We start from the raw sequence: 140,427 nt of genomic DNA on the forward strand, positions 1-140,427 counted from the left end.
ATTTCTATTGTGTATCTTCAAGTCTGGTGACTCTGTCTGTAGCCATCTTGCCTGCGCCTTTGAACCCATCCAGTAAAAGTTATATGGTTCGGTTACTGCGCTTTTCAGCTCCAGAATTTGTTTCGAGTTTCTTTTTAGGTTTTCTGTCTCTCTATTGATATTTTCATGTTGTTACCACGTTCTGGTCTGGACTTTCTCCACATAGTCCTTGAGTTCTCTGAGCGTATTTGAAACTGGTTCCGAAGTCTTCGTCTAGTATGCCTCTCATTAGGTCATTTTCAGAAACAGTGTCTGCTGGTTTAGCTGTTTCCTTTCAGTGGGTCACACTTTCCTGTTTGCCTTTTAATTTATTGTTGTTGAACTCTGGATACTTGAATTTTAAAATGTGACTCTCCAATTTCTCCAGAGTGTACTGTTTTATTTTATATTTTTTACTGGGGTGTTTTGTTTGTCTGTTTTGGGTACTGCTATAGGCTGTCTCCATGTCAAGGATCAGCCTGAAGTTTAAATTTAAAGTTTTGGGGGGTCTTTTTTGAGTTATTCCCTGGGCATGCATAGGCACTTTCTTAAATTTTTTTTTTTTTTTTTTTGTATTTTTCTGAAGCTGGAAACGGGGAGAGACAGTCAGACAGACTCCCGCATGCGCCCGACCGGGATCCACCCGGCACGCCCACCAGGGGCGACGCTCTGCCCACCAGGGGGCGATGCTCTGCCCCTCCGGGGCGTCGCTCTGTTGCGACCAGAGCCACTCTAGCGCCTGGGGCAGAGGCCAAGGAGCCATCCCCAGCGCCCGGACCATCTTTGCTCCAATGGAGCTTTGGCTACGGGAGGGAAAGAGAGAGACAGAGAGGAAAGGGGGGGGTGGAGAAGCAAATGGACGCTTCTCCTATGTGCCCTGGCCGGGAATCGAACCCGGGTTCCCCGCACGCCAGGCCGACGCTCTACCGCTGAGCCAACCGGCCAGGGGCATAGGCACTTTCTACTCTTCCCCATATATACAATTGTTTCTGAATGTCCTAATCTTAATGCCTGGCTCCCCAAAAAAGGAAACAACAAAAAAAACCAAGGGGAAATGGGAGCTGGCTACTTAAGTCTCCTGGAAGTCACCCCGACACCGGGGAGGGGCTTGCACCAATTGGAGGGAGTGAAATGGCATCTGCACCTCCGTGACCAGAAGCAGCAAGCGGGGACCAGAGCTCAGGCCCCTCTCGTTGGGAAGACGTGTCTCTTCTGGCCCCCCTGGCTCCCACAAGCTACACAGAAGCCGCCTCAGGAACATGCTTCTCTGTCTCCCAGACGGCAGGCACTCGGTGGGTAGCTGCTGTTGTGCTCGGAGCTGACATTGACCAGAACTAACCACAATATACTGACCGTGTTTCCCATGGTAGCCTCAAGCTTTCAAGAAACACCATGCCCTGGCCACATAGCTCAGTGGGCTAGAGCATCGTCTGAAGGCAGAGGTTGCCAGTTCAATCCCCGGTCAGGGCACATGCAAGGCAGATCGATGTTTCAGTCTCTCTCTCTCTCTCGTTCTTTCCCTTCCTCTCTCTCTAAAATCAATAGACTAAATTTCTAAGAGAGACTCCAGTCTGACAATTGTTCCGTCAGACCGATGCTGCCGGTGCTGTGGTTGCCCGGGGCGGGGAGGCCGGTTGCTGGTATGCTCTTCTTCTCCACCTCCCACAATTCTTTGAAAACACACTATTTGACTAAATAACACTTCTCTGCACTTATTTATATGTACAACTAGTATCCTTAGAAACATCCTTTATATCGGTTTTTACAGAGTACTGAATGCAGCAGGTGTGATGAACACACACTTTCACTGAAATGACACCATCTGATGAAGTAAAATCCCATCGCTCTAGACAAACACTTTTGCTGTTGTTGCTCAGTAGGTATAAAGTTTCTATGACGCATGATGAATAATACTGGTTTATAATATAGCTACAGTATTTGTAGTTAACAATGCAACGTTGTGCACTTTATGCTAAAAGGATAGATTTTGTATTCTGTGTTCTTACCACACGCACACACACAACCACAGTGACGCTTTGGGGGGATGGATATGCTTAGTACCCTGTGATGACAGAATCACAGGGGTACGCATATGTCCAAACACTTTAAGATGTGTATATTATTAAATATGTGCAATTTTCGATTGCCAATTATACCTCAATAAAACTAAAAATGGGTTTTTTTAATTTGTTATATGTCACAATAAAAAAATTTAATTAACTGGAAAGCTTTTATTAAAAGAAATAATGCAACACTCAGTGGAGCAGTGTCCCCAAATCCTGAGGGAATGAAGTGTGACGTTTGCTCCACAGGCTCAGCCCAGCAAGGTTATACATTATCAGGTCTATTAATTCAGGGAGTTCAGGAGTTTTGAAGTAGACTGAAAAAATATATTTGATGGTGAAATTTAGCCAAACAATAAACAAATAAAACTAAATAATTTAAGAATGCACTTATTAAAAAAAAAAATGGACAGACATAACCAATATTGAGGTGCATGTAACCTAGCAACACAGAGTCCCAAATAAAGAGAGCTAAAGGTCCTAATCACAAGGAGACAAACACACAAATCCAGTAACATTGTAACACCTCTATTAGAAAGTAATACGTCAAAGTAGACCAGACATTAAGTGTGATGTAGATTTTTTAAATATAATGAACACATTTGATCAAATCCTATCCAGAAATCTGAACCCACAAACACAGATCATATATTCTTTTTAATTAAGTAGAAAGCTTAACAGAAAACAGCCACCGACCTACTCAGCCACCGAAGGGGCCTTCACACACTTCAGGGTGTGGATTTCACAAACTGAACCAGCAACTGCCTGACTGCACAGCTCAGTCTGCAAGATACAACTAAGGCAGTATTTAGAGGGATGTTTTTAAAAACGGAGAGTGATTTACAGCTATAAACAAATTCATTAGAGAAAAAAGTCTAAAAAGAATGTCATTTTTTTATTTAAAAAGATAGAGAACAAAGTGAACCTGAGAAAAGTAAAAGGAAGAAAATATTAAAGAAGATAAAAGTAATAAAATAAAAAATAACTGATCAATAAAACAAGACGTTAAGTTGTTGTTGGGCTTCTTCTACAGCTAAGACCAGCAAGACAGGGCCAAGAGAAAAATACAACTTAAAGGTTTGAAATGAAAAGCGGGGAATAATCACAATTCAAAAGATAGTTTTTAAAATGAAAAGGGAATACTATTAATAGCTGTGAATTAATCAATTTGAAAACGTCAATAAAATTGATAAAAATTTTTTAACAGTATTATTGCCAAAATTAACCCAAGATAAAATATACGGAACTATTTAAAGATATAATCACTAAAACTAAGTACAATCCAACCAGGATGAGAGGCACAGGTGACATAGGCATTATTCTCAGGGATGATCTTTCACGTTAAAAACGCCGTTGGGTTTTTAACAATTACCATTATTTTCGTTGACAAAACTCTCCTTCAGCACCAGACAGGAAGCAAGAGAAGGAAGTATTTCTGTCCCTCTCGAGTCTGAAGACGCCCTTCTGATCAACAGCCAGATTCTATGACTCAAGAAATACCACCCGGGAAGCCGCCAAGCACCGAGCCCATGGCGTGAGGAGAGCAGAGAGCTAGCCCTTGGCCATGTGCAGTCTCCATGCACGCGCACACATGTGCGTGTGTGCGTGTGCGTGTGTGTGTGCGTGCAGGTGTGGCTGAGTGTCCTGCGTGAGCGTGTGTGCACCGTGTGTGCTGTGTGAGCACCGGCGGTGCACGTGTGTGGACGTGTGTGTGTGTGTGTGCAGGTGTGGCTGAGTGTCCTGCGTGTGCGTGTGCATGCGTGTGTGTGTGTGCAGGTGTGGCTGAGTGTCCTGCGTGAGCGTGTGTGCACCATGTGTGCTGTGTGTGAGCACCGGCGGTGCACGTGTGTGGATGTGTGTGTGTGTGTGTGCAGGTGTGGCTGAGTGTCCTGCGTGAGCGTGTGTGCACCGTGTGTGCTGTGTGTGAGCACCGGCGGCGCACGTGTGTGGACGTGTGTGTGTGTGTGTGTGTGCAGGTGTGGCTGAGTGTCCTGCGTGAGCGTGTGTGCACCATGTGTGCTGTGTGTGAGCACCGGCGGCGCACATGTGTGGACGTGTGTGTGTGCAGGTGTGGCTGAGTGTCCTGCGTGAGCGTGTGTGCACCGTGTGTGCTGTGTGTGAGCACCGGCGGCGCACGCGTGTGGACGTGTGTGTGTGTGTGTGTCTACTTGGAAGCCGTGCTGTGCAATCTGGGCTGCTTCCCTGCCCCCGCCGCTGCCTGAACAGACTCCCCTTCTCCGCGCGCATCTGTCCCTGGCACCAGCCCTGACGGCCGTGCCGCGGGCAGGGCAGGGGGTGGTGAAGGGCTGCATTGAGGCGCTTGCACACCCTGCACAACTGGCAGATGCACTCGTGGGCTTTTAACCTCAGAGACAGGCTGAGGGGCCGGAGCCAGCCGGACAATGGGCCTCTGTCCTGCCTTCCCTCTCCGGGTCAAAAGGAAGCGCTCCCACAGCTGACCAGGGGCCGCACCAGGAGGCGGGATGCCCTTCCGTGTCTATAGGGCAGACAGGCCGGGTGCCCAAGCTCAAGTTTGGGCTTATGAGGAGGGTGTCCGGGGCAGAGCATGAAGCCAGCCCAGGGAGACAGCAGGGACAGGTGATGCCCATCCCGGGAGCACTCTCCCTGCCAGCTGCGTGCACGCCCAGCCTGGCTCGGGCTCGGGGACCCACTGGTGGCAGCTGCCAGCTTCCTGTGACAGTGAAGCACAGTGACAGGAAGACCCTCTGGGCTGCGATCACCCAGGAACAGTCAGGACCGACGGCCCAGCCTCTCGGACACTCAGACTCACCCCGGTCGACAAAATGTCAACCAGAAACAAGTCACTGCCTACGGACCAGGCGTTTTCCTGAGCCCAGCTCTCCGCTAGCAGGACAAGTCTGCAGAGACCAGCACGTGCCCTAGGAGAGGCTAGGGACTGGGGTGGGCTCCAGACAGCCCCAGCGACCTCTCCCTCTGCGTCCCCCCAGGGGCAGCAGACCAGCATTGCTGACCCGCGACCCGCATATCTCCAGGTAGACTCTGCCGAGGCAGCTCCCGGTCCCTCCCAGCCCCGTCTCCGGTTTCGCCGGGCATCCTCTCTGCGCTCGCTCGGCTCTCCTGGCGCATTCCATTCCCAGTGGACGTCTGGTCCACACGCCGGTCCCCGGCGACGGATCTGGTTCCCCACTTTGTAACCGCAGCTTGGTTGTTGCCATGTTGGAATCACACAGATCACCTTTTCCAGAGAACCTGGGCCACGTCGAAAACAAAGCAAAATCAACCTGCAGTCCACACGCCCCCCCCCCCCGTGACACAGCCCCCTCCCCTCGGGTTTCCTGTGGCTTTTGTTCACGGCAGGAATGTGGAAACATCGACATGCACCCTCTCCCGGGAGACGCGGATTTTGTTCGTGTTTGGGAAAGACTGAGACTAGGACAGCGACATCAGCACTTAAGTCAGGGGTCCCCAAACTTTTTACACAGGGGGCCAGTTCACTGTCCCTCAGACCGTTGGAGGGCCGGACTAAAAAAAAAAAACTATGAACACATCACTGTGCACACTGCACATATCTTATTTTAAAGTAAAAAAACAAAATGGGAACGAATACAATATTTAAAATAAAGAACAAGTAAATTTAAATCAACAAACTGACCAGTATTTCAATGGGAACTATGCTCTTCTCGTTGACCACCAATGAAAGAGGTGCCCTTTCCGGAAGTGTGGCAGGGGCCGGATAAATGGCCTCAGGGGGCCGCGTGTGGCCCGCGGGCTGTAGTTTGGGGACGCCTGACTTAAGTCATCTGATCACCAGCGATCAGAGCCCCCCCCCCCCCGTTGCTGGGGAAGCTGCTCCCCGGGGTGCCGGCCCTCTGGCAGGAGAAAGGGGGCCCAATGTCCCCGCACACCTCACAGGGCGAGAGCTTGTGGAGGCAGTGGGGGGCTCCTGAGGCCGCTGCAGAGTGGGCGGGTGCCGTCCACCCACACGTGCTCATCGCCTCACGGAGGGTGGGGGTGTCCTGCTCTCAGGGATGACCGCTGTGCACTTCGGTGTTGGCTCTGACGAGTGGACGGTGGCGTGGAGCCAGCGTGAACACAGGGTGTCCCACAGGCTGTGTGGGGTGTGGCCTGGCCGCGAGGACACGCCCAGCTCTCTGGTGGGTGCAGCGGGGCGTGCTGTGTGCGGGACTCTGAGGCATCCCTGTTGTCTCCTCCCGGGCTCGGTCACTTGCCCAGCCTCTCCTTCGCCTCAGGGGTGAGATTTCCTACTCTCTCCGGAGGCTGGTGCTAAAGAGAGTGACTATACTCACTATCCTTCCCTTTCTCCGACCCAGAGCCGGAAATCCTGGACGAGGAACATGGGTGTGACCCTCAGGATGGAGGCAGGACCCGTGGGGACTGGGCGTGGCAGGTGGGTGTCCAGGAGCTCACACCTGGAATGACCAGGAGCACAGAGCCCGAGGCTCCGAGCATGAGCCTGGAGCCAGGCCGGTGGGAGCCAGACCGGGACCCTCGCCCACGGGCCGCTGACCTGCGAGAAGAGGTGGAGCTACCTCTGAGCCTAGGTCCCGTTTGGTCAGTAAGACGTGGAAGATAGGAGCCAAGGTGTCAAATAAGTCCACATTTTCAAATGTGTTCACCTTTCCACATTATTACTAATAAGCTGACATCTCTCCTTAACATGGACCAAATGATGCTTCTTAGTTGAGACCTGAAATTAACACCAAGTATCAGATTATAATGTCTTACCCGTTAATGTCCGTGCTCGAGCCATGAAGCTGTCCCCATTGGTGACTTCAACAGCTTTATCAGAAAGAGCACCTGCCCCTCAGTCCCAACGCCGGCCCCTCCCCTCCTCCGCAGCCCTCGCCCGTCCTGGGGGCTGGCCCCCGGGCAGCTCCACACCCAGCCTCCAGTCTGCCCACCCCTGTCTAATTCCAGGTGCCACCTGTCGGCGTGGAGCCTGTGGACCACGGCCTGGGTGTGTGCACGCTTCACACGGGCTGTTCTCGTCCTGTTCAACAGCAGGTTCCTCAGCCCGACCGGCAGTGGCGCAGTGCATGGGGCACCCACCTGGGATGCTGAGGTCCCGGGTTTGAAACTCCAGGGCCGCCAGCTTGAGCACAGGCTCATCGCCCTGAGTGATTTCATGGTCGCTGGCTTGAGCAAGGGGGTGGCTGGCTCAGCTGGAGTCCCCTGGTCATGGCGCCTATGAGAAGCAATCGATGAATAACTAATGTGCTGCAGCTACAAGTTGAAGCTTCTCATTATCTCTCTCCTTTCCAACTGAGGCAGAGCCGGCGGACGGTGAGGCAGCCGCAAAGGAGGCCGCTGTGGAGAAGCCACGGCCGTCTCAGAAAGGGACGCCCGTCACGGCCGGGAGGTGGAGGCCGAGAGCAGCTGGCAGGAGAGAGGCGGCCCTCAAGCTCACGAGTCTGTGAGGACCGTGCCGTGTAAGTGAGACCGCGGACACTCGCTGAGGCCGAGGGCAGCTGGCAGGAGAGGGGCGGCCCTCAAGCTCACGAGTCTGTGGGGACCGTGCCGTGTAAGTGAGACCGCGGACACTCGCTGTTTCTCCAGAATCGTGGCTGAGGAAGTAAGTTGGATGCTGGGACGGCAGACGGAGAAGGTTCTAGAACAAAGAGAAGTTATTGAAGGGGAGTGTCTCCTGCGGGCACGAGGAAAGTTCCGGGAGAAAGCAAGCCTGTCCGGGTGTGAGGGGGGCAGAGGCCGCCCCCACGGGAGGCGGGGGTGCCGTTGGATGCAGACACCGGTGACGCGCTCTGCTTCTCGCTCACCAGCAGAAGGACGCCCTCTGAGGAATCTGCTGCCTCTGGATGAGCAGCTCAGGAGCAGAGAGCAGGTGCACTGCGGCCAGCACCCCGAGACGGGTGAGGTCTCAGGACCCAGCTGGGAGCCCCGGAGCACAGGCAGGTGCACTGCGGCCAGCACCCCGAGACAGGTGAGGTCTCAGGACCCGGCTGGGAGCCCCGGAGCACAGGCAGGTGCACTGCGGCCAGCACCCCGAGACAGGTGAGGTCTCAGGGCCCGGTTGGGAGCCCCGGAGCACAGGCAGGTGCACTGCGGCCAGCACCCCGAGACGGGTGAGGTCTCAGGACCCAGCTGGGAGCCCCGGAGCACAGGCAGGTGCACTGCGGCCAGCACCCCGAGACGGGTGAGGTCTCAGGACCCAGCTGGGAGCCCCGGAGCACAGGCAGGTGCACTGCGGCCAGCACCCCGAGACAGGTGAGGTCTCAGGGCCCGGCTGGGAGCCCCGGAGCACAGGCAGGTGCACTGCGGCCAGCACCCCGAGACAGGTGAGGTCTCAGGGCCCGGCTGGGAGCCCCGGAGCACAGGCAGGTGCACTGCGGCCAGCACCCCGAGACAGGTGAGGTCTCAGGACCCGGCTGGGAGCCCCGGAGCACAGGCAGGTGCACTGCGGCCAGCACCCCGAGACAGGTGAGGTCTCAGGACCCGGCTGGGAGCCCCGGAGCACAAGCAGGTGCACTGCGGCCAGCACCCCGAGACAGTGAGGTCTCAGGACCCGGCTGGGAGCCCCGGAGCACAGGCAGGTGCACTGCGGCCAGCACCCCGAGACAGGTGAGGTCTCAGGGCCCGGTTGGGAGCCCCGGAGCACAGGCAGGTGCACTGCGGCCAGCACCCCGAGACAGGTGAGGTCTCAGGACCCGGCTGGGAGCCCCGGAGCACAGGCAGGTGCACTGCGGCCAGCACCCCGAGACAGGTGAGGTCTCAGGACCCGGCTGGGAGCCCCGGAGCACAGGCAGGTGCACTGCGGCCAGCACCCCGAGACAGGTGAGGTCTCAGGGCCCGGCTGGGAGCCCCGGAGCACAGGCAGGTGCACTGCGGCCAGCACCCCGAGACAGGTGAGGTCTCAGGACCCGGCTGGGAGCCCCGGAGCACAGGCAGGTGCACTGCGGCCAGCACCCCGAGACGGGTGAGGTCTCAGGACCCAGCTGGGAGCCCCGGAGCACAGGCAGGTGCACTGTGGCCAGCACCCCGAGACAGGTGAGGTCTCAGGACCCGGCTGGGAGCCCCGGGGGCGTCGGTTGGGACCAGGGTGCTGTGCCGGTCACAGGCAGGTCTGTGCCACTGTGCACGGGCGTCGCCCAGAGGCTTGCCCGGGTGCGGATGCCAGGACCTCAGCCCCCCCCCCCCCGCTGCTCTCTGAACTGTGCCCCCTTCGTCCTGCCCAGTGCTGAGAGGCCTGCTGGGCCCGCACACCCCACACAAGCAGCCACAGGGACAAGAGTGACTTCTTCCACTGACCCCACCCCCGTCCTCAGGAAAACAAAACCTGTCACAGCTGCTGAGCACATGCCTGAGGCTGGTGCCCGCTGGGCCGCTGGCGAGCCCCCCACCCCATGGGCCCAGACCCCAAGGGGTCACACCATTGCCTGAGTGTGGCCCTCCTCTCTGCCACCATCCCTGCCACCACCCAGCCTGCCCCAGCGGCCTGCACCCCTCCACTCAGAGCCCCTTTTGGACGTGGACCCCTAATCAAAACAGATTAATGATCAGGAGCAGAAATTGTGTCTAATGAAGCCTCGCTGGGTCTCATGGGCAGTGCCAGGCCTGTGTGCCTCAGATCTCTGCCAGTCCCTCCCCCAGGAGGCCGACATCTGAGCAGGAACAGGTGACGCCAGCTGGGGCTTCTCACACCTTCGCCACCTGCACCCCCAGTTCATCCTCCACATGGGGGGACGTCCTCCACGGGACCGTGTGCACTGTCTCAGGGGCCGGTCCTCCCCCGGGTTGGAGGGCCGCCTCCCCACCCCACGGGGTCCCGTCTGCACCCACCACCCATCAGCCGTCTCGTTCCTGCACAAGACTTTGCTGCCACAAACAAGGTCACTGGAAGTCGGACCCACGGGCAGAGCTGTGAGGTGCTCCACGTGGTCCCATTTTACATCAGAGACTCTGAGAATTAATGTATAATTTTTAACATTTCTGATGGGCGAGGGTCCGCAGTCAGGGCCCAGGGGCAGGGGCTCCAGGCTTGCAGGCCCCCCAGGGCCAGCTCCCTGGGCGGTGGTCCTCGGCGTGGCTGCTGCAGGCGTGAGGCGTGGACCCCGGAGCTCTCCCTCTCCCCTCCCGGGGCCTCCGCTCTGTGCCGCTCTCCTCGTGGAAGGCCCGGTGCCGACTCTGAGCCAGCCCCGCCCTCTGGACGCAGCAGCTACACGTGGACAGGCAGGTTGCCGCTCGCCTCGGTCACTGGAGGCTCTGGGCGCCGGGGTCAGGGTCGACACAAGTCCACGCCTGCTGCTGGGTAGGCGTCCGGCCCACTCGGCTCCCTCCTCCCTGCGCCCTGCATTCTTGGCCCTCGCCTGCAGCCCCGAATTCCTGCCGTGCTGGGGGCGGGCTGCTCTCTGCACAGGTACAGCTCAGGAATCCGCTCTCCCTGGCCTGTCGCGGCCTGAGCCACAGCCCGCGGGGCTCAGCGCACGTCCCATCTGCTCCCCGGCAGACGGCAAGAGCCTGTGACTCACGAGGAAGTCCCCAGGCTACGGGGCATAACCCCAACCAGGGGCCTGGCGGTACCCCCACTCCCAACATCCACTACGGGAAGTGAGCCCGCACGTCAGGCCTCGGAGGAGAGACGGTCCCCAGGTGCTGGGAGGGACGTGGGTGCCCCCGAGGGGTGACTGCCGTGTGGGGGCCCTTGCTCTCCAGGTGTGTGGAGTCTCCCGGAGCGGTGACTGCAGCTGCCACAGGCCTGGGGATGATGCTGTCAGCCCACAGGAATGTTATCTGCAGGGAAGGGCTCGAGATCACATGTGGCAAAGAGCCTGCAGAAGTGCCGGCTCCAAAGTCAACATGTTCAGAAGGAGCTGGTCCCCGAGACAGAGAGGTTGCTGCGAACTGCTCCTTGAAGCAAGGCCTCTCCCTCCCTCCAGGTGCACAGGGACCTTCACCTGGTCTGAAAGGGACGTTCACCCCCCAATCCTGGTCGGCGACCCAGGCCCCTACCCCCAGCCTTCCTGCCGCAGCCTGCCCCAGCCGGGGGGAGGACCCTGGGCTGCGCCTCCGCCCCCCCAGAGGACATCGCCAGAGCCAAGCGCATGCGACGTGCAGCTTCTTGTCTCCTTAAACGAACAGGCTTTACACACACAGTGTTTTTAAATCTGCTCTGGGTGCCGCAGGAGCCCCAATGACCTTCCTCCCAACCCGCCCCCGTCTAGCAGGAAACCAGCATCACGGCCCACGTGGCTCGCGCATCGGCGGTGGCGTGTGTGGAGCTGTCCCCAGACGCCCGGGTGTTCAGGGTTGGACGAGGCCTCGGGGGGGGGGGGGGCTCTGGGCCGGCGCCCCCACACTGCACACGAGGAAAATGAGAAGTATTCGGCACCCGCCCAGTCACAGGTCACCTGTCTGGCTCCTGGCTGCTCTCCCCACCCCCCACCCCCTGCCGGGATGGCTGGTGGGACCCACGGAGGGCAGCGTCCTGTCCAATGAGTCACCGTCGTGAAAACCGGGTTTGAACGCAGCTCCTAAGCCGTTTCTCCGCACGAGCTCACACTTGCCGGCGGAATCTGCCTGTCGTGCGCCTGCCCGCGGGCACTGGGCACCGACACCCGGCCGCAGCCTTGGCATGAGCTGGCAGGCATGTCTGCAGGACTGGCTCACGCTCCCGGTTGACACGCCAAGCACAGGAATTTGGGAGAACGGCTCCTTCTCCTCAGGACGGCACCTGCAGCTCCCAGGAGCGCGTCGCCGCGCTGCACGCCATCTGCGGCCTTGGGTCAGTGCGGCTGAGAACACAAGAAAACTTAGGATGTATCCAGTGGAGGCACGGAGGCCGGGTTCCCCACATCAGGTCACCACGGGGCGCTAGGACCAACCCTGGCTCCACGGCTGCCACCTCCTCCCGCAGTTTCTGTTCCTCATCAAGGAGCTTCATTGTGTTGTGACTTGTAGAGGGACCTTCTCCAAAACGTCCTCCACACAGGAGCTGAGGCCACTGTCCCGACCACACAATGTCTGCCTGCTGCGGTCCAGCCTGGGGCTCCAGGAGAGCTGCGTCCCCATTGGGGTCACAGCCACCCTGATGGCCCAGGACTGTACTGGTACCAGCACGGAACATCCCGCCTCCCGGGAGCCACCTCCGTCTCCACCAGCCAGGATGTCGGTCACTCTGTCGGAAGCTGACCCCCCCCTCACACGTCAATCTGATTTTTGCAACACCAAGCTTTTTTTAAAAAGTCAAGTGACATGTTTGGTGTTATGGGGAAACGGCGGACAGAGTTGAGAACTGTGTTCTGGGCCTGGCATTCGGAGCAGCAAACAAGTTTGGGGCCCCTCGATCTTCAGGAAGTGGTGTCGGGTTACATGGCTCCACATCCACAGGGGAGAAAAAAGGGGTGCTCGCAGGTGTCTGCATCTCAGGTTCCTGGTGTCGGCAGCAGGGAGAGACCCTGGAGGGTGTTCGCAGCTGAGAGGATGTGGGGTGGGTGCCCGCTCATGCTGTAGCCTGGCCGCTGAGGGGCTCTGGGCAGCCTGACCCCACGAGTGGGAGGGGGCAGGTGCTCAGACCTTGCCTGCTTCTCCGCACTGCCAGGACTGGGCTCCCTCCCTTGGGCAGGGCGGTGTCGGGCGGGGTGCCCCACCCTCAGGACGCAGGGTCCCTGTGCAGGTGGCATTGCCCGGGTGGCCTTCTCACTTCCCAGAGGTTGCATGCTCTTGGGAGGCTGGGGAGGAGCCACACAGCTGTGGGGGTCCGCAGCGTCCAGCTGGGGGCTCAGGCTGCTGCCAGCACCAAGGTCCTTTTCCAGCCCGGCCAGAATCCCAGGGACAGCCTGGCATCGACTCATCCTGACGTCTGCTCCAGCCTCGGACAGAGAGAGGGAGCTGGGGACACGAGGAAATACACACACATGCACACGTGTCACACCTTCACATACACACAAGCATTGCACACTTGCACACACACATATGTGCACACCACTCATGCACACATATCACTCACTTGCACACGTGTTACACACTCATGCACACATGCACGCTCACATAGGCACCAAGCTTGCAGAAGAGTGGAAAAGTCAGAAGAAAGGCATGTCAGTGGTCACCTTGAGTTCCAGAAGAAGCCAGACATGAAAACATTATTCAAAGAGGAAGAAGGGACGGTCTGTGACAGGTCATGGGGGGGAAGGGGGAATGAGGGGAGCCCAACCCGACTGACAGCAAACAGAGGCACCAGCACGGTCACCAGCTCACCGTGAGCTACACAGGACGCCCAGCCGGGCCTCGGTGCCCACACCTGGCTGTACCCGCGTCTCTGGGTGCACATTTTTTATCTCCAACATGTCCACGTCACGCATTTGCCACAAACTAAACGCCCAAGACCCACACACTTCAAAGCTCGGGAGAACTAAGTCATCGACAGAAACTGTGCTTTTTCCAAAACGGATGAACCGCAGCGGCTTCGCCCGGCACCCAGCTGCCGGCTTCCACAGCCCGGCCCGGCGCCCGTGCAGCTGGGGCCCCTCGCTCGCGGCCGCCGCTGGTGCCTGGGCCGCGTTCTCCCTTCGTTGTCCTGCTCATTCTAACTGTGGATTAAAGATGATGCGACTGACCAGAGACCCTTAGCGCTGAGCATCAAAATCCCTTTGAAGGAATTCAACTAGGTTCTCGGCAAAATGAGTCCAATTCCCCGCTCGGGGTCACTTAAACCGAACTCGGTGCTGTGGCGATGCCGTCTTTGCTCTCCTGAGCCTCTGCAGAAGATTTTGAAATCTGTCAAAAGTGTAACATGACGGGCCTTTATCTGAAGCTGTGACGACTGCATTAAACTATCTAATCTGTTAATAAAGCCTTCCAGAAAAGACCGTGGCAATACAAACCTGCGTTTGGAGGAAAACCTGAGATCCCACCCCGAGCAGAGGATGCGTCAGAGCTGTCCGGACGGACGCCGGGTCCTGGGGCCCCTTTCTTCCTTCCCTTTTGAAACACTGCCAATTAGCTGGATTTAAAATTCAACCCAAGCTTTTTTTTTTTTTTTTTTTTTTTTTTTAATTCAAAGGAGACCATTTTCGTTTGAAGAGGAGCAGATTTAAAGCAGAAACTCCTCCCTGCTGTGCCCTGATCAGCTATTGATTAGGGGAGGGTTGCTCCACCCCCAAGTCATCCACCCCGAATGAAAGGCTTCGGCGTGAAGGCCTGACCGCGCACGCTTGTTCTAGGACAAGGAGAGCCGGCCCTTTTGTGGAAAAACCAAAGGCTCCGTCTCTCCGGAGGAAAAGAAATGTTAATTGAAAAATTCCTTAAATAGGTGAGGGCTCCACGTGCGGAGCCTCGATCCGGAGGGCACCAGAGAAGGGGCCCCGGCCGGTTAAGCGGGAGTTCCCTCTGCCACCGGGCTGATTAACTTCCCATTCACAGACGACAGGGCTGAGGGGGGCAGGGCCTGTCAGCCAAAGGGACCGATGACAGCTGGGCCCCGGGCGGGGGAGTCTGAGTTAATTGGCCCCTTGACAGAGAACACTAAAACAAAGAAACTTCCTATTGGGCGCAGAGAAATAAAGCCCGATGATTTACATAAGCAGCCAGGGCACCGAGGCCTCTGTCCTGACAATTAGCAACTCAGGAACGTAATCCTCCTGCCGTCCTGAAGGTTCTCAGACGATCCTTAAAAGCACATTTGGGAAACTCCATCCCCCTCCGCGAGCATCTCTGGATGACGCGCTGTCCCCAGACAGGAGGCGCGGGGAACGTGGACAAGGCACGCGGGCCAGGCCGGCCGTGCAGGAGCAGCCGGGGGTCGCAGAGGGCGCAGGGAGACCGAGGGGACAGGAGGTGACCGCCACGGCGCTCCTTCTCCGAAAGCTGGACTTCTCTCCTGTTCCGGGGCCCCCGCGGTCCCTGCAGCCCGGGACGCAAACGTGGGGACGTGGCGAGCCCCCGTCTGACCTCTCCTCTCTGCCTCACTCGGACCCCGTGCCCCACCCGCGACCCCGGGCCAGTGAAGAGCAGCGCTGCAGATCCTTCCGCATCAGCGGAGGACCGGCGTCCACGGGGCTGGAGCGCCCGGCCGCCTGGGCACTGGCTCTGAGCGTCGGGACAGCCCCAGCTTCCAGGTGCGCCCTCCTGAGCGCACAGGTGACAGGGACAATGTCTCTGGGCCACGGGAGCGCCCGGGGGCAGCGCTGCTGAGCCACCGGTGACGGTGACGGTGACAGTGACGGTGACGGTGACGGCCGCTCACGCACACACGCAGGGAGAGGCGGACCCCGGGATGACACGGGGCCCACCGACCTCAGCTGCGTGCTGGGAACGAGTTCCCAAAGGATAGCTGTGACGCCTCAGGAACCCATCCCTTCTCGCCGAGGAGCAGACGCTCGCCTCACATGTGACACTGGCCCTGTCACAATTAAACGACATGCATACTTGGGAGTGTTCAGTTACAATGATTGCCTCTCGCTAACTAAGGAAGGGAAGTCCTCACAACTGATGTCTTTTCTGTCCCCTCGCCCGGACCTCCAGGCTCAGGGGTGAGAGCAGGTGAGGACAGGTACCCCGAGGCCCACTGACACGTGAGAGCAGCTAGGATGCCACACTGACTTCATCCGTGTGGAAGGAGGTCCTCCCCGCACAGCCTACCCGAGGCGGGAACCGGGAAGGCGGGGCTGAACCCCGTGGGTGGGGAGGCACACGGGCCTCCACTCTGAGGATGGCACCAGGGGTCTCGTCCACTAAAAGGGCTGCATCTCACAAGGTGACCAAGCGGCCAGACACTTGAAAGCAGGACAGAGAAGAATGCAGCAGCTGGAGTCCCTGGGGTCACCCAGGGGCACTGAGGACGCATGTTTGCCGGCTCTCGTTCCTAACAGGGGAGCGTGACTGTCTGGTCCCTGGACCGTTCAGACCCACCTGGGGAAACGCCCTCAGTCCTGGTCTCTCTCTGTGGGGGGCGGGCAGGGGCTGACAGCCACCGTGAGGACTCGGGGTCCTCTCCTGCGAGCAGCTGCCGGGGTGCACACGGCTGTCTGGGTGGCACAGGGTCCGTGTCCCCTGAGGAAGGACATGCTTGTGGCTGGGAGCCGACTGGACAACACAGCAGGCCCCGGGAGGGAGATTGCCAGGAGTATTCTCTTGCATTCTGATATCGATAGCTCCCCAGTACTTCACGCTGACCCCTCCACTCGCTGGCCTGTCCCTCCTGTCCACTCTCAAGGTTTCGGCTCAGATGGTGCCCACTCTGGGCCAGCTCCATGACCACCACCATCCTCAGACCAGCTTCTGTGTCACATGGAGCCTCTCCTGGCCACTGCCCTGGACTAGCTGCTGTGGGAGCAGCCACACCTCCTCCCAGAGGGACAGCCACATCTGTCTGGACCCAGCCCCCGAGGGCCAGCACAGGGCCCGCCGATCGTGACGGTGGAACAGGAGTCCCTGCGTGGGGAGGCAGCTGACAGAGCTCCTGTCACACGGGAAACTGAGGCCCATGTGGCCTGCAGGGCCGGTCTGCTTTCTGAGTCCCTGGCCACATGTCACCATCAAACAAGAGACAGAGAAGAAAGTCCTGTGTCAACCCCATGTGTTGTCCTTCTAGAGAAGCCCAGGGAAGACCCCTTGGAAAGAAGAGCACCTGCTGTCTCAGCACAAGAGGAGCTTCATGACCAGGGTGGGTCCAGGTCTCAAGGTCCAGAACAGCAAAACGGCCCCACCACGTGGTTCTCCAGCCTCCGAGGGAAGAACCAGAGGCCCTCTGCTCCCCTCCATGGGAATCCTGGTGGGGTCTCGAGTTCCTCCAATAATGGTAGAGAAGAGGCAATGTCATGGGGCCTGCCCTTTAGGGAAGGAGGGGTCCCGGGGTCAGAGTCCTGGACGCATTCAGACAAGACAGTTCTCCCTGGCAGGGAGGGGGACACAGTCCAAGCATAGTTGTGCCCCAGTCCCCACACCGCATGTCAGAGAAAAACGGGCCCCATGTCCGGGAGGCTGCCCTCAACACCAGGGACGAAAGGTCACCAGTGTGTCCTGGCCACACACCAGGGGAAATACAAGTGAATAATGAACATATTTTTTTTCCCCCAATCCAAATTCATAAGTAACAAAACTGTAAATTAAAATTTCAAATATTTTTAAAGCATACTGTTAGCCAGGAGGGGGACACACATAGCCGGGTACCCTAGGCACTCGTGTGCCTGTCCCTGGGGGACAGTGGGGCAGAGGAAGGGGGACTGAAAAGAGACCAGCAATTCTGATTCCTGGAATCTATCTTCAAGAAAAAAATTGCAACTTCATGCAACAATTTGTATACCAGGACATTTGTCGGTTTTATCTTATAGTAAAAATAACTGATTTTAATAAGCAATAAAAGAGGATTAGTTAAATAGATTTTTAAAGACTCTATATAACAGAATACTCTGTAGACCAGGGGTCCCCAAACTATGGCCGCGGGTCGCATGCGGCCCCCTGAGGCCATTTATCCGGCCCCCACCGCACTTCCAGAAGAGGCACCTCTTTCATTGGTGGTCAGTGAGAGGAGCATAGTTCCCATTGAAATACTGGTCAGTTTGTTGATTTAAATTTACTTGTTCTTTATTTTAAATATTGTATTTGTTCCTGTTTTGTTTTTTTACTTTAAAATAAGATATGTGCAGTGTGCATAGGGATTTGTTCATAGTTTTTTTTATAGTCCGGCCCTCCAACGGTCTGAGGGACAGTGAACTGGCCCCCTGTGTAAAAAGTTTGGGGACCCCTGCTGTAGACATTATAAAAATCGACTTTTTAAATATTTAACGACATAGGGAAACATTCACAGTAAGTTAACAAGCCCGTGACATTGCTCACTATTGTGGTTGACGTTAAATTGCTGGGAGGGTGAATTTTATGTTGTTGTTCCCCCCCCCCCCCGCACTTAAAAAAAAGCTAGTTACGAGAGTGAACAACCCCAATTTTGGTAAAAACATGTGAAATATAAACGCAGGGAGGGAAACGAAGGACAACTTTGCGCACCATGCAGATGAACGTGGGCCCGCTGAGCCCTCCCTCCGTCTGGCCGTCTCTGAGCAGGAGCTGCCTCTCGGGACGGGACCGGGCGGGGCAGTTCCCCTCGTGCCCTTTTCTACTGGAAATCAACCTAAGAAAATAAACTGACCTCTAGAAGAAAAAAAAATTATCTTCAAAACAAGTTTCTGCCAGAACTATTAATAGGAGTAAAGAAGTTGACTGTTTTATAGATTCACGTCAAGATTGAAAAGAAGAGAGCGTTCAAAGCCCCTCTTTGGAGCCAGTGGAACACCATGTCGACGAGGTGATGCGTGACAGGCAGAGAAACGCTTGCATTTTCATTATCATATGAAGCAGAAAATGAAGAACTAAAGTTATGTGATGTACGACCCACAGCCGTCAGGAAACAGCCACAGCCGCTGTGCTCGGACACGCCCCCAGGCACGATGACCCGGCTGCGAGGGTGAGACCCCGGGATTTCTGTTTCTACTTTTCCCAGGTTTTCTAGAAATAAGCAGCTGTTGCTTTTGAATTGGACAACCAATACATTTTATTCTTTTTTTTTTTTTTTAACATATCTTATTTTATTTTTTGTATTTTTCTGAAGCTGGAAACGGGGAGAGACAGTCAGACAGACTCCCGCATGCGCCCGACTGGGATCCACCCGACGCTCTGCCCACCAGGGGGCGACGCTCTGCCCCTCCAGGGTGTCGCTGTGCCACAACCAGAGCCACTCCAGCGCCTGGGGCAGAGGCCAAGGAGCCATCCCCAGCGCCCAGGCCATCTTTGCTCCAATGGAGCCTTGGCTGCGGGAGGGGAAGAGAGAGACAGAGAGGAAGGAAGGGGGGGGGGGGTGGAGAAGCAGATGGGCGCTTCTCCTGTGTGCCCTGGCCGGGAATTGATCCCGGGTCCCCCACACGCCAGGCCGACGCTCTACCACTGAGCCAACCGGCCAGGGCCCATTTTATTCTTAAGTATAAAAAATCACACCTCGATTTCCTTCCTCACAGAGAGACACTTTTTCTTTATGATCAAAAACGTCAAATTCTTCCCTATCTCCCCCCCCCCTCTGCCCTTGAGGCCCCACAGCAGTGAGGAGCGGCCTCTGCACCCAGAGAGAAGCAACCGTGACCTCGGACAGTGCAGCGTCCACTGCGGGAATCCCCACTGGCTTCTGAGGGCACGTCACCCAGGCTCTGTCTCATGAGGCCACAACACAGGACAGGCACATGCACGCACAGCCACAGACAGCCCACAGGGACACCCGGTCCGGGGGCAGACACGCCCGCCACGTGCTCCCGGGAGTCACACTCCTAAGGAAAGGCGAGGGCCCTGGGAAAGCCACCCAAGTGGGGTCTCCTCTCCCTAGAGGTCACGAGAACCGACAGCCTCCCCTTTGCTGCCGACCACTCTGTTGGTGATCCACATGTTCCACGACTTCCTTCTCAATACCCAGGATGGCCAGACTGTGGACACTCAAGCCGCACACTCACGGGCATTCCAGGAGATGGAAAGGTGGTCAGACGCACCTGAGCTCACAACAGAAAGGGAGGGAACATTTGTCTTACAATGAAAACAACCAAGGTCACACAAGAAGATGACAGATAATGTATCAGATGGAACCTGGAAGGCCTTTTAGAATTTCACTTTTGGAATTGGCCGACATCAATTATTTAAACACAAATTGAATTAACCAAATATTCAACATATGTTCTTTTTCAACCCTGCTGAATCTGATGAGGCTTCTGAAAACCCTCACGTCGGGTCAGGGGCTGAAAGAGAGGGCCGGCGGGGGCCGGGGGGGCCAAGGGAGCCACCCGTGGTGGTCAGCGGTCCTGCGGGAGAGCCCTGAACTTTCAGTCCCACAGGAAGGGGTTGATTAATGCCGCCACCACACGGACGCCCGTACCTGACCCTGATCTCATCAAATCATGCTGCCACCATCTGCTGCTGTTAATTCCTCCGCAATGTTTGTGTTTGCTGCCTCCCTCCACAAAGGCCGGCGGGAGCGGTCCCTGCCTGAGGGTGGGGGGTGGGGGGGGGCGCTGGTTGGCTGGCGGAGCCCCGGCCAGAAGGCATCTGTTGCTTCTGGTCCTGCAGCATCTGCTACTATTTCTCACTTTCCCGCACGCCGTGGGATACGGTTTCTCCCAAAGGTGGCCTTCCCGGGGCTCCCTGTCAATCCCATCATTGTCCGCCCCGCCTGTTCCCACGGTGTGGCCTCGGAGCCTTTGCTGGCTGGCTGTCTGTAATCCAAGATATTGTATGGTTGGGTTCTGCCGCGAACCCTTTTCCTGCACATCGGGACATTCAATTAAAGCCCCGCGGGGGAGAGATTGGGAGGGAGGTGTCGTCGGGCCGGAGGGCAGCCCCTCCTGGAAGCCGGCGCGATTACCAAGGATAATGATGCCGGCACCCGCCGTGCTGTCAAAATAGCGCTCTCTCTCCAAGAAACAGACCCGCTCTTCTTGGACAGGGCAGCCCTCTCCTCTCTTGCTCCTCTTTTTAACGTACAGCCCGGAAAGGAAGCACTGTTGCCCCCACCTCCCGAAGCGGCTGCTGAGCGCTGCAGTGACACGCGGGAGAATGCGTTTGGTGATTTAGCCATTACCTCTGACCTTGGGACACCTTCTGCTAACGGGTGCAGCCTGGCGGCTGATGCGCACGGTGTCCCGAGCCGTCACCCTTTCTGGATCTTCTGTCAGACCCTGAGCAGGTCCCGGGTTTCTGCTGGGAACTTTTAGAGAGGACGCCCCCCCTCCTCCCGGAAGCTGCGTCTAACTGGGCCGCTGTCCTCAGGCCTGGAGGAGCAGCCTCTCCCCTAGAGTTCTGGGGGCCTTGGGGATTCCACCGAACAGCTCCCGACAGCCCCCCAGCAGTGCCCGCTCCCCTGGATGGGCGTGGGCTCTGTGCCCCCCGCCCCCCCCCCCCCATCCCGCTCCAGAGTGCCAGACAGGAGGAGAGACAGGCTGGGTCTCCCACTGCCTGTGGTGGCTTTGTTTTCAGGTTGAAAGGGCCCCAGACCACATGATCTCTCTGCATACGACCCTGAGTGCAGCCAGATTTGAAAGAGAGAGAAGTACGTACTGAGCAGAGGTCTCCTTGAATTTAAACATTTTTAAAGTTCCTAAGTAATGGGATTTAGTAATTCTGGATATTCTAAATTTGTAGATAATGGGCATTTTTTAAAGATAAGACATTTCCCAAGTGCCTATTGTGTGTACCTGGCAGTATTTGACAATTCATTCATTGCCCATTTAATCCCAAGCCTAGGAGGCAGGGTGGCTGTCCCCCTTTGCTGATGAGGGGCACCCCTGGAGGGACCGGGCATGCCCAGAGGTGGAGCGGGCCATCCAGCCAGAGGCCACTCCCCAGAGACTTGTCATCACAGAAGGTGGATGACAGCACCCATGGAAGGCAGGAGGTGGGGTTCAATCTCCCTCAGAGGACGCTAAGAACTTGGCGTGTCCTCGGACAATGTAACAGGGATATGTTCACACTCTCCTAGCGTGGGGGGAGAGAGCATTGCCGGGGGCCCAGGGTCGCCCCACTTTCTGGAACAACGCAGCACTTCCCAGGGCCTTGGCTGAGTTGTCCACGTGGTTCCACTTCCCAAATGGTCTGGCCAGGCTCCGTGGGAGCCTCCGCCCCCGTGTGGCCCTGGGGTGTCCGGCAAGTGTGAAAGGGTGTGTCTGTCCCTTCCCCAGGCAAGAGCGTGGGAAACCAAATGTTACAAGTTGGTTATTTGCCTCACAAACCAACTTATGTGATCATCCCCTATCGTCTCATTAATTACAACCTGTCCGATCCCGATTAGCATTTCATTGCCACATAAAACTCAAGAGCGGTGCCCAGGCTCCCTAACGATTATGTTGCCGCCAGCCCGGGAGGTTTCGGTCCCTGGGAAGGAGAGCCAGGCGTCACCTCCGTCCTCACGCACGTGGGGCCAGAGAAGAATGTGGAAGGGACGGCTTCCGGGGCCCGTGTGAGCCCGCAGAACCAGCGCCGTTGGGTTTGGTGATACAGTGCACAGTTCACGCCTACCCACTAGGTGTCCAGGAACCCGTGTGGAGTCCAGGACAGTGAATCCAGGGATTGGTCGTGGCCCCTCGTCACCCCTCACACTGCCCCCCCCCCCCGCCAGGATCAGGGAGGCAGCTGGGCACGAGGTTCCGTGGGCATTGGTGCCATTACCGCTGTGTGCTGGCCCAGCACTGGGTCCCGCGCTCTCGGTGGCCGCTGTCCGGGAAGGAGGAGGGACGGGAACCACAGACTGGGCTGCCCGTGAGGACAGAGCTGCCCACACGGCTCCTCGGAGACCGGCACCACACCGGGGGCTTCCCATCGTGAGACCACGTTGTCCTGGCAGAAATAGGCCACAGAGAGCTGAGTTCTTAAGGACACACGGGTGCTCCCAGCCATACGTCCACCAGAGGTCAGAGACTGGAGATTCCTCTCCGCCCCAAGCACCCCTGCTGGGGACCGTTGACCAAGACAGCTGTGGATTCAGCGAGGAGCTTCGGAAGTCCGGCCCCTGGGTGACCACTGCAGAGTCTCTCAGTGGCCGAAGCCCCTCCTCCTGCCCGTCAAGCCCTGAGGTCACACACGAGCTCCTGTTCAGACCCCAGTTGTTGCGACACGTGGCTGAAACGCCTCTCGCGCCCCGCAGCCCGGAGTGAGTGCGGCCGAGCTGCCCGTGCAGCTGGTGCGGCCGGTGCTGCCGCACCTGAGGACACACGGAGCACACAGGGCACCGGCCGCAGGCCCGCAGGTGAGCCAGAGCCGCCCACGCGGCCCGCGGGTGAGCCGGGGCCGCCGACACGGCACAGAAGCAGCTCGCCGCCGTGTGCGCGCCATCAGGATGTCAACGCTGTGTCTTAAAGCTGACAAAGCGGCTCACAGAGAGCACCCCAAACCCCTATACCCTGTCAGGGTCAAATGTACAGGTGGGGGGGCCTCGTGGGCACCCTCAGGAACCGGGGGTTCAGGTTTCCTGCGGGACCCTCGCAAGGCCGCGAGGCCCAACCGAAGGATTGGAAGTCTTGCCCAGCGTGCTGTTTGTGAAACACTCCCCGAGTCTTAGCTGAAATTTCCAAGAGAGTCCAAGTGCAATCTCATCTGTCTGTTGGCTGCCTCAGATCCTCAGATCCTGACATAAGAAAACCGCACAACCTGGGGGCCCCGCCCCTCCCTCGGGGACCCTGGGTCTCCAGGCGTGAGCACCAAGCACCAGTGAGCTGGGGGCACAGGACGGTCCTCGGGGGTGGCCGTGGAGTCAGTCCTCGGTTCCCGGCAGGACAGACCCTGCGAGCTAGCAGCCCTGGGCTGCACGGAGCTTCGGGGAAGGAAGTGCAGTTGTGACACTTCCTGGAAGGGGCGGCCCCGTGCAGGGTCAGGCAGGACACGGGGCGGGACGGGACACGTCTCACAGTCAGTCATTGTTCTGTCGTACATGACAGAGGGCATGAGTCTTATCAACCGAGACAAGTGCTAACTCAGTCCGCTTTGTCTCTCAGTCTGTTGACACTTGCTCAGTAAGCACCTGCCGTGGGCCAGCACTGAGCTAGGAGCAGAGGAAGGACAGGGAGAGACGCTTCCAGCCTGGAGGGGTTGGCCGGCGGGAGAGGAGACAGACCCGCCTCCCAGAATGACTGTGCTCACACGCCGCGGTTCCGGAGGCCGGGCCGGGGAAGGCTTCCTGGAGGAGGCAGCTGTGAGGTGGAACTTGAAGGGTGAATAGGAGTTCTCCCAGCGGAGCATGGTTCATCCAGAACGTGGTTTGGAAGGGCAGCATCCCAGCGAATGGAGAGAGGCCGCCTCAGTAGCCCCAGCGGGTGGCCGGCCATGGCTGTGTCCCAAGACAGTGACGTCACTGAAGAATTTGGGTGTAGATGACCCACCCAGCGAGACACCTGACTTTCACTTGTGTATTTCCCACGGACAAAAGCAACGTATAACAGTTCTCAAGTTTCAATGCCAAGGGCTTCCCCCACCTCAAAGTGCAGATAATAAATATCGTGTATGTAGAATACTTCTGAAATCACATTAATTTTTTTGTTGTAAGAGACAGAGAGAGACAGACAGACAGAGAGAAGGACAGATAGGGATAGACAGACAGGAAGGGAGAGAGATGAGAAGCATCAATTCTTTATTGCAGCTCCTTAGTCTGCTTTGTTGTTCATTGATTGTGTTCTCATATGTGCCTTGACTGGGAGCTACAGCAGAGCGAGTGACCCCTTGTTCAAGCCAGCGACCTTGGGCTTCAAGCCTGGGTCTTCCACGTCCCAGTTTGACACTCTATCCACTGCACCACCACAGTCAGGCAAAACCACATTAATTTTTAAAAAATTTTTCCCCAACTTGTTCTACTATACCTAGAATAGTAAAACTGCATTACCTTAAAAATACTTGATCTCAGGCTCTTTTTAGCTTTTTACTAATTTTCCACAGCCTTCCCTCAGTTGTCAGAAATACTGCGATTTGGCCAAACTCCCCCTCTGAAGTGAATCTGTCGGGCCTATGTGGGCAGAGATGGACACCATGGGATCGCGACCTTGTCCAGGTGTCCAGACACCAGATCAAAGCTCAAGCCCTCGAGAGGTGGTCAGGCTGGACGCCAACACTCCGGCGTTCAGCACGGCTGTGAGGACCAGCTCCCTCGTCCCGGGACCTGCCGCTCTCCACACTCCGTGAGGACATCGGCTGCCGGAGGGCCAGCTCTGGGGAAACCCGCGAGGAAGTCCGCAGCCCAGCTGCGCCCTGAGTCCCCTCCCCGAGCCGGAAGGGCACCTGTGGGGACGCTTCCCACAGGGCGAGAGCAGTCCTCCATTGTGTCAGGAGTGAGAAGGTCTAAATACCCGACCACAGAAGCAGCCCTTCCCCTGCACAGTCCATGGGCTCAGCCAGTCCCCCAACGCGTAGCTGGCACTTGTGGAGGCCAGCGTGACGGTGGGCACCGGAAATCACAGGCAAACACTGAGCTGAAATAAGCCCCCACCAAGGGATCGTCACCTGATGCGGAGGCAGTTCCCACGCCGGCCAGGTCCTTACACTGGGACCGCAGGTGCTGGCCGCCGACCCGCCCTGGACGTGCAGGACCAGGCACGGCCACGACACAGCTGTCACCCGGGACCTCCTGCCCAGCGCGGGCGCAGAGGCCTCTGGTGGTGTGAGCCACGCGGCTCCCCCAGACACCGAGCCCCAGAGAAACGGTCTCGGGTTCTGCAGAGGCCTCTGGTGGTGTGAGCCACGCGGCTCCCCCAGACACCGAGCCCCAGAGAAATGGTCTCGGGTTCTGCAGAGGCCTCTGGTGGTGTGAGCCACGCGGCTCCCCCAGACACCGAGCCCCAGAGAAACAGTCTCGGGTTCTGCACACGCCCTCAGAGAGCGTGTGACACGTGACACGCATGAACGGTGTGGGGAGCAGCGGGGGCCGGTGAGGGGGCGAGGGGGCGAGGGGACAGGGGCTGGGGACACGTGCCTCCTGCAGTGTGGGTGGCTGTGAGCCCTGTGTCTTCCAGAGGGGGACAGTTGGGAGGGTCACTTCAGGGAAAGCAGCAGAGATGAGACTGTCGGGGCCCAGGGGGCTCCTCGCCTGTTCAGAACTCAGCCGGGCTCCGCAAACCAGGGTCCCCGCAGCTGAAGGCGGGGCTGAGTGCTTCTGGGGGCTCCACGGTGACCCCAGGCCTCAGGTTCCCACCCACAGCAAAAGCCGTCCCCGAGAAGTGACAGCTGTGAGCACTTCAGTGTCCTGGGTGGAGCTCTTCTCCACGTCCAGTTCTCTCCCTCCTGTCTCTCCCTGCCTCTCTGTCTCTCTGCCTCTCTGTCTGTCTGTCTCTGTCTCTCTGTCTCTATCTCCGCCCCCTCGTGCTCTCGGGCAGGAAGACGAGGCTAGACGGAGACCAGGGCTGTTACCACTGACCCATTGCATGTCTGGGCAAATTCCTGCACCCCGTGCTCCAGTTTTCTTCCCTGAGAAACTGCGTTGTGAGGACCAAACACATTTGCATATTGAAAGTGCTTTGCTCAGTAAACGCAACAGTCATGATGATAATTACAGTTTGTGTTCCTTTGAAAGCCGCTCTTTATAGACTACGGGCAGAACTGAGACTCCCCCAGAGCCCAGAGCCAGGCTCCCGTGGCCTCAGGAAGGAGCTACGCTCACACGTCCACGTCCCCACGGAGGCCACCAGCACCGCCAGCACCTCCGCTTCCGAGCCCTCTAATTACTCTCCAGAAGTGAGCTCTGGCCGCAGCCAGGGTCTGTAGTCAGTAAAGCGTCCCTTAAAAGCCGTAGACAGACTGCGGTCCGGGCCCGTCTCCCCCGGGAATAGAGCAGCTGTTTTAGAGCTAGAAGCTTCTAAAGGCCGAGCTGAGCCCGGGTCAGGGCAGACGCCCAAAATATCTCACCTTGTGCTGCTATAAATCAGACCCCTCAGCCTTTCCAGTGCTGCCCGTCACTTCTGTCACCTGTCACACTGGCCACACCCACCCTGCCCCTCCCTTTGGCCCTGGGGTGGCCCTTCCGAGTCCAGTTTTGTGTCCGGCCCTCTCACAGCTTCGGAGAGGCCCTCAGGAGTATGGCCAGAGGTAGCAAACAAAAACGCAGGACACCTAATTAAATTTGTATTTAGGATAAACAATGTTGTTGTTTTTTTATCACGACTTTGGGACACACAGTAGAGAAATTATTTGTGGTTTATCTGAAAGACAGGTTTAACTGAGCGTCCTGTGGCTATCTGACAGCCCTGCCTTGGAGGCCTTTATAAATAGGTTGTGGTCAGCCTGGTGGGGCTCTGGACAGGGGAATGTACTGACCGCACAAGAGCCCAGATCCCGAAGGTGCTCATTTACCTTCAGCAGCATGAACAGTGTCCTCAGCTTGCAGAGGACGACACAGCTCATGCCAAAGAGGGTTACTGTCAAATGGAATGACACAGACCACAGCAAAAACCCAGGAACTGGACAGTCCCGAGGACTGAGTGAAATGTGGGGTCGCCCCTTACATGAGTCCCATTGAAGTGACAGCCAGTGGGAGTCTTTCCAAAGGACCCATTTGCTTTAGTGACATCCTACTGACCGAAGGACACACACATGGCCCTTTCCAAATAAGAGGTGTTGTCTGCAGAACCCAAGGAGGCCACTTCCAGATGTGGTCACGCCTCCTCCCCTCATTTCTGCCCAGGCTGTGGGGGACACAGGGCCCTGCCTGCACGCTGAGAGAACCTTTGGACCGCTAAGCTGGGCGCCCAGTGGGCGCCTGGCCACCCGTCAACCTCCCTCCTAAACGCAGTGAGTGCCACTTGTCAGGCTGTGTGGTCCCACCACACCATGCACCAGGCAGCACACGCGTGTGCCGTGGCCCCGGCCCCGTCCTCGGCGCTGGGCAGTGGGCCGGCTGGGAGGCGGGGTGAGACGGTGTCCCAGGCCTCGGTGCACAAGTCCAAGTGCCTCCTGGAATGTGCCTTTGCTGGCTTCATGGGTCCTAGTGCCAGAAAGCATTCTGGGTCGACCCTCCCTGCAGAAAGCACTTCACAAGGGACACTGCCGTCTGCAGAGCCCACACACCTATCAGGGGACAGAGACGACCTTCCTGCACACAGGACTCCACGTATCGTTAGAGGTGCCTTGTGCTGGTGACGTGAACGAGGTGCCCCACGCACAACACGCTCGTGCTTTGTAAATCTCACCGGGAGCTAAACGTCTCGTGGGAGGGTCCCGTGCTCTACAAACATCTCCTTGTCCGTCCGGGTGGTGAGTCCCTGATGGGTAAAATACTCAAGTCGATAAGTGTCTCTGTTTCCACCAGCAAACCGAGCTCCCAGATGTTTGGAGACTTGCTGAACAGAACAATGAACCGATGGGTTTCCCTCGTAACCAGAGCGCACGAGGAATTGCTTTTCCCGTCTTTCACTTTCCCATCCTGCTCTGGTGCCCTCTCAGGCATAACTAGAGGAAGAAGGTCGTTTAAACAGAGAGAAGCCATCACTTCCTGAGCTTGTCAGGACCAGTCACGAAGCCATGCCCTTGAGTGGCTTCCACACCAGGGACACCCAGGCGGAGGTCTCACTAGGATTCACATCGGGGTAGCTTCTTGTCCTGCCTCCTGCTCAGTTGTGTGTGTGTGTTTCTGTCCCTGTCTGTCCCTTTGTCTGTCTGCATCGTACGCTCTCGCCAGCCGGGTGTGCTCCGGGTTAGGGGGTGGCAGTAGGGGACCGTGATGACGGTGGAACCTGGCAGCTGCCCCAAGAACAGCCCAGAGAGGAAAACTCAAATCTCAAGTAAGATCCCGTCCGTGGTGTTGACTGATTCACCAAAGTCCGGGAGTGGACACGTTGTTCTGGGCTTCTGAGAGAAGGAAGCCTGTGTTGAGCCAGCCAGGGGGTGACGGGTAACCTGTCCTAACTCGGCGGTGAAGACTGGAGGGACATCCCCGCCCGCCTGCAGCACCGCAGGCGGCCACCAGCCGTGGTCGTGACGCGGGCTCCCACTCAGCAGGACCGGCTCCAGGTCCACTGCCTCGCACGCTCGCTCCTCAGATAAACTGAGCAAAATAACAACACCTGTCACCTGCCTCATCAGCTAAGTTTTAGGAGGCTTGATGTGATATAACTTTTCGTCCACTTCAAACACGTTGAAAGAAAGACAAGAGTGGAAGTTATAATGTTGAAATCTATTATATTCTGGAATTGCTAGTCCCATTCCCCGGAATTCTGGCACACAAGGACCGTCCAGCCCGAGGGACAGAGGTTTCAGAGGAGAGTGACCAGGACAGCGGTCACCCCTGCCCTCTGCCCTTCCTCCGTCTCTCCTCTGAGTTACCTTCCTCTGCATTTCTCTCTGTGTAAACAGGGGTTGCCCTTTCTTTAGGACCCTCCCTGCTCTCACAATCTCTCCCTTAGAGTTACCTTGAAACGTCGTCATGTTGGTGACAAACAACAGACTGAGCATGGTGTGCTCATTAGCGGTGACTTCACCCCACAGAAACAGAAGTCCGGCTCCGAGCAGTCCGCTGCCCCGTGGGTCCCGGTGCCCGGGGCACGACCAGCAGGTCTGCTTCACCACAACGTGGCGAAAATAAGACCTCGCGCCAGTATGTGGCCAAACCAAAATAGAATTTCTTTTTTTGGGTTCTTTGCTGCCACACAAAGACCCGCCTGCAGAATCTGCTGAGAGTCACGCCCAGAACTCTTCATACCACCTCACGCGGCCGCTGAGAGCGTAGGAAAAACAGAGAGTGCCACCCGGTAGTCTGTGCCATGTCAGCCAGCGTGTGACCGCGCCACCTTCGGGGGGGGGGGGGGGCTGGAAAGTGATACGTTTCCTCCCACCTTCTGAGTTCTTCCAGTAGGGTCAATAATCACATTAACAGAGGCAGATTAGCAGGAGGACATCTAATTTTATTACATGCGCACGGGGAACTCACATGAACTTGAAAACCCTCCAGTCAGTGAGGCCACACTGGGTACAGATGACATTTTGGACAAAAGAGAAAGGGGGGAAGAAAATGGGGCCTTGAACGTCAGAGATGGGCGACTCACAGGCAGCTGAAGAAGAGGGCAGCTACACCCGGCAGGCAGCTCGGAGCCGGAGGGACACGAGGCGCCTGGTAAACAGGCCCCCCACCCAGCACGCTCAGTTCAGATGAGGCTGCTCTGGCAAGCCCTAAGGCCTCTTCCTGGACAGGGAAGATCTTCCCTCTGAACTGCAGGCGGACAAGGCGGAGAGCCAAAGGTTCTTTGTAATGACCAGCTTAAAAATCAGTATCTCAAAGGGCAGACCTCTCGGTCTCCTTCATTCCCAAAGGCACCTGCTGCTGTCACCACCGGCTCACGGGGATGAGGGGACACACCAGTGTCTGCATGAGGCCTGTCCCCTTTGCTCAGCACCACACAGCGTCCACACAAGCCAGCTTCTCACCTGGCGACACAGGCCAAACGCGTCGACTGCCAACCGGCTGCCCAGGAAGGCTGGGAACACACCAGAGCTTAGTGCAGGTGGAGACACCCCAGTCTGGGATGCCCACGCACTTTCCTGAGCCCATCGGGGTTAGGTCTGAGCCCTGAAACACAGGTGAAAGTTGACTCCGTAGAGAGCTCGTTTTTCTGGATGGAAAAAAAAAAATGAAGTGACTGAAAATGAACACGGTGTGTTTGCACTAAACCCTTGGCAGGTGTTTATGCCGCTTGACCCTCACAGCAACACCACAGAGGAACAGAACTGTCACCCCCTTCTTCAGACGGAGAAACTGCGACTCAGACAACTCACAGAACCTGACAAAGGTGACCCGGCAAGTGAACAGCCTCCTCAGAGCGGGGGCCCTCTGCCACCCTGTGCTTACACGTCGGGGTTCCCGTGGGTCCTGGCCCAAGACTTACGAGAAAAAAAAAGTACTTTAACCAAGTGAGTATCACAAAACCAAAGTGGTTTCATGCTCCCCGGGCTGCGGAAAACTGGCCGCCACCCAAGGGAAATGACCCGTAATTCCACCCCAGCTCAGCATTAGTGGCTTCCTCGGTGAGCCGCTGGGGGAAAGACAGGAAAATCCTAGTGGAAAAGCCATTTCTTCTGCCCTCAGCCCTGCAGCCTTTACGAGCCAGTCACCTGCTTCATAAAAAACGTTGAAAGCATTTACTGTATTTCCTGACGCACAGTTATAGTTGAAAATCTTTTAATTACAGAAAAAAATTAATCCCTAAGCATTCTGTCCGAACCACGCCAAGTCCATACTTGGCCAAGGGACTTGGACCAATCCCAGTGAACACGCACAAACTGTCAATCAGACAGGTGCCCTGGAGTTCGCTGCCCGTGTCACCGTCACCGGGGAAGAGGTTTCACCCCGAGGAGCCCCGGGCCCTCCAGCCTGCAGTGAAGGGGACAGGCCGAGACTGCCGATGAGCCCGAGAACGACACACAGGGTCCAGCTCGGGGCCTGACACGAAGGCCTCTCTCAGTGACCAGCAATGAGGCGCGTGGACCCAGCTGTCTGAGTGCTTTGGGGGCAGAAAGATTATTTGGGGAATTTCTAGGAGTCCCCCAAAGCTCTAGGTCAGGGGTCCCCAAACTTTTTACATAGGGGGCCAGTTCTCTGTCCCTCAGACCGTTGGAGGGCCGGAGTATAAAAAAAACTATGAACAAATCCCTATGCACACTGCACATATCTTATTTTTAAGTAAAAAAACAAAACGGGAACAAATACAATATTTAAAATAAAGAACAAGTAAATTTAAATCAACAAACTGACCAGTATTTCAATGGGAACAATGCTCCTCTCACTGACCACCAATGAAACAGGTGCCCCTTCCAGAAGTGCGGTGGGGGCTGGATAAATGGCCTCAGGGGGCCGCATGTGGCCCACGGGCCGTAGTTTGGGGACCCCTGCTCTAGGTCCTAACATGACCTCATAAAAAAGTAAATTCTGGGCACCTGAGTCTCACCTTCCTGTCACTCTGGGGCCCCCAGGGGCAAGAAGGAAGAGGACATAACTCCCCTGCTTCCTAAGTACACCCCTGAGTAAACTCAGGAAGTGGGGGGCACAGAGTTCAGATGGCCTGAGGAGGGGGAGTGGCCCTGGGACAGATTGGCTAAAGGAAGAGTCTTTACTTTGGGCTGGAGTTGTATTGAATCAGATTTTTACACCGTCATCCAACACTCAGAAACGTTCTCTTTGGCAATCAAATATGCCTTTGGTCAACAGAATGGTAAAACTTATCAAGGCAAAGATGAACACAGGCTCGGTGGGGAAAATAATGAAAAGGTCTCTGGTGGTGAAATGACTGTGATCATCCCAGAGGTGCTAGAGGCGTTCCAGCCACAGCCCTGGCCAGGTAGCTCTGTTGGTTACAGCATCATCCACATATTTACACCAAGGTTGTGGGTTTGATCCCCAGTCAGGGCACAACCAAGAATAAACCAACGAGTGCATAAACAAGTGGAACAACAAGTCAATGTTTCCGTCTTCCTCTTTCTTCCTCTCTAAAATCAATCAATGTCTATATTTTATAAAAGGAGTTACAGCAACATTGAAGAGATCGCCCATCGTGACAGGATCAACAAAACTGAGAGCAAAATCATTAAAATTCAAAAATGACAACTGCAGCAATGGAGAAATTGCTAGTACTATAATGTTGGTAAAAAACAGCAGGATGTAAAATTGTTCATAAACTGATTACAACTTTATAAAAAAGTACACGTAGAAAATACAGCAAGGGACGTGCATGCTGGGAGAACTACTCCAGCATTGAGAACTTGACTTTCTCCAGACTTTCTGGAACATGACTTTGTGGATTTAGAATTTAAAATTCCTTTTGGTAATAAAGCAGAGTTTGGCTTTTTTCCCTCTTGAGAATGTTAAGAGATGGCTCCAAGCCGAAACAGTGCCCGTCTGGGGGTGGGGGTGGGGGCAGTACGACAGCATGTGGCCTCATCACCCACACTGGCACCTCTACTCCAGGTGGGCACCCAGCGGAGGGCTGCGGGACAGTGTTCTGGGAAGCCCCCTCCACATGTGGTTCTTGAGATGCCAGGAGCTCCCCTCTTTTGAACTCTTCTGGTTGAGGACCAAAAATAATCACGACTTTCAAAAACAACTTTACAACAGAAAATAAATGTTGCTTAATACAAATATAATACCTAGCTAAAGCCCATATGAAGTTGATTTATTTTGACCTGCTTTAAACTTAAAGGCTTATAATGTGTAATTACCTTGTTGGATAACTGCCCACACATCCCACTCTAACAAGTTGAATAGCATTTGATCTTTAATTCAGAGCTGTATTTATCTCCTTCAATGTAACCATATTTTTCAAATTTTGTGTCACTCCATTAAATAGCAACTCTTTCATAGTGACAATTACAAGCATAAAATATGCAAAAACTTTTTCTGTACTCTCTTCCAAAAATTCACTAACTCAAGCCTTCTTGAAGATAGATCCTTTACAATTGGTCCTACTGAGATTAATGAGATAAAATATGCACAGGTAACTCATAAAAGATAAAGTAAGACAAAGAGATGACTTCTGTCACAGAGTCAAGTCCTAACCATAAAGAACGACCCTGAACCCTGCAGAAATGATGCACTGAACCCAGAGAGAGAGACCCTCAGCCCTGCTGTGTCTCTGGAAGCCCCAGGGATGGGTTGAGCAAGGGGGCACAGGCTGGTAAGTCAGTTGTCTCAGCAGGAAACTGGGGCACAAAATGGAGCAGCCACTGAAGCAGCCAAGCTGTTCCATGGAAAACCCCTCAACTGCCCCAGGTGGAGGGGCAGAGGCAGCATGCTCGGAAAGGGGTTGCCCCTGCATGGTTCATTCATCATCTCTCAGACCCCCCCAGAAGTGGCTGGCAGGAGGGTCTCCCACCCCATCTTTGGCTCGGCCAGGATTCCACACATGAGGTGTCCTCATTAGAAAAATGGGACCTTTTCTCATGCGCACGCGGTTTAGTCAACTTGAGGCATTCATCTCAAGTTCAAGACATTCAGAGTCAAATTACTCTGGCACATTGCCATGAGCCGTGGTTCAGAAACCCCACACTGAGCACCTCTCCCTGCGAATCCTTAGAGTGACACTTGCAGAACCTCAGAGCAACACACTTGGAGAGAATGTTGGCAGGATGGAGAACCTTCTCTGTGTACCAAGCTCATATGTGCACATTTCATGGAAGAAGAGCTGCAGGGATGAGATGAGAGTCCGTGCCAAAGAGAAGAATTTACCCCAATCTCAGCACAGAGCCCCTGCCTGTCACCCTGAGACTCCGGGCCATGAGTGGGACTTCCATGCCTGGCTTCTGGCTTCTGCCCACCCGCCCCATAGCAGGAGATCATGTGTCCACAGAAGCCTTATGTCAACAGTGCACCAGTTACAGAAGCTGAGGCGTGAATACCAGCAAACCGCCGAAGGTGCTGTGAGGACTGAGACGCGCGCAGGCTGTGACACCTATCGATAAGGGCTCCTGGTGGCTAACTGGGCTCAAATTTAAGATCAGAGCCTGGCAGCCACTTCTGCCCAGGGGCCTCTCACAAACTGCACTCAGGGAGAAAGAAGCCCACACTGAACTGCCTGCCCACACTGTGTTTCTGCCAACTAAGCTAGCCGTTATATAGGAGCTCCTGGGATCCTATTTTAACCAATAGAACTGAGGCTTTCCCTACCCAATCAGAGCTATGCAACTCCAACCAATCAGACTAGCTCTATTCTGACCATCAGTCTTTGGACCAATCAAACTGAGGATTGAGAGTACTCATTTGCATGAGGATGGACCAATCAGAGACAAGGGGCAGGACTTCTGTCCATATAAGCCAGCTCCCCCTCTGACTCCAAGTGCCGTGTGGACCAAGATGGGAGATTTCAGTTGCGGGTTTGCTCGCTGGAGCTGAAACACTGATGACCTCTCACTTGTTGCCCCGAGCAGAGCTGCTTAGTCTATGAGAGGCCTGGCCCCAGAGCTGCTCCAGAGCAGTGCTGTTTTCTCAGCCATTCTATATCGTTGTTGAGCTGTTTACACTGAGTAAAGTTTCCTTTTTCACTGGACCCCAAAGAGGGGGTTCCTACTGGCGCTGAATTGGCACCAACAACCGTCGGTTGACAAGGCCAAGTGTTCACCTGGCGCATGTGTACCCGTCGATACCACCAGCACTCACAGACATCCTTCTGATGCAGCCATAGCAAAACTATCTCGAGTGAGGCTGGTACACAGGTCACCCAACACTCACCAGTGTGTGAAAGCTTCTATACAGATTTGTTCATCATCTGTAACTGTGTTGATGATGTCTATTAAAAGCAAAAGAATACATACTGGATACCACCTGAGTTTGAGCCCAACACAGCCTCTTACATGCTGTGTGACCTAAGCCTGAACACTGAACTTCTCTGGGTTTTTTGCTCCTTCATGTTTCAAAGGCTCCTTACTGCTATGATGCTCCATAATCATCTCCATTCTCTGGACTAAACTATGAAAAAGAATTGGAATTTTTTTCAGTGATCTGAGCCAGACCATGTGACACCCATTCTCTCTCTCTCACACACACACACACACACACACACACACACACACACGGCCCACAGAACAACTCATACCTCTCTCAGCTTAATCAGGACATTTCAAGGGTCTATGCAGTTTCGAAAGGAGAAGCCATTGACTGACCTGTGGTGGTGCTGTGGATAAAGCCTTGACCTGGAATGTTGAGGTTGCTAGTTCGAGGCCCCGGGCTTGCCTGGTCAAAGCACATACAACAAGCAACTACTATAAGTTGATGCTTCCCATTTCTACCCCCTTTCTCTGTCTCTAAACTCTCTCTAAAATTAGTAAATAAAATCCGTAGACAAAGCTGACACTGAGCATGTATGGGATCCAGAGATGGGAGGGGGGGAAGAGATGTCCACTCACAGCCGTGTGGACAGAGGCCTCCCTGTGAGGAGGTAACCAAACCTGGCTTCTTACACCCTGACAACCAAAACCAGAGTAAATGGTACTACTGCTTGAATTTTCTGAGCAATCCCCTGTTTATAGCCACTCAGGTGGCTGGCAATCCCCAGGTTCCAAAACTAGAAAGTATTAGGTTGGTTTTTGTTTTAAACTAGTCAGGACTTTGAAACTTGATTTGTGCAGAGATGTGTGTCCCTAAGGCGTTTACTGAAGCAATTGCCTCCTCTTTTCCTGTCCTGTGCTGACACCAGGAAAGAGCTTTGTGTCACACATTTCCATTCTGAGATTTCTATTATCTACAAGTTGGCAGTGTGTGTGCTTCCGTGGGAAGGCCTCTGGCGAGAGGAGGAGGAGGCGTTCCCTCTACGGGCAGTGACAAAGCTGGGTGCTCGCTGCTCCAGGGAGCCCAGCGTTTGGCCTGCTCTTCACACGGTCCCACAGTCTGGAGGACGAAGGAGCAACGAACTGCTGCGTACAGGGATGGTTCTGGTGCCGACGGAACCGGGAGAGCAGACATGAACTGAGAACGTCAGGAGCTTCAGAGAAAAGAAGGCCTGGGCCCTGACTTCTTGACTGCAAAGTATGAGGCTCAGATAGGCGGTCCCTCCACCAAGGATGCCACCATCCTCCTGAGCTGGGTGTGCTGCTCTTTGAGCACAAGGGCTGTCCCTGCAGCCCTGGAACAAGCTCGCGGCCCAAGGCTGCAGCAGAGCCAGCCATCACCTGGGGAGAAGAAACATTCCTGCAGCACCCCTTCCCCAGAAAAGGGTAAAACTGGCCCGTGTCATTAGCATTCTTGGGGAAATCAGACCAAGACAACTTCAGGGAAAAAAATTCAGTGATAATTACTGCAGTTACTTGACATTATTTACTTTTTTAAAAAAGTAAAGCCTAAATCCCCCACAATATAAGTGGTTCGGTGGAAGAGGATGCAGGGGCCCTGGGGGTGGGGTGACACCAGAGCCCAGTGTGGTGAACACACAGGGCCGTGCCAACAGCTTAGCCATTGTCTAATCTGAGCAAATGTAATGTCACTGCCCAATTATGTGCCTGCAAACTTGGGTTCCAGTTGCTTTGGTCAATATCATCACTTTCTGTTTTGTTTTTCAAAGAGGTCAAGGTTGGGGGCTGGAGGCTGAGGGGCTGAAAGATGAAGAGACCAGGGACTCTGAGATGAGTTTGCAAACACCCCCCCAGGAAAAAATGCTTCTGTTACATCAGTGCTGACCAGATGTCACTGGCTTTTTTTTTTTTTTTTTTTTTGCATGTGTCCCTTAGCAGCTGGCAAGAATATCAGCTGAAATTATTCACCACAACACACTTTCTGTTTGTCTCCAGATAAAGGGATTTAAAATCCTATTTGTCAGTAAGGGGTGGTAAAAACTGTGGGATGGATTTTTCTAGACCAAAGGAAAAGTAAGTTTCTTTTCCCCACTGCCAGGACAGGGTTCTGAGAGGTGGGGGGTAGCTGAGACCCAGCTCCAGTGCCCTGCCTGGGCCCTAGTCATTGCCCCGGGGCCAGCACACTGGTGGGCAGGTCCCCATAGACCTCGTCTTGTCCTCGACCTGGGAAACAGGACTGTTGCTACCATCCACTCAGTCTTGTTTGTAGGGGTACAACCCCAAACGCACTCTCCCTGCTGTGTTCCTAAGCCCTCGGTGTCTCTTCTAGAACGCTCCATCCCGCGTCCACTCGCATGGACCGTCGTGGGCTGGCTGGTTTCCTTGCCTTACAGGAATGCTGAGAACAGGTGGGTCTCCCAGAGGGGGGAAAAAAAAAAATGTGTAACAGATAGGCTTTAAAAAGTCCTTTGATTGATAGTAATGAAAGAATCTATCATAGGTTCATGCTGTCCCTCCAAACCCAGAACCCTCAGAAGGGGACCTTATGTAGAAATAAGGGTCTTTGTAGCTAATGAAGAACGGAGATGAGATAGTACGGGAGTGGGGTGGGTCCTTACCCCGACAACTAGTGTCCTTATAATAATGAGAAAAGGGACACGCAGGGACGCAGCCTCCAGAACACGGGGCGATGATGGGTGGCACAGCCACACGCCAGTGAGCCCCAAGCACTGTCACCACCAGGAGTGGTGGGGAGAGAGGCATGGCCCCCTCGCCCCTCCGAGCCTCCAGGAAGCACCCACCCTCCCACAGCTTGGTCTCAGGCTTCTGACCTCCAGAGCTATGAAAAGTCAAGTCCCGTTGCTTAAACTCGCCCAGTTTGAGGCCATTTGCTAGGGTGGCCCCAGGAAACTCATGTAGGAACCCAAGACACACAGAGAGTTTCAATTAGCTCTAAGGAAGCAGCCGCACCCAAGATAAGAGCCTGCAGAACCACCCCGGTGCTCCCACTGTGGTAGCTGGAAGGCCTGTTCTGAGCTCCGAGGGCAGCCGGCAGCCTGCCTCAGGCCCGGGCAGGGAGAGCAGGAACCAAGCCCGGCAGCCTGGGCCGCACCCTCTCTGCACACGAGCCCCACCCCAGGAAGGCAGCGCCTGTGCCCGGGCCCTGGGGGTGACCTCGCTCCCCCCGCCAGCTCAGGGAAGGGCAGGCACGCGACTACCTCGTGCCCCAAAATGAAGTGTCCTCGATACATCCTAGGAACCTGTGGCCCCAACTATTGAAGAAGAAGAAGAAAAAAAAAAAAGGCAAAAAGCTCGTCTCTCATTCTCCCACACCCAGAGCCTGGGGATGGTCCCCCCGTGTCGGAGACGCGGCCGACCATGCTCGTCTGGACGCCACGGGGCCCCGCCACAGGCTTGCTCAGAGCGGGCAGCTGGACGAGCCCCGAGGTGAGGAAGAGGGTGCCCAGTCCCGGGCCCGAGCCGGAGGGTGAGTGTGCTTCCGGTTCTTAACCCCAGACGTGTCTCACCTCACGCAGGTTGGGACACGCCCCGAGCAGGCAGTGCCTGGTGCAGGCCTCAGAGTGCAGGCCCGGCCTTTGCCAAGAGTCTCTGCCCTGAATCAGCCGGGGTCAGGGGCGTCCTCGGTCAGCAAACCAGTAAGCAGCTCACCTGACTTAACCGCTCCTGACAGGAGGCTCACAAAGCTGAGCGAGAGTCAAGTGGGAACCTCCGTATCTATCTGCGCAGCTCAGAGTTGACCGTGCCTGTGGGTGCCCCTGGAGCCCTGCTGATGACAAGGACCCTGATCTGGCAAACACTGTCACCGTTCTTTCTCTGCTGTCCAGCGAGCACATTTCACATCTGTCTGACGCCCATAAAAGCTCAGCCCGGAGCACAGAGTCCTGTTTGCTCTGCTTGCCAAGCACGGGCCCAGCAGAAGCACCGGTGCTGCTTATGAACGAACGCCTGGGCAGCCGTCAGAACGTCAGAATGCCGTCAGGGGGCGGCAGGTTGGGACCAGACCCCTCAGGGAAGGTCTCCTGCCCCCCCCGTGCCTCCCCCCACCCCACCCAGGCCTGTGTGCGAAGCCAGCACCGTTGACACGGTCTCCGGGGCCGTTTTCCCTCCGACCCCAGAGGAGTCCACACTCCAGCTCAGGAAGCTGCCGGGGAGCAGGAACCGGCAGGTCGGTGACGGAGGCTTCTGTCCCCCGGCTCGGTGGCAGGTCTCGGGGCCTCGCCTGGATAAGAAACACTGACCCTGGGGCTGGAATAGGAAAAAGTAGGAAACATTCTTTGAATACCTCAGAGGAGAATGCTCGGAAAGCCCTGGGTTCCTCCCAGAAAGCACATTTCAAGGGAGAAGAGCCGTGAATCAGGAGCAGCTGCTCCCGCACCTGTCACTCACTCCCACCACAAAGGTTCCCGTGGTGCGTTGAGGAGAATGGGCGCTTTTCCTGCAGAAACGCTGCGGGTTCTGGACGACACAAGTGACGGCACCCAACTGTCGGCTGAAACAATGGGCCTCGGGTGCCAGCAGAAAACCCCACACTGGACGCGGGAGCAGAGCCAGCCCCGCACACGGCCGGGGCACCACTCCGCCAGGTCAAAGGTGGCAGAGATGCTCGGTCTGACGGAGCATTCCCAGAGAGTCCGCCAGGCCCAGGGCAGCCTCGGGGGTGCTGGGCTGCGAGGTGACGTGGCGGGGGCCCAGGGCAGCCTCGGGGGGTGCTGGGCTGTGAGGTGACGTGGCGGGGGCCCAGGGCAGCCTCGGGGGGCCCAGGGCAGCCTCGGGGGGTGCTGGGCTGCGAGGTGACGTGGCGGGGGCCCAGGGCAGCCTCGGGGGTGCTGGGCTGCGAGGTGACGTGGCGGGGGCTCTCAGATCTGCCCGGCCTCCGCGGCCCTCCCAGGCGTCGCCCCGTCTAGCTGCTCTAACGAGTGGCTCCACACAGGTCTCTCACCTCGTGGTTGTGAAGGACAGAGGTCGGAGCGGCCTCGCTGGCCGGGGTCCTGGGTCGGCAGGACGGGGCCTGCTGAGTCTCCGGGGAGGACCCGTTTCCTGCCCCGTCCGGCAGCCCCAGTGCCACGTCTGCGGTGCACGGCCGTCCTCCGCTCCACAGCCTGCCGCACGGCCCCGCCTCTCCTCTCTCCCATCCTCACCTGTCCCCTTCTCTCCCTGCTGACAACAGAGAGAGGACTCTGATGGCACTGGGCCACCCGGTGACCCAGGACAACTTCCCCTCCTTACTCCCCCTACGCGGTCCCCCATGCAAAGCCCTGCCACCCTGCCACAGGCACGCGCACGGCTCCGGGGCCATAGGAGTGGTAATGTCTAGTGCGCCTGGGACCCCACCTTTGACCTGAGTCACGTCTCTTTCAAGACTCGGGGACCGAAAGGACACCAACAGGCAGTTTCTTTCATCTCTACCCTTCTGCCGATGATTTGCTCCACAGGATTGCCAAGCACCCACCCCATGAGGACGCTGCTCGGGGTGATCGGGCACACCAGGATGCCGGCGGCCACGGGCCAGGAAGGAGGAGGGCGCGACCGGTCCTGAGCGGCCGTCAGAGAGGACAGAGCTTGTGCCGTGCTGACGGAAGCGTGGCCACGAAGAACAGAGGCCCAGTGGGTGTGCCGTCTTCTCTCCCGCCATCCAGGAGCCAACCTGCGCCGTGGATGGGCAGGGAGGGGTCAGCCGCCCACTTTCTGCCCAGCCGGCCCTCTGGGCTGGGACGTGAACACAGACCACCAGGGTCCAAATACGTCTCACACACTGATTTGGAATCTAGACCAAATGAGAAAGTGGAAGGAGGTTGAAACCCACTTCCTATGACTTGACACATTTCTAGGGGCAGTCGGACCCCCATGGAAAAGACAGGTGCTCAGACCGGCACTGTCCCAGGGTGTCCCGGGAGAGTGACCACGCACAGCCAGGCTGCCGTCTGAGGGCTGTGGTCTTGCTGGCCTCTCCCCTCGTGAGCTGTGGGGCTGGGACCAGTGACTGAATGTCTGTGCGCCTCAGTTTTTCCATCAACCACATTCTTAACCCGGCGCCAGGTGTCAGCAAGCTCTGGGTTAAGGGCTGTGAGTCCCATAGGTGAATTCTGAATCATTTCCAGGGGACCTAGTCTCAGGGTGCAAGGTGCTTTTGTGTTGGAAACAAGAGCTGGCTGAGAAGATTCCCCTGAACGTGCTCAGAGCTGGTGACATTGAGCTCACAGGTGGGTGAGCTCACGGATGGGTGTACGGGTGACCCTCAGTGCTGATAATGCAGCAGAAAGACCCAGGTGGCCCCACGCCTGTGGCCCTACATTCTACACGCTCCTTCCTTCCTCCCCTGATGATCAGAGCCCATTAGAGAAGGGACCAGAGATGAAAGAGAATCAGAGAGAGTTTCAGGGGGCTCCCGGCCGAGGGAGTGAGGGGAGGGCCCACTGGGGACGATCACACAGTGGCGTGACCTGCCCAATGACAGCTCTGGGAAGACCCCATAAAGGGTGGGACGCAGATCCACTGCAGCCCCTGCCTCAGTGTCCCTGTTGTTAGAATGGAATTGTCTTCCACCCGGAATCCGAGATTCTCACAAGTACAGAAACGCTGCAGCTATCATAACAAGCATGGGGAAATGTTTAAATAAAGGCCTGCAGTGCAGGGAAGAAGTCAGCCATCCCTGGGATCCATCTCCGTTGGCAAGACGACCTCGAGCTTCAACCTCCACGTCTGAGAACCAGGGTTAAGTGAGGTCCAGGTGGGGAGAGCCCCGCGCAGAGCAGGCTTCCAGGGACTGAGTGACACATGCTCTCTCTTGTGAGACGAGAACGGTGGCTTCACCCCAAAGGGAGGCGCAAGGCCCTGGCCTCCTGGACGTCTCGGCACAACTGGGCCACCCACCACGTGGCGCTGGAATGACAGAAAGAAACCCACTTCTGAAGCAGCCGTGTGACTGATTCCCGCCTCGTGCTGGTTCTGATGGCGACGGAACCAAACCAGCAGGCACTGTGGGGGTGGGTGGGCCTGCCTCCCTCTGGCTGTGAGCATCTGTCCGCGTGCACCTACCGGGCCACGCAGTTTCCCATTTCCCAGTCCTGAATCTTCTATTTTTGGCATAAAAATGCCTTGACTTACATCAGCTGTCTACCTCACAACATCAAAAGGTGGTTTCTACTAACAGGTTAATTTCATCAGTGTGCTCTGATCGTTTGACCCTGCCTCAGGAAGGACGTTGCACCCAGAAAGTTCCCTGGTTTCTCTTTTCCGTGCGCACGCCCGCAGGTCCCGTCCCCAGGCCCAGGGCCTGGGCTGCACGGACCCAGGATGCGCGTCAGGCTGTGAGGGAGGGGATGAGCTGGGACTTACCAGGTGCCTCAGTCTGTCACTGAGACCCACTGTCTCCTGGGGTTTTCACATCTTGGTGACCCACCAGCAGACACCTGGATACAACTGTCAAGATACATGGGGACACAGCTGCGACCACAGGGCTGACAGGCAACCAGGAAAGGCGTTGGCACCTCCGAGATCACGGGATGTGGCGGGACGGGCAGTGAGGGGCTCCAACCACAGTTGAATCCAGGTGAATAGAAACGTTCTTTCAGCCAGGTGGTCTTTCCAAACAGGTGTCTGTGTCGCAAAATGTTCATTACCTTTGGATGTACATCCAGTTTTCAGAAATCACATCAGAAAGAGGTCTGCCGTGCCCTCCACAGCCAGGGACAGCTCTGCTGCTGCCCTCCTAGGGCTGGGTGGGCGCCTTAACCTGACATGAATCTCTCACCCGGCAAGTGCAGGCTGGACCTTCTGACCTGGAACCCAGCCCCTTTTCAGGAAAGCTGTGAAGGACTTGAGGATCATCACTGTCCCTTTGTGTGCTTCCCAAAACAAAGAGATGCTGACGTTTGTGTTGCTACCCATTTTAATTCACCGTCTCACGCCAGCTTCTTTGGGGACCCACTCTGGTTTCTGTTAAGACCGTAATCTCCCAATTCCATTATACACGGAATCAGTCAATGCCAGACGAGATGCAGGGCAGTAGATGCGTCCTTAAGAAGTGAGAAAGATGATGCAGTGTCCTGGCTGGGTGTCTCAGTGGTTAGAGCAGCATCCTGACACGCCAAGGTCGCAGGTTTGATCCCCAGTCAGGGCCCATACGAGGATCAACCAATGGATGTATCAATAGTGGGGCAGCCAACTGGTGTCTCTCTCTCTCTCTCTCTCTTTCTCTCTCTCTGCCTCTTTCCCCTTTCCTCTCTCTAAAATCAATAAATTTAAATTTTTTAGGCCCTGGCCAGTTGACTCAGCAGTAAAGCATCAGCCGGCATGTGGAAGTCCTGGGTTCAATTCCCAGTCAGGGCACACAGAAGAAGCGACCATCTCTATCCCCCCCCCCCCACACACACACACACACCCCTGCTTGCCCTCCACAGCCATGGCTCAAATGAGCAAGTTGGCCCCAGGCAGCGCTGAGGGTGCTCCATGGCCTCGCCTCAGGCACTAAAATAGCTCAGTTGCCAAGCAGTGGAGCAGCAGCCATTGGCAGAACCTCAACCCCAGAAGGGGGTTGGCAGGCGAATCCTGATCAACGTGCATGTGGGAGTCTGTCTCTCCACCTCCTTGCCTCTCACTTGATTAAAAAAAAAAAATTAATGTTTAAAGAGAGAGAGGGAGAGAGGAGAGAGAGATGAGAAAGAGGGTATATTGTTTTTCAAGGCTTGTTCCCAAGAAATCAACGATGGTAACTTTTCAACCTCCCAGGAGTCAAGTGCCGTAGGTCAGTTTTCTCTAAGATGGAAATATTTGTTTATTTGAGCAAATGAATGTAATTCAGGCTTGGGAAAGAATGTTGATACTGTGCATAAAAGCACATATCATTTTTAAAACGATCATCTCTGAGTTGCTTTCAGATGACCAGTGCCGGAGGCCGTCAAAGCATTTCTGGTGCCGGCAGCAGAACATCCTGTGCGCCTCCTTTGCTGAGGCCAGTGGTCGCCACACTGGTCCTCAAGTCCACTCGAAGTGCTGGTCTTCACCTTGACCTTCCAGTAGACATTCAGCTGCTCGGTAGAAAAGCCATTTAACTTCCTTACGGCTTTTCGATAAAACTCACAAACTGAGGAAATACTAACTGCATATCTCACTCTGTTTGCTGGATACCAACCAGGCAAACACCTCCTCACAGCAGACCCTGTGTCTAGGTGACCGTTTATCTATTAGACTGAAAGCAACAGGATACGGTCCTCCACTCAGATCACATCAATGTTTGGCTTCATGTTATGGTCCAAAACCACTAGTGACGTTCACGAGCGTGAACATCAGAATCAAGTCCTTTTCCCTTGACCGGTGTCCTCGTCCTCTTTCACGCACGTCTCCCGTGTGTCCCCGTGTGTCCCCGTGTGTCCCCCGTGTGTGTGTCCACGCGTGCGCTCGTGTGTGTTAAAAACCCTGCGGCACAGGCACGAGGCCGGGACTGGGCGCAGCTGCGAGAGAAGGTGGGCGGCCCCGCCCCCTGGACTGCAGCCTCTCCGGGGACACAGACCTGCAACACGCAGCCACGCCGCGGACCAATCCGGCCGCGCAGGTATCATGCCGCCGGGCAGGCACCCCAGTCTGGAGGTCCAGAGAGGCTGCCCGGACCACCAGCCTCTCCAAGGAGCTCGTGAGGGAGAGAGCACCCAGCAGATGGAAGGTCACGGGGGACGTCTGGGACAGGGGAGGGTGGAGAGCCGGGCGTCGATGGCTCCCGTGGCTGCAGCAGGTGCCGAAGGGACAGAGGGGCAGAAAGACAGCCAGGAGCAGATCACACGCAAACCGGACAGACCTGGGCGAGGAAATTGGAATTCTATGCTAAAAGCACTCGGGACCTGTTAGCTGGTTATGAGCAGGGAACAGACCCCTCGGGGACTGTGCCTGGAAAATCCTTTGGTGGCAACGTAGAGAGTGGGACCCTCGCAACGCTGTTTCAGGGAGACTGCGGTGACCAAATTTTATAGGCTCAGCGGAGTTCATGGTCACCGAGTGCCTGGCCCACGCGGGCAGAACTTGAGTCTAAACCACACCGTTCTATATCTCAACCCATTTGATTTGTTTGGTTTTGGTCTGACAAAATTTCTGATCTGAGTAGACAGAGGCAGAGATGGAAAACTCCCCCCCATCACTGTGCTCTAGACGCCACCTAACAGACACAGCAGTGAGTCGTGCCACGTGTCTGTGCGTCTATTCGAGGCCTAATTCTCTTAATGCCTTTGCTTATGGGAGGTTTCAAGCGTATACCGCAGAGAAGAAATAGCAACGTTAACTCCACCGTGCCGAGCTCCCACATCCACAGCCGTCACCGCGCCCCATCTCAGGTTATTTTGAAGCAAATCACAGACATAGTTATTGTTTCATACATAGATAGTCTGGAATTTTTGTCTGAAAGTTAAGAACTCTTTTTTTGTTTAACTTAATCGTAATAACCTCTCGCATCTAAAAAAAAAATAATAATAAGTATCCAGTAATACCATTAAGATATGCGCCAGCGCTTACATTTCTCCAATTGGCTCAAAGACTTTAACCGGTTTTTTTAATGGTCAAGTCTCGGATTCAGCTGAGTAGGTCCTGGTGATGTCCTAACTGTGCCCCCATCCCCTGTATTTCTGTAAACTAGTAGCTAGGTTGACAGTTCAGATCAAACTCAAGTACAATTTTCTCTGCGAAAAGTCCCTCATCCGTGATACTGTGAGCCTGTGTGGTCACAGTGCCCGGAATCAGCAACGTGAAGCCTGTGTGTAGTCACATCGGACACATTATTGACCTGGAGCCTCTCTCTGTGGCTTCTGCGTGGGTTACCCTATTTATATCCTGGTAGCTTCTCATTGTATTAGGGTTCATGAACTCACAAAATTAGAAACAGAGTTGCTAACAGGACAGGCTTCCTGGAGAAGGGCTGGCTCCGCCGCTGGGGCAGAGAACGCAGCGAGCCCGGGAAGAAGGAGCACCTGGACAGCTGGCCGTCGGGCAACAGAGGAGAAACAGCCCAGCCCGAGCCTCACGACAACGACAGCGATGGACTGTGACCCAGCACATGAGGAGCGATCGGGCATCTGCACTGACGCCGTGAGAGAGTTCACACCTCCTTGCTGTGGAAGCCCCACGACCAGGAGGGAGGACGGATTCACAGCCATTGTGATCACGAGAATTCTTCGTTCTGTCCCGGCGACATTTCCGGAAGTTCCAAATTACATCCGAATGAAAAGTTAAAAGGAAACGATGCTTCGCCTTCCTCGCGGTTTTCATGGAGGTCCCAGCATTTGGAGTGTGGAGCAGGAGCTGCTGAGAGAGAAGGCTGGGCCCCTCCCCAAACTCGGAGACACTGAGCCCCCCCAGCCTGGCTCCTGGAGCTATTTTTAATTCATTGCCGTGAGTGCACAATTGTTTCTTCCTTTCTCACTCCTCGTGGCTCGCTTGGCACGGGGAGAACACAACCAAAGGCTGACCAGGCTGGGCACTGCCCGGCATGACGCGTCACCGCTGGCCCGTAAATGCCCATGTTTTTATGTGGCTGGTTTTGAGTGTTGTACCTGGACTTCCCACCGCAAACGACATAACCTGGAAACTGAGGGACCAACTGATGAAGCATCAAATTAAAAAACATCAATGCCAGAAGAAACTCAGGGAGCCCCGCCCAGCCGGCAGGGCGCTGGGACTCCCACGCTGCAAAGGGTTAGTTCTCGATTTGCCCCCAGAGAAGGATTGAATTGATTCTCTGACGTATAGAAAGTGGGAAAGGATGAAGTGGAGATTACTTGACAGAACTTTGAGGTTCTTTCTCTTTCATGAAATGAACCTGACAAGAATCCCAGCATATTCCACAGTTCTTGAAAATAGATGAGTCATTTAATTTAATATTATCCAGGGCAGGTCACTCCTGAAAGTAAAAGGAAGCTGTTAGCCATTGCTCTAGGTTAATGAGTGTGTAAACCAGTACAAGCTCACCCCACCCTTCACCAGAGCCTGTGGACTGTCCGGAGGAACATTGGTGACTCCGTGTTTGTCTGGAATATGCTGTCACACCCCTAAAGTCAGCGGAGGGCAGGCTGGGGACGGAGGGGGCACAGAGCCATGCCCCTGACTTCTTTCTTCCCGTGGCTGATCTTAATCACGCCACCAGATTTCTTGACTTTAGGAGCCCATTCAGAGTTACCGCCAGGGTGGCCAGAGGGGTCAGGATAGGTTGGGTTCTGTGTCAGACGCAGAAGCACCAGTGGCCCTGTGTCCTCTGATCCTGGTGTGGCCTGGCTTCGGTGGTCTGTTTTCCGGCTCCATCATTCATACACATGTGCGTGGCGTGTATACATCTGGCCTCTCCTCCCCAGGAAGACTCCAGAGTTTCTTCTGGTCCTGACTGTGCAGTGCCTCCTTACAGGAATAGGAACAAAGGTGCAGGGATCTGCCCATCTGTTCCCCCTCCAACCCTGGAAATAAACCTGTGGTCTCAGAGCCAACACCTGCAACCACCCAGTGACGGGGGCTTGTTCTCAAAGCAGCCAAGTTCCTGACAAATAAAGACGATTAATCCGGGGTCTGGAGACAGAACACCGGGTCTGAATGTTGACTCCGCCCCCTTACAAACCCTGAGCAAGTAAGTTCACTCTCCAAACCCACTTCCTCCGCTGTGATACGGGAGGGACACACAGCACTGCCGGTGCCACCAGGATGAGTGAGGTGACGCACGGGGAGCGGTTATCACAGGGCCTGGAGTGCGGTGAACACAGCATTGCTGTTGTCGAACCCACCACCACTGCAGCCAAATGCAACAGCAAACAATCGTTTTTAATTAACTGGAAATAAACACACAAACCCATCTAATCAGTGTCCCTCTAAGACAAGTCTTGGCCACGGTGATACAGAAGTTCCTCGTGGATATTTGATCCCAAACGAGGCTTTGCCCCAACCCAGGGGTCCCCAAACTTTTTACACAGGGGGCCAGTTCACTGTCCCTCAGACCGTTGGAGGGCCGGACTATAAAAAAAACTATGAACAAATCCCAATGCACACTGCACATATCTTATTTTAAAGTAAAAAAACAAAATGGGAACAAATACAATATTTAAAATAAAAAAACAAGTAAATTTAAATCAAGAAACTGACCAGTATTTCAATGGGAACTATGGGCCTGCTTTTGGCTAATGAGATGGTCAATGTGCTCCTTTCATTGACCACCAATGAAAGAGGTGCCCCTTCCGGAAGTGCAGCGGGGGCCGGATAAATGGCCTCAGGGGGCCGCATCTGACCCGCGGGGCCGTAGTTTGGGGACCCCTGCCCCAACCCTTTGAAACGAGGAAGGCTCAGAAAGAAGGTGGCCAGCTTGCCGCAGAACTGTGCCCGCAGTTCCCTAACCCCGGGGCTGCTGCTCAAGTCGTCCTGACTGGGACTGCAGGAAGGTTCTCTGAACGGGCTCACGAGCCAGGGACATTGCTTTTAATCAATCCGGTGAAACCAGGCAAAGACGTTAGAAACCTTAGACACCGAAAATCAGAACCAGCGGCGTCCGTCCTGGGGGCCCGGCGGGCGCGAGCGAGCGCGGGGGGGAGTCGGCACATCTCCGGCTGTCATTCATAATATTTATTTTGGAAAAATATTTTAAAAAGGAATTTCTTCATTAACAAAACAGTAAAAAACTCAAATAACATTTGCACAATATTCCATAAATACATTTATATACAAAAAAATATAGTCACATAGACCCGAAGTGCCTTTGTACATATTTACCAGAAATTTAAATTATAAAAAAAAAATGAACATCACAAAATACTCAAGCTTTACAGATATCATGAAAAATATTTTTACAAGTCCAAAAAAATAACACACATCTTTTTTCCACCTAGAAAAAAAAAAAAACAAAACACATTTTAGTATCAAAAAAGATGATCAAGGCAGTGTTTGTGATTCTAATTCAAGAAAAAACTGGCTCATAAGAATCCAAAATATACACTTCAGGCAGTGCGTGCGTCTTCTGTCGTAACTAGGTCCGTTCATTTAAATATATATTTTTTTAAAAGCAACTGTCCATAGTGCAATGGAGACGTCGTGAAAAGGCAGAGTGCAACGGGCCTCCGGGGACCGCCCGAGCCCGCCGCCCACTCCGCGTCACCGGCCGACGTCTGGGACCCTCTCCCAGCAGCAGTCCGCGAAGCTCTCTCCCTTTCCCTCTCAGCAGCATCCGTGGGGGCATAGATCCTTGGAATTTTATTTATTTTTAAGAGAAACGGGAATTTTGCCATATCACCTCAATTTTACACCTGGAGGGGGGCCAAGAAGACAGAATGGAAAGTTAGGTTAACATATCAAGATCAAGGTGACTTGGACCACGGGGGGGGGGGACGGGGGGGGGGACTGGGTGGGGGGGCACCCACACCCACCTCAGTGGCTATGACGCACTCGTCCTTCTCCGATATGACGAACACTGACTGATACTTTGTGTCTTTTGAAGTCGAGTACACAGAGTCCCGCCTTTTTCTTTCAGATATGTCTCTACTAAAAGGAAAATGAAACACAGAACCACAATAAACATTTGCAGAGGAAAATGCCCAGAGCTCAGAGGAGACCACCGTTCTGCCCAGCTCGGCCTAGCTCAAAGCACCCCTTGAGGAGTATCGGGGGCCCTCCCAAGCTGGCCCTCCTACCCAGCCTGGCCCCTAGAGTCCCGGGTTTCGGGGAGCCCTCCCAGCTGGCTTCCCACCGGTGCCCCTCTCAGCCGGCAGCACGTACCCCCTGAGCGTCGGGGTGCCCTTGTCCTCCCCTGAGGAGCTCTGGGGCTGGCACTTGGTGGCATGCTTGCTATGGGGGTCCCTGGTGGCGGCGTCATCGCCCTTGAACTCCTGCACCAGGTTATAGTCCACACCGGGGTATCGGGCCTTGAGGCCGTTCTTGTCGGCTCCGTGCTCCCCCTGGAAGTCCACCTTCTTGTTGGTGTTCTTGATCTGCGCGGTCCCGATGACGCTGACAGAGATGTCCTTCTCGCGCTGGCAGTTGGCGAGGTTGTTCATGGTCTCCGTCTCCCCGCGGCAGGGGTCGGCCGGAAGCTGGCCCTTCTGCAGCCTCAGCCGCACGCAGACCACCACGGCGGCACAGCCGAGCAGCAGCATGAGCACGAGGACCACGCCTGCACAGACGGCCACCCAGGGGAACGACGGCCCGACCTGGCCCTCCACGTACTTCTCCGTGAGGTCCACCACCACGGGCGCCGGGGGCGGCTCGGGGAGCAGGAACTGGCAGTTGGGGCCCCCGTAGCCCCGGGCGCACTCACACAGGTAGCGGCGGGCTCTCTCGTGGCAGGTGGCCCCGTTGTGGCAGGGTGCATGCTCACACCTGCTGATGGGGACGCTGCAGTTCCTGCCGGAGTACCCGGGGGGACAGGTGCAGGAGAACTCGTTCACGCCGTCCCGGCAGGTGCCCCCGTGGGCACACGGGGAGGAGGCGCAGTCGTCCACATTGTCCTCGCAGTGCCGCCCGGAGAAGCCGGCCCGGCACCGGCACAGGTAGGCGTCGCCCAAGTCCACGCACTGTGCGCCTGGAATGCAAGACAGCCACCGTTGCTTGTCACCCAGCAAACGTTCTGAAGCCTCCGCTGCTTGTCTGCCTCCGTGTTACACGTGAGAGGGACAAGGACAAACCAGACAGCCTGTGGCCTGAAGGAGGTCACAGCTCAAGGCAACATTCTACTGCCTTCCCTGCACCTCCTGGGAGCCCAGCCAGCTCCACGAATGGTGATGACGCTGCCCGTGCCCCCTGAGGAGCCGCACCTTGACCGGCATGGTCCACCATGCCCCCCAGCCTCTCTGAAGTCCTCACAACCACCCAATGAGGACCCGGTTCACAGAGAGGACCAGGGGCCCAGTTACACATCCCAGGAGGACGGCAGGAGAAGGGGGAGCCCATCTGCTGAGCCTCCGGCTAGCTGCCTCGCTAAAAAACGAGGCATTGTGCCTCTGTGTGCACAGGATGAGAGCCTGGCCCACGGGACAGCCACACCTCCCGTTCCGCAGGGAGCGCCAGGCTGAAATGATTCCTCCGCTGGAAGGTCCCCTTGGTTACCCTGTCCAATGGGGACGCTCCACAGTCTTCTGGGAAGGTCCAGCCTGTCTGGGGCTCTGCTTCCCTCCCTGTGAGTTTGTCGGGGCGCCCCACCCACACTGCTTCACACAGAGACTCCAGACGGCTGTTTGGGTGACAGTGCGGAGTTAGGCTTCCCTCCAAAACCAAGTGGCTAGAGGGCAGTTGGAGCGCCGCCTCAGGTAGCAGGGCCTTGTCCTGGAGGTTTGACCTGGAGCAAACCCTGTGGCCTCTCCACCTCTGGCTTTCCCCAGAGAACCTGAGGATAAACCCCTGGCTTGCCTTTCTTGTTACCTGGGCCTTTACAGACTCAAGGACAAAGTCTCTACAAAAATCTGCATTTGGATGAAAGGGCTCCATGAACTCCAGGCAGTTTGCAGAACCAGAGACCTGGTTTGGGATGAAACCCGTGCTCCTGTGTCCTTCCTCAGCGGCGACACATGACAGAGCCTTGCGGGGCCGCCCCTTACCGTTAGAGCAGGGGGAGGAACTGCAGAAGTCCATCTTCTTCTCGCAGTTGAAGCCGGAGAAGCCCACGGGGCAGCGGCAGCTGTAGCCTCCCTCGGGGTGGTCTGAGCACCGTCCCCCGTTGAAGCAAGGGCCGTCCGCACATGCCATGGCACTCAGCTCGCAGATTCTGCCGTAGAAGCCAGGTGGGCAGGTGCAAGAGTAGCCGTTCTCCAGATCCTACGTGACGAAGAGGATGAAAAGTCTTCCTAAAGCTGACGCAGGATACCCACGCAGGCCGTGTCCAGCCAGGGCCCAGGCAGCTGCCGAACCCACTGGGCCGGAACTCACCGTGCAGCTGCCCCCGTGCCTGCAGGGGCTGGCGCCACACTCGTCCACCTCCGTCTCGCAGGTGGGCCCCGTGTAGCCGGGCCGACAGGAGCAGGTGTAGCTGCCCTGGCCCGTGTTGGTGCAGGTGGCCCCGTTCTTGCAGGGTTTGTGGTGTGTGCAGTAGTTGAGATCTGGGAAGGGCGAAGACAGGAAGAAAAGAAGAGGGAAACCCACGGTCAGACTCGGGAGAAGCCGGGAGTCCGGGCTGCCTGCCAGGGGACAGGAGGCTTACCCTGGTTGCAGAAAAGACCCCCCCAGCCTTCCTGACAGGTGCACTGCCAGGGCTGTTGGCAGGTGCCGTGGAGACAGCCGGGGTACCGAATGCACTGGTCACAGTACCGGCCCTGCCAGCCCACTCTGCACCTGAGAGGAGAGATGACAGGGTCAAGGGGATGCTGACATTCCTGAGTCACAGCAGCCAAGCGCTTCCCGCTCACAGGAAACTGTCCCACAGCAGTGCCAGGACCTTCAGTTCTTAAACTGGCAGAAGAGGGACCCTTCCCAGGCCTCCCGAGGGTCTGACTCCTGGGGGCTCCAGGCAGCATTTCTAGAGGGTCCCCACGAGACTCGAATGCACCCCCACGTCCGAGAACCATGGAGCTGAATTGTCATTTTTCACCTGCTGTCTGTACGTTCCCACAGCCGGTGAGCCGAGGTGACAGACAGCGCGTGACCTTACACATTTCCACACACGTGTTAAGTAGAAACACCCAAATCACAGCCCCCACCAGCTACTCTCACCTGAGCTTTTCAAGTGCTCCCCTAGAGCTGCTTTAGAAACGCACTCACTGTAAAAGGGCATGAGGAAAAGAAGCAGCCACCTCTGCAGACTTACTTGCATTCCCCTGGCTTGTCACAAAACCCAAGCTGCTCATCACATCCGGGCAAGCAGATTGCTGCAGCAAAGAGAAAACCCGGGGTCAGCCCAGCGCCTCCCCAGCACCACACGGCCGGCCGGCCGGCCGCCTGCCACACAACGTGCCTGGCTGTCCGAGCCCAGCTGAGCTAATCTCTGTCCCGCCTAGTAACTGTGGACTTTACTCAGCCAGGGTGAGCATTCTTCTTAACATAGCCACTCCAGGACAAAAGATCTCGGAAGCCCCCGCCCCCACCCCATCCCCTTTTCTTCTAAGAGAGGGTCAGAAGTCCTTCCCCCTCCCCCTCCCCCACTTCCCAATTCTATGCACAAAGCTCCACCTCTTAATACCCAGAAAGTGTGTGTGTAGATAAGGGTGGACAGCTGGTCTGCAGAGTACCAGGGCAAGACAGCTGCTCTATTGTCTGCTCTCTCCCAGCAGCTGCCCCGTGCAACAATACGGGCCCCCCTCACCCCCGGCCCCCACCCCTCACACGCCCCAGCGTGTACACACCACACACACACACACATGCACGCGCGCGCCCTTTCCGCCAATGGGGGCGGGCGTGCGTCCCTGCGCTATCCCCGCGGAGATCTAATGGACGGCACGCGCAAGCTGGGGGCGGGGAGAGACTCCAGTGTTTGAAGAAGAAGAAAAAAGTTTTGAGTTTATGGCTACCCCATGGTGAAGAAGAGAGAAGACAGCGAGGGTGGGAGCCGCAGGCCTTAGCCACAAGGAGGGAGTCTGGGGCTGGGGGCGGGCTGGCTTCCTGAGCCTGGTTATGCCTGGTTATGAAACTCATTAACAAGCCGCTCCACAAGTGTTTTAAGACAACAGGTAGAGCTTCAAGTGCTCCAGGAGCTGGTGGAAAGCTGGGCAACAGTGACCTTGAAAGTGAAGAGCCACCCTTGCCCCAGACACAGACCCGGGAGACAGAGGGCAGCTTCGGAAAGGGCTGCCTCCTCCCGGGCAGGAGAAGAAAAGTTCTGTGGAGTCTGGGGGGCTCCAGCACCCACCCTGGTGCTAGAGAAAGTCGGTCCCTGGGTGTGCAGGTTGCTGGGACTGAGCAGGCTGGGCAGAGGCCTGGTGGAGTCCAGCAGAACCAGCCCCAGGAGCCAGGAGGGTCCTCACAAGCTCCCAGTCCCCCTGCCCTGACTCCCTGCCACTTGGGAGCAGCTGCCTAGGCAGCCAGAATACCGAGGAAGGGGTAAGAGGAGCCCTGATCACTTGTAAAGGTATTTCTTCCCCAGACAAGGTGCTGTGGGCACCTCCCCACGCAGGCCTGGCACGCCCAGCCTCCACATACACCCTCCCATGTCCCCAGACCCCACAAGTGACAACCTTATAGTGTGTGTACCTCACACGGGGCATTTACAAATACATGAGCTCAGGGAAGAGGCCAAGTGTACCAACTCCAAAGAGAATCAAGCACTTTCCAGTGAGATGCTGTTCCAGCAGAGAAAACTTGGTCTAAAGCAGCCCCTACACACACACAAACGCTGCTGCTCTCTGTTCCTCCCTTCCTTCCTCCCCTCCCCTCCCTCTCCCTCGCTGACTTCCTGACCCCTGGCCCTATATCCAAAATTCTCCCTGATTAAGAAGGGCAGCTTCCCATAGCGGAAGTTAGAATGTCTGAGTTGACCCCCACCCTGAGATTGGCTGACTGAGAGATCTTGGCAAGTTTCTCCAGCTCCCTAGCCTCGGTTTACCCACAAGAACACCTCTCTAGTGCGAACAGCCCGGCTCCCGGCTCACAGAGGGCTCCCCGGCTTCCCTGGGAAGTAGGTAAACTGAAGGAAAGCAGACTTTTCTCTGCAGGGACCCACCTTCGGTGCAGTACTGGCCTTTCCAGCCAGGATTACAGACTTTCTCCCCTCTCTCCCCACAGGTGAAGTGGCCAAAGGCATCGTCTCGGGGGCGACAGAAGACGGAGCAGCCCTCCCCGTAGTAGTGCTCGTCACACACGAAGCGGTAGGAGTACTTGAGGTCCGTGCGGCCGCTGCTGTGCAGGTCCTGGGACCATTCCTCGCCCACCGTCAGGTGCCTCTGAGTGGCCAGGCGGCTGATGAGTCTTTCTGGGTTTTCTGTGGGAAGAGGAAGCTCCTGTCTCTTCTGACTGTGAACCCAAAGGCTGGGGACATGGGGGAGGAGGCCAGGGGCCTCTCTATCCTAAAGTTCCTGCACAATGAGGATGCAGGTGTTTGTCTGTGGGAAGATATATAGACTCAAATATGTATTCACTGGGGAAGCAGTTTACACAGTTTGGGGGCTTTTCCGTTAGTGTTTACCTGTGGCGAGGTCATCGGGGGAATCTGTGTGCAGAGCCTCAATGATCAGAGAGAAGGTGCCCTGGGAGAAGGGGAAGAGAGGAGATGAACTAGAAATATCTCTTCAACTACTCAAAGCCTTCGGGACAAGTCAGAGAGGCCCCACGCCTGCAGATCTGCACGGGCAGTGTGTCCCGGGTTGGATCTCTCTCCATCTGTCCCGTTTTCACTTTCCTCGAGGAAATGAAAGAACTTTTTAAAGAGTGGTTTCCTGGGGTATATTTTCAGCCTGTTAGTACAGGATATCACGTTTTAAAAAACAAAAACAAAAACTGCACAGGAGCAGGCAGGGCTGGAGGGGGGGGGGCTGTCCTCAGTCTTCAGGGGAGGGACCCTCGGGGAGGGGACTGGGTGTTGCAAGGCTGACCACGCCACCTCAGTCTCCAGGGGAGGGACCCTCCGGGAGGGGACTGGACGCTGCAAGGCTGACCACGCCACCTCAGTCTTCAGGGGAGGGACCCTCCGGGAGGGGGCTGGACGCTGCAAGGCTGACCACGCCACCTCAGTCTTCAGGGGAGGGACCCTCGGGGAGGGGACTGGACGCTGCAAGGCTGACCACGCCACCGGCCTGAGAAGGACCTTCCCACAGAAGGAGCGCATTCAACCTGGGGGCTGTGTGCACAGTCCGGATACGGAAGCGCCCCGGGTCCCCGCCTCTTCGCCTCGCCCTGGCCCCAGCTGTCACCCCGCCGCCGGCCGGGGCCCCCGCGCGCCCTGCCCCGCCCCGCCCCGCGCGCAGGTGCGGCGCTCACCGGCCAGGTGAAGCCCAGCGGGAAACGGATGGGGTTGCTGAAGGCGGGGTCGGCGCCCGCGCCCTCGGGCAGGCTGAAGGAGTCGACGCCCAGCACCGGCGTGACGGCGCTGCCGTAGGTGCAGGGCGGCTCGGGGGACACGCTGGCCTGGTAGTGCTTGAGGCAGACGCGGAAGAAGGTCCTGCAGGCGCACGGCGGCGGCCCCGCGCCCCCGCGGCAGCAGTTGCGGTTGCCCAGCAGACCCTTCTTGTTGACGAACTCCTGCAGCTTCAGCTCGAACACCCCCGAGCTCCAGACCTGCGGGCGGGGAGGACGCGGCGTGAGCGCGCGGCGGCTCGGGGGCCGGGGGGTCGCGGCGCAGAGTCGTCGCCGCCAGGGTCACTTTCGCTCCACGGTTGCGCACCACGCCTCCTGCGACCTGACCCACAGGGCTCGTGACAACTCACCTGGCACAGCAGGGCCGAGAGCACCACGAGGGCCAGGGCGCCCCGGCGGCCCATGGTGCACCGCCCGACGCGCTGGCTCTCCGGGCGTTCCACCGGCTCGCTTCCTAGAGCGGCAGCTGGGGGTGCGAGGCGCTGCGTGCGCGCCGAGCGGCGTGGGCAAGGAGACGGGTCCTGCCCCGCTGGGACGACCGGGACGCCTTTCTCCCGGGGTCCGACCCGGCTCCGTCCAGGTTCCTTGAGTCTCCCTCGGCGGCTGAGGCGGCTGGGGATGCGCGAGGAACAGGGCTCGCTCGGACAGATCGCTCCTGGAAGCGGCAACTTTCGGTTTTCTCCGCTTTCTTTCAATCCACGAGTGGGTAAGGGTCGTCTGCTTCCTCGTTTTGTCTTCGGCGTCTTCGCAGGAGAAAAAAAGAAAGAGAGAGAGAGGGAGGGAGAGAGAGAACGTCCAGACAGGCAGCTTAGTTTCCAAGGAGCAGCGGAGGCTCGTCCGAGTCCTGTTGGAAGCACGGTCTGGAAATCCACGGGCGCGGCGATAATCCGGGGCCGACAGAGCGCGGTCGGGGTCACTCGGCGGCGGCGGCGGGCGCTCCGGAAACAGCCTCGGCTCCTGGTGCGTCCTGTGCCGCCACAGAAATCCGCGTCGTTCCGACGAACCCAGCCAGTGCCATCCGAGTAAACACGCGCGGAACCGAGGCGGGTCGTGGGAGGAGGCTCTGCGCGCCGCGGCCCGTCCTTGGCGGCGATCCGCCCTGACCGCCAGGTCCAGCGGGTGCGCGCCGAGGGTCTGGCTCTCGCCGGCGCCGCGCTCTTATATTCTGCCGGCCGCCCGCATGGCTAATGAGATGCAAATAAGCAGCCCCCCAATCTGGCGAGAGCTGTCACAAAGGAGCCACTTTTCCAAACCCTCCTCTCAATGGATCGCCAAATGGTCAGTGAGCTGTAAAATGTGCAACCCTCCTCCCCGCCCCCACCCCTCCCCGCCTCCGGCCCTCCCCCTGCGCCCGCCCCCAGCCCCCCCTTCCTCCCTCGCGACACAAAACGCACTCATTTACATTCCTGCAAAATGTTCACCGCAAGAATCCCCTCCGGTCCTGACGCTGGTGCCGCCGCCCGCGTCCTCGTCTACGACCCGGACCGCAGGCTCACGGAGGCCCACGCGGACACGCGGGGCAGCGCCGCGCCTCCCGCCGGCCGAGCGCAGCGGACTGGGGCGCTGGACGTGGCCACGGAGACTATCCCGGCCGCGGCGCCCGCAAACCGTCTCCTCGCGCGGCCGCGTCCCGGGGCTTTCGGGGACCGGAGGCGGGGGGGGGGGGGGGGGGCAAGTTAGAGGCCGGATTCCCGGCAGGCCGCCATCTCCCCGGCGGCCTCTCCGAAGGAGAGGAGGAGTCTCTGGGAGCGGGGACCCGGGGCACGGTAGGACAGGGGCGGGTGCGAGCCGCGGGCAGAGAGAGTGGCGAGAGCGCAGCGGCAGTTTCGAGAAGTTTGAGAAGGTCTGACACCCATCCACCTACCGGCCGAGGGCGGCCACTCTGCGTCCTGGGAACGCAGAGCCCGCTTGCAGGGCGGGGCCGGGGGAAAGCCAGGCGCCCCCCGGAGACCCCGGTGTCCCCGCGGCCGCTGGGGGGCGGGGCTGGGTAGAGCGTCCCCCCCCCCCCCCCCCCCAGCCGGGAGTTCCTGACGCCTTCAACTACAGCCGCCTCCCCCTGGAACGCACACTCTTCTTCCCAGCGCGATTCCCGGCCACCGCCACCTTTCCTGGCTGTCCAGCCCCTCGTTCCTGGGTTTTTCCCCCTTGGCCTCCCTCCGACTGCTAAAAAGTGAGTTCGGTGTGTGTCGTTCGCGTGGCTGTCATTAAGGCAGTCTGTTATTGTGAGAGCCCGAATCAGTGGCTCTTTGTGCGCTCAGCTGTATGGTAATGCAGACCGCACCTGCTCCCCGCACAATGCAGAGAGAAAGAGCTCCCCTCCGCGCGCGCCGCGGCCTCTGCAACAATGTCCGGCACATGCTCGAGACCTCCCCTCGGCCCCCCCCCCCCAACCCGCAACCTTTACACCACCATCACCTTATTAGGTTTTTACACGTCCATCAGACACTGCAACTTTTGTTTTCATTTCTTTTTTTAAAGGGAAATGAGTTTATTGGGAGGTCTGAGAACATACGTATCAGACAATGAATTATCTAAATTGCTCTCCTGCTCGCCGACTCAAGGCAGAATAAAGGTGGGGCGTAGACTCCTACTCTGGCATCCAGTTCTGTGCTCGCTGGGCGCACTCCGAGGTCTTTTTCCCATATCGACTCGCCTTCACGCTCCCCACCACACACACACACACACACACACACGCTTAGGGCGGCCTCATCGCCTGAAGGTGTGTGTTGGAGCAGGTGTCCCGCTCTGGACAGCAGCGGCTAGGCAGGGCTCAGGCCCTGGTGGCCTCGCGGTAGGTGCTATATAGCACCTTATTGGTGGGAACGGGCACCGTCCTGGCAAAACGGAGCTTTCGTTGCAAGGGGTGTCAAGATCACAAAGTATCGCAAACACCAAGTCAAACCACTGTAGACAGCAATCTAAACATCACTTGGTGGCATTGCCCACAGCAGTCCCTCCAGTCAGATAACCACCAGAGCCCTGAATCTGTGGCTCCCAAATACCCGTCAAGTTTCAGGATCCAGATATATATACACCTCAGGTTTCCTGGTGCCTGGTCCAGAAGCAAAGAATTAATCAGAAGTAACGTGTAAGGCTGAGGTGAGAAAGGCAGGCTTGGACCCCATCAGAAACACCTACTGTTTGGTTCCGAACAAACGGAAGCTTCAAAGGCGGCTGCTGCACCCCTGCAACGGGGCACTCCCAGCGGCCGCCCCCATGTACTTTGCAAGGACTCACTACCCAGGCGGGCCAGTCAGTCAATCCTAATTTAATCTTGCCACCTAGTGTCAGCATCCTTTTTTCATTACATCCACGTTTCCTCTGAAAACTAATTTCTGACAACTCTGGTCCCCCACAGCCTGGAAATCTGTGTGTGTGTGTGTGTGTGTGTGTGTGAGAGAGAGAGAGAGAGAGAGAGAGAGAGAGAGAGAGAGAGAGAGAGATGGGGTGGGGGGAGTGAGGGGCTTCAGGAGCAGGAGAAACCAGAGGAAGAAAGGAATGTGTGCTCTGAATTCTCTGTGCCTCTGAGACTGGGGGTAGATTCAGTAAGAAATGAAATATCAGGAACCTTTTAATTAGGAAATGGAAGTGGGGAACAGGCTTCTCTGAATGCCTGTTTAGAAAACTGGAAATAAAAAGTTCCACGCGCAAGGGCTTAAACCTTGGGGGGGGGGGAGAAAGACTTGCCCCAAATCTTTAACAAATCCCCCTCAGTACCAAGTATTTGTTAAATTGACATGGCACAGATTTCTCGATTACCGCGGCAAAGCAGAACTGAAAGGCATCTTAAAATCCATCAGAATCCCGCCCAAAGCATTCATTCTTTTCCAACTTAATTTATGCCATGCGATTCTGTATTGGTGAAATCAAGCAGAACGAGTCTTTCTTCTCCTTCCTCCTACCCTGTTCTTCTTTCCTCCTTTCTTCTTCCACTTCTCTCCTCCTCCTCCTCCTCTTCCTTCACCTTCTCCTCCTCTCCTCCTCCTCTCTCACTCCACGTGGGCTGCCCCCTCTCCCTGAGCTTCTCCCTTTCGAAGCTGAGCTGACGGGAGACTGTTTAACTTCAGTGTTTCTATGGGAGCCTGTTGTAGTTTAACTCCTGCACACCAGTAGCTGAGACGAACAAAAGAGAGACTCGAGGCCCAACTATTCACCCTTTCTCTGCACTTTAATTTTCATTGATTGGGAAGACAAGGGGAGCCCTTAGGGATTCAGGCTGAAGGGGGATGACACGCCTTTAGACGCCATCAGCCCCCTAGCCAGCCATCTGCTCCGAACCAAATGGCGTTTTTTCACTCCCTAACTGCATGTCTCTATACTCCCGCAATTCAGCGCTCTGAACCCCCTAAATGCAGGAGGGGGCTTTAATCTACAGTATGTTAAATAGACTAGCTCCGTGTTGGCCCTTACAGCCAGATCCCCCCCTCCCCACACACCATAAATCCTCACCTTGCTCATTAGGAAAAAGCAGGAAACTTTCTTTTAAATACTTTTTGATGTCTCAGCAAATTCACTGTACAAAGTGAGGCTCATTAGGGTTGTGAAGGCACCCAGCACCTCAGATGCAGGAGCGGAGAGGGACTTACAGCCTGCGGTTGGTGTGTTCTCACCATGCCCGCAGAGCAGAACCATGGCACCACCACCACCGCCGAGTTCTGCTGGCTGGAGATCCTGATTATTTTACCAGCCATTCTATTAGGCCGCCTTATCAAATTAAATATGCCCATGCTCAGCAGTCAGACCTACTACTCTGGTCATCATCCAATCTTGTGTCAATCCTCCTTTTGCCCAAAGAAAGGTCCTTTTCTCAAGGGTGTGTGTGTGTGTGTGTGTGTGTGTGTGTGTGTGTGTGTGTGTAATGGTGGTGCTTGTGGGGAAGGGTCTGGGCAGATTGCAGTAAACAATGCTCAGAATCTGCTTTGGACTCTAAGCCAGCCACAGGTTCAGTTTTCTGTGTAAACAAGTCTGGAGGCTTGAGTGGGGTTTGTGTTTTCATAGCCCAACTGAACACTGTATACCCAACAGAGAGGTTCTCTTATTCCGAAGAAGAATTAGGGTCCTTGTTCAGAACAACAAAATAAAAAACTTCCAGGAAGCAAATCTGGTGTTGATCAAACATGCCAGCTTACTTGAAAAAGAAGGAGGAGGAGGAGGAGGAGGAGGAAGGAGCCCTAAAGCATGTTTATTAATTAGTATTACTATCACATCTTCCACCAACACACCCTCTGCCCACTCTCCTTCAGCCTTCATTAAAGCAGTTAAAATAGCGAAGGGATTGACCTGCCTGCTGTGAATATAGGAAGCTCTTGCAGATTTCTGTGGGTAAAAACCTCTATCTGTGTGCCCTGCAGATACTGTGGCTATTTCCTCCCTTCTTCTTAGGGCTGTCTTAAGGACCAAATCCCGGAGACACGCACATTTACAAGGCACACTGACTCAAATGTATGTACAGATATGTTTCCGTTTGAGTTATGTCTGGATCTCACTTTGCAGGAGATACCTTCTCACCTAAGCCAATGATTTCCAACCTGTGTGCCATGGCACACACTGGTGAGCCACAAGAATTTTTAAAACATGCAATACCAGGTTATTTAGTCAGGGGCACTGACCACTTTTCCCTTAGTTTGTCAAAGAAACAAAATGACAACAGCCAGCACAGCCATAGCCATCAGTGTGAATGAATCAAAATTATACTTCATTTTTGTCAGATATGCAAATATATATATATATATATATATATATATATATATATATATATATATATATATATTGGTGTGCCCAAATTTTAGTAATTAGTTCATATGTGCCATGAGATGGAAAAGGTTAAAAACCGTTCACCTGTGGCATATTATGCCATTCATTCATCCACAGCCTGAAAGAGAAGAGGGTTTCTACATCAGCAGTGTCAATGTTGCTTATATTTAGACACCGGGAGCTGGAGGACAGATAATGCAGCACACCCAGGGACCAACCTTCTCTGCCCTCCTGGTGGCAGACCCTGAGGAAGAGATGACCCTACAGACACCCAGGACAGCGACCCCTGGCCCCGCAGGTCTGTTTGGGGTCGGGGTGGAGTGGCAAGACAAAAACCCAAGGAGAAACAATTGGCCCTGACAGCTTCTCCGAAGCCTTCCCCTGGACTCTCAGGCTGGGCGGCTGGAGACCCTGTGAATGAGACTGTGGCCCTGACTTTCCCTGTGGAGCAGGGTCACGGCGTGTTTAATTACCTCTCCTTTTTTTTTTTTTTTTTTTTTTTTTACAAGGGACTAGCAGCGGTAGCGAGGGACGAAAGGAATGCCCCAAACCTTCCAGGTTTGTTTTGTTGCTTGGGGCGCCGTGCACTGGGTGCAGCGCCACCCGAGCGGGTGCGCGGAAACGCGAGGTGGAGGGCGCGGGTCTGCGGAACGTTGCAAAGGCATGTGCGGATTTACATGAGAAAGGGCGGGTCGCGTGGCTCCGGCGCGGCCCGGGCCGAGGACCGCTCGGCCCCGCCTCCCGCGCCACCCACCCCTCGTCGCCTCCCCACTGCTCCCCGCCCCCCTCCCCCTCGGGTCTCCTCGGCTGCGGCCGGCTCTCCTCGAAATCGCGGATCATCTGCTCGGGGCTGCGCGCCCATCTCCATGACAAAGCGCGTGTTTACCTGGCCCGGGCCCCGGCGGGCGCGCCTTTGTCCCGGATCAGATGACCGCGCAGCTGCTTCGCCGCCGCTCCCCCACCCCACTCCCAGCGTCCCTTCGGACCTTTCCGCCATAGAACGTGCCGAGCCGGTGGGGGGCGTTAGGTGGAGGCTGCCGAGCCCCACGGCCTTGGGCTGCAGCGCTCCGGAGGGCTTCCTGGAGGCGGTGGCGGCGCCGAGCCCGACAATCGCTCGGAGGTCCGTCTGTGCTGGACCGAGGAGAGGTCAGATTGGCTGTGACTTGCGGAGAGCCACCCCCTGCCTCTGCCCCCCCCCCCCCCCCCGCCCCGCCGCAGACTCTGTCGGCCTGGTGACGCTCCCACGCCCGTGCATCCCTGCGGCTGGGGAGGGGCTCCCGGGGTTGGCCAACGGCAACCCGAGGGGCGGCTGCGCGCACTGTCCACGTGGTCCGCGAGTGGGCAGCAGAGCCTTTGTGTGGTCCGGAGGGGTGCGCCGCTGGCCCCCAGACCCCGACTCCGGGGGACGCAAGGCCGGGTCACCTGCATCCCTGCTCAGACCTGGATATCGCCGGCCTGTGACTTTGTAAGACAATGGCGGGAGAGAAAGGGCGTCGAAGGGCGACGCGCGACAGGCCTTCCTCTAAGCCTCGCTCTTCGGGACTCGCCCCACTCGGGAGGTCGCGGGCACCTGTCGCCCAGTCTCCGGGCGACCCGTCAATCACCCGGCCCGGCGCCCCAGGCTCTGAAGCGCAGTCGTCCCGGAGACGCCGCGCCCCCAGCCCTAACCCGGCGCCCGGCGCTCGGACCCGCCTTCCCCGCGGAGTGTCCCCGCTGGACCCCAGGATCCCTGGGTGAGGCGGGGCTTTCGACAACGCTGTCCTTCCCTGGCCTCCCCACCTCCCCTTTTCTGTGAGCATCTGCCCGGGGAAGAACAGATGTGGGCACCTGCGGTGACAGGCTGCATATGCTCCATCCTATTCACAGGCATTCAGACGTGGCCACAATGAGCAGCCTTTGTGCGCAGTCACTAAATATATTAATCTGCACTCCCCAGAGCACCGGGCTGTTTAATTTTTCACTAGCAATAACATCTGATCTAATCCTTAAATCGGCTCCCAAAAGCCTGTCCTCCCGCCCTCCTCTTTTTCTCTATCTCCCCACCCCCTCTCCCGAAAAAACGTGTGAAGCTATTCAACCTTCCACCTGTTGCCTGCTGAACTGGGCGTGGGTTCTTGAAACATCTGATGTTGGTGGGGGCCGGGGTGGGGGGCGGGGGCGACTGTGTGGAAGACGCTGTTGGGCCACATGGGCAGAGCCTGTGCTTGTTTATCGGGAAAATACACACAAAGTGCTGAACATGGCTCCCCAAATGTTGTGCAAACAAAAAACAATAATTATTAAACAGCTTCCAAAGCAACCAGGCAGACCCATCCCTTATGTGTAAGTGCCTTTAAAAATGTACATAAAGTTCCCGTTTATCTTTTTGTTTTATTAAACTCCGGAGGTTTTTATAAACACTGGTCAATAGGCCCCATAGCCAAAAGGTAACATAAATCTCAGATGTAAGACTTAGATTTTTTTTTTAACAATTTTGTTGCATGACTCTTTTATCTTAGCATCCCTTATTCTGTTTTGATTTGTTTTCAGCCACAATGAGTCCTTTAGTGCCATTGTGGTTGTCACAATGCAGACGGACATCAGGCTGTGAATGAAGACAGAGGCAGTTTAAACAAACCAAGCGCTTTCTTTCCTCTCCATCCATTGTAATATGAATGGGCCTTCTGCATTCGCTGCTAGGAGACCGGCTTTGCAAAGCTTTGCTCCAGTAAATGGGCTGGAGAGAAAGGGACCCCAATAAACAGCCTATGTATTGGAGGAAAAAAAGAGGGGACACACTTAGGCAAATGTTTTCCACCTTCCGATCCACACAATTTCTTAATCTCAAAACGTAGGACCTACTGTCTAGCGATGCGTTCCTTGCTGTGGCAGTTTCCTTCCTTCTCAATATTTTAATTCTTACCTTCTGGCCTCCACCACTTCCCAGGGGACACAGAATGGGGAACAGCGCTGGCTCACCATCGAGATTTGTTTCCAAAATGCTATTTTCTTTTAGGAAAATGGGAGCAAAGCAGGGGGCTGTTTCTCAGTCATCACCACTCATAACTAATTGTAGAGTGCTTTCAAACTGTATCCATTGGGTCGTTGCTAGGTAAGCAGGGGCATGGTTGGTGAGTCTGGATTTTTTAGAAACAATCACAAACTAGCGTTTGTTTTAGTGCTACTTGGGACTGTTTCTATTAACAGTAGTAGGTTAATTAAGGCAAGAAATGTAGCTGCTTTCAGGTTCTTAAGGGCCAGCAAAAGTGTTTCTCAGTGGCTAGAACGAAGTTATAGGCCAACCACAGTTGAGCAGATGGGAACGTGGGGAAAGGTTTATGGCGATCCCCTTTCCACACTGGGGCTAGAGTCGGTCCCGGGGGCTCCCGCTGCCTGGCAGTGAGCAGGTCACTCGGGGTTCTCATTTGCTCATTCAGGCACTCGCTGCTCATGGGGGCTGGAGCTCCAAAATGAAATTAGAACTGCTTTTGAAACTGCAGGACCAACTCAAATTCGTTGGTTCCTGTGTCCAACAAAACCCCAAAGTGCAATTTACCCTACTCACAAGTAACACACCTGTGAAGCCTTTGCTGCTCCCACCCACAGAACAGAAGGACAGGGACATGACCAGAACCTTTCAAAGCCAAAGTCTGCTGTCCAGGGAGATCCGGTGCTGAAGCCCTTTCAGTCTTGCCTGGAACCCTGGGTCCAGGCAGCAGTTTTGAGCCTGGCCTCCTCTCTGGGCTGTGCATTCACAAGTAGAGCCTTTTCTCAGAAGCCGAGGTCACAGCATTGGCTTCTGTGTGCATCAGGCAGCCAGCCTTGCTAGGTAACTTTCCACCGTTATGTAAATTATACAATGAGTGTGTGTAGGATTAACATGTCTTCCTAAATGCTTGAGAGAATTCACCAGTGAGTCCACCTGTGTCTGGAGTTTTTTCTTTGTTGAAAATTTTTTACTTGCAAATTCACTTAATAAATAAATATAGGGCTACTCAGATTTTTAATTTTTTTCTTTGGTCAGGTTTGGTCATTTGTGAGGTTCAAGGCATCGCTCCATCTCAAGTTGCTCAAAGAGTCTCCTTTTAACCCTTAGTGTAAGTAAAACTATGATACAATCTTCCAAAGTTAGTAGGGGTGATCCTTGAAATCCATATTTTTATCATGACCAGTATAGCTACAGGCTTATTTGTTTTATTGATCTTATCAAAGAAACAGCCTTTCGTTTCATTGGTTTTCTCTGCTGATACAGACAGGAAATCAGGGCAGTCTCATTGTTTCCCTTCTTTCAAGAACCTGCAGCAGTCACTTCCTGTCACCTACTGTCTGAAAACAGTAAAACTGTATCTTTTGTCTCGTTTTCTAATTGTTTAAAGTGGAAGAACATGTTCTGTACGAATTATTTCTTTTTTTTTTTTGCATTTTTCTGAAGCTGGAAACAGGGAGAGACAGTCAGACAGACTCCCGCATGCGCCCAACCGGGATCCACCCGGCACGCCCACCATGGGGCGACACTCTGCCCACCAGGGGGCGATGCTCTGCCCATCCTGGGCGTCTCCATGTTGCCACCGGAGCCACTCTAGTGCCTGAGGCAGAGGCCACAGAGCCATCCCCAGCGCCCGGGCCATCTTTGCTCCAGTGGAGCCTTGGCTGCGGGAGGGGAAGAGAGAGACAGAGAGGAAGGCGTGGTGGAGGGGTGGAGAAGCAAATGGGCGCTTCTCCTGTGTGCCCTGGCCGGGAATCGAACCCGGGTCCTCCGCACGCTAGGCTGACGCTCTACCGCTGAGCCAACCGGCCAGGGCCCATCGAATTATTTCTTCATGGATGGAAGCTGAAACAGACTTGTAGCTGCGAGTAACAGAAAACCCTAATTCAATACTCGTAACTATGAAGAAATTAAGTGTGGCATTCAAGTAAAATAGTGAAAATGCATTGTCTCCTAGAACTCATGGAATTGGGATGTAGAGTGGTCTTGGTGAATTTTAGTTCCACCACATACATCCTCAGGGCACAGGGGTGCTCTGCTTCGCTCAGCTGTCCCCTCTGCTCCGCGTTTGTGGCTTGTGGATTCAGACATCGCTCACTCCTGCCCACAATGCCTGCTGGGCCCAGAAGCCACAGACAGACATGGGATGGGTCGCAGCAAAAGAGAGACCTGTTCTTTCTTTATGTAAAAACACTTTGGTCATTTTTAGTGTGCTTCAACCATGTAGAAGTCAGTGTGTTTTTATGGTTGTGGCTTTTTTCTTTCCCAATATTTGTACGATAAACTATTATTTAAATAAAACCTAGGCCCCATGTAGTTGTTGCATTCAAAGAACTTCAGTTCAGCATTCAAATAAACTAGAAGTTAATTCCAAATAAAGCTTGGAGGCTACTTAAAGGGTCATCTGCTACTGGGGGGAGCCTGTCCTGATCCTGCTCTTCCCCCACCTTCACTTTGTTCTCCATGTTCTTTTCTCTCAGTCAACATTTTACTCTTCTGAGTCCCAACTTCTCCCTATTTTCAACCTGTAGTCTTCCTTTTCCCCCTTTCTTACCTTTTCTATATTCCTCTTTTACATAAATTCCTCATCCCCTGTGTTTAGATTCTCCACCAACTGGTACAGTTGCTGTGTACAATAGGGCACAGGAAGGTGTCTGTGGTGTGAAAGACGTAAATAGTTACATGTCATGTTTTTCTGTTACACTGATTTATATGTACAACTTTTCTTTTACTCTGCCAGGGAAAAGTTCTGGAAGTAATCTTTGGTTTTTTTCTTTCCTTCACTCTAGTGTATTGTAGCCATAAAAAAAAATTATAAAGCCTTTAGAAATTAGACAGACTTGAGTTTCATAGTAACAGTTTGTTCCACTTACAATCACTTGTATTTGGTTATTTAACCAGTTTTTAAAACTGAAATCTAGAACTTTTTTCTTTTTTTAAAAATACTTTTTATTTATTCATTTTAGAGAGGAAAGAGACAGACAGACAGACAGACAGAAGGGAGGAGCAGGAAGCATCAACTCCCATATGTGCCTTGACCAGGCAAGCCCAGGGTTTTGAACTGGTGACCTCAGTGTTTCCAGGTCGACACTTTATCCACTGCGCCACCACAGGTCAGGCTAGAACTTTTTTCTTTTATCAGAGCAATATACTTACAGATTTTAAAATTCAAATAGTATTTCTAGATTTATAAGAAAAAATATCAAGTTTCTACACCACACATTCCCACTCCCAATTCCTCCCTCTATGTTTAACTATTTTTGAACTTTATTTTATTGATTTTCAAGAGAAAGGGAGAGAGAGACATAAACATATGTTTCTGTATGTGCTCGGAACAGGGATCGAACCCGCAACCTTTGTTGATCAGGACAAAGCTCTAGTCTAACCAACCGAGCTATTCAGCCAGGACTATGTTTAACTCTTATGTTTCTGATGTGATATCTTTCTTTTTCAGTTGTTCTGTGGACTTCCTAATCCAGCGGATGGTGATTTAACTGTCCTACCTCCCATTTCTTAGATGCTGTTGGGGGCGGGGGACAGAGGGTCAAAGGAAAATAACTTTTCTCCCACCTTCTAAGTTCTTCTAGTTGGGCTATTATATTAGTCAGATTAACATGAGTCAAATTAACAGGAGAAAATGTCCAAAATGTATTATGGCTGACATGTGAGGGTGCCATGAGAATACAGACCCAACAACACATTGGGCAGTGAGGTTTATTGCCATTTTGGACAAAGAAGGAGGCAGGAGACTAAGATTTCAAAGGGAAAGCAGGTAATTCACAGGTAAAGGAGAAAGAGCAAACAAGCTGTAAACAAATTCTCCCAGAAACAATGGGACACAGAGAGTGCTTGAACCACCAGACTTTGCTAAATTCTTCCTTGTTGGTCACATTTAGTTTATATTCTGATGCTGAGAGGACGTTTTCTTCCTTTGAGCAGGGTTTTCCTACCTGGATTCCTTTTGGCAGCTAAAGGGAGGGTCAAAGTTCCTTTTAAGTCTCTTGTTTCTTAATAACCAGCTTTAAAATCAATATCCCAAAAGCGTATTTGGGGTGGAAAAACTTTGGTCCCCCTCAACATACACATTTATGAATACATATAAGATCACGTCTCATTTCTCAAAAATAACTACGGCACCCTTCTGATTAAATTATTATTCAATATTTACCTTATTAAAATTGTGCATATGCTGTTATTACATTTTTCTGCACAATTTTCTGTCTTTACTGGACTCAACAATTGCCTAATTTATTTGCTTATTGACTTTTATATGTGCAACTTATTGTCACACAACTGCAGATCTTTTAAAATATTCAAACACATCAGGTATTTGAGGGGACACACTCTTTCTGGAGCTATGTTTTCCCATCTCAATGGTTCTTAGTTTCATCCTTGCACTTTCTTCCTCTTTCTCAGTTGGATTCCTGCTCTCTAGGTCTTAAAATATACTCCTATGCCTTGACTTCTTAAAACATCCTCCAGCCTGTTTCTGAAATAAAGTTTTGGATAGATATTTTTGAGCTGCATATCTGAAAATATCTTTATTCTACTCTCACACTTAACTAATATATTCATTGAGAGTAGAATTCCATGTGGTAGGGGCCAGGGTCCACCGCCATCGTGGCCATTCACATGCAGGTTCCCATTGGATTCGGGCAGACAGTAAAGAAATGGCAGAGTCGGAGGATGGTGGGCCATTCTGTTTATTGGTGTCTCACCAAGACGGGCAAGCCACAAGAAAAGCCAAGGGAAAAGCAGAAAACCTGCTTTTTTCATGGAGGGCAAGGGATCAGGGAGGGGAGAGAAAGGAAATCCTCCCGCACCTCTCGCTGGTGGGGCAGACTCTCTCTTCCAGGAACATTAACAAGACAATGGCCCCTCCCAGTCAGGAAGGCAACCTGCAACCTCACAGACCGCTGTAGCTGGCGTTTCCCAGCCCCCAATGAAAACTATAAGCGAGCAAACATGTTCGTCATATTTACAAACTTATTTGACCAACGCATGTTAAAATTAATTTCTTCAGAATTTTGAAGTAAATGCTCCATTGAATTCTAGCTTCCTGAGATTGTCGTGAGAATTTCCATGCCTTTCTGATTTCCAATACCTAAAACGTAACCCTTTATGATTTACTTATGGAACCTTTTTTAAGATCTTTTATCACGGAAGTTTTGTGATAATGTGCCTTGGTGTGAACTTTTCAGGTTGGTTATGCTGGGCATTTGGTGTGCTATTTCAATCTGAGAATGTTTTTAGATCTGGGAAGTTTTCTTGAATTATTTCTTGAGTAATATCCCTACTCTTCATTATCTCTGTTCTTTCCTGTAATTGCTATTTTCAGATGTTGAACTTCTTAATCTTCTTTTATTTTTTTTATTTTTCCATGTTTTTTTTTAAGATCTTATTTATTCACTTTAGAGAAGAGAGAGAGAATTCTCTTTATTCACTTTAGAGAAGGGAGAGAGAAGCAGGGGAGGAGCAGGAACCGTCGACTCCCATGTTACTTGACCAGGCAAGCCTCGGGTTTCGAACCTGCAACCTCAGCATTCCAGGTTGATGATTTATCCACTGCATCCACCGCAGGCCAGCTTTACCATGTCTTTTTAATTCTTGCTTTATCTTAGAGGCATCATCAAATTTATCCTCCTTTTAAAAATAAATTCTTACATTAATTTTTGAATTTCTCAGAGCTTTTTATTTTCTGAATACTCTTTAATATACATTGCTTATATGGATGCAATATTTTTAGAGATTATAGATAACTTTTATGACATTTTTTTTTTCTTCTCCTAATTCCTGTTTTTTTCTTTTTTTTGTTTGCTTCTTGTTTTCTCACTCTTTCTCAAATGTGTGTTGATCCGTGGTCATCTCTGTATATTCAGAAGGGAGGCAGGAGGCTTTCTGCAAGCTCAGCGGGGTAGATGAGGCCTAACTAGTGGCAGGTGTCAGGCAAGCAAGGAGAGGTGCTTTGGACAGCCTTCCTCCCTCGCCTCCACTGTCTGCGAGGAAACTTCCTGTTCCTGTAGTCTGACGTTCCTTGTCCCTCCCTCACACCACCTGAATCCCTACTTCCATCTCTTTCCGAGGGTTTGCTCTGTCTGCCTGGATGCCCTTCTCTTCTGATCGCACCTCAATCTCACCCTTCCTTCCAGGATCCGCTCACACCTTACTTCCTTGCCACCTTGTTTATCACACATTCTAAATCTCACTCTAGGCTTTACTTGCTTTCTAAACTTAATGTGTCTCCCCAACCACGATGCCAGCTCCTTACTACAGACCATCTCACGCTCTTCCTGGTGTAACCCCAGGCACCCAACCAGCAGTAGGTACTGAGCATCGTTTGATTTCATACTTAAAAAAACAAAAACAAAAAAAAACAGATCAACAGAAAATGAAAGCCTTGTATGCCAAATGGAGATTCCTTTCCAAGTTTTTTTTTTTTAATGTTTATTGTATTGAGTTTAGAGAGAGAGAGAGAGAGCAAGGAAGGGAGAGTGGGAGAGAGACAGGAACATCGATCTGCTCCTGTATGTGCGCTGACCAGGCATTGAACTGGCAACCTCTGTGCTTCTGGATGATGCTCTAACCAACTGAGCTGTCAGGACAGAGCCTTTCCAAATTGTTTACTGCATGCATATGGTGCCCCTTCCATTTGGTAACTCCTGAGCGCTCGAACTGTCTAGTGCTTTGGACTCTGCAGGACAACCTCCAGCTCCCTGGGGCTCACTTTCCCGAAACACGCTGAGCGTGAGCATGGGTTTGAGATGCACCCTAACCTGGTGCTATGAATAACTGATTTGTCAATTATTTTCTTAAAAATAAATGAGATTGGTTTCAAGGCTATTTTTTTGCCACCAAGCTTGGCTACCAGGGTGTTCTCTCCGCTGCAGAGAAAAGGGTGGTGTTGCAGACGGAGGAGTGCGGGGCGCGAAGGCTGACCGTCCTCCGAGCCCAAGGGAACCAGCCCCGAGGGGAAATAAGGCCTAACGGTCGTCTGGAGTCCATCCTCGGTCACACAAGGCGATGCGCAGCAGGATGAGGAATCCCGGTCAACCCGATACCCGCCCACTCACTGCCCAGCGCCCCGACACGCGCCCACCGATACCCAGCGTTGGGGACCCTGCCGCCCACGCTGCGCGGAGCAGCACGGCTCGCGACCGGAGCGGGAAGTTGCGCTCCACCACGCCTGCGCAAAGCCGGGACCGGGGACTAAGGCCTCGGCAGCACCGCGCGGTTTCCCAGGCAACGGGCGCGGCGCCTGCGCACCTCGTCCTCCGGCGACTCGGCTCCGCCCATGCGCGGGGCGGTCCCTTGAGCGGAAGCGCCCTGAGCGGAAGCGGAAGTGCGCGAACCTCTGCGGCTGGGCCCAGGGCGGCGCGGGCGCGTCTCTGGTGGTGGTGGGCATCTCTAGGTAGGGCCCGGCCTGTGGGGCCAGCGCCGTCCGGGCGCCGCTCTCCTCCCGTCGGCCTTGGCTCTGCCGGCTGCGCTCGCGGTTCTGCGCCATGGCGGCCTCCTGGCCGTGAGCCTGGTGACTGTGTCCGGGCTCGGGCTCGAGCCCTTGCGGTCCTGCCCGCCTCAGCCCCGCCGTCTCCCTCCCGGGCGCGCCTGTCCGGCCGCGTGCCGACCCCGCCGCGGTGTCCCTCGCTCCTTCCCGCGTCACCCTCCCGTCCGGCGACGTGCCGGCTCCCGGGCGCCCCGCGATCGTCCTCCAGGAGTCGCCGCGGTGTGCGCGCTGCCGTGACCCCGAGCCTCCGCACGGGGCCCCGGGGACGGGGGGCGGCCAGGCCCTGCGGGTGCTGCGTCCGGGCAGCCGGGGAGGGGCGGAGGCGTTCTTCCTGCGAGACGGGCGTGGAGGGGCCCGGGTGAGGCGGAGACACGCGCACGGGACGGCGGGGCGCAGGTGGCCGTGATTCGGGCACCTGGGCCCGGGGGTGAGAGACCTGCTGGGAGGGACGTGGCTGCCGGTGTCTCCGGCGACTTCGGGGCTGTAGAGGCTCGTGCGGCTGCTTCCTTAATGCTTGCTGGGGGTTTTTACGTCTCAGGACGCTTCTTTTTTCTTTTTCAAGTTTTCCTATCTTTGCTTTTCCCAGGACAGCGTTCACCCTTCCTACCAAGTACCCTTTCCACACTTGTCCCTGCTGGGGGCTTAGGAGCAAGTGGTGAGGACTGGCCCTGGTCAGGTAGTGCAGTGGTTAGAGCGTGTGCAGGTGATGCCAAGGTTGCGGGTTCCGCCCCAGATCAGGGCTTGTAAGAGAATCAGCCGATGAAGGCGTAAGTAAGTGGAACAAATGGATGCTTCTCTCTCTTTCTTCCCCTCGCTAAAATCAATCAACTAATAAAAAATTATTTAAAAAGAGAAACAGTCCATAGATGGTAAGTTAGACTCTGGGGAGGTCTTTGATGAATAAATTGTTTTAGTTTTAACTCAACGAGTTTAGAGTTTTATATTGGATTTGCTATCCTGGGTTCTTAAGGCACAGTTTGTACACACCTGCACACATTTCCCTCCCCTGCGTCCAGTGATGGGTTGTGTCTCGTTGGCCAGGGACGCGTTGGTGCGCTGCGGTGGGCGGGAGAGGTCCCGCGTCTCAGTTGCCCTTCCAGTCCTGATCATTCTGTTCCTGTCCCCGGGACTGAGGACACCTTCAGGGAAGACAGGATCTGGACTGTGCCTTAGTGACAGGAACGCAGGCTTTGGAGGCAGGTGGGTTCCAAGCCCAGCTTTCCTCTGCTGCCTGTGACCTCGCCAGGTGACTTCGTGCAGGTGGCACTAGCTCTTCCTGCCTTTGCTGGAAGATGAGCCATTTCCAGCAGTGAGCAAAACTGGTAATGTGCCGAAGGGACCAGAGCGGATGCTTGCTGTGGAGCTTTTTGATTTAAAAAGTAGGCATGTTTTTTGCAGAACATCCGTAGAACAAAGAAAAGTTTTAAGTACACAGTGTTATACATTTTGATTTATATACACACCCACCCAGGTTTCTTACTTGCTGAATGGCCCTGAAGCTTTGCTTCCCTCTCTAAAGATCCAGATCTTAGGCAAGGACATGGTGGTGTTCAACTGCTGTGTCCACACCTGCTAGCACAGGGCCTGGAGCACAGTGGACTCCAGGTGAGACTTACAGAGCACATGGGGGAATGTAGATGTCATTGCCTTCGGTTTATCTGGGGCCAGAATATGGTCTCTCTACCCCCCTTAGACTTTTGCAGCAGGAAATAGGGTTCTGGGTCCCTCGTCTGTGGGGTATTGGGAAACCAGAACAGCTAGCTTCCCCAATAGTCCCTTTACCCCCAGGCTTGCCTCCCTGCCTCCATCCCTTCTCCGAGTCGTAGGAGGTGTGGCATTTCTAAAACATCTGTCACCTGATTTCCCTTCGGGTGATGTGTCAGTGTGTGTGGTTTGCAAGCTTCTTTACCACCTGGGCTGGCCTGCTGCAGCTCCCTCTTCCTCAAAGCAGAGGTTCTAGCCATACTTCCCATGTGGGTCATTTTCCCAGTTTTTCATGTTTGAGGAACACACTTATAAATAAAGTTGCAGGTCAAACTACGTAATAGAACAGATATTTTAAGCACCTTAGAAACATCCATTTAATAATAAAAAAGATACCATATGGACCTAAATTTATCCCTTATCGATCTTACTTCAGGCCTCCCATCCGCCGGCTCTCCAGTCTGTGACTGGCCACTCAGGATGGCCGTCATGTGTCCCAGACCTGGGCTGGGTCTTCCTGTTACATGTTCTGCAGGTTTATGTTCTCTGCCCTCCTCTGTCCTAATGTTTGCCCAGGTGCTTGTTGCTGGGTGGATATTTCCCTGCTGGAGTGCAGGGCTTGTCTGTCTGGTTTATGCTCTGTGTCTGCCGCGGAGCTCCGATTCACGTTCAGGTAGAACCACCCTGGTGGTGCTGAGGAGGTGCCACTGCAGGTGGACTCTGAGGGAAACCCCAGGACGTGCTTGTATGTTGCCCGGGCACTTTTACGTCTGCAGTTCACCCAGGGAAGTGATCAGGATGGGCTCAAAGACTCCACGATCTTACATACGGCATGCAGTGTCAGAAATAACCCAATGTCAGTGGTAGTGTTGAGTAACTCATCTTACACCCACATGGGGTACCCATTAGAAACGACACCGTGAGGGGTTAATGTGGTATGGGAATGTGGTCATAATAAATTAAGACACAAAGTAGCTTATAGAAAAGTATGATCCCAATTATTAAAAACAATAAAAAGACTAGAAATACATACTCTAGAATATTGTAGTCCTTGTCTCTGGGAGATGAGATCATGAGTAGAACATGACTGCCTTATTTTTTATGGCTACTTTTTTAAAAAAAATTACAAATAAACATCACAATCTAAAAAGTAATCTAGCGTATAAAAATCATGAGTATAGTAAGCCCTCACTAATATTTATATGGCTTTGTTTTAAATTTTGAAACAATTTAAGAAATTTGAACTGGTGCTGGGCAGAATTTAACTAAGCTTTAGGCAAATGATAAGTGACTGATGAGTAAATTTAGAATCTAAGTGAAACTGCATCACAGCACTGTATGAGGTAGGTCTCCTAAGCTCACTTTGCAGGTAAGAAAAATGAGGCTTACAGAATAAGAGAACTTGCTCAAAGTTGCTTTGCAGGGACGTGATTCCAGGCAGTTCTAGAGCTTTTCCTTTTGTTATCAGCACTGCCGGTGTCTGCCCCTTCCTAGGACACAGCGTAAAGAGTCTGCTGGCAGCTGCTGAGCGTCTGCTTCAGCCGCACACTGGCTTTTTGGCCCTGGCACCAGTGGTCATGCCAGACTGTTGTGGGGGTCCTCAGGGCCTCCCGAGTCTGGACATGAATACCCAGGCATAGGGAAGCACACTGTAATAGCTACAGGCCTTCCATTTCTCGTTTCAATAAGCAGCTTATTCTGACACTGAAGACAGGAAGACTTCAATTAAGACTTGCCATAGGGGAGAGATGGGGCTCAACTTCAAATACGGCAGAGACGTCTGGGGGTTGATAACCAGCAAGCCGAGTAAGGGATCAGCAAGAATTGGGGCGGGGCTGAGGACTTGGATCAAATGTCAGGGGTGGGGCGTTCTCTGACTCAGCAAGATTCTTAACTGAATGGACCGCAGGCGTGAGCATGGAAGGTTGCAGCCTGGTGCAGAAGAGGGCCCAGAGGAACCTGCTTGAAGTTTGGTCAAGGAGAGTGTCAGTGTTAAGTGAGCCCTGTGTGGCGTCTCTGGCCATGGACTCCATCTAAGTGGCAGCTGCCCTGAGTTGACTTACCCAGTTGTCTGCACTGTAAATGCACTTGAGGCAGCACTGTCCCTTGTGCTTGCTGCCACAGGATAACCTTGGAATCCTCAGTCCCTGTTCTTACTCTTCTGTGGAAGGGGTGCCCATGGATTACTCTCTTATTGGAGCGATGGGGAAGGAAAGGAGAGAAGAAAGCAGACTTCAGATATCCCACATGAATAGGGAGGGCCTCACTGAGAGGACCACGGCCCAGCCAGCTTGTCACCATTGTAGACTCAGGAGTGGAGCACAGAACAGAAAGACTTGTCCCTGTCATCCAGGGCCACTGTTTATAGATTCACCCCTGACTTTCATGTTTATTCCTTAACACAGCCCCAAAACACTGTGATGTGTGTTAATTTGTAGATTTTTCTGTTGTGGGGATAGAAATTAGTTGTCTGATAAACATAAATTCAGGGTTGTGGTTTCATGGCTCTCTAGGACATTGATCTGTTTTGTCTCCAACTTGAAAATTATTTTAGTCACCTCAGCTGTCCAGATGCCCTCAGCATGGGCAATGTGCTGACACGGTTGGTGAGCTGGCCACGTCTCAAGGTTGCAGCGACCAGTGGCACTGGTTATCCTGCAGATGCTGCTCTGCACATGAGACATGTCGCCATGACTGCCCGTGTCTGGAGTGGCGGTGGGTTGTAGTCTGACCCTCCTGTCGGTTGGTAATGCTTTTGCTGAGACACGTTACTCTCTAGTTCTCCGTTCATTGAAAGAGTGAATAAAGGAGCTTCTGACTTACCTTTCTCCTGTTGACTTCCTCATTCACTGGGAACCCAGGACCTGGGATTGGCCTGGCTAAGGAGAAGGACACCATTTCTCAGAGTGAGGCCACCTCCAAGAGGGCATGGTCCCTGTGCCTGCTGGTGTCCTCCATGCACTGCCTGCATCGACGGCACTCCGGGCAGTGGTTCCACTCTCTCTGCCTTTGCCCACTTTTGAAGTCTGTAAGCTTGGCCATCCCTCATTTCTTTCTTTTTTTTTTTAATTTATTTTTTTATTGGTTTTAAAGAAAGAGGAAGGGAGACAGAAACATCCATCTGTTCCTGTATGTGTCCTAACCAGGGATCAAACCAGCAACCCTTATTTATCTGGATGACACTCCATCCAATTGAGCTTTCTGGCTAGGGCCTTATTTCTCTTTATGCACCTGCTCTTTGATGCCTTTATTCATTTAGTCACGAATACTCGGCCCCTCATGTGGCAGACACTGCTGGGTGTTGGGGATGTCACAGTGGAGAGGGGTCACATTGATGGGACTGATTCCCAGGCTGCGTTTGGGGCAATAAGATGCCTACTGAATGAGACAGTAAAGATTCTATTATTTACAGGTGTAATACATGAAATTATATGTATCTGTATGTATCTGCAATCATCTTAACTACATAAAGGTAGAGAATGAAAAACTTTGTTAATGCTCTTAGCAATAAAAGGCTTAAAAACAACAAAAAAAATGATTTAAAAAAAGTAATGTCAAAATTATCTTTTTGAAGCATTTTGATTCCCACCACACTGCCTGTGTTGACTGGTGTGAGTGGTGTGGGCTTTAACATGTTGAGCTAAAAATAGGGAAGGACCCTTGATGCCATAGGTCACCAGATCTTTGCCTATCTGAATTTCCCTTTGAAAATGCCACAGAAGAGCACACTGTAAAGTAACATTCCTGTGGTGATTTGTGATTCAAAGTGGGAGAGATTGGCAGTGTGAATGGCAGGAAAAACCAGTGCGTGTTTAATTAAAACTGTGAGCTTTTCACTACTGGGGTGAGAAAGGAGGAAAACTTTTGAATGAAATCAAAGCAGAGCTAAGCCCGAGCCTGTGACATAAAGAGGAGTGTGTTTGGGGAAGTTCAGTGTTGTCACTTGCAGTTTTAGTAGAAAAATGCTTCAAACAAAAATCCCTTTCTGTTAGTGAGGGAAGGCAGCCAACCCACACGGGACCAGGCGGCTGCACCAGTGGGGGCCTGGCCCGTGGGAGCTGCTGAGGGCAGGTTCTGTTGCCCTCCCACCTGCAGCTGGTGGGCTTGGAGGGGGTCCACTGCGTCCCACCTGGAGCCTGGGTAAAGAAAACCAAGCCACACTCTCAGTTTGTCAGATTTACTTTTACTTTGCTCATTGTCAACAAACCTCACAAGCCTGCTTTTTCCAAAGTTCGGCTTAAGAATAATGGCCTGGAATTTGAGAAGTCTAAGCACAGTGACCACCCTTATATCCTTAGACGCCATTTCCAGACCTGCACCTACCTACCGTTGGAATGTCATAGACCCTCTGCTTCAGAAATATGGTGTAACCTTTCTAGACATAAGATCCCTGCCCAGAGGCCCAAACTATAACCATTTATAGTTGAGACCATCATAATGTCCAGGCTGCTTCAAAAGTCACCTTGATAATGTTCCCAAGATAAATTCCATACTAGTAAGAGCTCTACGATGGTCAGGGTATGTGGATGGTCAAGGTACAGTGAATTCCATTGTATTTAATAACTTAATGAGCAAGACTTCTCTAAATCTCAACATAAATATGTGCTACTTGTGCCCACTCGATTTTTATGTATTTCATTCACTTGATGGTCATTGAGTAGATAACTTCAAATTCTGCTGATGGGGCCTGTGTCCATTAACAGGCAGGAAGTTCTTAAATGATAGTCCAGTGCCGGTCCCTCTTCTCAGCCTGGTGATTTATTTACAGTTTCTTCCTCTGTGACATGGAGCTGATAGGTTTTTACCTGTCAGGGTCATTTCAGAGACAGGGTTTCCTGCGGAGTGCACAGCGAATTGTCTGGGAGTGAGCTCGCCGTAAGAAGGTGCTGTCACTGATGAGCCTCAGCTGATGACCGCTCCATCCCACACCTGCGAGAAGCTCCTTTGTTCTAGTATTGCTTTTTGCACGATGACGATTTTTTTTGTTTGTTTTATCAAAGGACACTAAGCCCTGATGACAAAACCAAAGTGTAAGGAATAGGCCATTAGGATAAAAGATGTCATGATGGAATTTTTTCTGATCTTTGATGGATGTTATTACCTACTCAAATAATGTCTTCTATTACATCTTTTATTATGTAAGGACATCTTATTATAAAGTACTCTGCTTAGATTTCGTTCAGATTTTGAATTTATTTATTTATTTATTTACAGAGGCAGAGATAGACAGGGACAGACAGACAGGAACGGAGAGAGATGAGAAGCATCAATCATCAGTTTCTCGTTGCGCGTTGCGACTTCTTAGTTGTTCATTGATTGCTTTCTCACATGTGCCTTGACCGCGGGCCTTCAGCACACCGAGTAACCCCCTGCTGGAGCCAGGGACCTTGGGTCCAAGCTGGTGAGCTCTTTGCTCAAGCCAGATGAGCCTGCGCTCAAGCTGGCAACCTCGGGGTCTCGAACCTGGGTCCTTCCGCATCCCAGTCCGACGCTCTATCCACTGCGCCACCACCTGGTCAGGCCAGATTTTGAATTTTAACTCTTTGAACTACCTTGTATGTTTTTACACTTTAGCAGGGGCAGTTTTCCATTCAAAGTCAGTTATTCATCATCTCAGAAGTTACATATACAAACATTTGCCATAGTGAACTTTTATTTTATTTATTTATTTATTTACAGGGACAGAGAGAGGGATAGAGAGGGACAGACAGAACGGAGAAAGATGAGAAGCATCACTCATCAGTTTTTCGTAGTGACACCTTAGTTGTTCATTGATTGCTTTCTCATATGTGCCTTGACCGTGGGCCTTCAGCAGACCGAGTAACCCCTTGCTCAAGCCAGCGACCTTGGATCCAAGCTGGTGAGCTTTTTTGCTCAAGCCAGATAAGCCCGTGCTCAAGCTGGCGACCTCGGAGTCTCGAACATGGGTCCTCTGCATCCCAGTCTGACGCTCTATCCCCTGTGCCACTGCCTGGTCAGGCCATGGTGAACTTTGATGTACTGTGTTTCTGATCTGAGGTAGGGGGTCTGTGAAGGCAGAAGGCCTGCTTAAGTTACATGTGGATTTTCAGCTGTTGACGTGGTTAAGACCCTGACCCATGCATTATTCAAGGGGGAGCCAGTTTTCTTTTTTAACCCCTTTATTGAGGTATAGCTGATAGTAAACTGCACGTGCTTAGAGTTTACAGTTTAACACGTGTTCACCTGTGCAACCACCACAATTAAGATAATGAATGGGCCTATCACCCCAAAAGGCTCCTCTTTGTCAATTCCACCCCCCTGCACCCAACCAGATGACCTGGATGTGCTCTTTGTCACTACAGTGAGCTCAGCTCTCAGCTAGAGTTTCATGTAAATGGAATCATACAGGGTGTTTGTTTGGTCTGCCTTCTTTCAGCAAAATTATTTTGAGAAATACCCGTTTATGTTTTAGGTTTGCAAAGTTAACTTCTGTTTGGGTTCCTAGATGGGAAATATTACTTCTTTGAAAACTGTTAGGCTATTTTGAATTCAGTTCAGAAATCTCTTGAATAATAGTCTTAGTTAAAATCTTGGAAGATGCTACACTATGTTGTCCTTGTGAAAGTCCAACTCTCAGGGGAAGCTCCTCACGTGTCTCCGTGGGGGCCTCGTTAGGCTCCTGACAGAGAGTGGCACTCAGCATTGTGTGTGTGCCCTGTATGGTGCCGTGTGTACTGACAGTGCTGTAATGACTGATTCTTTCCCTTTCCAGATCCTCCCAGGAGTCCCGCCATGGGTGTTAGAGGCTTGCAGGGGTTTGTGGGAAGCACCTGCCCACATATATGTACAGTCGTCAATTTCAAAGAGCTGGCAGAGCAGCACCAGAGCAAGCACCCCGGATGCAGCCCCTCCGTCGTGGTGGACGCCTTGTGTTGTCTCAGGTACTGGTACACGCCCGAGTCGTGGGTGTGCGGCGGCCAGTGGAAAGAATACTTTGCCGTCTTGCGAAATTTTGTTAGGACTTTCACAGCTGTTGGCATCAAGCTGATATTCTTCTTTGATGGCATGGTGGAGCAGGGGAAGAGAGACGTATGGGTGAAACGAAGACTCAAGAATAACAGGGAGATAGCCAGGATTTTCCATTATATCAAGTCACACAGGGAGCAGCCTGGCAGAAACATGTTCTTCATCCCCTCGGGGCTGGCCATATTTACCCGACTTGCTCTGAAGGCCCTGGGCCAGGAGACTCTGTGCTCCCTGCGGGAGGCTGACTACGAGGTGGCTTCCTATGGCCTCCAGAGTCATTGTCTGGGGATTCTCGGAGAAGACACTGACTACTTGGTCTACGACACCTGTCCCTACTTCTCAATTAGTGAGCTCTGCCTGGACAGCCTCAGCACCATCATGCTCTGCAGGGAGAAGCTCTGTGAGAGCCTGGGCCTCCGCCTGGCTGACCTTCCGCTCCTGGCCTGCCTGCTGGGCAATGACGTCGTCCCAGAGGGCGCGTTTGAGGTCTTCCGGCACAGGTGCCTGGCTTCCTACACCGCCATAAAGGAGAACTGGGACAGAAGAGGCAGCGCTGTCTTAGCCGTGGCAGACCACATAGCCAAAGTTCTTCGTGTCCACCAGGGTGAGAAGAAGCTGGAAGAGATGTTGCCTTTGGGACCAAACAAAGCTCTTTTTTATAAAGGGATGGCATCATATCTCTTGCCAGGACAGCAATCTCCATGGATTTCCCAAAAAGCCAAAGTTATAGCAACTTTGGACAAGCCGGTAGTATTCATGAGTTCAGACCCTGAATCCAAGCAAGAAGTTCCCATGAGTACAGACCCTGAATTCAAGCAAGAAGACCCCATGAGTACAGACCCTGAAACCAAGCAAGAAGACCCCATAAATACGAAGCCTGAAATTAAGCAACAAGTAACCATGGTTTCAGACACTGAAATCTTAAAGGTATGTACATATGCCCACTCAAATCTAGTATGTCCTGATAGAAAACGTACCAAGCAGGGGATTCTTCAGTGACTGTTGACTGCCTACAGTAGTTAAGGCACTGTGGGGATACAGAGCAGGACCCTAGGCTACGAGTTTAGCTAGGAAGTATGACACAAGCCACGGAAACACATTATAAACCGTAATTGATACTGGCACATGGCCGTTACAGAAGGGAGGGAGCTCTGGGAATTTGAAGCAGAGAGATTACTGTGGGTTAAGGTACAGAGGAAAACACCTCCATAAGAGGCAGAAGTGGAGCCAGACCTCAGTGGGTCTGACCTGTGCTTTGAACAAAGAGGGGTAAGCGACAGAAAGGTGTGGGGTATGGAATCTGTCACCTTCTGGCACAGTGGTAGGACAGCAGGCTAGGAGGCGGGGCTTAAGGGGAGAAGTAGGAAGAGCAGTCCGGGATTGGTGGACTGCAGCCAGACAGTGAAGTTCTCACATGCCACTCCGGGAATTGGGACCTAACTGAAGTGCTCCAGAGCCCTTCGGGGTTTTTGATGAGAGGACCACTGTTAATGAGCCACTGCTGTGTGAGGTCCTGTGCTAGGTGCGTTACATATAGTACGTCACTTAATTCTGTATTATGGAAAAAGTACACGTTCACAGGAATGCCCACAGGCACCTCAAGGTCAAAATCAAACTCCTGACACCACCCACAAACCTTTCATTGCTCTGCATTGTGAGTGCCACCATCCTCCATCCAGTCATATCAGTTACAAACCTAGGAGTTTCTCCCCCATTTCTCATCAGCTGTCTCTCCCAAGTCCAGTTATATGTGCCTGTCCAGTGACTTAGCACCCTGGTCCAAGCTGCCTTATCTGGACTACTGCAGTAATTGCTAACACTCTTCCCGAGTGGACTTGGGCCCGGCCGGTCCATTGGCCGTGCTGTGTGCAGAATAGAGCCCTGCTCTGCGGCTCGTGACGACTCCTCGGGCAGAAACCCTCTCCTGAGCGAGGCCGTGGCATGCCCCGCCTTATGTCCACGCGCATGCTCTCCTTTCTCCTGGAAAGCCGTCCTGCCCTCAGTACTAGTCTTTTCTGTCACAGCCTCCAGGAAGGCCCCGGAACCCCCTGCAGTGCTCTCTCTGTGTGCCTGACATTTGTCACACGTGCCTGTGGGAATGTCGTGTTTGGTGAATGTCCTCACTGCTAGCCTGAGGCAGTGCTGGATGGGCAGGGTCTGTTTCTCTCGGCGCTGACTCCCTGCGCCTGTCATCCTGTGTTGTGGCAGCTGTTCCTTAAGTCTGAAATGAAGTATTTGTCCCCTTTCCCTGTGGCTCTAGGTTCTCCTTCGTGACCTCTCCTCCTTCTGTGTAGCTCCATGGGTTCTCCGATCCTGAAGTCCTCCTCTGTGACATACGCTTTGGCAGATGAGCTCATTCAGTAACAGGAAACTATAGTAAAAATAGGGTATACTACATGCTTTCGGAGAGTTATAGATGAAAAAGTATTAACAGCGACACCAGTTCCACCTGGAAGCACATCTGATGTACTTTGAAGGAAAAAGAATGTGAGTTGGAAGTGGAGGCGCCGTGTTGATGGGGAGCAGGGACAGCGTGGGAGAGGTGCTGCTGCTGTCGTCCTGTGGGCTCAGTGATGGGAGTCAGGAGCCAGGGGAGGCGTGTGGGGCCGCCCTGAGAGCCGGGTCTGCGCTGTGCTCACGAGTTCTCAGGGTGCCGTGCAGGCGGGCTGGCGTCCTGAGAGCCGGGTCTGCGCTGTGCTCACGAGTTCTCAGGGTGCCGTGCAGGCGGGCTGGCGTCCTGAGAGCCGGGTCTGCGCTGTGCTCACGAGTTCTCAGGGTGCCGTGCAGGCGGGCTGGGGTCCTGGGGTGTATGCAGCCGCCCTGAGAGCCGGCGCTGTGCTCACGTGTTCTCAGTGTGCCGTGCAGGCGGGCTGGAGTCCTGAGAGCCCGGTCTGCGCTGTGCTCACGTGTTCTCAGTGTGCCGTGCAGGCGGGCTGGGGTCCTGAGAGCCGGGTCTGCGCTGTGCTCACGTGTTCTCGGTGTGCCGTGCAGGCGGGCTGGAGTCCTGGGGGGTGTGGACCACGCAGAGCTGATCCTCCAATAACACGTCTGTGTAGATATTGTTGTTTGTAGCTGTCACTCCTCACATTTCCTCCTTTAATCATCACGCAGTGCTGTCACCAGATGCACTTGTCTCCCTTCTCTCATGAGGACAGGGGGCAAAGGTGAAGTGACACTGTGTGTAGGTGCACGGCTAAGACTTGGTGGACCCGTCTGAACTCAAGCCTTTGCATGTTTGACGCTGCAGTATCCCAACTGGTCTGGAAACTGCTGGGCCCTGGGCAGTGGCTGAGACGGCTGTGGGTGGGTCTGGAAGAGTGAGAGTGGAGGTGCTGGAAGCAAGGCTTCAGAGCTGGCATCTGGGCTGGTGAGGAATGGCACCCGGGCAGAGGGAACCACAGAGCAGGCTGGGGACACTTGGCCACTCCGTGTTCCAGGTGGCCTTGCCTGTGAGTCAGCCAGTCCAGTGCTCTGAGCACGAGGCCTAGCCACCTGCCAGCATCCACAGCGCCACCCCACCCGCTCTGCTTACCTCTGCCACTTCCTGACTCACCCCGCTCCCAGTGGTGTGGCTGTGCACGTGTCCTCTCTGGGCGTGGCTGTGCTCCACAAACCCAGGCATGCACCCACCCCCTGCCAGGCCCCACCCTTGGCCTTCCCTGCTTTAGTGGGCTCCTGGTCGTCTTCCTCAGTCTTTTGCAAGAGGAGTGCCAGCCAGTGAAGTGAGACCACAGAGGGCAGCACGTGGATTCTGAAAGACCCACGACCTCATTTCTATACCCATGAGGAGGTATTGGCTATCTGAGAAAGGGTGTGATGTCATCAGATTGTGTTTTGTTTTGTTTTTTAATATTTTATTTATTGATTTTTAGAGAAAAGGGAGAGAGAGAGAAGGGAGAGGAGCAGGAAGCATCAACTCCCATATGTGCCTTGACCAGGCAAGCCCAAGGTTTCGAACTGGCAACCTCAGTGTTCCAGGTCGACGGCTTTATCCCATTGAGCCACCATAGGTCAGGCCAGATTGTGTTTTTTGAAATACTTGCAGAGACGGGACTAATGTTTCAGTTGAAATAATTATAATAATAAAGTTGCAGTTGCAGAAACCCAGGGAAAAGACAGAAGGGCTAGCAGCAGGAGAAGGCAGCGGAAATCCACTTGTCTCAGAAGTGAAGCTAGGAAAAGTCAGTCTTGCTGTGAGGCGGTCTCCTTGCTTGAGGGCAGGAGGAGGAGAGGCTTCCCACGCGGCCGTGACAGTTGGAGAGAGGGACCTCCAGTTCCGTTTCTGGGCAGCAGGTAGGCAGGTGTTTGGAAGCTACCCCAGGAGAAGGCTGGCGTGGAGCCTGAAGAAGAGAAGCAGAGAGAGGAGAGGTGGGCAGGGGTGGGGAGGAGGGCGAGCAGAGGAAGATCCCAGCGGGAGAGCAAAGAGGCAGGTTTCAGGGGGAAAGACAGGCCAGTGTCACAGGCTGCAGGGGGACGTTGGGCCAGGACCAGGAGGCAGAGGAGATCTGGTGGCCTCACAGATCTCTGCTTGCCCATGGCCTTGGTGGAGGTCCAGTTATAGGCATTTCCCGGACCCTGGGGACGAGGTCGGGGATGTGGGCCTGCCCTGCTCCGCAGCACATCTGGCAGCGGTGGCACCTGGACAGGGCAGCTGGGAGAGTCCTGGTCGCTGTCCTCAGCAGACGGAGGTGTTATCATAGACGGAGGGCCCTGTGTGTGCACCCAGTGACACGTCTGCTGAACTTAATCATGGCTTTGGAAATAAATGGAAGTTTCTTCAGTTCGCTTTACATTTTTTCTTAAAAACTTTTGCAGTGGCATCTTCCAGCCTATCAGATAGGTGACCAGAATCAAGTATCTGTGTGTTGTAACCACACAGTCACCCTGTGCACCCATGTGTTTTCTCTGTGTGCTTACAGAGTGTTGGGTAGACTGGATTATTAATAGCTTTAGAATTCTTAGATTAGATGGGTTTTCCTAGTACAGAATGCTATATATCTACAGGGAAGGGCAGAGATAAAAACCACTTACTAGGTGAGATGTGGCCAATAGTTTTTGCCCCTGGGCCAGATTAGAAAGAAAACTTTTTTCACTGGCCAGACGAAATATTAAAATTAAAAAATGTTAAATACAAAACGATTCAACTAAACAAAATTTTATTATGTAATTTGTTTATGAATAAATGTGAGCGAAAAACATTTTTAATATACAATATTATTTTAATAAAAATATAATTATATGTTATAGAAATAGCTAAACTGTATCTCAATCGAAACAATATTTAATTCATAGAATGAGCTTGAAGGGGTTATATTGCAAATAAAACAATTATTTCGTTTTACAAACAGCATGGAGACGTTTTCAGTTATCAACTGCAGCTATTGTCTATGCTACAATGCCACTTGATTCAGCACACTTGACCACAAAAATAACGAATTGTTTGACCTCGGGTGCACACTGGCAAACTCCACCTAAAAGAATGTGGGTTTCACATCGACGCTAAATGTCAAACAGTTCATATTGAGTACAGATGAGTACAAAAGTTGTAAATCTTTATAATGGAATTCTTTTAAAAAATACAAAAGTATCGCGAATCCATTCGACCAATTATTGGAAGTTTACCCTGGATTAGTCACATGGGGAATTCTTTTCCGTGTATCACTATCTTCTTAAATATCTTGATTTTCAATAATCAAAGATGCTTCCGCTTCTGAGTAGCTGAGATTTTAAAGTAGTGGAGAATATTAAAAATTTAATCGCAGGCCGCATAAACTCATTATGTGGACCGGATTTGGCTCGCAGGCGCAGGCAGTATGTTGGCCATGTCTGTACTAGGTGATACTGAGCTAATTAGTAGATTAAAATTATAATTTAGAAAATTAATCTGAAAACCCTTAGCATACCCAGACAAGGCTATTACATCTCAAATTCTGTATAGTGGCCAAAATTTAAGACTTCTTGGTAGAGTAGATATAATTTATTACTTTGTAGATAAATTTGGCAGAATACCAGTTCATTTCAAATATCATAAAAATCAGAAATGGTGGAAGAGGGTATAGGAAAACAAGTCAGAAACTATTGCCTTAGAAGGACCATGAATCCATGACCGTGACATTTCTGATCTGTGTCACGAGGACCAGAGAACTAGGTCACTGCTGATGATCTTTGAGTATCAAATAATAGCTCTTTTAAATCTTTTTTCTTTTATACTTTATTGATCTTAAAGCTGTTTGTCTATTGGTGGTCTTGATTTAAAGACATTCTAGCAGTGACATAAACATTTTTTTGGCCCATGCAGCCTTATAACAGCAGTCAGCGCTGATAGCGTGCATGATATGCCAGGCCAGGGACACCACATGTGTCACCCCCTTCGTCCTCAACAGTTGTGTGAGGATGGTACTTTATTATACCTGCCTTGTATATGAAGAAGCTGAGGAATTAAAATTAAAACTCAAGTCTGCAGTATAAGTCAACATGACTAGTGTGTATAAATAATGAGATGGTCTGATTCCAAGAGTTTTTGGTGTTCCAAGTAGTAACCCTGATGCCACATTTTAAATGCCATTGACTATAGACTGTTTGATTTAATTTTTGGATACTAATGTAGATGAATTTATCCCTGCAGTAATAAGAATGTTCTTCACAGGAAAATAAAAACTGTGTGTAGGTTACCATAGCCCTTCTGATTTTAAGTTCCTATAAATGAGAAAGTGGAGTCATTTAAATCACATCTCATCACCTACCACATGCCCAGGCATAGCAGGACAGGAACAGATGGGTTCTCAACATGTGGTTTTCCCTCAGTAAGAAATGATCATGGATGTGAGGGCGATCTGGCTGCGACATCTGTCACCCCATTGATCGCCGGGTTGACTCGGCTGATCTGGCTGGCTAGGCGGATGTCCCCTTCCTCCCTCACCGCTCCATGTGCATCCTTCCCGAAGCTGCGCGCTCGGTCGAAGAGGACGACCTTCCCTGATAGAGGAGAGGACCGTTCTTCGGTCAAGGGTGTACCAGTAGCTGCGCTCCCCTGCTAGAACCCCCAAACAAGTCTCAAGAAATGATCAGCAGAGGAATGAGTGCGACACAGTTTCCCCTCCCGAGGAGTTTATAGTTTAGTGGCGAGAGCAGACGGGATAACCTCTGCAGAGTCCTTGTGAGCCGAGCCCCCTGATGACGGGGCAGAGGGTTTATGGAGAGGGGGGATGTTTGAGGTGAGCCGTCACGGGGAAGGGACTGGGGGAGTGGGAGGCTGGGAGGCCCAGGACAGAGTTGGTGGAGCACAGGCAGAGGTGGGAGCGGGCTGAGCGTCTCTAGGAGCACTGCCAGAGTCCGCTGTGCCTGGGACAGGTTCTGGGAGGGGTGGTGTGTGCGGGAAGGAGCGGGCCTGACAGAGGCCCTTGCCTGTGAGGGTGAGAGTTTGTGGCAGCTTTCGGAGGCTCAGAGGCGGGCAGTGATTGGGCCTGTGTTTCCGGGTGGTAGGGAGGGGCAAGACAGGGCTGGGGTGGGTCCTTGCTGTCGGGTGGACAGAGAACTGTGCTGCGGAGCTGGCCGGCACGTGTGGTGGGTGCTTGGAGACTGGAGTGAGGGAGCAGGAGGAGCCTGGCCAGAGGCCCTGTGGGCAGGAAACACAGAGGCCAGCTTGAGTTCGGGACAGTTCTGTATTGCTGAGTGCCTTGAAAGCACCGTTGTGTGACATACAGGTGCTGACTTTTGTATTTGAAGGTGGTTCTTTTGTTTTCAAGGAAAAACCCATGTGTCTAAATTCTGAATAGGTTGCGAGAGCCCGTCACGTGCAGGCGGAGAGCTACCTGGTGTACAACATCATGAGCAGAGGGGAGATCGAGTGCAGCAACACCCTGGAGGATGCGCTGGACCAGGCCCTGCCCAGCCAGGCCTTCGTCTACCGCCCCGTGCGGCAGCGGGTCTACTGCCTGCTGCTGGCGGAGGGCCGAGGTGAGTCCTCGTGACAGCACAGGGCACGGGCATTCCGGGGCTGGCCGGACGAGGACACGGGTGCGGTTAGATAGGCGTGCTCCTCTGCGGAGTCCGTGGGGGAGACAGCCACTGGCATCGCATAGAGTGAGGGTAAGAGCCACGGGCATCTGCATAGAGTGAGGGTAAGAGCCACGGGCATCTGCATAGAGCGAGGATAAGAGCCACGGGCATCTCATAGAGCGAGGGTAAGAGCCACGGGCATCTGCATAGAGTGAGGATAAGAGCCACGGGCATCTGCATAGCGTGAGGGTAAGAGCCACGGGCATCTGCATAGAGCGAGGGTAAGAGCCACGGGCATCTGCATAGAGCGAGGGTAAGAGCCACGGGCATCTGCATAGAGCGAGGGTAAGAGCCACGGGCATATGCATAGAGCGAGGGTAAGTGCCACGGGCATCGCATAGAGCGAGGGTAAGAGCCACGGGCATCTGCATAGAGCGAGGGTAAGAGCCACGGGCATCTGCATAGAGCGAGGGTAAGAGCCACTGGCATCTGCATAGAGCGAGGGTAAGAGCCACTGGCATCTGCATAGAGCGAGGGTAAGAGCCACGGGCATCGCATAGAGCGAGGGTAAGTGCCACGGGCATCTGCATAGAGCGAGGGTAAGAGCCACTGGCATCTGCATAGAGCGAGGGTAAGAGCCACGGGCATCGCATAGAGCGAGGGTAAGAGCCACGGGCATCGCATAGAGCGAGGGTAAGAGCCACGGGCATCTGCATAGAGCGAGGGTAAGAGCCACGGGCATCGCATAGAGCGAGGGTAAGAGCCACGGGCATCGCATAGAGCGAGGGTAAGAGCCACGGGCATCACATAGAGCGAGGGTAAGAGCCACGGGCATCGCATAGAGCGAGGGTAAGAGCCACGGGCATCTGCATAGAGCGAGGGTAAGAGCCACGGGCATCTGCATAGAGTGAGGGTAAGAGCCACGGGCATCGCATAGAGCGAGGGTAAGAGCCACGGGTATCGCATAGAGCGAGGGTAAGAGCCACGGGCATCTGCATAGAGCGAGGGTAAGAGCCACGGGCATCTGCATAGAGTGAGGGTAAGAGCCACGGGCATCGCATAGAGTGAGGGTAAGAGCCACGGGCATCTGCATAGAGTGAGGGTAAGAGCCACGGGCATCGCATAGAGCGAGGGTAAGAGCCACGGGCATCTGCATAGAGTGAGGGTAAGAGCCACGGGCATCTGCATCTGATCAGCCACAGTCAGCCTGTAGTCATATAGAAAAGGAGCATTGTGTCTATAAACTGTTATTTTTTTATTCCTTAAAAGGACTTGTGCTTAAGTGTGAAAACCCTTTTCTCCTGCAGGAGTTTAGAGATGGTAATTATTAGAAGATATTGTCTACTTACTCGCCCTTAAAATGGGGTTTTCATAAAATCTAATGCATCATATCTTAAAATATAAACAAGTTTCCCTTTCGGGTGTGTGTAATTAAGTGGAGGTATCTCCGTCTCTGTCTGTGTGCAGTGGTGGTGGCAGTGTAGGGAGAGGGCAGCAGGGAGGTGATCGTAGATGCTTGTTGGGCGTCTGCTGTAACACTGCCTTTCAGCATTTGCATTGAGCAAGGCACTCCTTAGAAAAGGACAACTATTAATGACATTTAAGATGCAGGAGGGGAGAGAGAAAGACAGCCTCTCAGATCCCACTAGGTAAGCAGCTGTCCCTCAGCCCAGAGTGACTGGCAGTGGGAACTCCTGCTTTAAAGTGAGACAGATGTCCAGTCAAGGTGCCTTTAACTCCGTGGTGTGGACTCTGAGCACAAGAGCCAAGCTCTTAGACTCGTGCAGCTATGGACACTGGGTCTGAGCAGAAGTACAGGCACTGAACTGATACTTGGATGCCTCAGAGTCCCCCTTATGGGGATAGTGTGGATAACTGACCTGTCGGACACTCCAGGTCTGACTGTTGGGGTGGGCAGTTGATATCATGCCCTCATGTATTTTCTAGTTGAACGTGTGGCATTTGGGTGGCTGGATGGCATTGCGGCCAAAAGCAGGAGAAATCACTCACCACTTCGCCCCTCCCTAGCCTCATACCTGTCCTTAAGTGATTCTCACTCTGTCCCCGGGTCTCAGTCTCCCTGATGACAGTCACTGTGGAACCTTTTCAATCTCAGGAGCTCGGAGAAGATGCTCCTTGACATCTCAGTAGCTCACAGGGCTGGAAGCGTGTGCAGGGGCCTGTCCCAGTCGGAGGGAGCGGTCCTGTCCCTGGTTGCTATCCCCTCACTCTCCAGTGGGCATTCCTGTGGTGGGGGCCCAGTCCTGTGAGTCAACAGTTGTGTCCAGGAGGTGCGAGCAGAGGAGAGAGACAGGCAGGTGCAGGGAGGGTCCCAGGAAGGTGGCCAGGGCCCCAGGGGCAGCCTGCTGTGTGGCTGCTGGAGAGGGTGGGCCTGAGAGCAGGGAGTTCGGGGCTGCAATGAAAGCAGCCTGGTGGCTCAGGACAGGCTAGGCAAGAATGCCCAGTGCAAAGTCCTCCTCCCGTCTCTGCTCTGCTGAGTGAGATACAGGGATGGACGTCACTAGTGCCTTTGCTCTGGGTGGTTTCTACCAGCTTCCCCTGTCTCGTGTAGGGAGAGCCTGGTGTTGTGTAACACAGTGAGTTTAAGACCAGAATGGGTTGTCACTCCACCCAGTGTCCCTAAAAGTGTTGTGGACAGTGTGAGGTAGGAGGAGGGGTGGGGCTCTTGTTTACAGGCCCAGAGGCCGGGGTCTGTTGAAATGAGCACATGGCCCTCAGATGGGAGAGCAGGAGGACAGGGTTCATCTGTCAGATGCTGGAGGTCCCTCTCAGTGACCTTGGACGTGAGAACGCACTGTGCTATCTGTTGGAACACCCCCCACAGAGTGGGGTCTGCTGCTGTCAGCTTGGGAGGACAGGTCCTCACACGCATCTCCTCGTCCCGCTCTCTGCTCAGATGACCTCAGCAGCAGTCCCCCCGTCCAGGAGTGGTTTGTGTACGCTGGGAACCCACTGAGACACCCGGACCTCGTCAGGCCTCTGCAGATGACCGTCCCAGGTACCGACGCCCCGTGCCAGCATGTCGTCCAGCTGCGCACTGTGTGGGAGGAGTCAGCGGAAACGCCTCCCAGAGCTGCCGTGCACTGGTTTCCACGTCAGCGGGGCCCCGGAGAAGGGCGGAGGCAGCCAGCGTGGGCTTGCAGCAGCCTGCTCTGGGGGGTCTGCTCACGGGTCCTGGCACGAGGTCCCCAGGGAGGGACCAGATCCCGTGATCTGACCCCCAGGGTCTAACTCACTGAATTTGCAGGATTTGGTTCTTGACATTCTGCTCAGATCACCTCTTTCCCACTACTGAAAGCATATTTTGATGAATGAAAAGTCATTTTATCTGGAAAACTAGGTTTTTTTCATGAGCTGTATCTTAGCACCTCTATGAGGGAGGGGGAGCAGGCCCCCCCCCCCCCCGTGAGCTGAGGTCTCCCGGCCGCGTCACCCCACACGCATGCGCTCCCGTGGTGGCAGGACAGGAGGAGGATGTTCCTCTCCTTTGAATGTAACAGCGTACATGCACGTGTAACAGACAGAGTGAAGCACCCGGAATTACATGAGGGGGTTAGTTTTCAGGCACGGGGCTCACGGGAGCCAGTGCCCGTCTCCTGGCACCATGGTGGCAGCCCTGGGGACGTGCAGTCTCGCTGTCCCTGTAGCGGTGAGACCACCAGTCAGGGGGAGAGCAGAGGGACGTCGAGCTGCTGCCTCGGCCCAGTTCTCCATGGTGGCTGTGACCTCGCTCACACTCAAGGGCAGTGCCCGGAAAACAACTCTGAAAAGCATTCATAATACAGGGCGCAGCACAGGTAGGAACACCAGTGGCAAGCTGTTCTCAGTGAGATGCGTGTGTGCTGGCGCCAGACCGGGAGCCCTGCTGACGTTGACTTCTGGTCCCTCTAGAGCCCAGAGGTGTATGGCCCTCATCCCCTGACTCTAGGAAGTGCGCTACCACTTGCTGGTGCAGAGAGTAATGGAAATGGACTTCATGGTGTATTTTGGGGGGGGGGGACTTTTTTAATCTAGGGGGAATGCCTAGTTTGAGACAGTTGTGGCTGAACCAGGAGCCTGGAACCCAAGTGCGGCGTGTGGACGTGCTCCTGGCCTGCTTCGACCTGTTCTCCTCGAGGGAGGAGCTGCAGGCTGTGGAGAGTGCCTTCCAGGCGCTGTGCTGCCTCCTCATCTACCTGTTTGTGCAGGTGAGCCTCGCTCCTTGTCGGCTCCTGTCCCGTTGCCCAGTCCCTCCCACTTCTGCCCTGTCTCCGGTGAGGCACAGCAGGGGCCAGTGGCTCTGTCACCTCTGTCCAGTGCCTGGTCCCCAAACACCAGCTCTTTGCCAAGCTCTAAAGGACAGTTCAGTGTTGTCACACGTGTGAGCAGCCCGTCAGCCTTAGAGGTGTGCGATGCATGTGTATGGAACAGGCTTGGGGAGTCCTGCTCATCAGCCTTAGAGGTGTGCGATGCATGTGTATGGAACAGGCTTGGGGAGTCCTGCTCATCAGCCTTAGATGTGTGTGATGCATGTGTATGGAACAGGCTTGGGGAGTCCTGCTCATCAGCCTTAGACGTGTGCGATGCATGTGTATGGAACAGGCTTGGGGAGTCCTGCTCGTCAGCCTTAGACGTGTGTGATGCATGTGTATGGAACAGGCTTGGGGAGTCCTGCTCATCAGCCTTAGACGTGTGTGATGCATGTATATGGAACAGGCTTGGGGAGTCCTGCTCGTCAGCCTTAGACGTGTGTGATGCATGTGTATGGAACAGGCTTGGGGAGTCCTGCTCGTCAGCCTTAGACGTGTGTGATGCATGTATATGGAACAGGCTTGGGGAGTCCTGCTCGTCAGCCTTAGACGTGTGTGATGCATGTGTATGGAACAGGCTTGGGGAGTCCTGCTCGTCAGCCTTAGACGTGTGTGATGCATGTGTATGGAACAGGCTTGGGGAGTCCTGCTCGTCAGCCTTAGACGTGTGTGATGCATGTGTATGGAACAGGCTTGGGGAGTCCTGCTCATTAGCCTTAGACGTGTGCGATGCATGTATATGGAACAGGCTTGGGGAGTCCTGCTCGTCAGCCTTAGACGTGTGTGATGCATGTGTATGGAACAGGCTTGGGGAGTCCTGCTCATCAGCCTTAGACGTGTGTGATGCATGTGTATGGAACAGGCTTGGGGAGTCCTGCTTTCCCTTTGCTTCTGCTCTCAGAGGGGATCATATTGTAGGGACCCCGCTTCCCTTTAAATGGGGTTCCAGGGCACAGGCTCCCCTGGAACTGGTGAGGTGGGTCATCTCAGGTGCCCTGTCTGCAAACCCTTGGGTTGCCAGCTCTGGAAATTTGTGCCCAAAACGATCACCTGTATTCTCTAAGACTCAGACTCAATCATAGCTCATGACTTATCCCAGCATTCTGGAACTTTCTTTCTTGCAAGATAGTAACCAGGCCCCTCTGTCCCTTGGCTCTGGGCACCTGGGGAACTTCACCTCAGGGCCTGTGGGCAGTGGGAGAAGAGACCCTCTCACCTCCACCATGTCTCTTCCCCCGTCTGCTGCATGAGGCCCACACTGTGTGTGTTGTGCTGGGCGTTGCCGCCCGTGTGTGCGAGTCTGGGCTGGGCTCTGCTCTCCCCCCAGGTGGACACGCTGAGCCTCGAGGACCTGCACGCTTTCATCGCTCAGGCCGTGTGCCTCCAGGGGAAGTCGGCGGCGCAGCTGGAAGACGTGCAGGTACTGAGTGACCAGGAGCCCGGGGCTGAGGACGGGCGGGCCTGACCTGGGGCCAGCGCTCGGCCAGCCTGGTGTTTCTGTCTTTGTCGTCTCTTTCATGATGCAGTGGTGTGGCTTCCTCCCTCACACGGCCGAGCCCACAGCCCTGCCCACAGCCCTGCCAGGTCAGCCTGGCTGTGGGAGGAGCTGGCACAGGCGGCAGCCGTGCTCGGGCAGGGCCGTCCAGGTGTCTGGGCAGCTGGGTCAAGTTCCTCAAGTGTTGAGGAACTTGAAGATATCCTAGTCATTTGAAGAGAACCTTTATTGATCTTTTCTAAGCCTTGCTAACTTTAGATATAACACCTTGTTCTAGTGTTAGGACACATCTTGTCCAGGGCCTCGTCCCCCTGACTAGTGTTGGCTCTGGGAGGACGGCCTCCCAGCCTGTGGTGCTCAGTGAGGGCGTGTGGTGATGGAGAAGGCAGATGTGTCCAGGAGATGCACATCCCGCACCCGTGTTCTCACCACTGCCATTCACGAGTGTTTATGCCTTAATGTCACAAAACGGCCCAGGCCCGGCCTCAGGGTTCCTCTGCAGCTGCAGGCTGAGATCTGAGTTCCTTCCGAGTGGGAAACCCCAGGTCAGGCCAGCTATGGCAGGAACTTCAGACTGTGCTCTGGAAACACGATTGGATAACGATGATGAGTTTATCTGGAAACATTACCTAATTGAATTAGTTTTTACTTGTCTTTCCAGTGAGAAAAACTAGTAAATTTCATTTCTAAACAACTTTTAATGCAATCTTAGAACGTTTCCATGCTGGGAGGGTTCACAGCCTGATGCTCACAGCGGTCCATCAGGTCCAGATAGACAGACAGGCAGACTGGTTTCTTTTGTATTAGCAGTTTTATTACAGCCTTTTGTTTAAAAAAGCAATTTCTAAAAGTGGATTTCTTTTCCTTTGACAACACACAAATTTAAAAAGTGCCTTTTGAGTTACTAGGTACATACTAGTTCTTAGCCTGGGCTGTGGCCCCAGCGCGTGACCTTCCCCCCCAAGGCCCCTGTCTGCCACCTTCCACTTGAGCCCTTGGCAGGTGCGAGCTGCTCGTGCTGTGGCTGGAGACCCACACAGTGAGGTCAGACAGCCGGCAAGAGAGAAAGAGAGCTCAGCGTGGAGGTCCTGCTATCTCCTGCTCCGTGGTACACAGGGGAAACTGAGGCAGTGTGTGATGCAGAGCAAGCTGGAGTTCACGTCTAAGGCTCTGTGCTCTTGCCGGCTGCATGGCTTTGCACAGGCTCTCAGGAACTCACAGCGGGAGTGATTCTTCTATGTGAGAGGTAGGGGATGTGACATGTGAACACCATCAACACGGGCATCACCCACCCCCCTGCTATTGGAGGAGCTGGGGCGGAGTCGGGGCCTCTTCCACCCGGACAGTGTCACCTCTGCCCGTGTCCAGGATGTGACCTGCGAGCACCATCAACACGGGCATCACCCCCCACCCCCCTGCTATTGGAGGAGCTGGAGCGGAGTCGGGGCCTCTTCCACCCGGACAGTGTCACCTCTGCCCGTGTCCAGGAGATGGACCCTGTCACTAGGAGCGAGGAGGGTTAGGGAAAAGACACTGGCACTGCAGACGTTAGTGAAACTTGAGTAAGGGGGGGACGAGGACTGCTTCTTATTTTATAGAAGGAAAGCCAGATGTATTTAATGGTGCACAAAGAGGGATCACGCAGGTGACAAGACTCTGGCCCCACTGGGGCACGGAGCGCAGCGTGAGACATGCAGCATGGCTCCTCCCCGGCTACGGCCGAGGGTTCTCTCTGGGTGCACCTGTCCCTGTGTGTGAGCTACAGTTCTGGGGCTCCAGGCGTGCTCATTGTCCTGTGAGGGGCTCACACTTAGCTCGCTCAGGCCGTGTGGAAACACACACACACGCAGATGGAGATGGACTTAGGTTAGAATCTGCAGAGTTAGGAGGGAAACTCATGGGAACAATAGACTTGATAAGAGAGCAGATATCTATCTTACAAAGTCCTGCTCCTGAAGTAGCTGTAAGTGGGAGGGTGGGTTCCTGGACCCTCTGTCTGTGCAGCTGGGACAGGTTTGCCTGACACCGTCGCACGTGAGCCTGTCCCAGGCTGCCCTGGCCTCAGCACCGTCGGCATGCAGCTCTTGTGAGCACACCACGCCTCGCCTGGGAACATACCGGACAGAGGTCATTAGCTACACCCACAGTGTTCTGTGGGACACGGTGCATGTCCGGAGTGTTCCGTGAGGTCCTCTGTGAGACACGGTGGCGGGGTTGTCATCCTGCTGTCCCCAGGCCACCCAGAGAGCGTGTCCACTTCTGTCTCAGAGCAGCTGTGGTTTAGATCTGCTCTTGCTGTCTTTTGGGAGAGAGCCAAAGAAACTGCGGGAGCTTCTTTGTCCACCAGGTTCCTATGGCACTGGGTCCTCAACACCAGCAAGACCATCATCCCCTTTGACTGCAGCCTCCTTCCAGACAGAAGGCGCCGGCTGTTAGAACCTTCTGGATTCATCTCTTAGCAGCAGGGGCTCAGGAAGCACTGTCCGAACTGCCCCTCACTGGGAAGTGCTTGGTCACTTTTGATTGGGAAATTAAAAGGAAAAGAAGTACATAAGTTAATGACAGAGACAGTTGTTATAAAATTGAAGCCACAGCACATGGAAGGTGACCTGCCATCAGCATTCCATATCATTGGCCTGAGGACTTTGAAGTGTGCTGGGTGCCTGGCTGATGGGTCACATACAGTGTTGTTGGTAGGTGTGCATCTGTGGTGTAAGTCACACCAGCATCATCAGCCCTCTGCTGTCAGAAGCAGCACAGATGGGCCAGTGGCACACGGGGTGCACAACAGGGTGAGCTGTGTGCACCCAGTTTCTGTTAAACCCCAGAGCCTGAGGGTTCGCTGCTAACCATGCCAGCAGCACCTTTGTTCAGAAGTTCCCTGGGGGCCTCAGGCAAGGCCCTAAGCCCCACTCTGCTTTATCATGATCGTGTGTGTTCTGGGCACTGAGTTACCTCAGGGACGGGCTCACTGTGAGGGGCATTCACATTACCTGGGCATGGCATTCTTGCAGTGAGGTTGCACCATCTGTTTGTTAATGTGCCCTGACCAGATGGTGGTGCGGTGGATAGAGCATTGGACTGGGATGCAGAGTACCCAGGTTTGCATCCCCAGGGTCACCAGTTTGAGCACGGGCTCACCAGCTTGTGCACGGGGTCACTGGCTTAAGTGCAGGATCATAGACATGTCCCCATGGTCGCTAGCTTGAGCGACTGCTTACTCTGCTGTAGTCCCCTGGTCAAGGCACATATGAGAAAGCAGTCAATGAACTACTAAGGTGCCACAATGAAGAATTGATGCTTCTCATCTCTCTCCCTTCCTGTCTATCCCTATCTGTCCCTCTCTCTGGCTCTGTCTCTCTGTCTCTGTCACAAAAATAACAATAATAATAATAATTGCTACTCATAATTAAGAGTGACCGAGTGTGATTTCTTGCAGCACACTGAGCCCGTTAGTACCTCGCATGGTGCTCTCTGGCTCCTCTTCCTTGGCCTTCGCTGTTAAAGAAAGTTTTTCAGAGCACAGTGCCCAAGAGACTGCTGAGGGCTCAGCTTTGCCTGGGGAGAGGCCACAGGTTTGCACTCACAGGGTCTGTGAACAGACCAGCCTGGCAAAAGGTCTGCTGGGTGACGCTGGGTGAGCAGGCTCCCCCGCGGATCACCTACCTCCACGCCTCAGTTTTTGGAGCAGCCGTGGTTGTGTTGCGAGTGTCCTGAGCCCGCGGGGGCACAGATGTCTGCTCCCCACGGTGTGGGGCTCCTCACCTCCTCCATGTCTGCTCTCCACAGCTCGATTACATCGACTCCAGAGCCGTGCAGCTGGGCTCCCTCCTGGTCCGCGGCCTGACCATGCTGGTGCTGGTCAACAGTGCGTGCGGCTTCCCCTGGAGGACCAGTGACTTCATGCCCTGGAATGTGTTTGACGGGAAGCTATTCCACGAGAAGTACCTGCAGTCTGAGAAGGGGTGCAGTACGGAGGCCCTTGTGGAGCAAAACGTGAGTTCACGGTCTCCACCTCTGAGCGGCTGGCAGGCTGGATCAGTGGCTCCGAGGCCTCGTGAAAACTCAGTGTCGGCCAGACAGCAGGCAGGCCAGAGGTGCCGAGTTCCTGTGGTCACTTTACTGCGAAAAACAGGCTTGCTCTAAACACTTGCTCTAAAGCCTGAGCACTTTGAAGGCTCTCACAGGCATTGTGGGCCTGCTGCTCATATCCTGTAAGGGACTGTTGTCCCAGAGGCCAGACCCGAGGTCCAGGCAGAAGCTGTAGGGCCGACATACCTTCTAGCTTCTGCCAAAATACTTCCACGGGATCAGACCTCAGTGGTGTCTGTGGGGGGAGGGCCAGGCTCAAGCCACCCAGTCTAGCTCGCTGTCACTGGTCAGCTGCTCTCCCTCCTCCCCTTCGTGAGCTGAGGACAGGCGTGTCCTACCGGGGACCTCTGCTGGCGTCAGGCTGATTCAGTGGGAATAGCGACAGTTTCTCATCTGAAAACACTCCTGACAGTGCAGCTGGGGACGTTGACAGCTCTTGGCCTCGTAACTACAGTGCTGCACAGTTCCCGGAAGGTCTCCAATGCGGCCTGGGTCAAGCTCGCTGGCGTGCAACAGCACACCCACAGGCGTGCGTGGCAGGCTCACTGGCCGGGGAGGGAGAGGTGCTTTGAGCTCCCCCAGAGAAAACATTTGGGGGTTGTTACCACGCTCATTTCTCACACACACCACAGGGCATCACAGGAAACGTGAAGTTCAGAATTTAGAACCATCAGAATGATGAACAGACCACAAGATCAGGATAGCAAAGGAAAATGTTTTCCGATTGGGCTGGTCACCACAGAATGGACAGAAGGCAAGTGCCTCTGAGTCATGGTCACCGATGACTAGCATTGGTGACCATGACTTCTCTATCTCTAGCATCTTGACCACATGCAAAGTGACTGCGTTTGCACCTTCTGGGTTAAACGAGGCAGGATGGAGAGTCGGTCAGGTGAGGCCAGGAGACTGAGTGGCTCTTCCTCCTGCTGCCTCCACATGGGAGATAAGGTTTAGGTGAGATTCTGTACTGTGACCTAGGTGTCACGACCGAACGTGGCATGTTTTAGAAGTGATTGTCTAACCTACGCGGCTGCTAGTGTTACTGTCCAGGGACTGGGACAATGGTCAGGTCCCGGGAGCCCATGGAGCCCACGCCCCACCCCGTCCCGAGCACCCACCTGTGTCTGATGCTGGTCTGTTGCAGAGGTCTTGGCTCGCCACGTTCCAGCAGCTGAAGTCGGTCGTGTGCAAGGCCTGCCAGAGGGAGGACCGGCGGATCGTCAACAGGCAGCTCTGGCGGCCGCACCAGTCAGGTGGGCACCAGGGTCCCGGCAGGGGCGGCCACGAGGCTCGTGACGTGAGTGACAAACAAAATGGGAACCGTCGGCTGCTACCCAGCGATTTCTATGATGGTTCCTTTAGGAAAACTACTTCAGAGGGTTTGTTAGTTGATGATAATTAAGAGCTGCTCTGGGGGCAGAGCCACCGTTCCCACGTCCCTAGGGACAGGCGTTGGACGGTATTTGTTTGACAGACGTTTCGGTTTATGTTTCCCCGTAATGTGTTCAGAATTACCTGACCAGGCTGTGGTGCAGTGGATAGAGTGTCAGACTGGGACGCAGAGGACCCAGGTTCGAATCCCCAAGGTCGCCGGCTTGAGTGCGGGCTCATCCAGCTTGAGCGCAGGGTCGCTGGCTTGAGCATGGGATCATAGACATGACCTCATGGTCGCTGGCTCGAGCCCAAGTTTGCTGGCTTGAGCACAAGGTCACTGGCTTGAGCTAGGGGTCACTCATTTTGCTGTAGCCCCCCTCCCCCCAGTCAAGGCACATATGAGAAAGCAATCAGTGAACAACTAAGGTGTCACAAGGAAGAACTGATGCTTCTCATCTCTCTCCCTTCCTGCCTGTCCCTATCTGTCCCTCTCTCTGTTTCTCTCTCTCTCTCTGTCCCTGTCTCTCTCACTAAAAAGGAGAAAACATCAAAATACAGAAAAAGTAGTGAGGAAGGAGAGGTAATATCTGGACGGCTGGTGCACTCTGCCGTGTTTCCTGCACGTTCGCTCCTGGCTGGTCTCCGTGCTGCCCCTGTCCCGACCCTCAGCAGTGCTCGCCCTGCCGCCTGGCCAGGTCCCGGTACCCCTCCTCGGAGCGTCACTGCCACCACAAGCACCCTGTTCACTTGCGGGGCCCCAGCCTGAGCTCTGAGGTTGCTTCCATGTTCCTCCTCACACATTTTGGTTTTATTTGCATCACTTTCTTAAAATGGAACACGATAGTTTACAGAATGATAGATTAAAATGCTCGAATTTTGAGTAGATATTGCCAACTTATTTTCAAAGACAGGTCAGTCCCTGTGTGGCCCGAAGGCAGTGGTGAGAGCTGTCTCGGTGTCCCCCTGGGCAGCATTGGGAAGCGTGTTTCTAGTTCATCTGACAGGTGAGAGAGCATAGCTCATCATTGGAGGCTTCTGTTCACCAGTGACTTTGGATGTCTTGATAATAGCTTATCCTATCAATGAGTGCAGTTACCATTTCACGGCCGCATTTGGTTCAGATACACATCTGTAACTACGGCAACCCCGTGTTCTTTCTTGGTGGACCAAGAGAACTCACCCCAACTTTCTAGCACCAGTTGTCCTCAGAGTGCATGACGTGAGCCTTGCAGGTGTCATTCTGAGGCCTCTGTGTTAGAGGTCAGGACAGCGTGGGGACAGGTGGGGGGCCCACTGCAGGGCAGTGTCTTCAGACAGCAGCAGGGCGAGAACAGAGCCCTCTTCTCCAGTGTCCCTGCCGCCCTCCCTCCTCCCCACCAGGCGTGGGGAGGCAGGGTTTGAGGCCACAGCTCCAGGTTCCTGCAGCGGCCCGGTCCCAGCGGGGCTGCTAGGAGAGCAGCAATAGGGTGGCCAGTGACTTGCAGACAGGGTTCTACACCTAAGCAGCCTCCCACCTCTCAAAGGACGAATGCTTGGACCAGGCCTGACAGGACTGTATGTGACAAGTATTGTCAAAGCCTTCGGGACGGCCTGTGGTTTCATGCTGTGGTCACTTTCGGTCCTTATGGCAAGTTACATTTGGTCTCTCTCATGGAGTTCACATACAGAGGGGGAGAATTCACTGACCCTGTCGTATTTATTCCAAGTTAATGAGCAGAACCATGTTTCAAGAAATTTGACAAGCTCATTTAAAAGATTTGGACACTTGTTTCTTTTTGTTCCTGAAGTCATCATTCTCTTCAGAAACATAACCTGAGGTTCTATGGTTAGTTCTCCTCTCTTTGCAGGAGGAAAACATAGGCCCCTGTGACTCTCCCATCCCTGGGTTTGGGGGGACCAGAGCCTGGGCCTGTAGACCTCCAGCGTGACCACACTGCACCCACATCTCCACACAGGTGTCCGAGTGAGGCTGCGGGGACGGGGCAGGTGTCTGGGACTCAGCCCTCCCAGGCAAGTGCTGCATAGCTAGCTCCGCTCCCACGAGTCTGCAGGGGCCCCAGCTGACCCCGTGCGCCCCCAGTGCTCTGTGCGCCAGGCGGGTGCTGGTGGCACCTGGGAGACGGTGCTGCCGACCTGTCCTGAAGCTCAGCTCACAGCAGCTCAAACCCCGATGCTGACCTCCAGCCAGGCAGGGGGCTGGGCGGTGAGTTCCGATGTGTCCGCCGTCCGGGTGCCGTGGGAGTTTGACCAGACCCCAGACGGCCACACAGAGGCACAGGCTAGGGCATCACAGAGACTTTATGCAGGAGTGGCACTGGCTGAGGCCTTGAGGGCTGAGTGGAACTCGACTCTGTGGGGGACGCAGGGACACTGCCCAGGAGGAAGGAGCTTAGGTGACCGCAGGAAAGTCTGGTTTCTGAGAGGCTGCCCGCAGCCGTAGTGACCGACGGGAGCAGGAGGAGGGGCTGGGAAGGGAAGTGGGAACCAGGTGTGGGAGGCAACTCAGTCTTGACATTTTCATCCACAGCAAACTGGGGAGCTTCTGAGGGTTTTTAAAGTGACCTGATCACAAATGTGGCGGTGCAGGGAACATTGGGAACAAGGCGGGTTGGAGGCCTGGCCCTGGTGAGATGCACACCTGCTCACAGCACACCTGCATGTGTCCACCCTGCACACACCAGGCCTCGCCGTCTCTTCCTCCTGGGAAGGGAGCCCTGTGCACCACAGGCACCTCCCCGTCCACAGCTGGGCAGGAGTGCACACACCACGGCTGGGTCACAGGCCAAGAGCCTCTAGGGAAACATCCCGTATTTTTTATTGCATGTAAGTAGGGTCTAGTCAGACTTTCTGTGTTAAATTCTCATAGAGACACGTGGTGGAGATGTCTAGGTGCAGGAGTTGAGGAGAGGGGATTTTCAAGTAAGACAATTATGTGAGGTACGTTTGTGGAGACCTCATCTGGTGTACGAAGTCCCTACACACCGATGGTGGGTGTGCTGGCAGGCGGCCTTCCCGCGGGAGGCGGCGTCCATCAGAACTGACCCCGGAGGCCCTGCCTTGGGGACCGCAGAGCACACCCAGGTCCTCCATCAGCTCCACCAGCGGCACAGGCCCCCAGGTGCACCCGGCTGCACTGGGGCCTGCATGAGCATTGTGGGCTCTCCCTGTGGCGTTTGGGTTTCAAAATTGCCGACCCCCGCTAGTCTTACACGTACATGTTATTTGGGGTTCGTCTGGTAGCTTGCTAATGTGCTGACCACATGTTCCCACAGGGAGATGGGGAAGACAGGGGCCCGGCTCCCACAGGACGAGCTCCGGGCAGAGCCGGTCTGGCCAAGGACAGCACTGGAGAGACCAGGGCCCAGGTAAGAGGCGCTGCCTACATGGCACTTGGTCAGCATGAAGCAAAGGGCACAGGTGTCCTGGGAAAACCCTGCTGGGCCCTTTATTCTGAGGGTTTTTAAAGACCTGCAGTTTAGAGGAGGACCTCATAGAATATTCATTAGCTTTTCAGGTGTGCCTCCACACTGATGGGCCAGGGTCAGGGGCCAGCACAGGTCTGGGGGTCGCCAGCCTGGGCCTGCAGTTAAAACGCAGTTGAGACCTCTAAGGAGGTGACACTACGTTGGGCCGGAAAGTGCTGGGGCTGCCGCAGGCGGGTGTGTGTGTGTGTGTGGGGGGGTGCAGCAGGCAGGCTGTCCCGTGTGTTTGCCACCCCTGGAGGGGAGCTCCCAGGGTGCAGGCAGGTGTGGGGGGGGGGAGTGGGGTACAGCAGGCAGGCTGTCCCCTGTGTTTGCCACCCACAGAGGGGAGCTCCCAGGGTGCAGGCAGGTGTGGGGGGGGGAGTGGGGTGCAGCAGGCAGGCTGTCCCCTGTGTTTGCCACCCACAGAGGGGAGCTCCCAGGGTGCAGGCAGGTGGGGGGGGGAGTGGGGTGCAGCAGGCAGGCTGTCCCCTGTGTTTGCCACCCACAGAGGGGAGCTCCCAGGGTGGAGGCAGTGCACAGGCTTCCTGATTCCAGGGCTTTCTATGCAGAGTACGTGTTTTATGTGCACGTGCGCACACACACGCACACGCACACACACACACACACGTTTTGATCACGGCTGGAACATTTTTTCAGATCAGGAGATCTGCTTTTTTAGTTTTAATTCCCATGATTGGATCATGTCCGGCTCGCGTGGCCAGCGCATTTCTTGCTGGGTTTGTCTGCCTTTGAGCACCTGTCTAGGTGCCTGGGAGACGGAGCAGTCGTGGGTTCCAGGACCAGGTAACAGCAGATGCCTCAGTGCAGGCTCAGCTCCTGCCCCTGGGCTCTCTCTCCTGGGGACAGCACTTTGCCAGCGGGTGGGTGGGGAGGGGCCCCGGGAGGTGTGAGCATCAAAGCTCTCTGACCTTTTAAAATGCTCAGCAGCCAACATGAGGACATTTTAACCTCTTCCTTTCTGGTGGTGAGAGGGGAGGTGTGAAATTCCACAGTCAGTAGCTACCGGTTTGCCTGTGATTGCTTCAGATTTTACTTCTCTGGGCTGATTCTGTGGGAGCAGGGACTGTTGTAAAACTGTCTGATCATCTGTGATAACAGGGCCCCTGAGGGCCTCACACTTGGAAGAGGTGTGAGCAACAAAGACCTTACCGCCTGCCCAGAGGGTGGGCGTCATCCACCAGGCAGAAGCAGGACAGATTTTGTGGGAAAAGTATTATTTGTCGAAGGTGGAAACATCACCCTTTTTACTTGTAGGGTTGCCCTGTCCCGGGAAGGCGGAGGGTGGCCAGCTGCTCCAGGGCGAGGCTGGGAACCCTGGGCTCAGCTGTAGAAAGAGCCCCCATTGCTTTTTTACACTTGGCAGAATGTCCCCGTGGCCATCTGCCTGTGTAGCTCCGCTCCTGCGTCCTTGGCAGCTTTGCTGTCTGGACAGAGTGCAGACAGTGGGACCCGGAGTTGGGAGCAGCTCAGCGGGCTCCTCCCACACTCATGGTGCCATCGCTCAGGTCGTTGCTTCCTGCTGTAGTGAGCGGGGACAAGGGTCCTGGGCCAGGCACCCGAAGGGGAGAGAAGGGCCCGAGCCCTGCAGACAGCTCTGTGCTGCCTGAGTGTGCTCAGAGCGTGGGGCTTCTTCTGGGTGGGTTTCAGACAGAGTTCCTTCTTAGGTCTGGTTTTCTTATCTGTTTGGTGCAGGAAACAGACAATACGAGCCTGACACGTGGAGAAGACACTCGTCGTCTTCTGGGTAAGTCAGCTTCACCAAGAGTGAGGAGACACATGTCTTTATAACAGACTTTCATATCAAGTGCCAAAGCCTACTGACATGCACCTCAGTTAACTTGGGTTCAAGAAAAGTCTGCTTTCTCCGGAACAAGTGTGGCAAGAGCAGATGTCTGGACTCAGAGTCCTCAGAGCCACATGCCCGTCTTATGTGGAAGGAGAGAGTGGCTGCAGGGTCCAGACTAACTGTCCACAGAAAATGAAAACACCCTTCAGTGACTTCTCCCTCATGCTCACAGAGCTTGGCTTATACTCAGAGGCTGTACCCGAGTCCCTGGCCACAGACAGCCATGTCAGCATCCCTGTGCCTGAGGGAGGGTGGAGTTCTTTATGAGCTGGAGTCTGGCTGTCCTGCTTAGTGTTGACATCTGGAGGGGTTGTGAGATCTTTGCCAGATCATCCGTGTTTGCAGATGTGACGTCCGATAGCAACACAATGTTCCAGGAATTGTGTTCTTATTACAAATTCTAACCGCACATCATGTTTCCAACTTGATCTTCTCTGAGTCCTCAGAAGTATGTGTATAGAATAAGAAGTAGCCCCCTTTTCTCCCATCCTGTGGGAGAGTTCACTCTGCGGACAGGCTCTGCCTGAGGGTCACGACACGGGGTGACTCCTGGGTCTCTGTGTGCCATCCCTGTCATCTCACCTGGGCCGGGCACAGCGCAGAGACTCTGCCGCAGAGCGAGTGCGACAGGCCTGGCCCAGCACTGACGCCAGGCGGCAGACAGGCGGTCTGCAGAGAGCGGACCTGTGACCTGTGTCCCCTCTTCACCTGGGAGCACTGAAGAGCTCTTATCTTTAAAAAAACCCCACTTAGAACGAATGCAGGTTCCGAGGCCGGCCCTCCTCTGCAGAGTGGTCCTGAGCACAGTCACTGGGTCACTGTCACGCCTGCAGGCTTGCAAGCTGCGTCACCCTGACTCACAGCTCAGGTGTGCATGGCTTCAGGCTCTGACTGGTCTTAAAATCCCATCTGGCATTTACCAAAATATAGTTCCAGTCTCCAGATATTTCAGTGCATTTGCATTTCTTACATGTGAAACAGGCTCACCACTTCCTGGAGTTCTTACCGATAGGAACAGGTCTAATGATGCATGTCTTGTGGGGCCCACGACCCTCTCTCCCAGCTTTGGAAATACATCTTTTCCTCCCTCTTAGGAATGTGTGCTGTCTAAATCTTAGCATTCTGTTCTTTTAGAGGCAGTGCTTTTATTTCTTTGCTGCTTATTTATAGAACTTTGAAATAAATCCGCCATTCCTTAGACCAGTGGTTCTCAACCTTTTTGAAGTCGGGGCGCATTTAAAATCCTACAAATAATTGTAGGCGCATTATATAAAAATTTCTGAGAACTATGTTATAATAATTAAGTCAAATATTAAAGAAATAAAAAGTTCAAGTGTGCTTTTATGGTAATTAAATGAAATAAATACAACAAAAATAAATTTATTCTGACATTAAAAAACATTTTTATGTTACATTTTTTGAGTTATGCTTTTTAGAATTTGTAAAAAAGAGGGGTTAAAAATAAAAAAATATATATCTTTTAATATATATAGATACATTCTTAGTAAGATTTAGTAAATTCGGCAGGTCCCGGCGCGAATGTGTTAAGTTTTTTCATTCTTGTGTTTATGAGAAACATGAGCCTGATGTTTCCTAGCAATTTCTTCAATGTTTGGGCATATATTTGAAAACAAACTCTCACTTCCTCATCAATTCATTGAAGAATTCCTCTCTTTTACTCTTAATTGTGTTGAGTGCAGAAAACCCCCACCATACATATCATCTTAACTTGACACCAAACAAAGGATAGAAGAAACTTGCCTCCAGTCTTTCTGGGGAACATGGGGGGTAGTGTAAACAATCCAGCACCACAGCTGAACAGCCTTTTGCAACCTAATCAGGCAAGTGAGGTGGGGGGTTGGGCAGACTGTCAGCTTACAGCCAATTCCCCACCCCTCTGTCCCCCCCAAAACTGAAACTCCAAGAACCCTGTTGGTTTTTTGGTCCCCAACAGGCACATATGTCTCTGGAATACCATTAGGGCACACCTGGGAATCTTCTAGGGCACACCAGTGAGCCCTGGTTTCACACTTCGAGAACCACTGCCTTAGACTAGAAGTCGACCTTCATCATAATCGTTTCCCTCCATACAGCTCAGTTCTAGGTTGTCAGTAAAACAAACGTGTGTGTTTAGTTAGCAAGTTAAACTGTGCCACTGAGTAGGTGTGATCTTTTTTTTTAAATTTTATTTATTTATTTATTTTTTACAGAGACTGAGAGTGAGTCAGAGAGAGGGATAGACAGGGACAGACAAACAGGAACGGAGAGAGATGAGAAGCATCAATCATTAATTTTTCATTGCGTGTTGCAACACCTTAGTTGTTCATTGATTGCTTTCTCATATGTGCCTTGACCGTGGGCCTTCAGCAGACCAAGTAACCCCTTGCTGGAGCCAGCGACCTTGGGTCCAAGCTGGTGAGCCTTGCTCAAACCAGATGAGCCCGCGCCCAAGCTGGTGACCTCGGGGTCTCGAACCTGGGTCCTCAGCATCCCAATCCGACGCTCTATCCACTGCGCCACTGCCTGGTCAGGCAGGTGTGATCTTCTTTATGTTTGAAAAACCAATGCAGTGAATTTTTTAAAAGCTCGATATAAGTTATCTCTATGGTCAAGTCTTGTGATGAAATTTCCATATATGTTTATTAATTTTAAAATGAAACTAAAACAAGATCTCTGTTATTCAAAATTAGATATTATGTCACACTTCTTTGGTTATTTAGAAAACATATCACCAACCAATATATTGGGTCTTTGTGAAGAAAAGGTGTTGATTTCATCCCATGCTTTTTCTGCATCTTTTGAGACAACCATGTGGCCTTTGTGCCTCATTCTGCAGTTTGTCAGGTGTGTGTGCTCAGCTGCCTGCACCCCCGGGTGAGCAGCACTGATGGGGTGCAGACCCTTCCACTGTGCTGCTGGGCTTGGTGTGCTAGGATTTGTTGGAGGTTTTGGGGTGTTTTTTTTGTATATTTCTGAAGCTGGAAACGGGGAGAGATAGACAGACTCCCGCATGCACCCGACCGGGATCCACCCAGCACACCCACCAGGGGGCGATGCTCTGCCCCTCCGGGGCGTCGCTCTGTCACGACCAGAGCCACTCTAGCACCTGGGGCAGAGGCCAAAGGAGCCATCCCCAGAGCCCGGGCCATCTTTGCTCCAATGGAGCCTTGGCTGCGGGAGGGGCAGAGAGAGACAGAGAGGAAGGAGAGGGGGAGGGGTGGAGAACCAGATGGGCGCTTCTCCTGTGTGCCCTGGCCGGGAATCGAACCCGGGACTTCTGCACACCAGGCCGACGCTCTACCACTGAGCCAACCGACCAGGGCCTGTTGGAGGGTTTTTATATCTGTGTTTATCAGGGATCTTGACCTGTAGTTATTTTTTCTCGGTAGTGTCCTTTTCTGGTTTAGGTGTCGGAACTGTTAGCCTCATAAAATGAGTTTGAAAGTGTTCCTTCCCCTCCAGTGTTTTTGGAAGACTTTGAGAAGGTTTGGCATTAATTCTTTTTTAGATATTGGGTAGAATTCACCAGTGAAACTGTCTGGTCCTGGACTCGTTTTCCTTTGAAGGGTTTTGTTTGTTGGCTCAGCCTCCGTCCTCACTGCGTGGCCTCTTCCAGTTTTCCACGAGTTGGTCGGGAAGGATGCCTGTTTCTGGGAATGTGTCCATCTCTTCTGGGTTGTCCAGTCGTTGGTTGACTCTCCATAGTCATCTCGTGTCCTTTGTTTTTCTATGGCGCTGTTTTCTCCTATTTTGATGGTAATTTTTAAAATTTAAGTCCTTTCTCCTTTTGTCAATTTTGAAAAACCCAAATGTTTGTCGGTTTTACCTTTTCAAAAATCCCACTTAGTTTGTTGACCTTTCTTATTGTCCTTGTCATCTGTGCGTCTCTTATTTCTGCTCTTATCTTGCTTATCCTTCCCTCTGCTGCCTTTGGGTTTCGTCGGTTCTTTTTCTAGTTCCTTGAGGTGTAAAGTCAGGTTGTGGATTTGAGATCATTGTTTTTTTTTAGTGTAGGTACCTGCTGCTGTAAACTTTTCTCTTAGAACTGCATTCCACAGCTTTTGTATGTTGCATTTTCATTTGCCTAAACATACTTTCTGATTTCCTTTTTGATTTTTTCCTTGACTCATTGGTTGCCCAAGAGTATGTTGTTTATTTCCACAGATCTGTGAAATTTCATTTTCCTGCTCTAGCTTCATACCACTGACCACTGGTCACGTCCTGCTGCTGTGGACACTGTTCCACATGTCTGTCCAGTTCATCAGGCACGAAGTGCATCGAGTCCATGCTGCTTTATTGATTCACTGTTTGGGTGACCCACCCGTTATTGAAAGTGGGGTATTGAAATTCTGTATTATTATATTGTCGTCTATTTCTGTATCCAGTTCATGTTTCCTTTATATATTTACAAAATTTAACATCCTTTCATGATAAAAAAAAAAAACTCACCAAGTTAGGTGTAGAAGGAATGTCTTCAACAAAAACACCTTATAGGCAGGCCCCAGGTCCGAATGAGAGAGGTGATAAGGATTATCTAAAGGAGGAGGAACCAAAAAGAGGCTGTTGTGCTGAAGTGCACAGTAACGGAGTGAAATGTACAGTAACGGAGTGAAGTGCACAGTAACGGAGTGAAGTGCACAGTAACGGAGTGAAGTGCACAGTAACGGAATGAAGTGTACAGTAATGAAGTGTACAGTAACGGAGTGAAGTGCACAGTAACGGAATGAAATGCACAGTAACGGAGTGAAGTGCACAGTAACGGAGTGAAGTGTACAGTAACGGAATGAAGTGCACAGTAATGAAGTGTACAGTAACGGAGTGAAATGCACAGTAACGGAATGAAATGCACAGTAACGGAATGAAGTGTACAGTAACGGAGTGAAGTGCACAGTAACGGAGTGAAGTGCACAGTAACGGAGTGAAGTGTACAGTAACGGAGTGAAGTGCACAGTAATGAAGTGTACAGTAACGGAGTGAAGTGCACAGTAACGGAATGAAATGCACAGTAACGGAGTGAAGTGCACAGTAACGGAGTGAAGTGTACAGTAACGGAATGAAGTGCACAGTAATGAAGTGTACAGTAACGGAGTGAAATGCACAGTAACGGAATGAAATGCACAGTAACGGAGTGAAGTGCACAGTAACGGAGTGAAGTGCACAGTAACGGAGTGAAGTGCACAGTAACGGAGTGAAGTGCACAGTAACGGAGTGAAGTGTACAGTAACGGAATGAAGTGCACAGTAACGGAGTGAAGTGCACAGTAACGGAGTGAAGTGCACAGTAACGGAGTGAAATGAATGAAGTGCACAGTAACGGAGTGAAGTGCACACTAACGGAATGAAGTGCACAGTAACGGAGTGAAGTGCACAGTAACGGAGTGAAATGAATGAAGTGCACAGTAACGGAGTGAAGTGCACAGTAACGGAGTGAAGTGCACAGTAACGGAGTGAAATGAATGAAGTGCACAGTAACGGAGTGAAGTGCACAGTAACGGAGTGAAGTGCACAGTAACGGAGTGAAGTGCACAGTAATGAAGTGTACAGTAACGGAGTGAAGTGAATGAAGTGCACAGTAACGGAATGAAATGCACAGTAACGGAGTGAAGTGAATGAAGTGCACAGTAACGGAGTGAAGTGAATGAAGTGCACAGTAACGGAATGAAATGCACAGTAACGGAGTGAAGTGCACAGTAACGGAGTGAAGTGTACAGTAACGGAATGTAACGGAATGAAGTGTACAGTAACGGAATGAAGTGTACAGTAACGGAATGAAATGTACAGTAACGGAAATGGGAAGTTCAGCAGAGGAGCTCAGAGACAGGCTTTAGCAGAGAGAAGTACGCACAGACTTGAAGCTGGGACGTTGAAGTTACTGAGGCAGAGAAACAGAAGACGGTGACTGAGGAAAAGTGTGCAGAACCTGAAGGCCTGTGTGCTGCCGACACGCAGACCACATACCCGCCCCAGAGTGAGGAAGGGGAGGGAAAAGAGAATATTTTAAGAAATAATGGCTGAAAATGCTCCTAAGTTGATGAAAGACATGAACCTACATATCCAAGAAGCTCAACAAACTCCAGTGAGGATGGACTCAGCCCAGAAGACACGAGGACAAGCTGGTGGGACTAGAGGCAGAGCCCCTAACGCAGCATAAGGGAGTCATCAGCTGCAAGGGCTCCTCCATGACCTCAGCTCTGCTCTCACCAGAAACTTTGTTTACTCACTGTAATGACCTCTGCAGACTGAGTCTTCCACTGTGGGAGGGAGGAGGGGTGTGCTGTCCAGTGGGCGCCCAAGCCGGACTCCAGCACCCTGACCACCGGCCAGAGCTCCTGGGAGTGGCCCCATGCACAGAGCCTGGAGCCCAGCGCGGGCCACCCGATGGCCTTCCTGTGTCCTTGGTGGGCACGGCTGCCCATGGAGGCAGCTGGGAGTGGCCCCATGCTCAGAGCCTGGAGCCCAGCGCAGGCCACGCCGATGGCCTTCCTGCGTCCTTGGTGGGCACGGCTGCCCATGGAGGCAGCTGGGAGTGGCCGTGTCTTCCCTGCCCTGCAGGCTCAGGAGAGATTTCTGCCCTGTCTCCTGGCTCCTGTTGTTTGTCCAGAGGTCAGACACGCCTCATCCTGTTGTCTTTGCTCTCCTTTGTGAGAGGTGTCCTTGATTCTGTCCTCCATTCTTTCTGTCAGTTCTTTAGTGTTGCTGCTTGCTCACAGGTGTTCTGTAGCTGGTGGTCTCCCTGGTGTCGGGCCTGAGAGCTCCCCTCACTGCGACGGGCGGGGTCTCCCTCACCACGGGGCGGAGGCTGCACAGGGTGTTTTGTTAGGTTTTCTTCACAGACGGTTCTCCCAGATTTCCTGTGTGCACACACACGCTTTAGTCTGGTTTCTACTTTAGAATATTTCCTTGAATGCCTGGTAGCTCTCAAGTGCCCGCTCTTGTTGAGGAGTTGGGCCTTAGAAAGGTGCCTGGATGTCCGCGCCTGGCCGGCACCGGGTCTCAGATCGTTGGGAAGTCATAGCATGGGGGTCTTCACTCCTCACCTTGGGTGGGTTGGTTTCCTAGAGAAGAGGCGAAGAGGTTTTCGGGTGGGTGGCAGCTCCCCCCCCCCCCCCCCGTCACGGCAAGGGGCGAAGGGCAGAGTGAAGAAGAGCAGAAGCTGTTCCACTGGCCATATCGGAGGCCAAAGCAGCGCCTGGAGCGGCCCTGGTGTCTCACTGGTGGTGGGTGAGATTTCAGCACCACTAACTGGGGGCAGTAGAGGGAAGAAGAGGTGTGTAGAGAGGGTCACCTCTGGGTGCTTTGTGATTGAGGCCTGTGCCAGCTATGGCTGGCTCTGAAGTCAGCAGGAAACAGTTCAAGTTCTGCTCTGCCACTCGCGATGGTTAGGACCTTGGGCCGCACACGTAGCTTCTCTGCGCTCCCCTTTCTTGGGAGGACAGAGCCACCTTCCTGCAGGAGCGTAGGTGAGAGGACGTGTCTGTGCATGGGCAGCGTGTGCAGACACAGCGCACGCTACATCACAGCCGTGGTGCTGGGAGCTCCTGTGGCCAGGCGTCCACTAGGCGCCCAGTAGTGTCAGCAGAGTCACAGCAGGGACTTGTCGACATGTGGAGACCAGCACCAGAGCCACGGACCCCAGGGAAGGCTGAGCCAGAGCACGCCAGGGCTCAGGACACAGGACAGGGCGCAGGGAGGGTTTCGGGTGGGTGGCAGCTCCCCTCCCCCCCAGCAGGGTGTGACCCCCCAGTCACGGACACCGAGCCCTGAGGCCACGTGAATGAGCCCTTGGTCAACAGCTAGGGAGGGAGGCCGGGTCAGGTGAGTGTGGCTAGAAATGTGACCTTCGGTTCAGCAAGCGAGAGATGGCCACTGATGGCCACAGACTGTTCAGTGAGGGAGCGTGCAAGGCAAGGGCGGGGAGGCCTCAGTCCCCGCTGAGTCGGGCAGCCGCTTCTTAGGGGAAACGTCTTCCAGCCTCTGGTTCAGTTCCACAGCTCAGCTGCTGCTGTGTACACACTCACACCCACAGCTGTGCACACACATGAGCCAGTCCACACATATCCACACACAAACCCACGCTCCTGCACACACTTATGTGCCCTTACACACACACACACCTGTGTTGGACTGCATCAGTCAGGGAGTGCAAATGACAGACCCCGTGTGTCCTCCGTGCCCTCTCCACTCAGGGACTTGTCCTCAGCAGGGCAGCAGGAGGTGGTGACCGCGCTGTCCCAGGCTGGCTCAGGTGCAGGCAGACTCATACGATCCATCGCTTGTGTTCCAGGTGGTCCAACTGATGCCTCTGCTGGAACCCAGCAGGACCTGTCACAGCTGGAGAAAGAACCATTTAGAACTGGGACGTGGAGCCAGAAGGTGACAGGCTTGCTCATTACCACGAGGACACGTGACTGTTTCTCACATCGCTGCACTCGGTACCTGTGGTGAGCTGGGCTGGCGCTGTGTGCAGCTCCTCCCACACGGCGGCCAGAGGAGGGGGCCCTCGTGAGAACAGCCTCCTTCTGCTTCCCCCCGGAGGGGCCGTCTTCAGTCAGACAGCTGTACACATGAACATCGTAGGGATGTGCTTCCAGGAGAGAAGGGAGGCACCCTCTGTGCAAAGCAGGGGTTTTTGCATCCCAGTGGGGCAATCCTCACAACTCCTGGTCTGTCTGACGAGCGTGGAGAGAAGCCTGCAGCCACGTGAGTCCCACTGTCATGAGTGTCTCCTGACAGCTGTCCTTGGACTCACCATACTTAGGTAAAATCACAATTTCACAGCACCTCGTTTCCTGCTGGGGACCCCAGGCTTCTGACATAAGGCCCTTGTCAAGGGTTCTTGGTGCAGACACAACTCCAATGGTTGGACTCCTTGTTTCAATTTGTCAAAAATGCCTCTTGGTCACGAGGTCACAGTTCTCCATTGGGGAGTGGAGAAGGCGGGTTTGCTGTGGGCCTGTAGCTGGACCGTGTTCGTGTCAGCAAGGCCCACAAGGGGCACGTGTCACCTGCTGTGTCTGCACTGATGACCAGCTGGGGGTGGCATCTCCCTTCTGTGTCGTGACGAGGGTCTGTGTTGCCGAATGCAGATGATTAGTCTGTTGAACTAATGAGAACATGTGACCAGCTGCTGTGCTGCTGTGTTTTGTTTGAACCTGTCCTTCAGGTTCTAGACCTGAAGAGAACTGGGGGGGGTTTCGTCTGAACCTGTCCTTCAGGTTCTAGACCTGAAGAGAACCTGGGGGGGTTTCGTCTGAACCTGTCCTTCAGGTTCTAGACCTGAAAGAGAACCGGGGGGGGGTTCGTCTGAACCTGTCCTTCAGGTTCTAGACCTGAAAGAGAACCGGGGGGGGGTTTCATCTGAACCTGTCCTTCAGGTTCTAGATCTGAAGAGAACCTGGGGGGTTCGTGTGAACCTGTCCTTCAGGTTCTAGACCTGAAGAGAACCTGGGGGGGGGTTTCGTCTGAACCTGTCATTCGGGTTCTAGACCTGAAGAGAACCTGGGGGTTTCGTCTGAACCTGTCCTTCAGGTTCTAGACCTGAAGAGAACCGGGGGGGTTTCGTCTGAACCTGTCCTTCAGGTTCTAGACCTGAAGAGAACCTGGGGGGGTTCGTTTGAACCTGTCCTTCAGGTTCTAGACCTGAAGAGAACCTGGGGGGGTTTCGTTTGAACCTGTCCTTCAGGTTCTAGACCTGAAGAGAACCGGGGGGGGGTCTTAGGGGCCAGGTGTGACCGGCGAGGTTGCCTGTGGGCTTTGGCAGTAAGGTCCTGGCCGGGCCTGGGCTGCCACCGCCTGCTTTGTGCCTCCTGTTGTTTTCAGCTGGTGGGTTTGCTTCAGCTCAGTGTTTCCCAAATGTGAGTGCTGTGTACACCCCTGAAAGGCAAAAAAGTGGCAATTCCTGTCATTTGCTGCTGTTAGTCTGTTATTTCTGTGCATGTGAACCTGCATTACATTCTTTGCCCAGAGCTTTTCCAGTACAGCTTTCAATCCAAGGCATCATGTGAGTGAAGTGAAAGCCAGGTCACAGAGCAGACTGTTGTCATCACAGTCCCGGTGGCTCTTAGTGGCCAGCTGCAGCGCAGAGTCGCGCACAGGCCTTTGCGTGGGCACTGCATGCAGACCCCGCTGCAGAGGGGACACGTGTGGCCTGGAGGGAGCCAGGCATGCCGGCGGTGCTGGGGGGCTGTCACCCCACTGTGCACCCCCTCCGTGACCCGGCTGAGCGCCTGCACCTGAACATCTTCTGCGGGCTGGGTCTCAGGTCCGTGTCGGCCTCACCTGTGCTGTGGGTTTCTGCAGCAAGAATGACTTCACAGTCGTGTGTGGAGGTCGAGGAAGGAAACAGTGATGCTCGCGATGGGGTGTGTCTCGCAGAGCGTGTCTGTACAGCACTAATTCCAGGGTCGAATAAATCAGCTTTCTTTAGGTTTCAGTACCCAGCACATTGGACATGTTCGCATTTCTCATCCTTGGAACATTTTTGTCCAACATTTCAAGTTCTTTCAGTGTCTGCCACAGCTTAGAGGAGAACTGCTGATAGGTTGGCCTTGTCCTGTCACCAAGGAGAAAAGTGCACGAGGAAAAGAGCCTGTGCCATGTGACTATTTGAGTCAGTGTGTGTAACAGCGTGTGAGCACGTGTGTAACTGTGTGTGAGAGCGTGTGTGTGTATAGCTGAGGGCGTGTGTAACAACGTGTGTGTGTAACTGAGGATGTGTGTGTAACAGCATGAGTGAGTGTGTAACTGAGGACGTGTGTGTAACAGCATGAGTGTGAGCACGTGTCTAACAGTTTGTGTGTGTGTGTGTAACTGAGGACATGTGTGTGAGTGTGCCGTGTGTGGTTATGTGTTAGCTCCAACTCAGCTTGTGTTCACTTGTTTCCACCGTTGTGGGAAGAGCTGGCCTTCACGGTGTCCCCAACGTCGAGCCCGGGGCAGGGTGTCCGCCCCAGTGTCCTGTGGGCCGTGCTGGCCATAGTGTTGTCCGACCACTGAGCACCTCCCACCTGAAGGAGGGCCCCGCGCAGCCCTGGGAAGCTCTGCTCCGTGGGGGGCCGGCCTGCTCTCCAGCTGCGTCGCCCCTGGAAGCCGGTGCCGCTCAGCCGCTGTGTGTGATCTCGTCTGATGCCAGTTGACGCTGGGGCCTGACCCGTGGCCAGCCGGCTGCTTCCCCGAGACGTCAGCGAAAGCTGACGCGTGCCTTTTCTTTCTTGGCTTGCGTCTCCCAAATGCTCTGGGGGCTCTTTGTAAAGCGTTAAGAGGAGCCGCGGACGGGAGCGAGCTTTTCAAAACTGACCATGAAATCTAGTCAAACGGTGATGAAAACCAGCCAGCAATTGGCAAACGTTCCGTCTCGTTTTCCCCTGTGTTGAGCCAAATGCACACGAAGGTCCTGATGATTAGCAGTTATTCATCCGGAGTCCTCAGCCTGCTGACGTCTGAGCCGCGTGGTCTGTGGTCTCCCTGGCGACCCCTCCTCCTTCACCGCAGCTCTGGAAATGATGAGATCTGGGGGAGCCCACAGCCCTAAACCCACGCAGTGAACAGGGAGACCAGCGTCCCTCACCCCCCAAGTTAATCATGGAGACAGTATGTGACCCAGGAACACCCTCCACCAGGGGAAGGAGGGGACAGGTGCCCGGGCGTCTCAGTCTGTGGAGACCAGGAAGTGAGTGCCACTTGTACTGTTGGCCGCTGTGTACTGATGTCACGTTGGTGTTGGGGACTGTACCCTGCCCACCTCCAGCGCGTCCAGGAGCGGGGTCGACAGGGCTCTGTGGCATCCCATGGGTCTGGCGCCCCAGCCACCTGCGTGAGTGGCCACAGTCTGCGTGGACCTCTCAGCGCAGGCCCCAGGCCGTGAAAGGCCGTTGGGGCAGCAGGTCTGCCTCCCCTAGTTCTACCCTGGAGCAGTGGCCGCAGGGACAGCTGGGCCCGAGAGGTCCCAGAGCAGCCCCTCTGCAGCCTCAGAGGCGGGCGGTGCTCGGCCCGAGCTCCCTGTCCTGCAGCCACTGAGCTTGGCAGGCCCAGCACATACCCGTCCGCCTGTGAGCAATGTGCTGAGGGGGTGCTCCTGAGCCAGTGTCCTGCCCGCTGACCCTCAGTGGCACCCGCTCCTGCCAGCTGGTGCCTGCTAAGAAAAGAGCGAATTCTAAGGAGGCCTAGTGTTAGAGATGGGATCAAACAAGACTCGTGGAGACAAAATAACCTCGTCAAGACTATTTTAATCACTTCTGCAGAAGGACGTGCTGCCACTATTGAAGGCCAGCCAGCAAGTGTGCGGGCAGAGGGCAGACCCTGTTTTATCCCTGACGCGGCCCTAGGCTGCTGGGTCTGGCTCCATCGGCTGGAGTGCTGACCGTACAATCTTATTCTTTCTCGATTGGCTAGTTTAAATGGCCGCGCCACGGTGGAAGGGGGAGATGGGATATCATCAAGTAGGTAAGGGGGTTGGGGAATGGCCGGAAACAACAGGATAACCGGACAAAGGGGGCGGGGGGGGGGGTAAACAAGTGAGCTCTTTCTCACTCCGCTCCACAATTGGAGGATCCAAACGAAGGGGGTTGGGAATTGAATAAAAAAACACGAGTTAAACATTTTCTTCACTGGGAAACCACTGTTGGGGAATCCGTCATCTGCCACGGAACAGCATGCTCCACGGCTGGTGGGAAGGCCCCCAGGGACCCCATCCCCGCCTTCTCCTGAGAGCCACCTCCTCTTCAGACACCACCTGAGGGTGCCTGGCCTCCCCGAGGGCCGTGTCCCGCCAGGCCCAGCCCCTGGCCCTGCACGGCGATTTGAACAGAGCACCTGGTGAGCGTGCTGGTGGAGCCCGGGCTGGACTCGGAGAGGACAGTGGGACAGTGGGCGCATGGGTCTCCTGGCCTCTCTAAGGCGACGTCACCTGGTGAGCGTGCTGGTGAAGCCGGGGCTGAGCTCGGAGAGGACGTGGGCGCACGGGTCTCCGGGCCTCTCTAAGGCGACGTCACCTGGCCCCGCCCGGCAGGCCTCCTCTGGTGGCACCTGCTGCACTGACCTGCCACCGGGACACCGTCTTCCCGGCGGGGCAGGACAAGGGGCCGCCCTTCCACTGACCTAATGGAAAATGTCTCAGAAGGGTCAGCGAGGACGGGGAGGGAAACGCACCAGCTCGCCTGCCCTCAGATGGAAGCGTGGCAGCGAAGGGAGATGCCGGCCCCTCCACCACCTGTTACCTCCCAACAATCACAACATTCTTCGTGGTGACACGGTTTCCCTTTCAGTGTCATTCTTCATCAGTGTGGCCACACAAACCTTGTCCCAGTCTTTAAACTCAACTCAAGCTTCGATTTTAAAACTGTTCCATGATTCGTGGAGCCTGTTCGGTCATCTGCTTGCTCACTCACATTTCCTGACAGCACTGTGCCCGGTGCCGAGGGGACCGGAAGTGTCCCTCCAGGAGCTCCCTGCCCACTACTGCCCGGCAGCAGGAACACGCTGGGGCTTGCGTCCGAGTCAGGACAGCGTCACCAAGCTCAGTCGTGCAGTGACTGTCTCGGCCCTGCTGTGTGCCTGGGGTCAAGGGTCTCTGTCCACTTGCTATTTGTTGAGCAGCTGGGGTATGCCACGCACTGTTCTCATCCCACATCTAAATCTGTTACAATGTTTAATGTTATTGTCACTAAACAGACCCAAGCCCAAGGTGACATCGCCAGACAAAGCTATTGAGTTCCGAGTGACAACTTGAAATAATTACTGTTACGAACATCAATGGAAACACATTCGACATTTCCCATCTTCGGTAGGTTGATCTGTAACGAGCATGATCAAGCCCAAAACTCTCTCCTTCCCCCACGTAGATCAGCTGCCGGGTCCCGTGTCATAAGAGCCCACTGTCCTGGGGGAGTCAGCAAGGGGAGCAGGCTCCCCGGGTTGAGCAGGGCCAGGGGGTGGGAGTGGGCATGCCAGGCTGCCAGGCCAGGCAGCCTCTGTGCTCACTGTGTGCTGGTCTGTGCTGCTTCCCCAGAGGGCTCCCAGGAGGTGGTGTCAGGGCTCACAGGGGAGAGGCTGTTTAGCATGTGGGTGCTGGGCTCTGAAGTGACTGGGGGGCCAGGAGCAGAGCACAGCCACACTGGGGTCCGACTGCTGGGCTGTCCACAGGAGAGTGGCCTGCAGGCCAGGCCTTCGGGAGCCTGCCCGCCTGGGACTGCAGGACAACCCCTGCCTGGGACCACACCTGCCTCACAAGCCCAGGGCCCGGCGGCAGGGTCTGGACACAGCAAATGCTCCGTCAGAGGCAGCTGCCGGACACAGCTGGTGAGGCTGCTGTCCCCCGGCCTCTGTCCGAGAGCTGGGTGTCCGTGCAGACATGCATGAGTCTGCCTCGTTTGAAGGGGTAACACAGAACTCAAAGCATATTCACAAATGAGGAGGCTGTTGGACTCCCGTCTCCCACTAGGAGAAGTCTGAGTTCTGCAGGTAGTGGGGTCCTTGGGGAAGCATCACTGGGGCCCCAGCCTGGCTTTGTGCTCCCGACAGTGGCCAGGCCGCATGCGTCCAGCAGAGCCCCGAGTGGCCAGGGTCTGTCACGGGCACTGAGCAGCCGCTGGTCTCCCTGCGAGGGTGCCGATGGGCGGCGGAGGAAACACCAGGCTCCCCACGTCCTGCCCACCCTCCATCTGTGCCCGTGTCAGGGCTCACGGAGCATATGCTGCCTGTTGCTCACTGACCATCTGCTGCGCGCTGATGAAGTGTCCCCGTTACCGTGGCGACAGAGCCCTTGATTGGCGGTGGCACCACAAACATTCCCTACTCAGGTTTCACTTTTATCTGTGCTCTGGAATGGGGCTGGGGGAGGGGCGTGGGGCTGGGGGCAGGTGTGGGGGCAGGCTCCCTCCACCCTTTCCCACCCCGCCCTGCAGCCCCATCCCGTGTCAGGTACAGCGGGAGTGCGGCCAGGGGCTGATCCCTGTGTGCCCGGACCGTTCACTCGGAGGAACCTTCCAGAATTCCAGGCTGCTGTCTGAGGGCTGAGTCTCTGCCCTGGGAGCCCTCCACCCAGCCAGATCCCGCTCTGTGGCTTGAGACCCGGCCCCCTCCCCATACAGAGGGGGAACCGCTGTTCGGCAGCCACGGCCAGGCCTGGCCCTGACCTGGGTCCAGCTCCTCCCAGGCCTCCAGCAGGCTCCCTGGCTGCAGCCCAGCAGGTCCCGTGACTCCAGCTCGGATTAAGAGAGCTGGAAGGAGCTGGGGTGTCCCCAGCCGTCCCCAAAGGAGGCGGAGCGCCTCCCGCGTGCTGAGCCTCAGGGCACAGGTGGCAGAGGCTGACCCCAGAGGGCCCCACCTTGGGAATGAGCTTCGGGGACAAAACTGAACTCTGTCACTTGGGGGGAGGGGTGTTGAGCCCTAAATTGAGTGACTCAGAGTCTGAATTCTGTCCACCTATGTAACTGCTAGTCAGTGTCAGGTTGGGGTCCCCCACGGGGGCCTATTGCTGCAGGGAGGATGGTGTCAGGTTCTGTCTGTGGCTCTGGAGAGACGTGTCCCTGCACAAGGTGGCATGTGGGGCCGTACCCGACCCTGGGGTCCTCGCAGGCCAGTGGCTGTGTCAGGGACATGAGCGTGACAGTTCCCCTCCCGGGAGGAAGGGAACCTGGTATCCCAGTTACTCCCCAGGTGGTGGAACCTCCCAGCGTCCGGCACAGTGGACAAGGCGGGAGGGCAAGGCCCAGGTCTGGCTGACCCCTCAGCGAGCACGAGGCACCCCTGGGCACAGGCAGTGGGTGACACAGAACACCTGGGCGTCTGATGCGTTTCCAGGCTCTGGGAAGCCGGTGCCCCTGAGTTATTCCATGTGGGGCGAGGGGAAGGCGCCTGTGGGAAAGGGGTCAGCACAGCACAGCCGTCCCGCAAAGCCCGGGGGAAGCCGGCCCGCTCTGTGCTAGCAGGTGGCCGCGGCCCCAGAGTTTCACCAGGCACACTTTCACGGTTGGTGTGTGGCATTAGCAGTGACCTCCCCGGTCACAGGGCTGGGGTGTCACTGCTGTGATTTCAGCCGCCCCCTCGTTCTGCAGACTGCTCAGCCTCCCGGAGTGGGCGCTCTGTCACTGACTAAAGCACGCTTTCCTGTGTTGTTCCTTAGTGTAGCTTACGAGCACAAAATAGTGTTACTTAGGTAAAATTAGTATCTGGCCTTCACATGGTTTCCAGATTAACCAACAGACATGTGCTGGGTGGAAGAGCGAGGGGGACGTGGGATTTCACCACAGCAAACTCCTGCTGTTAGACTTCATTACACCAACTGAAGTCAAAATAGAAATTCCTCCGTAATATCTCACTTATCTTCTAATTCCCGACAGATGCACATGACAGACGCACTTCCCGGTTCCTGGAGTGGAGAGTGGGAAATGCTGATTTAATTTCATTCCGGCAGTTCCAAACTGGGCCGTTCCAAACATAGAAAGCGCCAGATTTTTAGACAGCAAGCATAACGTTGACTCCAGAGAGATCAGTGAAAGGAAAACGTTCAACCCATGCAACGTCTGCGCAGCAACGCGCTAATCCTTCATAAATCAGCCCCCAGAACCAATCGGTGTGCTAGCAGGATCGTGTCCCGTGACTAAGGGGTGTTTTTCAGCAAAGGTAAAACGGCTCAATATCAGATGTATTGATGTAAATCACTACATTAATAGCAAAAGAGAAAAATAACATGGTCATCCTTACAGATTATGAAAACAGTGAAATTCAGCATTCGTTCTGTTTTTAAAGTGCTCCCAATGACAGAGAAATTGGGGACTACTCTAACATTAGAAATGGTCTCCTTCAACTCGAAGGCTCGCTCGTGGGAGGCAGGGCAGACGTCCCCCGGGCTGGGCCGCGCACCCTGGCCGTGCGGGCAGAGAGGGGAGTGGAAGGCACAGGCGGGAAGGGGTGGGGCGCAGGGTCAGCACTGTGGGTGCCCCCACTGTGTGTCCGGAGGAGCAGCTGCAGAAATGCTCAGAGACCAGGAGCCAAGTGTGGACCCGGCCCCCTGCTGTCCAGGCCACACGACAGGACAAAGGCCACGGGCCGCAGCGCTGAGGACGTGGCCGTGAGGGGCGCGTGGTGGGGAGCAGCCCAGCTCTGCGCCGCCCCAGAGGCCTCACGCAGCGCTCCAGGGGCCAGTCTCCGCATCCGGACCCCCTACCCCAGAGCCAGGCAAGCCAGCAGCAGGCAGGGACGCGGGCAAGGGCCGGAGCCAGGGCCAGGACGGAAGGTGCTGCCCAGCCTGGCCGGGCGAGCCTGGGGCTGGCACTGCTCACGGGGGGCCCGGGGGTTCTCCCTGGCCCCTCTTCCATCAGTGCTGTCACTTCACGGCCCCTGCAGGGGGGGTGGGGAGAGCAGGCAGCCACAGCCTTCGTTTCCTTCCGCCAGAGGCCCGAGGCCCCGTGCGCGGTGGCCATGCTGGTCCTCTGCGCCAACCTTCCTTCCACCCGTCAGTGTGCAGGGGCCTCCCACATCCCGCACGCGCGTCTCACACATGCGTCCTGAAGCCCATGTGGACAGCAGGGTGTGCAGCCCGCACACTGGGCCGACCACGGTCCACTCAGAGACGGGGTCACGCAGCAGCCGACGAAGGGACGTGCGAGGGCCCTTTTTCTGTTTTGGAATCTCTGTAACACAGAAGACCAACGCCCCCAGAATGAGCTGGGTCTACTTCTTCACCCCAAGCGCCTTGTCCACAGGGAAGGTCTGGTGCCGCGACTGAAGGGCAGTGCTGGCCTGGAAGTGCCCGTGGCCTCGGTAGACGCTTTGTCCTTGGCCGTGACTCACGCAGATCCGAGCCGAGTCCTGCACGGTGCCCAGCTCAGTTGTGGGTTTGCCCCAGAGGTACATGTGGTTATGACTATCACTCTTTAAAAGCTTCTGAGCAAAGGAAACACGCTTCTCACTGAGCGTCTGTGAATTTGTGGTGCAGCTGTGCTGTGACTGCAAGTGGCTGGGGTGCATGTGGGGTCCAGGAAGCAGTGCCCCCGGGCGCTCAGCGGACCAGCCCTTCGTCCTGCTTCCTGCTTCCCCCACTTTCACCCTGCTGTCCCCGCCTCTTCCTGTCTCTCGGGCTCAGAGGGGTCCTCCCCGGAAGGCTGACCCTCTGTGTCCCTGGGTCACAAACTCGGAGAGCTCGTTGAAGTCACCTCCACCCACTGACAGCTCAGCCCAGAGGGTGGAGGGCACAAGTTACAGGACAGATGCTCAGACCTGCACACGTGAACGTGTGTGTGTGCACATGCGTGTACATGCATGTGTTTATGTGCGTGTGTGCGCCTCACCTGGGGCCCTGGTTCAGGAGGTCTGCTCCTGCTGATGCCGCCCCACCCAGCAGCAGTGTGTGGACAACACAGCTCAGCGTCTTGGGTGCCACCTTGTGCCCCCACCAGGGAGCCAGCCCACTGTCAGCAGCTGCACTGTGGCCCTTGGGGTCCCACCCTCCCCGGGAGCTTGTTCCTGGCCTGGAGGCCTCTGGGCAGAGCAGGCTGCTCACATCTCCCCGCCCTGCTCCCTCCTGGGGCCCGAGCACAGTTCCCGCCTCAGCCACCCTGGCTCTGGCGGCCTGAACACCTGCAGGCTCCAGGCCCCCCTCCATCTGAGGCTGACACCCCTGGGAGCCCCCACTCGTCCACGCAGGGCTGTGGGCCTTGGGCAATGGGGTTCCCGGGAGCCTCCACTCATTCGCGCAGGGCTGTAGGCCGTGGGCAGTGGGGTTCCCCTGCTCCCCTGCCCTCCCTGCCTGGGCATCTCTGAGCAGGCTCCCCTCCCGGTCAGCCCTGCAGCCTCTCCTGGCCTTCGAAGGCAGGAAGTGAGCCCACCTGCTGGTCTTCGTTCACAGACGGATCCCAGGTGATCTTCCACTGACCGACAGGTGACGGAGAACCTTCGCCAGCAGACTGCCTCTCACAGCCCTGGTTTTAGTTCTGGTTCTGGGAGCTGCAGGTGGCACCACGTCACTGTCACCGAGAGACTCCGCACGCACTCGACCCAGCCCTGGTGTCAGCCCACCGCCTCGCCCGGCCGCCCCCGGAGCAGGGCCACAGTCTGTGTACAGGATGGAAAGTCGGCCCCCGCAGGAGGCCTGTTCCATCTCCCTGAGCTGCTGGTGTCACCCACACGTGACTTCCCACCTGCAGGTCACCCGCGTGGAGGTCACAGGGAGGCCCTGAGCGAACCTGCAGAGGTGTGAGGACAGGCCCTCCCTCGGCCTGCAGCTACTCCAGGACGTCACAGGGTGGAGCTGGCAGGGTCGCACCTGCAGGGATCGCTCCAGGGGAGAGGGACAGAGGCATTGACTCCGTTCTGGAACCGCAGGTCTGCCTGTGTGCTGAGGAAGGGGTCGTCTGCAGTCTGGGGCACTTGGTGTCCTGGGGCTGGGCTGGCCTCTGGCAGCTGATAAAGGTCAGCTGTGGCTGCCAGGAATGGGGCTGCAGGGTCCTCTCCTGTGCTAACAGGGCCAGTTTGTGTGTCCAGCGACGCTTGGGGCCCATTTGGGCTGTTTCTGTGGGAATCTCCACAAACGCACTTCCGATCACTGGGAAGCTGGTGGGCAAGACCCAGTGTCTCCGACCCGTGAGGGTGTGCGTCCATCCGAGGTACTCAGAGCCGCTGTGGCCTTAACCCTCGTTCCCGGAGCCAGACCTGCCGAGCCTGTGCACAGCTCCGCCCCCCACACGGCTCCACGGAGCGCCGCTGTAGCTACAGAGCCGGCCACAGAAAGCAGCCTTCACACCCTCTGGCCCTCACTCAGTGGGGTCAAGCTGGGTGTCACCAGAACCTGCTGGGTGTCGCTGGACACCCCCTCTGTCCTGTCCTGTTCCCCGTCGTGCGGATAGGCCACCCCACCCCTACTCCGCAGCCCCCCCTCGGGGCTGGGCCAGGACTGGCCGATGGGGAAGACTATAGAACAAACCAGCTGGGGAGGTGTTGGTGCAGGCCCGTCTTTCCCCAAGGGGAGTCAGAGTATGGCCTTCTAGAAGGTTCTAAGGCATGAGGACCCCAGAGCCATCCCTGGAGGCCTACGTGCAGAGGCCGCTGGACCCACCTTCGTTCCAGGCCCAGGAGGCACCCCTGGCTGGCTTCCTCTGACCCACTTTGCAGACCAGAAACTTGAGCTCTGGGAAGTGAACCTTGAGGCCCAGGTCACAGCAACCTGATTCTGGGGGGTCCTAGACTCCCAGTGCGGGGCCACCCCTCCCGTAAGAGGCAACTGAGCGGAGCCCCGGGAAGGAGCTCGGCTCACCTGCCACTGGAGAGCTGATGGTGCCACCAGAGTGTCTTGGGCAGGTCCCGACCGGCGTGAGCCTCGGGCCACCGGGCGCACGGCCCTGAGCCACCTGCTCCCCTCTGACTCACGGGGAACAAAAGTGAGGACCCTAGGGGTCCCGCTGTGGTGGGTTTGACTGCCTTCCAGCCGTGGGTGAGGACTCAGTTATGTTTCCAGGAAGGCTGTTCTCTCGCATGAGGCCCAGAGGTCAGACAGCAGTGTCCCACGCAGGCGAGGCTCCGGGGGGAAGGCAGGGACGGTGCAGGGTGACACACCACCCTGGGGGAAGCAGGGCGTCCGCGACAGGTAGGGAAGTGGCTTTGGCCACACTGTCCAGCAAACCTGAGCCTGGGCCTCTGGCTGGCCAGCGAGGTGGAGCAGCGCCCAGCAAGTGCTAAGTGAGTGGACACAGCCACAGACCCTGAACCCCTGCCCGTGGTGACCCGCACAGCGCTAACATGGCGGACTTGTATCTAAGCGGCTTTCTTTCCCCACGGGCCACACCCCACCTGTGTGCTGGCGTGTTCCCACCAGGGTGTGTCATGCGGGGGCTGCCCAAGGCCCCCTGCTGGTCAGCTGCAGACCTCAAGGAGGGCGCTGTGTCTGCCCTCTCTAGTAGCCAGGTCAGAGCCCAGAGCTGTGTGTATGTGAGTGTGCACATACGATTCATACCGAGGTGAGCTCTGCAGCCAACCCTGCAACCCTCGCACCCCCAGCATCTCTCAGGAGAGAGCGGGGCTCCCTCTGCAGCCTCGGGAGACAGAAGGTGTCCCCTGCCTGACGTCCCAGGCGTCCCAGCACCCAGCGTGCTCCTGGCTGGCAGTGTGCTTCCTCCGAGCACCACAGCCAGCGAGGAGAGCTGACAACATGGCAGGGCTGACAGCAGTCTCGCAGGGGAGCAGCCTCCTCCAGCCGCCAGCGAGCCCACCCGAGTCTGTGCCCGGCAGGGTCTGTGTGGAACCTGAGGAGGAGGGCACAGAGCAGGAAGGGGTGCCAGGCCAGCTCCCCGGGCGCACAGCGGAGGCGGAGAACTGAACTCGGCACCATCTGAACTCTTAGCCTGCAGCAGTGTGCAGCATGGATCTCGAATCAAGACAAGTCATTGAACAGATGGGCAAGGAGGGGTCACTGTAGGAGGCCACACCCCGCTCCTGGCCAATCTAGACCCGCCAGCAGCTGTCCCAGAGGTCCCCGTCACCCCCTCTCAGCTTTTTGGGAAGTCACCAGCCAACCAAGACCTTCAAAGCTGAGAGCTGCCCCAGACACGCATGTCCGAGGGGGGACCGGGCACACGCGAGACTGTAGCCTGCGTGCACAGGGCCCCACGGATCAGCCGAAGGGGCCTCTTCCTCGGGCTGCGTGGAGGCTTCCGGCGCAGCCCTGAACCTGTTCTGCCCAAGCTCTTCCCCGGAGAGGTGTGGGCCCGGCCGGGGGCAGTGCCCAGGTGCCCGCTGCCCACGGCTGTGAAATCAGAGGTGCCCTCTCTCCGCGTCACTCGCAGAAGAGGAGGCAGCCCCCTGAACTCTCCCTCTGGGCCTCGTGCGAAAGCAGGACCCGGGCTGGCGGAGCTGGAGCTGTGAGTGGGGACGGTCCAGGCCCCTCAGGGGCGTGTGTGGTCAAGGCCGGAGGCCGGGGTGGAAATGGTGAGAGGTCAGGAGTGGAGAGCAGCCCCCAGTGACGTGTGTGACAGGGTTGGAGGTTGATTTTCTCAAAAATGTCAGCTTCTGAGTGCAGGTGGAGAGAGAACACTTTTCATACACTTCACAGGGAAGAGAGGCAGAGAGAAGCTCCTGGACATACAGCTCCCCTTGCCCCGCGCTCGCTGAGCTGGGGGGCGCGGGCTCTGCATACACGGTGCCTGGGAGTCATCGTGAGGCCCTGTGGCTTTGTTGGGCCGCAGACAACTCCTCATTTTGCCCCCGTCCAGATGGGGAACAGTCTGCTGTAGAAGCTTCCTTCCTTCTTTTCCACGCTTTTGCACAATTGAACAAGTCAGCATGGAAACACTGAGGAATCCCCAGTGCGGCTCCAGCCCCCGCCCCCTCCCGCCCACCCAGAGGCTGAGGTGGCCGGTGGCCTGGGGGGCGTCTAGAGCCTGCAGAGCCAAGGGGGCCGGGGCCACCGCTCTCCCCAAGCACACAGGCCGAGGCCAGCCGGGTTTATTATGCTAAGCTCCTTAGCCAAATAGCTATTAAACATATAAAACTGTTAAATACATACAAATCCCTGGTACCAAATGGCAAGCAATGATGAGAAGCTGACAGCTTGCTGCACAATTTAATCTATGAAATGCACATGAATATATCAGGCGGGAGGAGCTGCCATCCCACTGTGGGAGGGCGGACAGGCGAGCCTGGAGCCAGGGGCTAGCTGAGGCCTCGCGGGGACCTGACGCAGAAGCCCGTGCGTGCACTCAGACACAGCCTGAGAGAAACGCTGAACTGTTTCCTAAGGAAAACGACATGCACAGGACCTAGCATGCAGTAGGCCCTCAGTAAATACGTGGTGAAGGGCTGGATAAGTGATGGAACATTTGCATTTTAGGGTAACTTTTGTCATTGCATAACCACAGAAATCCAGAATTTTTTTTTAAAGATTTTATTTATTCATTATAGAGAGGAGAGAGTGGAGAGAGAGAGAGAAGGGGGAGGAGCAGGAAGCATCAATTCCCATATGTGCCCTGCCCAGGTAAGCCCAGGGTTTTTGTTTGTTTGTTTTTTGTTTTTTATTTATTCATTTTTTTTAGAAGCTGGAAACGGGGAGAGACAGGCAGACAGACCCCCGCATGCGCCCGACCGGGATCCACCCGGCACGCCCACCAGGGGTGATGCTCTGCCCCTCCGGGGTGTCGCTCTGCCGCGACCAGAGCCACTCCAGCGCCTGGGGCAGTGGCCAAGGAGCCATCCCCAGCGCCCAGGCCATCTTTGCTCCAATGGAGCCTCGCTGCGGGAGGGGAAGAGAGAGACAGAGAGGAAGGAGGGCGAGGTGGAGAAGCAAATGGGCGCTTCTCCTATGTGCCCTGGCCGGGAATCGAACCCGGGTCCCCCACACGCCAGGCCGACGCTCTACCACTGAGCAAACCGGCCAGGGCAAGCCCAGGGTTTTGAACCGGCAACCTCAGCGTTTCCAGGTTGACGCTTTATCCACTGCGCCACCACAGGTCAGGGAAAAAAAATCCAGAATTTTTAATGACACCTGCCAACCCACAAGAGCCCACGGCCTTCCCTGCCCCTGGGTTCGGCAGCTGTCCACACCCTCCAGTGCTCGCTCCTGTGCCGTGAACTCAAAGCAGCAGCCCCTGGGTCCGGGTCCAGCTTGGGCTCCACGGCCTCTCCGCGTCTGACGCGGCAGCAGCCCAGAGCAAGTTCCTGTCTCCCCCCTGCCCTCCAGTGCTGAAGCTCGGGCAGTGCAGGTGCAGCTGAGGCCCGAGGGGGCTTGTCCCGGCCCCGGGCTGGGCAGGGAGATGGCCCAGAAGAAGGTAGGACGGGGTGGCAGGGGTGGCAGGAGAGGCGCCTCGTGGGGGACGTGCTTCTCAGGGTCCAGAGAAATGGGATCTTCATGAGGAGAAAAGCGGGAGGAGCTTGGAGACGCATGGAACAGTTTGGAAGCTGCCAGCATGGGGGTGCTTGAGAGGCTCGTGTAGCAAACACACCTGAGAGAGGGGAGACGGGCCCAGTGAGCACCCGTCCAGAGGAGCGGGTCCCAGAGTGGTCTGGTGGCCCAGGGGAAGCAGGCACCGCTAGGGGAATGACCGCCGTGGTCATCCCTCCCTGCTGGACACAGGGCCGTGTTCTCAGCTCTCCCGTTTACCCCAAATACAGAGGCCAGTGGCCACGAGGACCAGGGAAGCCTGTGCCCACCAAACCAAGCCGCAGCCTCTGGCCACAGACCACGGGGCAACGCAGCCCCCACTGCAGACTGGGACCCCGTGTTGTCCACACAAAGGCTAGGGTTCGCCCATCCAGCCTTCAAGATGGGATTTCCAGGAAGGAACCAGGAGGATGCAGAGGAAGGTCTCAGAAACTCTGCACAGAAAGGAACCCTGAGGAGGCACATTCGGTCCTCACAGAGAATGCTGACGGCAGCTCTTACAACCCTGGTGATAAGACTTCTGATGTATTAACGCTGCCGGGATGGGGGGGGGGGGTTCGGACTGGACCCAGAGGCCGAGCCCCGGGAGGCCGACCTCACAGACGGGCGGCACCTTTGTTTCATCCTTTAAAGATATTCTTTATTATGATGTGACATCCTTGCAGTAAAGTGGGCTGCCTGTGTCCCTGTCCCTGAGACAGCACCCCAGAAGGCTGGCCACATCTTTTACAAAACAGAAAAACATAAGTGAGCAAAGAAATCATCTCCCCAAAACATAAGGCATTTAAATGACCTCTGTGAGCAGTGTCACCATCAAAGTCTGTGTGGGAGGTGGACACGTGGCAATAGTGTAATCACAAACATCACCTCTGTGTGTGTGTGGTCCCCAAAGTCCCCACCCCAGCCTGGGCGTGACAGGTCCACATGCAGACATCCCCACCCACCCCCCAGGAGGGCGCTCAGTGACCACTGGACAGTGGGTGGGCACAGCACCCGTCATAAAGCCAAGTGTGAGGCCAAGACCCTCTCAGCCCCTCCGCTGCTCCTGTCTGTGCCTTGGTCGCATCCATAGCCCGTCACCACCACGCAGACAAGTGCTGACCTCCAAGCACCTGTTTATGTGTCAAAGAAGCGATGTGCAGAAGCCGGCGGGCCCAGCGCTGCTTGCTGGCCGTGGTGCAGTGCAGCTGAGTGCGTGGCTCTGGGTGGCATGCGAGGTGCTGGACACGGGGGGCAATGAGACAGGTGTCCCCAACGAGGACCCTGCACTTCCTCCATCTGCGCTGGCAGGACCGGGGTCAGTACCTGGAGAATCTGGCCGCAGATGGAGGCCCCTGGACACCAGCAGCCAGGGCTTCTGAGGAAGCTGCTGAGGAACGGAGCTACCTAGGATCGTGCTCTCGGCTTTCTCTGCCTCCTGATGGGACAGGAGGACGTCACCCTACAACGTCTGCATGTGGCTGTTTTCTGGTTGGTGGATAAACTCAGCCCCCAGTGAACAGTGGCCTTGGTGGGGACAGACACCAGCATCCCCCACCTCGAGCCCGTCACCCCCACCCGAGCTGGGACAGGATCCTGCTCCAGGGAGGGGGGCGGGGACAGGTACTGATACAGCATCCCCTGGTATTTACAGACGTGGAATCAAGTTAAGAGCCAGTGTGGGGGGGCTGGGGGTGAGGAGCACAGATGAGAGAGGACAGCAGTTCCCAAGGAAGCTTCTCCAGTGCCACCTCGGGGCCCTGTTCAACAGCGAAGAAGTTATTTTCAAACCTGTAAAAGGCCAGTAGACCTCCCTGGATGGCCCTGCTTACAGACCCGCCAGCCAGGTGTGGTGGTCGACGGCCGGCAGAGACCCCTGCTAGCCAGAAGCTCCCTCTGCGTGGGCTGGGCAGCCAGCGGTCTCCAGAGGCCTCTGTCCTGCCCTCTGCCTGCTCCCACTGCCCTGCAGGCTGGTCCATCTGTGGCGCTGATTCAAGGAGCTGAGCCATCAACACGTGGCTGAGAAATGGGGCTTCTCACCCTCTTCCTCTCGCAGCCACAGCTGACCCTGAGAGCTGCTGACATCAAAGGACCCCTGCGCCCCCTTCTCCCACAGCCACCCTGGAGGACAGGAATCCACAGGCTGGGGCTGAGCACCCAGGTGTGGATGGCTGAGGTGGAGGCACCACCTGCAGAGGGGGGTGAGGCTGAGCGTTCAGAAGGGGGTCTCCTGGCCACCTGCAGAGTAACAGCCTTCCTGCACTGCCGAGGTCCGCCCTTTTCACAGGTACTTGAGGCCTGGAATCCCGCTTTGCACAAACTGACCAGGGGACTAGCCGTGCCTCCCAACCCCCGACACGCCTCCCAGCCAGGCAGAGAGCAGTGGGTCTTGGAGTTCAGAGGGTTGACCGGCATTACTTTGCCAGAACTTGAAGGATAAAGAGACAGACGGCAGGCTGTGTGAGAAGGACGGCTCCGTGGACACACAAACAGGGACTTCTGTCAAAGCCAAGTTTCCTGAACTTCCCCTGCTCTGCTCGCTCCGTTTTAACTTGAACAACTAAAGTGTCCCCTTGAGCATGTCCCCGTGGCCCCTGGTCTACGTGACCTGTCTCAGGTGGCGCCCACAGCGTGTGCGGGATGCGTGGCTGCGGGCGGAGTTCTGTCATGACAACCCACGCCCCCTCGTGCTAACCTGTGCTCGACGCTCCGCTAACGACTGCTGCGGTGGCCTCTCAGGGGTCAGACAATGTCCGATGAGTGGTTTCTGTGACCCTCAGTCCGGGCCTCGCGGTGAGATCTGAGCTGCGGGATCTCAGGCCTCCACGGTGCTGGCCGCAGTCCATCGCTGGTCCCAGGACAAGCAGACTGCAGGTCACTGTCGTCCGTCTGAGCCCTGTGGCTCGGACCCTGTAAAAATACCATTTCAGGAACAATTTGATTTTTATCTACAAGAACTATGCCAGTGACACTGGGCATGTGCCATGAGCTAGTGGGACAGCTGTCAATAGAAAATTCTTCCTAGAGTAGACAATTTTCTGGTCAAAATTTGCCAACATGAAAAATACCTACACGAGACTGCTGGCTTCTGACCGTGTCTGAGACCGACTCACAGCTACACCATCTGCCTTCTGACCCGGCTCACGCAGGGGTCTCCGTGGTTTGAAAGTCAGGTCGACAGCTTCCAAGTAAGACCACTGCTCGCCTCATGCAGAAGAGTCCCTGCCGGGGGCTGGACGGATGGTGACCCGATCCCAGGGGGCACGTGGAGGGCTGTCGGTGAGCCCTGCAACCCCAGCCTGTGCCAGGATGCCCCCCACCATCCTGGGGGAGGGGGGGACAGACCCACCTCTCCTCGCCCTCACAGCAGGTGTGCAGCCACTGTCCAAGCGCAGACAGAGCGGAGGATTAATGAGCGTGAAGTTGGCCACCCTGGCCCCTGGCCCCTGGGTGAATCTGTCAGCGGAGGTGCCCCTGAGAGGGCGAGCTATGACCAAGACGCAGCTGTCCCTGTTACCGAGGGCCTCCTCGTCCTGTGTCCTCGCCGGCAGCTGTCAGGCGGCAGTCTTTGGTAGCTCTGCCCAGTGAGCTGGATTCAGACAGGTGGTCTGTGCAGGTTAAGAAGTCCCCTATCCTGTTTCCAGTTCCCAGGCTCTCCGGTTCCCCTTCCTCTGCTGGGGAGCACGGCGCTGCTGCGTGTGTGAACTCGGACCTGGAGCCGCTTCTCCTCCCTCCACACACGACTCCGCCCCCACAGGAGGACTCCGGGCCCCCAGGAAGGCGCGAGGCCTGGGGCGCCGGGTCATCCAGGAGGGCGCAGAGGAGGCTGACGGGTGACCCCCTGCCCACAGAGATGCAGCCCAGTTGCCTGACCAAATGCCAGCACCCTTTCACAATTCAGGCCCAAGATGTGGGCAAGGAGCTCGGGGACCCCTTCCCAGCCCACCAGCTGGGAGAGAAGGTCTGAGATGTTGGTTGCCGCTGGGCCCTCAAACCCCCAGTCACAGCAGCCCCTCACGGGGGGCCCGGGCATGGGCAGGCCTGAGATGCGTGGCCTGGGATCCGCTCCTCTGCCCTCAGACCCTCAGTGTCCCCTTCAACAAGGACACTTGGAACCTCCCTGGGGGGCAGTGAAGGTGGTGGGGGAGGACCCAGCAGCAGAGTGTGTGAATGTGGCCGACCTGAGGGTGCCCACCCTGGACTCCACCCTCTCTCCACCCTCCTCCCAGCCGCGTCCTGACGGCCTGCTCTCCCCACCTGCTGTCCCCGTGAGAGTCAGGGTCTCCCCGGATGTGCCCAAGTTCCTTCAAGGAGCCTCGACAAGCCATGAGCTCCTCAGTCTCCTCACTTAAAAAGTTAGTGATAATTTCAACAGTTCCACAATTGTGTCTACAACTTGAATTAAAATGTATGTAAGAGTCCTTGGACCCTAGGACATGATGCAGATGTTAATGATTGGGACACACGGCCACCATTCACGTGGTGCTTCACACACTAAGTAACCTGGATTTCAGGGGCTCATCAGGCTTACGTGCGGGCTCACCAGCTTGAGCGCAGGGTCGCTGGCTTGAGCCCGAGGTTGCTGGCTTGAGCAAGGCGTCTCCCACTCTGCTGGAGCCCCCCTCCCCCCGGTCAAGGCTCATATGAGAAAGCAATCAATGAACAACTAAGGTGCCACAACTATGAGTTGATGTTTCTCATCTCTCTCCCTTCCTGTCTGCCCCTCTCTTTGTCTCTGTCTCACTGTCTCTCTCTCTCTCTCTCTCTCTCTAGCAAAAACAAAGAAAGCAAAGTGGTTTTAAATGTGATGCACGTGCCCCCCCCCCGTTCCACACGAACAGGCTACAAGCTCTGTGCCCAGGACTGCCAAGCGGCTCCAGCAGGGCAAACAGGACTCGTGGGTCCCGGTGACCGAGGATCAGACTCCAGCACTGTCATCTGTTCGCACATGTGACAGGAGGAGCCGCTGTCACTTACTGGTCAGTGGAAAAAGAGATGTAATTTCTTTCACTTGAATTCATGAACGCACTAGATTAAGAAACTCTGTACTAAGTAATAAGAAATTTTTTTTTTTAATTTTGAGGAGTTTTATTGAAGGAGGAGATTTGTTAAATGTGCCGGCTGCATATGGCTGACACGGGGCAATTGCAGATCCAAATCGTGAGTCAAGAAATTTACTCTGGATAAAAGCATCATTGCAGCCCTGGCCGGTTGGCTCAGTGGTAGAGCGTCGGCCTAACGTGCAGAAGTCCCGGGTTCGATTCCCGGCCAGGGCACACAGGAGAAGCACCCATCTGCTTCTCCACCCCTCCCCCTCTCCTTACTCTCTTTCTCTCTCTTCCCCTCCCGCAGCTGAGGCTCCATTGGAGCAAAGATGGCCCGGGTGCTGGGGATGGCTCCTTGGCCTCTGCCCCAGGCGCTAGAGTGGCTCTGGTTGCGGCAGAGCGACGCCCCAGATGGGCAGAGCATCGCCCCCTGGTGGGCGTGCCGGGTGGATCCCGGTCGGTCCCATGCGGGAGTCTGTCTGACTGCCTCCCTGTTTCCAACTTCAGAAAGAAAAAAAAAAAATCGTCATTGCATCTGTTAGTGGTACATAATTGATCAAAACAGCATAAAGATGCTATAAATTTTGATAAATAACACTAATGGTAAATTTATATAAAATGTCTCCTTTAACAAGAGAGCTGAGAGTTGGGGTGTTTCCCAGTTACTGTATCTTCTCATGACTGATACTTACTGCTCCATGGGAGACGTCACTTAATTATTTAAACTCCTCCACTCATATGTCAAAATCACATGACAATGTATCATCACAATTTTGTTTGTGAAGGTCTGACATCAGTTCAGACTTCATTTAACTCTGATGCCGAAAAGGCAGCCGACTTTCTTCTGAAAGGTTTGCATTTAGTCGTGAAATACCGAACGCCGTAGCAAATGTCCATGTACTCCCCATTTCTCTCTCACTTCAAGGGGCCACTGTCCCACCTGGTGTGGTGTCTGCTGGCACGGGCTTGGCCGTGGCCATGTGGTCCTGTAGGCACAGTCTGGAGCCGCTGGACCTGGGCAGGGCCGGTGTTCCTGGGGGCTCAGCCTGGAGCTGCTCGCTGGTGACGTCAGTCATTTTGGAAGCAGTCATCCCTGCATCAAATCCTTTTCACGTAAACTGGCTCAGGCAGGTGTGGCTCTCTGCACTTGAACTCTGACACCCTCCCCACGTCCTGTTGTTTGCCCCCAGTCGGGCTGCTTCCTGTGCTCCTGCGGGAGGTGGTACACCTCAGAGGTTAACAGATCATCTCAGCTCATGTTTTCTGATCTGTAGGGTGAGATGTGTTCGACCACATAAAGCAGTGTGAGTTCAGTGAGTGTCCATGCCCACAGGGGCTGGGCTGGTGTTGACTTGCTTGGGTTGGCAAGAGCGTGCAACGTCCGAGCCAGATCACCAGGTCGCTAGGTGAGACACGTGGTGTTCTAACCACAGCCAGAGGCAGAGCCCACCGGGTGGGGCAGAGCTGGGAGTGAGAGTACTGGGTCCCAAATCTCAGGGCTATTTGCAGCAAAGTGACCCCAAGAGACCTTAGGGAGTGGCCAGGGGCCTGCGGCCAGCTGGGCTGCACGCCAGGCAGCAGAGAGCCCATCCGGGAAGGGCCTGGTCAGCTGCAGGGGACAGTCTCTGCGGCAGCTGGGCCTCCTGAGCTTGGACGCACAGGCTTCACCTGCAAACCCAGCTCCCACCGGGCAGGGGGAGGGGCTTGCTCAGCGGCTCCTCAAGTCTCCCACCACCCGCTGCCCACCGGGCTGGGAAGGGGCTTCCTGTAAAAATGCACTTGGTAACAATGCATTCTCCAAGCATCAAAGACATGCAGAGCTAGCTGCCAGCCCCTTTTATTAGAGCAACCACTGAATTAATTATGTAAGCAAATATTTATTAAGCCGTATTGGTCAACCAGGATCTGGAGCCAAGTGTGCAAAGGAGGTGAGGTCCCCACCTGCTAGGATAACAGTGAGAAGTTGACATAAGTGAAGAGTCACTCTGTGCAGAGGACCGAGGGTGAGGATGGGTGGAGGGTGCGTGTGCGTGTGTGTGCGTGCGCGCGCGCGCAGGACAGAGGCGTGCAGAGCCAGACTGTAAGGGTTTGGGGACAGGTGCCAGTTTCAGGCAAGCGGGGTGAGGTGGGTTGTGGGGCGGGAACAGCACGGGAGGCCGGGCCACAGACACACTGGGACCTCCTGTGGGCCTCACGCTTGCCCACCTCACACTTACATGGGAGGAGGGAGTACTAGCCACCCACACGCCGCAGGTGAGGAACCCGCGGCTTCACCTGGGTCCGTGGCCAGAGGAGCGGAGGAGGCGGAGCACCGCGCAGGCGTGGGCAGAGCCTGGCCGGGTCCCCGCGATTTTACTGCAACGGGAGGGGCTCACGGAACCTTCGTCCTTGGGCCTTCCTTCATGTTTGTGCACATTCCAGTTAGAATTTCCAAGATGCTGTCCCTGGGCCCCGCTCCCACCTGACGCCTGTGACATTCAGGGGCTCCTCACACCTGGTTCCCAGGTGCCCGCGCCTCTAGTTCAATCTGGGCGGTCGTGTGGGGTCCTTCCGCAGACCCCACAGCGAAGTCGTCACGCAGGAAGGTGGGGAGAATTGCCTTCGTTTCCTGGACGAGCCCTTGAGATGGACTCCACGAGGTAAGACAATTCTTTTCGGCTGTAAGGGATGCACCTTGGTTGACACGTGGTCCCCACACACACTGTGCACACAGAGGCGGAGTGACTTGTCACATTGTATCCATCCCCGGGTCCCAGAGGCAAGAGGACGCCTCGGGACCTGAAGGAAGGTGGCTTTGGTTTCAGGGAAAAGAGAGAGAACAGTGTTTGTCAGGAACAGCAGGGAGAGTGCAGGCCCTGGAGGCAGGCACAGGTGTGGGTGGTCTGGCCGCAGATGGTGGGCGGGGGGCTCACCCAGCTGGCGGTGAGGGAAGCTCAGGTACCCCCGGCTATGGGGGCCAGGCTCCTGGAGGACCCTGTCCCTTGTCCCCTCTGCGCGGGGTCTGGCTGGCAGCATTCCTCCAGGCCACTCCCTTTGACCGCGCGTGGCAGGCGGTGTCATCCTTGTGAATAGCTTGACCGGGAGTTTCTAAAAGGGAACCCAGGCCACCTGAACCTCCCAGAAGAGGTACAGGTCCCACTTACCCTGTGGCCACGTGTGCCAGGCAGAGCCATTTGCAAAGCTGGACATGAAAGGCATGTGTAAGACACTTCAGCTGGTGGTTAAATGTGGCCCACAGCTGTCACTGAGGCGCTCTCCCCAAAATAGTCCCAGCCCAGAAATGAGAAAGATAATGGCCGAGCCGGTGGTGAGACTAATAGCAATGCATTATTACTGTCACCCTGGGAATAGGAGTAAATAATAATATAATATATCATTACATGTCATATACAGAAATAACATCTAAACAAGGGTGGTGTTAACCAAAACCACAGTGTTGAGTACAGGATCTAACCTGTGAGGACTCACGAGAGGACCAGAGAGTCTGGGAAGTTTGTTACTTGAGAAAGCAGGTGATATTTATATTACTAACACAGGGCAGGAAGAAATAAATGCATCGCCTTGAAGAAGCTGAGAGGTTGTGGAGGGAGGGGCTTCCTAGTGGCCAGGGCAGGGGCAGAGGCAGGGACCCCCCCCCCCCAGGAGCCAGGTAGAAAGCCTGCTCAGTCTGTGAGTCTGGGTCCCATGCACTGGCCTTTTAAAATTTTTTTTTTTTTTTATTTTTTTTGTATTTTTCTGAAGCTGGAAACGGGGAGAGACAGTCAGACTCCTGCATGCGCCCGACCGGGATCCACCTGGCACGCCCACCAGGGGGCGACGCTCTGCCCACCAGGGGGCGTCTCTCTGCCGCGACCAGAGCCACTCTAGCACCTGGGGCAGAGGCCAAGGAGCCATCCCCAGCGCCTGGGCCATCTTTGCTCCAATGGAGCCTTGGCTGCGGGAGGAGAAGAGAGAGACAGAGAGGAAGGATAGGGGGAGGGGTGGAGAAGCAGATGGGCGCTTCTCCTGTGTGCCTTGGCCGGGAATCAAAACCAGGACTCCCGCACGCCAGGCCGATGCTCTACCGCTGAGCCAACCGGCCAGGGCCGCACTGGCCTTTTTAGACACCAAAATTTTCCTTATAATGGCATAAACTAAAAAAGTCAATGATACTCTGAGATATGTCATATCACAAAAAGATTTCTATCATAGTCGATAATTGTTTTACTGATGAAAACAGGTCTAATTTGCTCATCCAAATAATGGTAAGACATAAACTAGATTGCTGATGAAACTTGAATTGAATCAGATCAAGTCTCCAGATCTATCAGTTTACAGGAAAAGACATAGAAACCACAGGAATAGAATCAGTGGTATCTAGAAAGTGGGGATTCTGCAGGACCCACCTGGCTTCCTTGACAATTAAATTTGGGGGAGGGGGTAGGGAACTGACTTATTTGACCCAGACGTGCATGCACTGGACATAGACATGTATGAGACGACTGAGGAAGTTTGAGCATGGACTGGGCAGTGGAGGAATTATACCTAATCTGTGAAGGTGTAATTATGATGCTGTGATTATATTTTAATATATGGCCACTATTTTTTAGAGGGCTGAAATATTTACAGATGATGCGATAGGAAATCTGGAATTGGCTTCAAAGCAATCTGGGAGGTGAGAGGGGATGGCCGAGGTGGGCCATGAGTGATTACCGAAGTGGGGGAGGGTGCCCTAGGGTTTCCAGTCTCTCAGCTATTCTGTGTGCATTTGAAATGTTTCATAATAAATACTTGGATGGGTGAATGAACAAAGCACTGGAAGACTTCAAGGACAAATAGTCCTTCATAAACCATAGCACGCTGGCACTCTGAGTGACAAAGGCAAGAAGACCATGCCACCTAGGAGCTCACCTGAGGACAGATGCCGCCTCGCTGAAGAGTCAGAGTACGATTCGGTGCTGAAGTTTCAGGAGGGCCCAGCTCCACTGGGTTGTGCATTGTGAGCAACTGAAGATCTCATGTCCAGGGTTTCTCCACTGTAAAATGTCAAACTTATTCTTCCCGTAGAATTATGTGGGATACAGTACCATGTACATTTATTAGAGTCAAGCCTACACCAGACTTCCTGATGAGGGTTGCCTGATCACTGCTTCCCAGCCGTTTGGGAAAACTGTGAGAACGGGTTTAGTTCTTGTTTTTAAAGTCTTGACACATGACATTTTCCAAGCTTCCGATGGAATAAATGGCAGTGGTCTTTTTCCTGTGGCTTTCTTTAATATTTTTGTGGGGGAGCATGTTACCTCTATTTGTCAGCCTGGTATTTTTGAGGGAGATTCTAGGCCTATCAATATCACTAGCTTTAGCAGAATTTTGAGGTGTTTTACTGAAGTTTTACTAAACGTTAAAACCGCGTGTTGCGTTAATGAAGCCTGAGAGAAGTCAGAATGTCCTGAGGTTCTCCCCACACAAACCAGAGACTTGGCACCTGGCTGTCGTCTGAACACCTGGACTTCAGTGTCCTAACCCAACAGAGAGTCAGACCAGGGTTCTGGCCTGGCCCTCACCTCACTGCCCAGCAGCCTTTGGGTACAGGTAGCATACCAGCTCCTCCTCCCAACCCTGCCCCATCCACCCACCCCAAAGGATTTGTGGCTCATGACAACAGTCAGTACTCCTTACTAATTAGGAGGTGATCAGGTATATCTATCGATGTCATCATGGCTGGTTAGAAGCGAGATGTTCTTTCTGTCAAACAACCTGAATTTTTTTAAGAACTCAAATCATATTACCAGTTAATTCTTTTTCATTCAGTTGATTACTAGATTGCATCCACAAAATAAAGTATTTTGATAAGGTTAATAGACTTTTTTTTTTGGAATCATGCAAAAATGGAAGAGGAGTTATTGAATGTAGAATTCTAAGTTTGAAAAGCTTTGTCCTAAAATTAAAAAAAAAAAAATGATAAAGCCCATGATGGAGGGCTATAAAATAAAGAAAATCACCCATTGCCAATGATATGTTTGATAAAAGGTTAATACCCAAAATGTATAAAGAATGCCAATAATAATAATAATAATAATAATAAATAAAATAAAATAAAATAAAAAAAGAATGCCATGGGTTGAAACATCAACCTGAAGCACAGAGGTTGCCAGTTTGATCCCCATTCAGGGCACACACAGGAACAGACTGATGTTTCTGTCTCTGTCTCTCTCTCTCTCTCTCTCTCTCTACCCCCCTCCCCTCCTCCTCTCTCTCCCCCTTCCTCTATTGCTAAAATCAATCAATAAATAATTTTTTTGT

At 54.6% G+C, this 140,427-nt stretch overlaps 2 protein-coding genes and 1 non-coding gene across 8 annotated transcripts; 2 read left to right on the top strand and 1 right to left on the bottom strand.

The window, feature by feature from the left end:
* Window positions 1-48,381: 48,381 nt before the first annotated feature.
* On the bottom strand, window positions 48,382-58,293 carry DLL1 (delta like canonical Notch ligand 1). Of its 3 annotated transcripts, none has more exons than XM_066372827.1 (12): window positions 57,613-58,293; window positions 56,099-56,491; window positions 55,653-55,949; window positions 54,862-54,922; window positions 54,400-54,657; window positions 52,552-52,612; window positions 51,949-52,079; window positions 51,678-51,847; window positions 51,350-51,566; window positions 49,536-50,337; window positions 49,187-49,301; window positions 48,382-49,066 (listed from the first exon to the last, which is right to left on the bottom strand). In XM_066372827.1, exons 2-12 carry the CDS (start codon window positions 56,150-56,152, stop codon window positions 49,061-49,063), a joined length of 2,172 nt encoding a protein of 723 aa, XP_066228924.1. In that variant the 5' UTR covers window positions 56,153-56,491; window positions 57,613-58,293; the 3' UTR covers window positions 48,382-49,060. The 3 variants fall into 3 exon arrangements, with proteins under 3 accessions (XP_066228924.1, XP_066228923.1, XP_066228922.1); XM_066372826.1 differs by lacking the exon at window positions 57,613-58,293 and adding an exon at window positions 57,151-57,596; XM_066372825.1 differs by lacking the exon at window positions 57,613-58,293 and adding an exon at window positions 57,143-57,596.
* A 13,505-nt stretch (window positions 58,294-71,798) lies between these two features.
* FAM120B (family with sequence similarity 120 member B) lies at window positions 71,799-114,566 on the top strand. Of its 4 annotated transcripts, none has more exons than XM_066372866.1 (11): window positions 71,799-71,875; window positions 80,406-81,586; window positions 88,435-88,615; window positions 91,575-91,676; window positions 92,693-92,865; window positions 94,295-94,387; window positions 98,252-98,458; window positions 99,699-99,807; window positions 103,201-103,293; window positions 105,106-105,157; window positions 113,543-114,566. In XM_066372866.1, the coding sequence occupies exons 2-11, from the start codon at window positions 80,426-80,428 to the stop codon at window positions 113,553-113,555; spliced, it is 2,184 nt and encodes a 727-aa protein (XP_066228963.1). In that variant the 5' UTR covers window positions 71,799-71,875; window positions 80,406-80,425; the 3' UTR covers window positions 113,556-114,566. The 4 variants fall into 4 exon arrangements, with proteins under 4 accessions (XP_066228963.1, XP_066228965.1, XP_066228964.1 ...); XM_066372868.1 differs by lacking the exon at window positions 113,543-114,566 and adding an exon at window positions 105,901-105,910 and having other exon boundaries at window positions 105,106-105,161; XM_066372867.1 differs by lacking the exon at window positions 71,799-71,875 and adding an exon at window positions 73,483-73,573.
* A 19,734-nt stretch (window positions 114,567-134,300) lies between these two features.
* On the top strand, window positions 134,301-134,376 carry TRNAV-AAC (transfer RNA valine (anticodon AAC)). The gene has a single exon. It is a non-coding gene; the product is annotated as a tRNA-Val (tRNA).
* The last annotated feature ends 6,051 nt before the right edge of the window (window positions 134,377-140,427 follow it).

The sequence above is a fragment of the Saccopteryx leptura genome, chromosome 3 (genome assembly GCF_036850995.1).
Source record: "Saccopteryx leptura isolate mSacLep1 chromosome 3, mSacLep1_pri_phased_curated, whole genome shotgun sequence".
NCBI classification, from domain to species: domain Eukaryota; kingdom Metazoa; phylum Chordata; class Mammalia; order Chiroptera; family Emballonuridae; genus Saccopteryx; species Saccopteryx leptura.

Bases quoted from the DNA above. Each gene is read 5' to 3' on its own strand.
- DLL1 (XM_066372827.1), bottom strand. From the start codon at position 56,152: ATGGGCCGCCGGGGCGCCCTGGCCCTCGTGGTGCTCTCGGCCCTGCTG. The intron at 52,613-54,399 runs GTGGGTCCCTGC...TCTTTGCTGCAG, and splicing joins AGGCCAGTACTGCACCGAAG to CAATCTGCTTGCCCGGATGT. The intron at 50,338-51,349 runs GTAAGGGGCGGC...CTTGCATTCCAG, and splicing joins TTCCTCCCCCTGCTCTAACG to GCGCACAGTGCGTGGACTTG.
- FAM120B (XM_066372866.1), top strand. From the start codon at position 80,426: ATGGGTGTTAGAGGCTTGCAGGGGTTTGTGGGAAGCACCTGCCCACAT. The intron at 98,459-99,698 runs GTGAGTTCACGG...GGTCTGTTGCAG, and splicing joins AGGCCCTTGTGGAGCAAAAC to AGGTCTTGGCTCGCCACGTT. The intron at 99,808-103,200 runs GTGGGCACCAGG...ATGTTCCCACAG, and splicing joins CTGGCGGCCGCACCAGTCAG to GGAGATGGGGAAGACAGGGG.